Source organism: Rhea pennata, chromosome 22 (assembly GCF_028389875.1).
Source record: "Rhea pennata isolate bPtePen1 chromosome 22, bPtePen1.pri, whole genome shotgun sequence".
Taxonomy (NCBI): domain Eukaryota; kingdom Metazoa; phylum Chordata; class Aves; order Rheiformes; family Rheidae; genus Rhea; species Rhea pennata.
In genome coordinates this window covers 2,528,303-2,651,283 of record NC_084684.1, presented here as the reverse complement: position 1 = coordinate 2,651,283, position 122,981 = coordinate 2,528,303, and the positions used below count along the sequence as shown (strand labels likewise).

Here is a 122,981-nt window from a genome sequence, read left to right as displayed (position 1 = left end):
TATTAAAAAACAAAGATAAAAAAGGATAGGTTAACTTATTCTTAAGGAAGAGGTGTTTCGGGGTCTTTTAAAAAACTTTCTCTAGAGCTATTAGCATGATAAGTAGAGGGAGTGTTACAATTAGGGCTCTTGGTAATAATTTCAGGAAACCATGAAGTTAATGTTTTCTAAGGTAAAACAAAGTTGGTGCTCTAGCTGATAGAGCAGGTGTTTTCTTCTGGTTTTGTTTTCTCTATTATAAGATTCTAATTTCCTAAGTGCTTGGCTTGTATCAGAAAAAATGTGCACCAGGTGAATTTAGTCTAGCTTGTTTATCGGCTGTAAGTGTTAATTCAGATGAACTGTAACCAAGTTAACTTAGCATAGTCAGTTACTTTAAGCGTGTTTATATGAAGACTTGCCACTACCAAAATCAGAGGATGCAAAACTGGTTTTGGGGGACTTAAACAGCGTTTTAAATTATAAATACGTCCTGAGTATTTCAGGTGGGAGGATGACTGTGCCCTTACTTGCAGTCTGCTGTTGCTTGGCAGAGCTTGCGTGAAAGCAGAGGCATTAAAGCTCCTTGGCTTCAGAGCCTGCGTTTTCCTTACATTTAGAAAGTTGTCTCATATTGGTCGGAAATGTGGTGCGTTGTTTTAGAAACCTTCAATTCAACAAGAAGGGATAGGTAGGTAATTTCCTTGCTTATTTGCCAAGAAAACTTTCCAGCTTGCCTCATGGAGCAGGATTTTTCTGTCTTGGTGTTGTATGAGCACCTGGTGTTGTCCACGCTTATCACCAACTTTAATGTTATGCCTTGACCTATAAACACAACGAATGCAAGACTAAGTAACTAAATCTGAAACACTTCTGGACATTAGAGCTCTGATCTGTGATAACTGTATTAGTTTAACGCATCCCATCACCTGCTGGAGTTGTTAAGGCTTCTTTCCTGTGTGGAAGTCAAATTCTCCATGCTTTGATGCAAGAATTCCCAGTTTCTTCCCCCAAAGACCACCTTGCTGTCACAGTAATATATGCCCTCTGGTCCGAAGACGTGGGTTCCTCAGGAGAGGGGGTCGCTTTGGGGGGTTTTTCCCTTCCCACAGGGTACCCGGTGAGAAGTTACGCTAAGCAGCACGATGCGCGCGCGGTGCGGGGTCCCCAGCGCCAACCGCCAAGATGGGTCTGAACCAGGCGGGATGTCGCCCGCCTCTCTGAGGGAGACGCCTGCCCCGGTCTGTGCCCCGGGCCGTCATCTCCAGTTCCTCAAGCTATTTCCTCACAGACACCGATTTTTTTTTTTTTTTTTTTTTTTTGTCCTTTTTCCCCCCTCCTCCTCCCCGTTTCTCAGGCGGGAAAACGAGCTGCGTCACCGCGAAGGGCAGAAGGGAAAAGGGGAACGAGAACCTGCTCCGTCTCTCCGCACGCAGCTCCCCGCCGGGGCGTGAGGGCGGCGGACGGAGGCGGCGCCACGGGCGCCGGCGCCCGCAGGTGCGACGAGCGGCGGCGGCGGCGGCGGCCTCGGGCGGCCCCGCGGCGCGGCGGGCGGGGCGGGGCGGGGCGGGGCGGGGGCGGCCGCGCCCGGGGCGGGGGTCCCGGGGTGGGGGTGGGGGGCCCTGCCCGCGGCCTCCCCCCTCCCCCAACGTCACTTCCGAGGCTGGAGACAAAATGGCGTCCGGAGGGTGCCGGAGCCTGAGGCCGCTCGGCGCCGTGTAGAGCCGGGCCGCGGGCGGCGGCGCAGGTACGAGGGAGGCAGCGGGGCCCGCCGCAGCCGCGCAGGGAGGGAGGGATGGGGCGGTGGGCAGAGCCGCCGCGGGGTCACGGCGAGGGAGGAGGGCGGCGGGCAGGGCAGGGCCGGGCCGGGCCGGGCCGCGCCCGGGACCCTCCTTCGGGGAGGAGGAGCCGGCCCGGCGGTTCGCGCGGAGGGGCGGCGTGGGGCGGGGGTGAGGGAGCCGCAGCGGGACGGCGCTGCGGGGGGTGGGGAGCTCACCGTGGAGTGGTGTGTGGGGTTGTGGTGGGCAGCTGGCCGTGGGGCAGTGTGAGCGGGGATGGGACGGGGAGCTGGCTGCGGGGTGATGTGTGTGGGGTCGGAGTGGGGAGCTGGCTGTGGGGCACGGGATCAGGGTGAAGAGCTCACTATGAGGAGATGTGTGTGGGGTCGAGGTGGGGAGCGGGCTGTGGAGCATGGCATTGGGTGAGGAGCTCACCATGGGGTGATGTGGGGGGGGTTGGGGTGGGGAGCTGGCTGAGGGGCACGGGGTTGGAGCAAGGAACTCGCCATGGGGCGATGTGTGTGGGGTTGGGGTGGGGAGCTGGCTGTGGGGCACAGGATCAGGGTGAAGAGCTCACTATGAGGAGATGTGTGTGGGGTCGAGGTGGGGAGCTGGCTGTGGAGCATGGCATTGGGTGAGGAGCTCACCATGGGGTGATGTGGGGGGGGTTGGGGTGGGGAGCTGGCTGAGGGGCACGGGGTTGGAGCAAGGAACTCGCCATGGGGCGATGTGTGTGGGGTTGGGGTGGGGAGCTGGCTGTGGGGCACGGGATCAGGGCGAGGAACTCACCATGGGGCAGTGTGTGTGGGGTTGGGGTGGGGAGCTGGCTGTGGGGCACGGGATCGGGCTGGGGAGCTTGCCGTAAGGGGTAGAGGTATGGTAGAGTCCTTTTGAAGAAGTTTATTCCTCCGGAGGGTTTTTTTTGGGTGTTCTTGCAGTGTTGTCTTGGAGGTTGATATCCCTGTGAGGGTATGGGATGTGTGGGATACTGTCTGAAAGGCTAGGCAGTGCTTTACAAACACTGCCAGTTTGATCTTGCTTTGATCATGAAAACAGTTCATAATACACACTCTTCACATGTTTTGGCAATTCACAAGCCTTAGAGCTTGCTTCGAATCAAGTCTATGCCAAATTCTGAGGGAGGGAGAAATTAAAATTCCTTACTTTAAATACCCTTCTTAAAACATGCCAGTTAAACCAGAGGTTTTTTTCATAGTAGTGCAAGTGGTATCAGGGGAAGAATGTTTTGGGCAAGAGAGTAACTTTACTGATAAAATCTTTTGGGCAAATCGAAAGCAGTATCTTCAATGACTTTTTTTTTTTTTTTTTATTGGAAGCCAGTGCAGCACGTGGAGCATAGCTGATAAGTATCTCATGAGTGGGTAGCCAGTCTTCACTAAAGCTTCTAGTGGTTTGAAATTCTATATGCAGCTGCAAAAGTTTCATTTTGAAATGGTAAAGAAAACTTAAAGTTTTTTTCCAATCCCTGATGGAGGAGGGAAAGGTAACTTAAGTCACATCTGCTGTTGGAGCATTCAGTGACAAAAGAAATACTTTTATATTTTACACTTGAGCAATCTACAGCAGACAATTCCTGAAGACAATAGGACTGCTTGCATTTCTGGTATCACTGCAGTTTGCTGCTCCCAGCCAATGCTCTTGACCTTGTTTAGGCATGTTATTCTGATACCAATGCTCTTTTCCACATATTAAGTAGATCAGAAGAACTGGACATGTACAGCAATGTGGTATCTATATAATGTGTTGTCTTTTGACACTTGCCACATATTAATAAACATGATAGGCATGTTAAGAGTTCAAGCCTTCTTTAATACAGACAGTACTTCAACTCCTGCAGTCTTGAAAATCACTCCCAGTCTGTTAAGGAAAACTCAGTGACAAAGGGTTAGTGATAATATTCCTGCCCTTGTTTCTACAAATAGAACTGCATCATTGATAGATGTGGGGGGAGAGTGACCTTTAAGAAACAGAAGACCTATCAGACTTGTGAAGTAGAGATCGCTAAGAGGAACTTGTGGTACCTGTGGGATTTGAAGCATATGGCTCAGTATTGTCCTCCCAGGGTTTGCTAGGACATAATGTCTCAACAGCATGTTTACGCATTGCATACATAAAAATGTGGCCAAATTTCACTTCTAGTGAAACTGTAGGTAGCTTAATCAAAAGGCAAAATGATCACGTTGGGTAATATATCTTTGACGCAAATGCTGTGATGGATATGGTGTTTGGAGATTTCTGACTAGATGTCTATTTACTGCAGATGTGGGGATTGGAAGAAGAACCTTCTTCCAGAGTAGTGTGGAGGATGATGGGAGGATGCTGAACTATTCATGTACATTTGCATAACCTGCTCATTTTATTTTTCTGCATGAATCCTTGCTTGTAAAGGAAAGGGAGGATATAGCACAAAGTCAAAGTGAACTAAGATCTTTCTTTAAAATGGCTCTTGAAGTCCATCTCTCAGTGCAGTGATGTCTGCTTTTCAATGTTTTATACAAATGCCTTGATCCTTATGGATAAAAAGTGATAGGATATAAAAACAAGACTTAAATATTGTCCCTTGCTAGATGTCTATTTAAGTCAGAAAACTTCAGAGATTGCTAGAAATGGCAAATGTAATATTTTACTGTATCAGTAGTCTCCTGACAATGGTTAACTGGCAGTATGCCTTGCGAGACCTTCCAGCGAGCATCTTAACCAGAAAAAAAATTAAAACTTATGCTATGGCTTTAGTGATAATGCAGTACTTTGTCCATGAGTTGCTTGCTTTATTGGTGAAGACTGGAGACTGCTACTTACTTGTTTTTCGTCAAGGATATACAAGCACCTGGAGATTGTAAATTCATGTGTATTGAACTTGAGCATCTTTGCTGGATGTACTTTCTCTTTCATATTTCCTTCAATCTTTGTTTTTAGCATGGTTATCTTAGTTCTTCTGGGTGTGAAATGGTATTATATGTTAGTCTCATTTACTGTTCCATGAATTTTGTTGTTCTGTAACAACCCCAAATTTAGTGTTGTACATCATTATATTGGATATGCCTGTAAAATACATGTTTGAGTATCTTGCCTTCACACAATCCCTAGTGCACTAATTCTTCATATTTGGCAATCTTTCAGTGTGAACATAGTAATTCTCTGGCATTAACAATGGGCACAGTACATTATAATACTTTGGAAAGACACCTGTTTCGCTGCAGTGCTCTTAATCTTGGATTTGTTCATTTCAACTTTAATTGCGCTGTTATAAGGATGCTTTGAAGTATACATTGCCTTGATGAATTATCAAGAGAGTCTTAAAGTACTGCAATACATTTCCTGTTGAATTTCTTAGCATGCAAAAGGTAGGCATGATCTTGATAATTAAACCCAACTCCCCAAATTAAATAATTATTCACTAATATGTATTTTTCTCTGCTCATGTTCTTAGCAGCAAAATTTCTGCCTCCATGTAGAAAATGCATATAGGCAAAAGGAGGGAGGCTGAATCGGTATTGTAAAAGACAGTATTTTGTGTGCTAGTAAATCAGCAGTGTACTTCCCCAAGAAGATTTTATTTTAAAATTATCATTGCAAGTATAATTTAATATAAAAAGTTACTTATGTCTGAAAATTGGAATGGCATTCTGTATATTTACAGTTTTTAGAGACTTTTTTCCTCTTTCTTGACCAGTTATGCCTTTTTTTTTCTTTGCAATGAGGAAGAAATGATTTTTCTAGAAAACCTATATACTAGGGGGTAAAATAGGTTCTAGTTTTGTGTTGGTGATTTCTTAGTGTGGATATCTGTCTAAACCTTTTTTAAGTATACCATTTGGTTACATGGCAGTAAGAAAAGACTTCTTTAATGGATTTAATTAGTGTCCAGAAATTCATTGTCTCATTTTTGCATTCCATTTTTCTCTTTTTTCTGGTAGTCTTAGATAACTGAAAATACCTTTTCAATTAACTACCTATAGACAGTGCTTGTTGTTTCTGTCTTTCAAATACCTTTTTTAATCTTTGAAGGTTAACATGAATTTAAGATTGTTGCATGCTTTGTTTCACCTAATAAATTCAACATTTGTGAACAGAATATTTCATTATTGTATTGCAAAAAAACCCCCTGATATTAAGAAAAAAACCCAAACCAAACCTTTTCATGTGCTGCAATTAAAAACCAAAATAAAGAAAAAACAATCTCCAAAGCCCTGCAATATCCCAGTTGAAACTGCTGTTCATTAGTAAAGTAGAATGTTGAGACTAAGTTTTGTTCCAGGTTTTGTTATGAACTTGTTCGTACTGAGTCAATGATGTAATCTATGTATGTCTCATTTTCAGTTTTCAAGGGGAGAGGTTAAAAAAAAAGACAAAGAAATATCAATCCTTTCTTTGAATTGGCAGTAATGTTCTTTTTTGAAGTGCTTTTTGATTATGAAATAAAAAGTGTTACACATGTGGAGATGATAAATATTACTTACAAAAGCAGAATATAGTTGGTTCAGTATAACCTAGAATGTCTGCTAAAAGTACTATGTCATGTAGTGTTAATCTGTAATGCTGCTTTTGTAGTACATTACTGCTTTTGTTTACTTACTTCATTCCAGGTAAATTCTGTGTTTGTATCTATATATTTAAAGAATATTTAAAAATCCTGAAGTGTAGAATTCAGAGCAAGGTCAAACTATCTTTTTGTTTCTTAGTGTTCTATTTTAGCATGAGAAAGTACTAAGAATGCTGTGTACAGTCTCATCTAAATAAATAAAACTTGTTGCCTTTCTAAATGGACTTTTGACACTCCAGGATTATATGATGCAATAAATCATCATTGCCTTGCATTTGTTCTCTTACTGCTTTAATACCTTGCGAAACTACCTAGTAATTTTGTACTCATGGAATATAGTAGTAGGTAGTAGTTTGAAATAAATATGTCTTGGCAATGCTTTCTGTAAATTAATCTAAAGAATTCAGAGGTTATTGTACTGGTGAGTGTGCTTCATGGAAAATGTTTGACATTACAACCTTTATTTACCTTATATTAAGGTAGTCTTGAGTTGGTCTTTAAGGTTTATTGTGATAGACTTTGTAAAGAGCTGGGAGTGAGCACTAAGTGACTGTTCTGGTCTTTGACTGGTAGATACAACTATGTGGTTCTGTTGAACTTGGTGGAAAGGTCAGATAAAAGTATGTTACCTTTATTTGGTGTAGCTGATGTGACTTTTTCAAAGTACTAATGCAGTTGTGGTCTATTGCTAATGTAAAATAATTTTAATGATGTTGTCCTCACTTCTTTAAACCTAATATATCGCAATTTGTGTGATTACAAATCAATGGAGCATCTCTTTCTTTGAGGCTTTTTGGGGGAAATCTAATGGTAAACTTAAAATGATTTAATAGCTACACATAAAATTAGCAACGTATGAAGTTGAAGGCCTATTTCTGTTTGCCATGAAAGGAGTAGATAAGTTGCTGGTAGTTATTGATCATATGGGGAACTAAGTCTTGCACAGCAGTTGCAGAATCTGATTCTTATTTTCTCTTTTCATTGACCTTTGTGCACTGAAAGTTAGACAAGTGTAGTGTTACAAGTACGTTTGCTTCCTGTTCTTATATTTTTCATATAGGTATGAAGCAAGCTAGTGAGTGTATAAAAAGTTTATCTACAGTCTTAATTGTTTTCAGTTTTTTCTCAGTGCAACTAATCTTTCTTTCCACGCAGAGTTCATTGCTAACAAAGTAGGTAACGTGCGGGAAGGTAAAATGGAGAAATACTTTGAAATCATTTTTCAGATAGAGAGCTCTTATGTTTAACTTATCACAACTGCAGGTACAAAATTTTAAAATGTGTTCTACATTAATAGCTCCATAAAAACTTATTGCGGCTTTTCGGTTTACTATACTTAATTTATTGTCTACTTGTATTTTATGACGCACTGATTCCCCTGGTAGCTTATAGCTAAAACAGTAGAGGGTAGTGCAGTCCATTAGGAAATTCGTCTAAACTGTGTCTATACACTTAAATACAGCAATGTGTTAAGATTTGTGATATTTTGCTCTTCTAGAAGTATCATCAAATGGTTTGGATGTAACCAGAGCTGATCAAAAATTTAATAAATGTAAATCAATGTTTTTAAAAATACCAGGCTTACTTTTGATTGGTTCTGAAAATTCTTTGAAAACACTCTTAATTCTAAGCATGATTTTGATTTAGTATATGAGAAAGAAGAGCTCTTTACTGCTCAGAATAAAACAAAGTAAGAAAATCTTAACATTTTTTACTTCTCTTTAAGTTTTAACAGTTTGTGTTATTTCTTTGGCAATGCAAGTAACAAAGTTCAATTTAGAGGGAAAATATTTTCTGCCTGACAGATTTTTTTTTTCGCATTTATCTCTTCAAACCATCACTTATACTTAATGGTTGTCTTTCATATGTGCCATTTAGTGGTGAGTAGTGATGCTGTTGTATGTGTGCCTCTGTAAGAGTGTTTTAAACCCTTCTTATTTATCTCTATATAGCTAAAGTTCTAGGTTAAATATCTTCCTTGTGCGCTCAGTGTTGAAAATCAGTTACACTGCAAGATTGCAATGTCATTTACCCTAATGTAATACACTTGCACTTCTCATAGTAGGTTTTGCAAATCACTTTCCAGAAAAACGATAGAAAAATATTATATGAATAGTTCAACTGTCGTCTTTAAGGGATGGATAATCTTCAGTGAAAGGGAGGAGAAAAGTTGGAAATAAACAGCTGGAGACAGTAACCACTTACTCATGTGCTGCAGCAAGGAGAGTTTGTCAGCCTGTACTCTAAAATCATGTTAATATAAAGCTTTCTTGATTTTATTTTCTTTACGTGAGTAATCATTTTTTTATTTTAAAGCCAAGTATAGAAAAACAAGACAATTGTGTTACTAAAAAGAGCTATTTTTCACACTGGGAAATGTTTTGATGTCTCTGTTGGTATTCATATAATTTCATTTATAAATTGACTTTGTGCAGGTATAGTCCAAATGGACAGTGAATGAAAGAATTGATTTTTAGTCTTTGTAATTCAGGCCGTACCTCAAGTACAAAAGTTCATAATGATTTCAACTTTTGCTTTTCATTTAATCTGCCCTTCCATGTGCTAGGGCAGCTTTCAGCAGATGACAGGCAGTTATGGATTGTATTTCAGGAACCATTTGTCTAAAGCATTTGAGTAAAAATATTCGAAGTTGAAATTGTATTTGTTGAGAGGAGAATGAGTTAAGGTATCAAGGGTGAGGGAAGTTAATGGTATGTGGAAGATATCTGAGAAACAACTGTGTGCTAACACATAAGAAGCTTTGAGACAAAGGTTCGTTACTGTCATGGTAGCATTTAACAATCTCAGAAGTGACTATAGATAGTAATGAAAGCCCTTGAGCGTTCGCTATTTTTATGGTATTTTTTGGTGTTGGCTGAATGTTAGAGTTTTTGAAAATCGAATGCTTGGGATAGGTCATCCCTAGAAATGGATTCAAATTTGCAGATGTGTTGAGGTAGGTTAGAAAGTTGTAATAGTACATCCCAAAAGGAATAGTGGAGAGTGGTGACTCAAGTGCATGCATCTTGTTATTCAGAAGTGCACTCGTTGTCTTTCATACTGCTTTGATACTGAGTGTTAAAGTAGTCTGACTTCTAAAATTTTCTGAAATTACTCAATGCCACACAACTTAACCTTTTTATAAAAACAAATTAAACAATCCTAGACAAGTACATTTCTGTTGCATTTTTGTTTAAAACTGAGAGAAGAATTAGTGCTAGATATCCCTCTTTAGATTATTCAAGTGCATTTGAGCTATATGAGAAAACTATATCTTGGAGCAGATTTTGTGTAAAGCAATATGCTGCTTTGTGAAAAATCCTTTTTAAGAGGAGAAACTACAAGTCTGTGTACTTTCAATTCACTGTAAATTTTTAGGTAGGTACATGTTACAATTGTCTGTTTTTCTTTTTAGGGCTCATGTAATCAAAGGAGTTTCTTTGTTGTGTGTATCTTTTCAGAACACAACAGGAATTCAAAATGAACCAGGTGAGTTTAAATGTAAGACTTTATCAAAATACTTTGCCTAGATGTTAGAACAGTTCATTCTTAATAAGAAAAGTAAATCATCCACTAAAAATGTTGTTTAAAATCTTCAATTCCATTAAATTCCATAATCTTCCTCTACACATTGTGTTTGTGAAATTTATTTCATTTTCTTTGTGAATTCCCCTTAGTCACATATAAAATATGGTGGCTGACACCTCTTAGAAAAACACCTGTCCAGAAAAAGAATTTTCTTCTAAGACTTTTGATAATAATTCAGCTGCTTATGAGAATGATTTGAAAATTGAAGACTTCCTTCCCCCTGCTCCACTATTTTACCAATTCGTATGTGCAGTGAAGAGAACCTCTCATGGAAATTAATTCAACAAAGTTTCTCACTTTTCTAGAACCTAAACATTTCTCTAGAAGCAAGTTAAGACTTGGAAGATGCATTTCTCTTATGATGTAGTAACCTACTATATAGACACAATTTCTTGAATATTCTAGAGGCTGTTCTAATCATTGCCAAGTGTACAGTTTATTTTGCATTTCTCTATTTCATGCAGTATTATTAAAGATACAGAACAAGCCTTAATTGTTCTTAAAAATGCTCCTCTTTCTAGAGGACATAATCAAGCCCTTTAGGCAAGGGAGTATGAACACAGGGTATTAAACTTCAGGAATACCTTTTCTTAATTTGTTAAAAAAGCTGACTATGAATAGAAGCTTCTTGTTTTCTTAGCCAAAAACAGCCATAGTACACAGTGAAATAAATACTTTGTACACCTTTTTTCATTGATATCTGGAGAATAAGGGCAATAAAAACACTCAGAAACAGACGTCATTTAGGAACAACAAAATTGATCATCATTAGCTTATAGTGCAGTTAGCACTTTGCTGAAGTGCTTTCTATCACTACTGCTGTAGAAGAGTAAATGCAACTAGCTGTGGTGTGGAATTGGTTGATGGAATGTCTCCTGTGGCTTTTTTCCTCTAATTTAAAGTGAAAAGTGACCTTAAATATATACATGTATATTATAATAATAATATCATTTCTCTCAGTCTGAAATACATAAGTATTGTGAAGTATGCACGTTGACATTTGTATTAGCATTCTTTGAAGCATCAGTAGTCTGGTTTGTGATAGCTAAGATGAATAGTGTCACAATTTTTTATATGCAGATTTCAAACCTTTTTACTTTTAAGGTTTGTTTTGAATGCAGTCAGGAGAATAAAGCAAACAACTTATTGCTCCATGCTAGAGTATTAACTCTGTTCTACTGATGGTTGTCATAAACTTTGGGCTCTGCTAAAATTCTGAAAGCTCTAGATTTTAATCTTTAGTAATTATCAGTGGCTCTGTTTCCTTCTCAGATGTGTGGGTTTTTCTTTTTCTTCCCCATCACTGATCTCTTTCTAGAGTTAAGACTTCTCCACTGTGTGAAACTAAGTCTAAGTCTTCATTATTCTTATCGGACTGCTAGTATTATTTATGCAGTACTATAGTGTATGTCATCTTGCATTTAAATAACGAGATGACCCTGACTCCGGAAATGATTACAATAGCTTCAAGTCTCTCTTGGCATTTGTAGTTTCCAAGGTGTTTGGAGCTTAGATGGCTTTTTATTATTCAGTTACCATTCATGTTAAGTGTGTATTTAGCATCAACCCTGTGGTGTTTTTTCTTGCAGTGCCCTTGTCATTTCATTCACTGACAAGTTGTAGTGCCAGGTCTGTATAAGAAATGTCTTTGCCTCATGTCAAACGTCTTTCAACTGTTGCCTTCTCATATTTCTTCCATTCTGCTTGTCTTTGCTTTTGGTGTGACTTCAGTGACCATGCAACTGAGTGTTTGTTAATTGGTTTACATGAAAAGATTTAGTTTTGTTGTTCACCCCATGTTATTCTGAAAGTAGTGAAGGAAAATCATTTCATAAATACTTCCATATGGCCTCCACCATGTAATAAGGAGAAAAAGTTGTTGTTGTTGTTGTTGTTGTTGTTTTTTAACAAAAGCAGTTTTTATTGAAACTAATGTTGTTGGGTTTCTTGGAAGATTGCTGTCTCAGGAGAGATGGCTTACATTCTCTTAATATTTAAAAAAAACCCCGTTGCTTAGATATTTAAACTGATTAGAATAGTCTGAATCATTTATTTAAAAAAGCAGGCAAAACATGGATATTTCATCGGTAACATCTGCTGTGTCTCAGAATGCATTAGGATTGAGCAGGAAGGTTGCAAGGTTACCTGGAAAATTGCATGGTTATTAAAAACTGGTGGAGGCGTAAGTTAGCAAATTATGGCTGTACTTGTAAACCCCCTCCATTTCTTTCTGAATTTTTCACTTTTGTTAACAATTTCAGGTATTTGTAACATGTTTAATCTTCAAGCATGCATGCTAAAATTGCTGCCAAGAGGAGTGGCCAAATAAGGTTCTGGACCAGCAGAGAACTTTCAGCTTCTGACTGACCTGTCTTGTGCTACCTAACTGTTTGTGTTAGCAATCTTCTGTAGTCTCTTCATCTCCATTTCACAATACAGCTACCCTTCTAACCTCGGGCATGTCCTTTTCTCTTCTTGGCATCCTTTCATTTATATTTTCGTTTATATGATAACCTGTCCTCATCAAAACATGATACTAACTGAATGTTTGCTGTTCATCACACTCATTTGGCATGATTTTTTTCTTCAGTCTCTGTATCATCTCTAAACTCATTGTAGCAGGTACTGTTTCTACTCTGTTTATACATTGCTTGTAATATTGGAATCTAACTTGTGATCGGTGTAATTTTATTGAAGGTGGTATACAAAACTGATGGTAATTGTTAAATTATTACAAAATTGCAAAATAAATATGTTGAAAGGTACTGTCAAAGTAACTGCACTCTCAGTTCGTGCAAACAAAGTTTCGGTTAGGCCCTGCAGCCTTCAAGTGATTTTTGCATTGTTTTTTAAGTCACTTCACCTCTGCAAGTTTGAATGCAAAGTGTGATTTTTGTGATGAACTTCAAAGTAACAAGTCTGAAAGGAAAAGGAAGTTCAAGTGCTCTTGTATTCAAAGTTGCAGTATTGGAGTGAGTAAAAACAGGACTGAGTGAATGAAAAATATTAAGACTTTACATAGAACCATAATTTAACTGTAGCACACTATTCTTATCTTTTTTGTTTAACAGAAAAGTTGATTTAAATATGATTGTTAAATATTGATGAAAGTGACTGAATTTGTAGTGTTTCATTTGGTAGACAGACATTCCTTGGGGACTAATTCTGATCTGGAAAATCTTAAATAACTATATTTAAATTGCAAACAAAATGAGATTGCACTACTTTGAACTAAATTGTTTATTTTATTAAATAGTATTTGGTTACTTGTTAACATTTGTTTGAGATGTGAAATGCATTGTGTTGTATACAAGGCCATTTCCAGTTTTCTGGTACTTGTGAAATTAAGATAGCAGATTTGAAGAGGGTTGCAATGCTGTGTTCTTTGAATGTAGTTGCTAAACTTTGGTTTTATGTAGGTAGATGAAAAATTAAGTTCTAATTATCTGTTACTACATGCAAATAAACTTCTTCAATGACAACAGTTTTGGAATTTTTTAAGCTGAGGGAGGTACATTCTTAAGGAATGTATCTGATGCATCAAAGTGTATGGTTTAGTATGTACTACTAAACTGATTCTGATTTTACTTAATTTTATTTTGCAAAATTGTGATAAATCAGATTTTGTGGACTTGAGATTTTTAATTGTTTATCTAGTTGTGATTTAAAGAATGCTTTTGTTAAACTGAAACTTGAATTATATTGTACTGATTGTAGACAGTGAGCAAAACAGCGCTCTCCCTCATTAGCCTATGTTCGATTTGTTAGTTAAAATCCACTGTGAAAAATAAGGTTGAGGCTGTCCTAATGTGAGGCTGTCCTAATGAAGTCATGGGGTAATGTACTGGAAAGATATTTAGGCTTCATAGTTCAGTATGCTGTGAAGACTGAGGGCTTTTGTCTGCTGAGACATGGCTTCTTGCATATCAGTTCTTTCATCATTATTTTTCCTTTCTGATTGTTGGAAGAACAAATTAAAACTTTATTCTACTTTGAATACACCTTCAGCTATTATAACTAAAGAATGATTTCCTCCCCCCCCCCCCCCCAGTCTCTTCACCATGTGAATGGGAAGGGATTTCTGGCATTCTGTGCCTTCCATAGTTTCCAATTTGGGGGTCTTTCTCCCCTGCAAATAGCTCTCAAGGATTTATCTGTGCAGCTGTTGAGGCTTACCAAGGCAGCAGTAGTATAACATTGCTGTGACTCTCGTTTTATTGTTTTTTTTCCTGTTGCTGAAGAAAGCTGGGAGAAGCATAATAAGTATTCTAGTAGCTTAAACTTACACCCAGCAAGTTGCCTTCAGAAATGTAAAGGAGAATTGCCATATTCAGCATCCTCACAAAGAGTGGATGATAAGTAGAAGAGGTTTTGAAGCTTTATCCATGTTTCCTTAGAGAAAAAAAATCTTAATTTCATTGCATATGCAGATATAAATGTATTTCCAGTCAACTTCAACTTAACGTACTTGAATGCTCAATGAAAAATATTTTGTTTAGTATGTGTGAACTACTGTCACATCTTTACTTGGTAGTTATATGTAACGGCTAGAATAATTTCCAGAAAGTTAGGATTTACTTGGACAACTGGCCCAAATTGTTATTTTTGTTTAACACCAACTATAGGTTCTACAGAGCGTGAATAACTAGAAAAAACTAAAAACTGACATTGAACCAATCACTTATTACAACATTTACAAATCATTTGTTAGCTTTTTATTGCCTTTCTAGCTTTAATAGAAAAATAGATTGATGACCTTTTGTATTATTGCCTACTAGTTTAGGAGTCCGAATTGCTGATTTCTTAGGGAATTATAATTAACATTTAGAATACTGAAGTACTAACTTTGAGGACAATATTTAAAACCCACTAATTTCTCTTAAAGCTGCCTTTTAGCTTAATCTGTTTGTTGCAGAGCAGTAAGCTTGACATGCAGATACTCCGTTTTTGATCTTTGGAGTGATATGGCATGTTTATAGGTTGTAAATGGAGTAGTCGAAAGATAGCAATAGGCCGCAGTAGTTTGTTTAGGATTTCTGCAGAGGTACTGCATGTTTTTGACACTTCAGAAATTTGTTTGAAAGCCCACTTCTTAGCTACATTCTTGCTGGCTGATTCATTGCTTGTTGCTGGAATCAGGGTACCTTTGAAACATATTAAGCTTTACTTTGTAGCCTACAGTGCACTTGGAGTGAAATGAGTGGAAGAGTAAAGGGAAGGGAGGAAGAAAGTCTGTGACTGCTTCTGTGTACTGCATGCAGAGAGACCGTTTAGTTAAAGACTTGCTTGAATTTAATTATTACAGATAATAGTTAAGTTTGGTTCGTGAGCCAGCTGCTGCAAAGTACATCTGAATATGAACTTCTGCATGCCAGCTACTCTACCGTAACGGTCTGTAGGAACATTATCAGTCTCCAGTAAATGTAAGGTGGTTTATCTTTGTCCCCTTGGTCTTTAGTGTTGGATCATACAGAGTGTGTTCATGTGTGTTCCTGGCAGTATAGATGATGTATCCCAAGTTCACATTGTAGTTGTTCATTTACAGCAATATCCTAGATTCAGCAGATGAAATGACTCCTTTGTGAACTATATGCACTTCAGAACTATGGGTAGATTTTTTCCTTAAATTTGTTTGATCTCTCTCATGAGAGACATTTTCAAGTAAAGGCAGTGCCAGTGAATTCTCAGTATGGCAGAGAAACTGCAGGCTTGGTGCAATACCAGAAACTCTTTTAGGTTGTTTCTTGAGACTGGTTAGATTTTTCTTTGGGTATCCCTGGAAGTAATCACTTGAAAAGAGGGGAAAAAACAAATTGTTAATATATGTGAAATCATGCTCAGTGTGACTGAGCATAGCTTTCTGGCTTTGCACTGTGTTTCCAAAATTATCACTTGGTGTTCCTGGGCAAGTTAGTCCTGTTACTGAAACTTTGCTTTATGCTTTCCTCTGTAGAGGCATGCACACTTGTTTTATTTGGAACTTTTATGTGTAAGTTTAGGAAATGATTGACAAAATTAAATTGGAAGGCTGTACAAGCAGGACTCGACCCTCAGACTGTAAGTGCTCTGGTGCTGGAATTACCCTTTGCTTTGAAACTTCAGTATCTCCATATACTCTAAGGTGAATTACCAGTTAGCTTTCCTTATGGACTCAAATACGAAACTAGTGTGTACCAAGGAACATTGCAAAACATCTCGGGTTTCACTTAAAAGAATTGAGAGATTCTTTAAAAATGCGTAGAAAATGACAAAATTCTAGAATTGTGCTGAATACAAATAAATCATTTTTAGAATTTTTGTACTTTTAGACTTTAATTTACTAAATTCTATTGTTCTTCTATTAAAGATCTTAATAGTTAATTTTTTTCCTTGATACTGGTCACATGTACCATGATTTATTAAGGACAGATATTTATATACAGTCAAACAAAGTTTGGTAAAACAAATGTTTCTTTAGCCATCCTTTTCATTCATACTGTCTTTTATGATGGAAATAAGCTGTATGCCACAGATCTGAAATGGGTCCAAACAAGCCTATTTAAAATTACTTGTATTGGGGAAAAATGATTCTACTAACCTTTACTGAAGTCTAGTTGCTGAAGGACGTAATGGTAGGGTTGCTGGCTCTAGCGGTTTTTTGATCCACTTTTTTTTTTATTATTTTAAAGTAAAATTTGCTGAAGGTTAGTTTCTAGGTATGGAACAGGTAATAAAGCAGCTGCTAATGTTTCAGTGCATTGTACTTTAATTATGCCTATATTTTAGGAACTTTTACAATTTTATCCTCTGTAGGAAATCCGGGATTTGAAAAATTTGTCAATAGAATGTCTATGAAATGTTCTGTCTTCTGTTTTGCTCAAATAAATGTATTTTAGCACCATAGTTTGTTTCCCTCCAGCTATTTTAAATTCCAGTAATATGCTTCTATTGTGTAAAGTGGACAAATGATGTGTATATGTCCTGAAACATTTCTAGCAGCTTTTTTCATTTTTTGACTATTCAGAGTTCAAGAAGTATGCAGCTAATGAAGGCTTTTGCAAAAATATCATGTTATTCTCAAATGTAGTAGACTGTTAAAAGCAAGCAGCAACATCCTTTAGCAGAAAATATTGTATTTAAGACAAACCCTACTGCTGACACCGCAAATAATGGAAAAACCTTTTTTTGTGGTTAGCATTTAGAAAAGACTAAGTCTGAACGTTATTCATAGCCCTCTGCGTTTTACATCTTATGTAAGAGCTAATATGTATTAATCCTACATGTTTCTCTCAAAAATTGAGAGTTGTCTGATTTAAAAAGTTTAGAGATAGTTTGTTTACTCGTAATAATTCTAATGTTTCAACAGAATTTTTAAGGAACTTAAAATTTCGTGTTGATAACAACTCTTAGATGCTAAAATGCTTTCTGAGGTGATCGTTCTGTGAACTGTTATGTGATACTTCTTGAAGAAAGACTGAACATAATAGACTGTGGAGGTAGATTTGATTATTTTACAATATATCTGAAATTTGGAGGAACTTTGCTAAATCAGAAACAGTGCAAAGGAATAGTCTGTGTCTCAGCATAGTGTAGCATGTAACCAAGCTATTCTAGCTATTATGTATGTAAAATCTATGTAAAGTATATTTTTTCTTGACATACCTGTTTAAAAAATAGTGCAATCTAAAATCTCCTACCTGTAGTTCTGTTCCATGGGTGAGGTTTAGTGTACCATATTAATGAGCTGCACACATCTCAAAAGACTTAGTACTGAGCCTGAATCCGTATGAAAACTGTATTCTGAAAAATGAACTTAATTCAAGTAAATTTAATACTATGGATAGATACTCTCGAAGGTACAGAAACATCCTTCATTCTTCCCATCTGCAGGTATAGTATAGTAATGTTGGCTGGTAGGTCGTTTAGGCTGGAGAGTTTGAATACTTTCAGTTCTGTTCTCTGAACAACTCAAATAGAAGTTTTGGGTTTAATTTTAAGCAGAAGGCAAGGGAAATTAATGAGATGGCAAGTGGTCTGTGAGATGTATGAAAACCCCTTCAGTTGGATTTACTTGCCATATACTGCTTGTAGTCCAAATGTGTGCATTAATTAAAGCAGAAGAACTGAAGTTACAAAAACGCCAGTTATTGGTATTCTACACATATCTCAAAGACCTTTATGTATGTTATATTAAAACTTTGCATTAAAACATCAGCAGCTGTTAATGAAAATAATGGTGAAAACTTTAATGTTCTGATTTAAAAAAAAAAAAAGATGCTTCTATGTTAGCATATTGATGGAGGAAACCCTAGCTGATATGACAATTTGGAAATTTTACTTCCAAGTCAAATTTTTGTTGCTTCTATGGGTAGATCATTTGTTGTTTCTTTTTTGCTGATAGTCATAGTCCTTTTTTTTTTTTTTTTTTTTTTTTGACTTGTAGAATACAGCTGAATCTATTAGTACTGTGGAGACCTTAGCTGATGTACCTGAGCATGTGCTTCGAGGGCTTCCTGAGGATGTGAAGCTCTTCCCATCTGCTGTTGACAAGACAAGGCTTGGTGAGTGCTACAACTGTGAAAAGAGAATGGAGATTTTTACACTAGCTCGCACAAATTATTCACAGTTGCTGTGAAAATATGATGCCTCCTTCTGCTGAGTAGCCTTGAATCTCTGGTACATTAATCTGAAATGATGTATACTGGAAAGAGTGGTCTGGCTTGTCTCAGTTACTCCTAGAGCCCAAGCTTATGTTCCCAGAACATCCACATCTGAGTCAAAGGTAGAGCAAGATGCAGATAGATTAGGTTGTGAAAATACTGGTCTGTTTCTTTGCTGATTCACTTTCACTTACAGCACTTTCATGTTTTCTAGTTCTGTTTTTTTTACAGCCATCTTGCTGTTGTCCCTCTTAAGAATTCCACATCGCCCTGTTTAGTTAGTATTAAAAAGCTTAATTTATAAGGACAACTTCAGTGTAGACTTGAAAGATGTTATATGGGGCAAAGCATTGTTTCTGAAATGTAGGCAAGAATGCTTGACTTTTTTTAAGAGTTTGACTCATGAAAACTTGGGTGGAACTTCGAATTATGGGCCTGGTAGTTTATGTTAAGCTAGGAGTTTGATGAATAAGCCTAACTATGGATGCATTACTATTAATAAGAGTTTATAAACTCTTTGGAGCAAGGTTAATCTTTTCTAGTGTGAACCTGATCTAGTATGGTCAAAATGGGAATGTTGTATTTGAATGAAGTCAGGTATAAGGAGTAAACATTCTAGAAAACTTCTCCTACTTACAATGTTTTCATAACTTTAAAAGCAAGATACCTTCAGAATACTTTTTCATTGTCATAAAGTCAGTGTCAAAGTAGTTGAAAGCAAATGTTTTCTTTGTAGACCTGTCGTTACATGCCTGCGGGAAACTCGTTGGCTGTTTTCCATGAATTTGTCTTAAATATTGGAGAAATCTGGTTTTAGTCCTCTTGTTATAAAAAGGGAAACATAGTTGTCCAGATTTTCAGTTCATTTAAATCTTGTCCATAAGCTTACAGGCAGGTAAGCATTTTCACCAGTCTTGTGTGGTTTCCTTCTAAGTGTAGCATTTAGTTTCACAGCTTCTTTGCGTGCTTTATTTGCCTAGCATTGTTTCATAGCAAGTAAGTAATTTTTTTTTTGTTTTAATAATGTATTTGCTTAGTAAAGCAGCTGAAATCTGAGACTGTTCACTGTAAAACCTGTAAGGATAACTCTCATGGTATTTTGAGTATCACCTGAGGTACAGGAGAAATCAGAGGGCATTTTGTCTTCAGACCTACAATAGCCTGTGAAAAAAGAATAAAACCAGACAAATGCTTAAACCCTTTACTCCACATGCTTCACTCCGGTTATAAAGGGATGTTTCTGTGAATTCACTTTAGTAAACTTATTTGTGATTTTAATATTACAGAATACTTCCCAATCTGAGACAGACATTTAGTGATTTTAGGAAATCTGAATTGTGTGAAATATTTACTTGAAATCAGGTAGATTCATTATAATTACTGATATATATCTTTTCAGGTGTCTGGGCAACCAAATCAATTTTAAAAGGCAAGAAGTTTGGTCCATTTGTTGGTGACAAGAAAAAAAGATCTCAAGTTAAAAGTAATGTGTACATGTGGGAGGTAAGAAACACCTTGTAAATGGATAAAGTATCAGTCTATTTTGTTTGCCCCTTAATTTTTCCAGACACTCTAGGTGTAGCTGTTTTACAGAGTTACCACCATCTATCTGTAGTTTCCACTACAAACATATTTTGGACAAGTAGTTTTAGAGTAATACTAGAGTATTTTTTTTCTTTTAATTTGAGTTGCATTTGTGCTTGAAGTTTTTATAAAAAAGTTCTCAACTGTTGCAGTATTTCTTGTGTTCCTCTGCAGTCTTCAGCAGTAGGAGAAATCCTTGTATTTAGACTTGCATTAAAGCGAATGCATACTGTTTGGGCAGATGAATAGCTCCTTAAGCTCCCCTGGTACATAATAAGGCATAAGCCTTATGACTAAATTGCAAAATTTAAGTATCTTAATCAGGAGCTGAATCCCATCCACAGCGTCTTTAAATAAGGCAGTTCGTAACTACTCCCAGAAACTTCAGTCTTTAAGGCACATACAGCCAGCAGCTTTAAAAAGTAAATAGTCAAGGAGGAGGATGGGAGGAACTGGTACTTTCCAGTTTACAAATTTCTAGGATGAAGATACTGATAGCAGTCATCCTTTATGGCCACTAGCTTGCCAAGATAAAGCTGCATGAAACACTAGTTACACATGCAAAACTTAATACCTATCAGAGAAATGGGTCTAGAACAGTTTCCCATAAATGCGAATTCACCATCAGTAAAATAAGAAAATGTTCAAGCAGAATGTTTGTGTTGAGCTACTGCTTTCAGAAACTCCACTATATGTATAAAGTATCTCTGATTTTGATCTGGTAAAAGAACAGTGAGTAAGATTAAATCAATCCTGTAAATTATTGACCTTGCATTTCTCGGTGCTGGATTATGAATGTTCTCACTGAATGTCTTAATATTCTTGAAATTTGTGTTGAAAAAATAGTGACAGACATCCTGTTACAAAGTTTCTTAGTTTGCAATGCAGGGAATGAGGAGGGTCCTTTACTTAGGTTTCAAAGTAGTTGCTTGTTGCTTTAATACTGGTTTTGGAATTTAAAAAAAGTCAGCTAAAATGAGACTGTAACAGTTGGCTCCATATGCTGATATCTGAAACCACTGCAGCAGCTTAACTGTTAGAAAGTGTAACTTGTAAAAGGATGCTAGTGTTTGGAAGTAGTGCTGTGTGAGGACCTTTCAGAGAACAACCTTTTGTGCCAAGAATCCCACTTGGTTTTTTTAGTGAAATTAAACTGAAGAAAAATTAGGGCTCCTGAGAACCAATTGGAGATTCTAGCTTAAAGTTTGAAATTTCAAACTGTCTTGCTCTATGACTATTTTGAATATGATGGTTTTGTATGCCACTATCTGCTTGCTGTAGCTGAGGAAAGAAATACATAAATTGAACGTATTTTCCTTTTCTGTCAGAGAAAAGCCACTGACAGGAAAATGATAGCAAGTGATTGAAAACTGTGAGGGAAATGCCACCTGCTGATGAGTTCAGAATGAATGGCACAACTGCACTGAATGATCCAGATCCTGGATTACAGGAATCATTTAAAGTCACGATATTATACAGAGGAGTTAAAAACTATTTCCTTTCCCACAGTGCACAAGCTCTTTAAACAAAATTCAGTAAATCAGAAGCTTTGACTGAAAAGTAATCAGGTATTATGTTTTGCCATATATCTCATACTTACTAACTCTTCCACAGTATTGTTTGGCTGTTCTTTTCTTCCATTTTAACCAAAGGGATTACTTTTACAATCCTGGATCTGTGGAGCTGTTTACTTTCTCATATTGCAAGGGCTGGGTGTGCTGATGAGCATACTTTGAAAAGTCAGCTGATGAAATCCATGCTGGAACGGTTTAAGGGAGATGTTTCCTTTCTGTCTATTACTTTGAAAGAGGCAAAGGAGATTTGGCATGTCTATTGAAACATTTTATGAAATTCTCAATTGATAATTCTGTTTTATTAAATCAGCAAGCTGTCAGCACAAAGGAAATGAACTTTACTAAATGGTTCTTACTTTTAAGGTGCTGTAGAAGAGTACTTTAAAATGAAGACACGTAAAACCTTTGCAAAAGACTTAGAATTATTTGTAAATTATGAGAAATAATAAGTTGTATCATGTAACAATAGGAAAGTTACGTGAGGTCTGAATTTTAGTTTATTCCTTTTATCTACACTGACACTAAGCAAACATGGCAGGAAATGATGAACTAGGGAGGCTGGGCTTTGGCGAAGAGATTTCTTACATTTAAAAGCTGATATTTATAGACTTAGCCAAGAGGAAAAAGCACATAATTTTAATCAAATATCATATACTTTTCCAGTGTTGTTTTTCTGAAGTTGTGACCTGTCCAGTACTTCTGAGGCACTCTGTACCTGTCAGTATGCCTGTGTTTTGAGACGAAATATTTTTAAATAACAGAAAAATGTTAGCTGCAGTTACTGAACATGATAGCTCCAGTTACTGAGCAGTGGTGTGTTCTTTGGTTTGGCAAACATATAGCATCCACTGAAAGATTTTCTTATAGACCTCTAGCTTATGCATCTCCCACACTTCTTTATAATCTAACACATCTTGAAAGAGAAGCAGAATTGCAAGTCAGCTGAAAATACTGAAGACTTGTCAGTAACTCTGTTTTACTGCAGGCTGTCTTGAAGTGTAAAACGAGCAGAGTTTCAAAACATTTTTCCATAAATGGAAACAAAAGAATTTACGTAGTGTCTTGGACCAAACAGAAGTTTATAGATGGGTCAAATTTTTTCAGTGATCACAAAACTTCTGAATGGTTAAGATGCTCTTTAGTCTCCTGAAGCAAGATTAAATGTGTATTATGCTTTCTCTTATCTTTTCAAATACAGCAAATAATGCTAACTTTTTACTCTTCCCAATTCATCAGATAGCAAAATTAAACTTGTTGTATTTATATGTTTAAATCAGACCTTTACTAAATACAAATGTTAAAGAATCATTTTGTTTTCCAAACTAGAAACAAAGCATAGAATATTAAATAATTTGACTTTTGAGCTCAAAATCTTCAGTCAGAAGGGTTTGGAGGCCAAAATTTTTTTTCTCATTATATCAGATTCCCTAAAAAGACAACAAAACAGCAAACCCCTCCCCAACAAACCTGTATCTCAGCTCATAGTCTATGCTTCATTTCTTTCCTTAGATGATAACTACTACTTTATGTAGCTTTAAAATATTATGTATTTTAGTGCATTTGCACTTCAATGTTAATACAGTTGTCCATTTGCTTGGGATAAATGTCATTTTTCTTTCTTAGGTATATTACCCAAACCTGGGATGGATGTGTGTCGATGCAACTGATCCCGAAAAAGGGAACTGGCTACGGTATATAAACTGGGCTCGTTCAGGGAAGGAGCAAAATCTATTTCCTCTGGAGATCAACAGGACCATTTACTACAAAAGCTTAAAGGTATCAATGTCTATGAAGAATCAGTTATTAGTTTTTAAATGCCTTTTATTCCTCTTTATTCAAATCCTGTTTTTAACTGTTTATATTAAATTAATTTTATTTATGATTAATGTTATGAAATACAATTAAAACATTGCAAATGCATACTTTAATTGGTCTAAGTTCCCTGTCAATACAGTTGATGTTACAAGGTACTTTTAAAAATAAGGGTATGTATGAAGATTCTGTCTTTGCTGCTGATTCGATGTAGCATCAATGTTGATGCAAATGGGGATGAGAAGCTATAGCAGATCACTTAAATGATTAAGTTCCTGTACATACTGAAGGCACTTTAAACTGAGGATCTGTTTGAGATTTTTTTTTTTTTTTTGAGAAATCAGTTTTGATGGTGTTTGCATCATACAAAGATTGATTGTCAAGATACTTTTATAGGGAGCTTCATGAAACTTCCATAATTTTATTCACCTTCAGCTTTATTTAGGGAGTGAGAGGGAAATAAAGGGTGTGATTTGTAGGGAATTTTATCTCCTATATCAAGGAAAAAGAATGGTTAGCTTATAAGTAATGGTAAAATATGTTACTGTTAGAATATTGTAGCTATCGCAATTATTTGAGTCTTTGATCTGTAACTGTGAATCTGCTAGCAGTGGGGAGATCAACATTTTTCTTAAATAAAGTTTTGGGGGGATATTGCTTTTAATCTATGCGTATTTCTTGTATTTCCTTGTAAGGTCTACAGTACTTACAGATAACAAAAACAGTAGATTGTTATCATGCAGTTTTGAAGTTAATAGGGCGAGATGATTATATGTAAAACTGTGTTTTGCTACTGAATTCTAGGTCACTTAAACTAGATGGAAAAACCTCTAAATATTTTCTGAATTTTCTAATAGCTTTGAGATAGAGATTCCCAGTTGCCGGCCAGACTAGTGACATCTCTTTTAGTGTTTATTCAGTGAGGGTAGGCTCTCAGTGTGGCTCTATAGCTAGCTTTGTTTTCTTAGACATTCTATCTTGGTTTACCTCCTTTCTTGTCCATAATCACAGTTCATTAATGGAAGTGTACTTTCACTGTGCTTTTGGAGTTACTCTGAAATTGTAAATTCTTCTCTTACTGAATCTTACCTGCAGTGATTTTAGTCCTGTAAAGATAGGTGTTCACGTTTCAAATTTGTTTTCTCATGGAGAATATCCCACTCTGGAAACTCATTGCACTACTAAAAGAGGCTGAGCAGTGCTGACAAAATAGCACACCTTGCTTCAGTATCTGAAATGTCTTTTGTTCCTTATCTTCTTGACTATTTTAACTATCTTCTCCTTTTGTGACCTGATTAATTTTATCTTAGTCAGTTTTGCCAACAAGATCATGCTGTCGAGCAACTCTTTTTGAAGTGTGCTAGAGCAGCCAATAAAAATGAATTTTATTGGTTTCAAAATCTATCTGGAACTTGTTGCAGTGTGGTGAGATTTTGAGTTTTTGTCTGGGATATGAATGAGGTTCTTCAAAGAGTAGTTTTGTGTTCATTGGGGTTTATTTGTCCCTGCAGCAACCTCTTGGATATGTCTGCACTATGCCTTTTCCCGTGTATTCTTGGATTATTAGCTTTAATTTAGTGTTAGCCAGTTCCAGGTTAGCTTCTAGAAATTCATGCTGATGTCTGCACTGTATGCTAGTTGGAGGGAGCGTTACATCAGAAACAGTTACCTTCAGGCTGGCTCTACATGTAGGCTTGGTGCTGTGCCTGACATACTAAGCCTCTTAAAGGCTCAGTGCAGAAGCAGCAGCTCTGGGTAGTTTTGATATAGGCCCATATCTGCCTTAGATTGACATCACTCTTTACTGACCACTGAGAATAAGAAAAAGCATTTAATAAGTGTGCATACTCATGTTCTGTGATAAGGTATTCCTGCAAGTAGTTAATGGATGTAGGCACATAAACAATTTTTTTTTCTTATGTAGACTGCAGATTAGACAGGGTAGATGTTTTTGCCCTAACTTTTAGAGGCATATAAAAGCTGTTATATAAATGCTATCAGATGGTTGAAACGTGCTCTGCTGTAGATTGACCAGTCTTGCAGTTAACATAGGTTTAGGAATATTTTAAATGTCCTTCTCCTGCATGTAATATGTTATGGTGCATATGCTGCCATTTCAAAACAGTTTGAATTTTACAATTGCTTGTACACATGATTCTTTCCTGACCTTTATCATAATTCATTAATTTAGAGGAATTTGATCTGATGATACTCGAACCATAAAGGTCGGTCTTGCCCTCAAAAGAGAATTTGATGGTGGCTTGTATGTCGTTTTCCTCTACTTTACCTTGTGCCATTTAAAATGTTGTCATAGTTAAGTTTTTTCCCAAGTTTTTCTTAAGCTTTCTCTGCATTTCTAATTTGTAAGTTAAATAAGCTGATTTCCAAGCTGCATTGCTAAGATAAGCAAAGTCTGAATTTGTTTGATGTAAAAGAACCTTGAAACTGCAGTGTGTGTTCATTTCCCTCTTTCCTGCTGTAAATGAATACTAAAATTCCATGCTGGGGACTTCTGATGAGGTCTAGGATAGAATTTTTAAGTAAGCACAAGCAAATACAATTCTTTTTTTTACTGAAGGACCAAGGATATTTGTAGGCTGCTTTGCATATACTTTCACCAGTATACATATGCGATTTGTGATACTTCATTGGAACAGCTTAAACTCATTATAGAGTTTCAGGATTTCTTGCTGACTCTCCAAATGAAATGAGCTACTTTCTGTTCTGCACATAGTACTGGTCTTAACGATTTTTCTTCAAGAATTACAAATTATAGCAATAAATTTCAGTGAAAATTGTTTCAAGTTTTTCTAAATCAGCTTGACTGTGAGACTATCATTGTTTTAAAGATGAAATTTATTTGCTTATGGAGGAAAGTTTTGTTAAACAGGTTTATAATAACTCTAATAATATGTAACTAGCTCATTATATAAGAATGCAGTGTTAACCAACAAATAGACTAGGTGTGGAAAAACACACACAAGTACTACCATATTGGTCCACAAACTGTCCACTGTGGTCTCATTTGAGAGGTGAGCCACACCCATGTGCGGAAGTGCGGTATTATAGAGAAAGACAGCATTTGTGGAGGAAAATATATACTGATATAAAGTCTGGCAGGTAAATGTGTGTCTCAGTCTGTATAACATGTTGCAATGTTTGTATGTATACAATGAATAGCATTACACAGCGTGTGTTGACTTCGGATGTTACTTTTGAAGAGCAAACAAATTTCAAAACTACTTCAGAGGAAACATTTTGAAAAGAAAATCTCCAGTTTGAAGAAATGTTGCGGTTAAAGCATAATACACCAAAAAGTATGTGGCTGTTGCCTTTTTAGTGCAGTGGGCATGTTCACGATTCACCCCTTTTTAACTCCTCTATCCTGATCTACCACTACTACACAAACAATCCGTAGATAACGGCTTTGAGGAAGTTGGCTACTGGAGGTGGTGTTAGAGGGTGTTGTCAGTAAGAGGGCCACATGTAGAGTAGCTGTACAAGTGGCGCTTCATCAGTGTAGTCCTCTTCTGGCTAGTATTGCTACTGAGGGAGCTGTTTTAGTTGCCTTGTTTTAGAACTGCTGCTAGATTGCACCTTAGAAGTACTAGGTTAGAGGGCTGCTTTTACATTTGAGAGTAGTTGCTCCAAAACTAAATTCACCAAGCTGAATATTCCAGACATGAAGCTAACAAACTATATGCTCGTTATCATTGCATGATTGCATTGCCTTTTTATGCCAACTCTTTCTTGGATTTTATGTATTGCTAAGTTGCTTGCATCAGGCAACTTCTCTTCATTCCTCACTGCTAAACAGCTGCAAAATGGGACTGTGCAAATACTGTTACCACTATTTATCAGGTATCCAGAACCGTAAGGGAAGTCGAAGAGGTTTTTCTAATATTAAAACTTAATATTTAACATAGTTAAATAGATCTCTTGTTCGACTGTCAGAGGTTGTATTAAATAACTATCACCTTTGTCAAGTGCTGTGAGACCTAAAAAAAACAAAAAACAAACAAACAAAAAAAAAAACTTTGTAAGAAACATGTTACTATTGTTTCGTATAGAAAAGTTGCCCTTGGCTTCAGGCTTGAAATATAAGTCTTAGGATACACTTTACTCTCATGTAATGACTTTAAAAATACTATCTTATTTCCAGGACCCCAATGTTCTTTAACCCTGGGTGAACGGAGTAGTGCAGTTAAGCTATAGGAAGGCATATAAGTTGGGGGGGGCTTTTTTTTGTGTTTGGATAGAGTTGTTCAGACAATGGAGAAAAAATCGAGATTAAAAAATAGGTGAAACTACATTTTAGCCTATAAAGTTGGAGACTTCCTGGTGCATGATTCTGAAGCTATTCTACGGAGCATATGAAATATGTGGAGAAAGCGTCCATCCGGCATCAAGCAGGGTGATGGTGCTGGGCGTCGGCGATCACTGCAGTGCTGCCTGCTCCGCGGCCTTTTCTTTGCATTTTTGGATTGGATAATAAAAATTAGTATTAGTGTGGGAATGGCAGCAAGCCTTTGCCTCTTGCGCTCGGTTAGGTGCATCTGCTGAAACGGGTGGTAATTATCATCTCTGTATTCCCTGTAGTGCGGAGTGTTGGCCGTTTCCCGCGCAGTTTCTTTAGGTTTCGTTGCAGCCTTGGGGGGCGGCAGGCGAAGCGGTTGGGGGGCGTTGGGCTGGAGCGAGCGGCGGCGCGGCCCTCCGGCCGGCAGGGGGCGCGGGCGGGCGGGCGGCGGCGCCCTTGCCGCGGGGCGCCGCGGGGGCACAGCCGTCGGCGCCGCCGCCGCTCCCGCGGCCCGCCGCCAACAAGCCGCCGCCTGATTGGTGCCGCGCGTGTCTCTTCTCTCCCGCCAGCCAATCGCGCCGGGCGAGGAGCTGTTGGTGTGGTACAATGGGGAGGACGACCCGGAGATAGCCGCCGCTATTGAGGAAGAGCGAGCCGCCAGCGCCCGCAGCCGCCGGCACTCCCCGAAAGCCAAGAAAGGTAGGACCCGCCCGCCGCCGCTGCCGCCCCGCTCCGGCTCGGCCCGGCCCGGCTCGGCCCGGCCCGGCCCGGCCCGGCCCGCCGCGCCGCGCACCAACTTCCCGCGGCCGCCGCCGCCGCCGCCGCCGGGGGGGGGCGGAAAGTTTTCACCAATCTGGGAATATCTGTTTGCGCAACGGTGTCAGCCGTCCTCGAACCGCCAGCTTCTCGCGTGGGCGCGGGGGCTGCTAAAATTATCCGCAGGCAGGGAGCGAAGTGTCGCCGAGAGGTTCCCCCCCCCCCCCCAAATATACATATTTTAAACTCTGTATTGGTACAAGTGAAAAATGGAGGCTTTATTTTTCTGAAGAGCTTTCATTTGTTGTTATTTTTAAGGTGCTAGTGATCCTGTCTGGGCGGTTTCGCGCACGCCGCGAACGTCGTCTTCTGGCCGAGTTTGGCACAAGAGGAAGGATGGGAGAAGAATTTGGTGGTGGTGGGGAATGCATGCCTTGCTCTCTTTATAACTATATCCAAGCAGAAATCCATTATTTTCCCCGTGAATAATTGAGCACTGATATTTTTTTTAGAGTGCATTTGCCTTCGGACACGGCCTTATATAACAGGTATTTTAACTGGTATTCTAGGCCAAAATCGCACTTAAGGACGCTATCACGGGGTAAATAAAAGAAATATTTATGGTTGTAGCACAAGTGTATCTATTCCTGTGGTAGGAGAATGTGTACTTCAGAATTCTCTGAAGGTGTCTGATGAACCAAATAAGGCAAGGAGATAATATTTAAAATGGCCTCATTGTACATGTTTTAAAATGATAATTTAGGGCCTGATTCTATTTGCACTGCAGTTGACCATGAAACTCACATTGGGATCAAGATCAAATATTTAGAAAAACAAATTTTTAAGTAAGTTCTGTTTTTTTAGAGATTGAAGGGGGACTGGGAGCAAGAAACAGTGGGACACAATTGGTTACTCATTTGAACACAGATTTGTAGATTAGGTTATTACAAAGTCTGAAATTCAAGCATTGATTTTTATTGTTGTCTGTCCTAAAATACATATTTAGGACATAGGCAAGTAGCTCTTGGTAAATTAGAGCTGGTGGTATGCTTCTTCCCAAATATGCGTTATCTTAGCAAATAGAATTTTTGTGCCTGTGGTTTATCTGAATGGCTAGAAAAACAACTTGAAAGAATTTGGTTTTATTATAAATCAGAAAAGCAAGACAATCATTTCTAAAGATATTTTTTTCATGACATAGAAGTTTTATTTGCATTCAGACAGTTACAGATAAAATATTAATAATCTAATTTGGCAGTTCCTTTTTATGCTATTCACAGAGTTCTAACAGCTATGGATTATACAGATTTCAAACTGGAATTTAGAGTAATAGGGCTTCTCCCTTTATAAACATAAACTCCTATCCAGGACTGTCAATTCTTCAGAAATGATATACATATGAAAAAAAACAAAAGACAAAAAGCAAACATCCAAAGCACAAAATAGATAAATTACTTGTTGGTTAAACTTAAATGTCTTATCTGTGGAATTGTACTCCTGTATTGTTAAGCAGAAAGACAACATTCTTAGTATTCAGTTGCTTTGATTTGTTATGATTAAGGCTTTATCATCTATGCTGTAAAAGATAAGTTGATTCTTAATATATTCTTTGTTCTTTTCTAATGTGTGTATTTTAGAAAATTTTAGGCCTTTTTTAGCACTGGATTGTATTTATTCCTCTGCATTTATTTGCTAGCTGTTTTTAGTATTTGTAATAATACCTGCTGATATTTGCAATTCATTCCAATTTGCCTGTAAGAAACCACATTTTTGCTAAATTGATAGCAATTAAGATTTCAGGAAGGTTTCCACTGATAACTCTTTTGCAGTTGCAGCTGCATGTCTTGGCTATGAAAGTTTCCATGCTTGATCTTAGCTCTGAGGATGAGGTTTTGTGGGAAAGTAAAGGAAATTGTGATGAGCTATGAGTTCAGCAGGGGTAAAAAGTAATTTTTCTTTTTGAAATAATTCCAACTGTGATTCAAAAAGTACAGAGAGAGGGGGAGGAAAATATTTTGGTTTTAGTTTTTGCAGTTGAAATAATCTTGGTACGAGGTAATTTTATAGATTACTTACCAACCTTATAAACTTGTTAGAAAGTAGCTTCTCAAGAGTGTTGTGAAATTGGAATTTATTAGCTACCTGAGTGGGTTAGTTCCTCTTCATAAACTTTATCTTGGTCTGCGTGCAGATTTTGTCTTAGTTTGGAGGAAAAATAGCAATAAATAAAAAATGCCAAGTTTGATCAAGTGTGAATAAGTGCATCCTTTAGAAATGTGTTTTCCTGAAAAGAAAATTGACAGTTTAAAGACTTCCAAATGGCTGGACAAGACCTTATTTGAGAAGGATATTAGTATGTAGTTCTTTAAAACATACAGTTAGTAAATAGGTACCAACTAAACTTTAGTAAAACAAGCATCCATTTTGATACAGGTATTACAGCTTTAAAGTGATGTGTTTCTGCCCAGGTAATCAAGGTTGTAATTACTGTAAAATTTTTTCCATGTTGATGTAGGAGGACTCTTTACTTCTGAATAAAACCTCACAAGTTGTCAATTCAGACTTTCTTGCCATGAGAGGTAGGCCTGAGTAATTTGTAAAATCGAGATGGCGTTTAGGAATCAGCAGCTGACCAAGTCTAGGATAGACAAAAAATGTAGATTGGAATAGTATGTTCTGCTTGACCTTGATCTGACCTCTGTTTGCAAGTGATTGCTGACACTAGGTTCATAATCTCCTTTAGAGCATATTTATGATGGCACCTGACATTCTCCTCTATTTACCAGTCTCCTCTAACGCATTTGTAGAAGGCAGGATCTTCATTTCGCCTTGGTCGTATTTCTCAAAATTTGCTTACTCTTTACTTGCATAACTTCACTAGTTAAATTTGATCGTGCATATCACTTCGTAGTCTGCCATCAGAATACTTTGCAGCTTTTTGGTCGCAATGCAGACAGTTACAGTCTGCCTTTGTTCTAGGTCTTCATAGCTGGAGTAGTCCTTTGCATTTTCCTTTTAGCGTGCTTTAGCATAAACAATGGCTTAGGAGTTGCTAGGAAAAGTCAAAATTCTTAAGTATTTTTCCGCATTGAAACATTGCGAGTAAAAGTGTTGCTAATGTCTGTGTTTGAGATCTAGAAAGAAAGTAGAGTAAGAGTGTAATTAACAAAACCAAAACAACCTGTTGAACTTTCTTGGATAACATCTCTGATTTTTATCAGAACCCTGTCTTTCCCCCCTCCCCCCAAACCTTTGACTTGATTACTGTGTTGGTAAGAGCCAGCAGCTGCTGTACATGAGATGATTTTCTTAGTCAAACGGTATCAGAAAAGTGATCTAAAACATTGCTTTGTTGCTTTTGCATATTCTGAAATTTAATTAAATAGTTAAGCTTTCCTACCACTGTTACCATTTTTCCCGGTTTATGGTTGATATGCTTCTGTCCTGCTAGCCAAGCTTGTAGGAATATTTTCTCAAATCAAATGCATTAATGTTAGATATTTTTCATTAATTCCCTTTGCTAAGAAGAAAAGGACACACTCAGCACCACATTTTTGGAGTCTGTGCCTTCTCAGTATGTTTTCCTTCCAAAAGTCATCTTCCACTAACCAAGTTTAAACTTATCTTCAAAAAATGGTCGTTGTACATTAGATATAAAAACATACCAGTTGTCTTATCAGACCATAATCTTCTTTAAGGTGCTAAGTAGGCCCCAAAATGTAATCAAAGTGTACTGAAATAATCTGTTATGGTTTGTGGCATATCAAAAATCTGATCTCAGAGGAAAAAAGACACTGACATCTACATCAGATTAGACTTTGATACATGTTTCTGAAAAAATACTTGTGTAACTTTTTACGGAGGGGGAGAAGAGGAGGATGTACTTCTCCTGTGCTTATTTATATCCTTGTGGTAGTGCTTCTGTATTTGTCTTTACTGTGTTCTGCTTAGCGCTTTATCTAGGCAACAAACCCCAGTGGCATAATTTATACTATTGTTTGGAATGAATACCATATGTGCCTCCATTTCGTATTTTTCTGTGCAAAGTCAGGCAGTCAAGAGAAAAAGCATATAACTTCATTTTATCAAAAAATACGTGTTGTGTAAGGTGACTTGAATGGAAATCATGAAACTGAATGACCTGTCTCTTCTAGAAAACCTAGTTGTGTGGCCTCTTAAAATACAATCCTCTGTTATATTGCAGGCAAAACACCTGAATCAGGCTTATGCATATCTTGGATAGTCCCTGGTGATTGTTTGTAGTAGTATACTTTCAAAACAGTCGTGAACTGTTGCTAATAAATCTGTATTAAAACTTCAGTGCCATAAATGGCCCTACTGCTCTCATGATGTTGATACTTGCTGTAGTTCTTAACAGATTTCAGGGAGAGTTTGAAGTATAGGATAACTCTCAGTAAATAATGCTGTCTCAGAGCTATCGTGAAAGTTAGCTATGATCAGTTATACATGATTATTGTATGTTTTTTATATAAGACTGGATGCAAAATGCAGCTTTAGGCTTCTGCTTCAGAGATTCTAGAAAAATGCTGTCAAAAGCTGCACTATAAGCATGGCTGTTACTGAAGCAGTGTCAAGTTGCTACTGCACAAAAATGAAACATAAATATTGAACAAACAGGGTGAATTCTGCATACTAGAACTTCTGCAGTTCTATTAATATTTTCATAGGATTTTTCACGTAGTTCCAAGTAATTACCTGTACTCAGGAGTCTAACATAGATACGGATCCTGTTTACAAGTGGTAGGCCTTGGATTTCCATCTGGATGTCACCAGAAATGGAAATCCTGGTCAGATGATGCCCTGATTGTCCTTTTAAAAGCTGCATGAATTTATCAGTTATTTAGTTTATAGTTATTTGCTGCTTAGGTGGAATGAGTTGAAAAGTCATTTCCAGATGGAAAAGAGTCCCTGAGAAAAATGGTTATGAACATTGGTGGAAATGCAACTTATAGAAAAATGTGAAAGTTCTGAAAGATGTACCTTTTTAATAATGGTATTTGTCAATGAAATTACGTTCTTATCTAGACTGTATTTCAACAGCTTTATTGAAAAACTTAGGTATAGACTTGAGATTTCAAAACTTACTAGCCAAAGACTAGTTAGAGACAAAGGAGGAAGGAGAACGTCACTAAGAAAACCTGGAACAAAGTCATACAATGAAAACTACCTTAATTTCCTAAATTCGAACGGATTTAACTGCAGTTACATCATTCTTTTTAAAAGCTGCTCTTGTGTGTCAGGGGAACTGCATTGCTTGTGGTAGCTTCTGTCTGGTGAACATCTAATAACTTAGGTTCCAATGGAAATTCTCTTTGTTCCTCATAAATGAGGCTTTTTGAGTGAGGGAGTTGTATTACTTTAAATTTCCATCTTCACTTCTACTGTAAACACCTTCAGTTCCTGTGATAGCTACTGCTCTGAGCTTTCTCAGAGTGGAGTGGAATTGGTATGATTCATTCCAGCTTCATTTCTGCCTACAAGTTTAAGAATAGGAGAAGATAAGACTTCATTTTGGAGGTAAAAATAAATTATCTGTATTTGAAAAAATGTTTTGGCATTAAGTGACATGTATTGACCTCTTTCAAAACTCCACGTTTCTAAGTATAAACTCTTGGGAGTATGAGGATTTAGTGCATTCAAATGTTTTTTAAATCATTAAAAACACCAGTGTGTTTGCTTTAATGAAGTTGTATCGTATCTTTGTGAACGTTGGGAAATGTGTTTGTACTGTAATTACAAGGTTAGGGAAGGCTGTAAGGTTTGTTCTGTCTTCAGAAGCCTTGCATGTACTGTTGTGTATACACTCCCTCTAAAACTTTCTAAATATGCAACTGGTAATGGAAATATACAGCTGGTATCAGTGAGCTCTACGGTCAGTGTGGGACCTTTGCTATCACCAGTGTATCATGGCATATGTTTGTACTCCAGGTACCATTAGAAAACTTGATATTCGTAATTCAGTGGCACCCAGCTTTGCCTACACAAGAACCAGACTTTTAGTGGTGCCACTAAAGTAGTTCTAAAGTAGAACCTACTTAAGAACTACGTAAGAGGAATTTAGCAAAGGGCTGGAAGGTGTTCAGGAATGTACTGTAAGGATTTGGTACTGGTTATCAGATTTTTTTTAGTATAGAGTTCTGTTTTTGAGGTAAACCAATTCTAGGGTTGTATTCAAATATAGGAAGTGGGTGAATTTCTATGGAGTATGAGAATGGACATAGTTTTCCAGGCTCAAACCAGTGGTTTTCTTTTTTTTAAATCCTCTTAATATTGACTTACATTGTGTTTTAGAATTGTCCCATTACTTGTAGCGTAGATGAGAAGAAACTTTTTTCTTGCATACAGTCATTGACTGCCTTACATAGATTAAGGAGTTTAGGTTTGCTGTCTCAAACTTTATTCCAAATACTTTATCTGAATGACTTTTATTCATGTCAGTAACCTTTCTTGACTTCCTTTATATTTTTGTCTCCCATAAAGTCAAGGGTTTATTAAACACTAAAAACTTCCTGTGGTTTTCTTGCAGTCCTGCTTGTGCTCTCACAGTATTTGCTGTCTAAGTTAATTGGAGACTTTGGGGCTTTTGTGGTGGTTGGAATGTAATTGGTGATTGACTTTCAGAATTTGCTCATTTTATTTACCTCTAACTACTTGTTATTATTAAATTGTGCCTTAATTTAGTGAAGGCTTTAAGTTCTCCATGTAAAAAGGATTTCCTATACCTCTTTGTTTTTATTGCTGCCTTTTTGCCTTTTTCTTATGTTTCATCTTTTCAAAACTTCTTAATACTGTTTAAACAACACTTTTGTACTATTCTGTATCATTCATGGTGCTAAAGTTTAATGCTAACTGTTGCTACAACTTACCATAGTTATGCGTTATCTGTTTATATTTGAATTGTTTATAGGAGCCTTTTTTTAATTGACTAAGGGCATCTCTAGATATGCCCTATCTAATTTAGTATGTAATGTAAACCAGGTATATTTAATATAGCTACAGGTATGTCCATACAATGTCTCATTAAAACTGGTTGGCCTATGGCAAGAGATGCAGAATCCATTTCTGTGTGTATGGATGAAAACTGTTTCCTTTAACTGTGATATCTGTCTTGATTTTGTAAGATAATTGCTATTTTAAAAATTTTGAAGATATTTTGTTACCATATTATGACATTACAAAATAAAAAAATAATTTTATATTCAACATACCTAACTTTTCAGTACATTTTCCAAATCAACAAAAAGGGAAAGCATTTATCCTCAGACTAAAGCATATTTAATTATTAATCTGTCAAAACTTGGAATGAATTCTTTATTCTTGGCACAAGCTTTACAATGATTGACAGGTTTGAGTTTGTTCTGAAGAATTCTTACTGGCCTACACTTGCTATGTCGAGGAAGTGTAGTAGCAGTCTAAGTTTTACCTGGTTTAACAGCTACTGAAATAATATTCTTTGGTATTTAAAAATTTGTAGCTACAAAACTAGGTATCTTCTGAGCATCAGATTCATTAGTGAATGTTAGCTTGACTTTTATAAACTTTGTTCCTTGGATTGACTTAAGCAAGTGCAATCTTTATTTTGATCAACAGTACGTGTTAGTTATTTATGATGAAATCCTCAGAAGCACTTTGGAGCTTGCCAGCATTGCTGTTAAGAGTGGGTTGTGTTGTCACACTTTGTATGGAGTTCTGCAGGACTTGGAAGAGACAGTATTATTAATGTGATGATTGACATAAATTTACTTTAGGGAGAGTATTATAATAGCTGAGAACCTATCTTGATTATCATTACTGCAAAATGACATAGAAATGGTTAGTCAGCTATATATCTGTTCTAGCCAGCTTTGAGAGCCAGATGCCAAGCTTGTTTCAGTCCATTCAAACATGAATCTTCTTTGTTGACTGTCTGTTAGCAATGATTAGATTGTTGAATGGGAAAGATTTAGTCTTTGTGCAAGTGGCTTAATTCATATAAATTATGGTAAATTTTCTCATGTGTTGCTACTATTTGAAGCTAAATACAGTGCAGACTTTCTCATAGTTCTGCAGGTGAAATCAGAGCTAAAAAAGTATCAAGTTAGTAAGTCTTTTTTTTTTTTTTTTTTTTTTTTTGTATTGTTACTGGTGTAAAGCAGTTCAACAGTAATGATACTGACCTCTTTTTTAAGAGTGAGTTTGTATCAGACTCAAAGTGCAGAAGCTTGTTTTAGATTCATACTGTTAAAAAGAAACTTGAATGATACTGGTGCTGATGCTAGAATTGCCTGTGGTTTTAGAGAGGGGTAGCTCATACTAGGTGTTAGCCAGCTGAGTAGAAAAATGACTTCTTGCAAAGTTTTTGTTTCGAGTTGCAGGTAAAGAGCAAAAAGTCCAGTGTTTCAAATCTTATGGGCCCTAGTCAGGGATTGCAAAAGGAAAGTGGACTTTGTGCTGGAACTTCATTCATGACTACCACATTCTTAACTGTTAAGCGTCAATTTTTAGCCTTTCCACTCCCATATACCAAAGCTATGTTTTTGTCTGGTTCATTGCCTGTAAAAGAAAATGTCCAAGTTATCTTTTGATGAGGTTTGTAATTCTGTATTGTTTCACTTGACCTTTTATGGTATCCAAAGATATATACAAAAATTTTACGTGTTTAAAGTCAATTTTGTCAAAATAGATTAACTGACCAGCAGACAAATATTCATGCTCTGACTGGGCACAGTATTTTGTTAATGAAGTTGCTATTTCCTGTAGTGACTTTGAGCTTACTACCATTTTTGTTTTCATAAATTAAGTAGGCATCTGCATGCTCTGCTTTGATTTGGGGCTAACTATACATTCAGTAACTTCTGTTGTCAGTTCTGTCAGCCAGAGCACCAACTGCTGTCTGCAGCACTCTCTTCTACCAGTTGAGAAAGAAACTGATTGAGCAATTGGAGCATTACAGTTAAAGATTTCCTTGGGAGATGCAGTGGATTGTATATTCTCAGAGGAGACTGAAATGCATTTTCCAGGGAAAACATCATGGGAGTGCAGCTGGCGTGAGTGAGGCACTTGGTTTCGGAGAGAATGCTAAGCAAATCTTTCAGAATTTTTCAGCAGATTAAAAAAAAAAATGATTCAGAGATCAAATTGTACACTAAAATGAGTTTGTATGCTGTTTACAGTTTACCTTCCTTCCTCTGCTTTTATGTATAAGAAAGAACCTGCAGTAATCCTCCACCGTATGACCTTGAATTGTCACTCTGAAGTTGGAAGGAGACAAGACTTTCCAAATTTAACATTCAGAGAAGCAAAGTTTTCATGCCTGCAAATGAGACTCTTGACAGTAGCTGCTTATTAGCAATTGAAGATGGTTTTAGAACATTGTTAGATTGGAGGCCATAGCATAAAATGCTGTCGTGTTTCTTTAAACCCAGCTTGCATTGCAGGCCAAAACATAGCTTGATGCATTGTAGTGTGTTGGATTTCAGGTATGCAGTGGAAAATACTGTTGAATCCTCTGTCCAGATTAATACCTCCTACTTCAAAATAGAAAACTATTACATGTTTACTTGATTGCTGTTGATAACATTAAAAAATGGTTCTCATTAAATTTGTGCTGCATGTTCATTCCTTCACACCTTCCCCCCCCCCCCCCCCCCCGGCCATTGAATCCTACAGAGTAAGGAATATACATACAACTTGTCTGGGATTTTACTAAGAAGTACTAAAAAAGAAAAGAATAAGGAGGTTTAGTGAGAGAAAACTGGAAATGCATGCTGCAGGGAGATGAAATACAATATTAAAGAGGGGCCTGGTCTTACTGAGAATCTCTTACCGTTTCTGTGGACGAAACTTGTGACAAATGATATGTTATAGCTGTGGGAAACAAAAGGATTTAATTGGGTAAGAAATAGATAATAAATGACAAATTTGAGTGAACATAAAAGTGTTATTTTGTAGCAGTTTGGGGGGGAGGGGTGTAACTCTATACATGGGAGATCTAATCTGGCAGTAGCAGTACTGTCCAGATCCTGCATCCCAAAAGCGCTTTGGTCTTGTTTCCTTGGTGGTAAGCAGACTCCTATTACTGTAATCCCAGTGCTCTGGTTAGACACAAAGGCAGTCCTGTTTCCTGGGAATTGTAGCCATTGTACTGCTGCATTCTCCAAGTAAAGCCATTAGCCCATATTTGGACATAAATGTGTGGGTAAACTCCTTTGCTTTTTCAGACTTCCCTGCAGTCATAGGTTTGTGCTAACCTTTTGAGAGATCTATTTGAGATGATGCAGCAAAATGACTTAGCGGCAGCAGAACACCTTTGTTAGTAGTATCTTAAGGGCATTAGCTTTTGAAGTGAGCATGTAGACTCAGCAATCCTCTTTTTTTAAAGTTGCTTATTAATATGGCAGCTACTAGATTTGAATTTATCCAGTTTATCAGACGGCATAACAAAAAGATAGCTAAAGTCTTTCTTTTTCAGAAAGATATCTTGAAGAAAGCTGTGTATTTTTGATCTAACCCCCTAAATGCTCAGTGGTCTAAATAGGACTATGATGGATGTTCCGATTATTTAGTGTGAAGGCAAACTATTCCAATACTTGCTATGTAATAGCTTGTATATTACATTGTATAATGTCTTCCAAATGATCATATTGAAACTCGTATTATTTCTTAATTTTCTGATTGCAGGCTCATTTCAGTGTCAGAAAAGTGTTTTAGGGAGAGCTGTAGTGAATGCAGAAGTTAAATCTCCTATTCGTTTTAGTGGAAACTTACCTTTTGATTACCTTTTTTGTATTTAAATACAAAAGTTTGATACTTAATGTGTTTTAACAAAATCACAGACTAGCTAAATACAGAGAACATTGTTATTTCTAGAAAATCTGTTAAGTGTTTGTATTCCAGCTGTTGCTGCTTTTCCTTCTTGTTTTAGTACTTGGAAAGTTAGCTAAATAAAAGCTAATGGAATGTAACCACAGAGCAGAAACATGTATCTTATTTTCTGAAACAGATTGACTGTGTCAGTAGTGGTATGGTTAGCTATCAAGTAACTTGCTAGGAACTTGTGGTGATTTGTGGGATGTTGTGTTATTAAGGAGGGTAGGAGGCAGATATACATAATTACATTTAGTGGTTGCGAGATTTTAGAGCTGATTGGAGACTCTGTATTTGTATACTGTCTACTGTTTCAATTTTATAAATACTACAATATTTATTTTAATATTTATGAAGACAAAAGCTGTATATTGCATTGAAATTGTTCAGCACAGCTCCTGTGTGGGTTAGAACTTGTATAGAATTAAACTCTGAGTGTTTATTAGCCATGTTTAATAGTTGCTAGATGACATTCTGTACTCTTTAAATCATTATGGATGAGTAAGTGCTGCATAGTCTGTAAATGTAAGACTACCTATGATTTATATTCAGGTTAGTCAGTGAAGATACAACATGTTTAAGGATTTGAATGAGGTGCTGCAAATGTGGATAGCATATTGTTGCAAACAAATAATATGTAGTACTTGATTTTGCTGCTTTTGTTACAGAGGGCGGGGGTGCTTAAATTACAATACAGTAAGCGTATGAGAGACTGCAGACAGTTCCCATAACAATTCTTGCTGACTGGTATAATACTATGCCTAAGATATGCTTCCTGCTCATATGACTCTTTAGCGTAAATGTTTTTATCTGTTTATCTGAATGTTGTGAGTAACTTTGGCTAAATTTCTCTAGGTTGATGAAGAAGTCTATTTGATGACAAAATGTTCCCTTTTTGCTGCTTGCAAATCCTTGTGTCATTTTTCTTGTCTTGCAAGCCATGCGATGCAATCCCTTTCTAAGATTTGTTTTGTATTGGTGATTATATAATTTAAGAAGTTTGTGGTGAGACACAGTAACTTTATCTTTAGTACTGTAATTAAAGTGACAGCTTTGCCAAATTTTTGCAGAAATCAATGTTTTAAATAGCCCCAGCTCAGAATTTTCTTATGCTTTCCATGGCAACAAGTTAATCTGTTAAGCAAATGTCATGTTAACAGTTTCTGTAAATGCATTGCTCACTCTCCTGTGCAAAATTTATATTTAGTGCTTAGTACAAATATATTTTGATATGTTAGTTGTTGGGTGAGTGTTTGTCTTCAGGTGTATTGAAATATCTTTCCCCAAATGAGACTTTATTGCGGGTTTTTTTCTCTTCTTTTTTTTTAGAATCTGGATGGATGATGCTGTGATTAAAACAGCACTCTGTACATGTGAAGTCATGGTTTGTCTATAGCAATATGCATTTATAATATGAAAAAGAATGTTTTCTTGATGTGGGAAGTATTTATAAAGAGTTAGTTTGATAGTAGTAGCACTGCTGTTAAGTTTATTATGTCTTCTGTGCTTATACTATCCTTCTTTGTCCTGCTAATGCTTTGTAAGCTTGCATGAATCTTATGGAAGAGGAGATGCAAGTTGTGATGGAAAAAAGCATGGGGAAAAAATGATTGCTAAAGTTGCTTTTACTCCTTATGTTAAATGACCATTTATCTTTTGTGCTGCTGTTTTGTGGCCTTCAACCAGCAGAAGTTATGCTGGTTATTAAGTTTTGAATTATAGTAAGTGAAACTGTGGTATCTGAAATAGAGGCATGCAACTTCTCTCCAAAGACCTTATTTTCAAACCTTTAGCTTTCAAAAGATAGCTGAGCTCTGTTTTGGAGACCTTTTGGTATTGCTTGACCTAAGTGAAACTGTTGCTGGACAAGCTAACCCTGTGTATGCCCTGCTTGTCTCTCCTACCAGCCTGTAAAGAAAGGATGTGCAGAGCTGAACTAAGGCAAGGGTGGTCAGCCTCTGGCATCTGAGTTATATGGATCATGAGCGGTTCAAGTACAGTTCCCTGCTGAGTTTTTGTCATGAGAACAGTGGCAGGGTTGTGCTAGGCCTAAGGCTTGATGGATAATCTGATCTTCCAGCTGTGAGAGGATACAATCCAGCAGCGAATGGTGAGGCCACCGTAAGGAGATTGTGCTGACATCCAGTTGAATCCTCAGTTCTGCATTACAGTGTTGGGACTTCTGGCTTAACTCTCAGAATCTTCCAGATTTTTCTAAAATACGTAGTTATATCTATTATGACTGTCAGATTTTAGAATTATTCAGTATGTTAGAGTTGGGAAGATGGGCAACACAAACCTAAGATATTCTCAGCTCCAAGTTATTGTCAGGATTCCCAGAAATCATAAGTTAAAATTACATTGCACTTTCGGATGGTAATTTTTGTACACTAAAATCAAAGTGAGCAGTTTAGCAATGTTTGCATTTTGTTTGCTTAATGGTACCTAAAGTTATGGCTGTGCGAACTAATTGTATCCTGATAACTTTGTAATGGTGTTGCAAGAAAAATTCATGTCTGTTTTATTTGTATATGATTGTGGCTCACCAGTTATTTAGAATAATGATATATTGAGGAAAACAAGGTTGTCATGACATTAAAATGTTGACATTTTCTGTGTATTTCCTACGTACTTCACAGCACTGTTAAAATAGCCCTTTTAATGATATAGTTTATGTTGCCATTCAGATTTAATTGACATATAGTTTAATTAGTTATTTTTATTTCAAAAAATTGAGGTGTGCCTTTTATATAAGCCTTGAATTTCACTCATAAAACTACTGGAATGTGAATACAAATGTACTGCTTTTTCTCCCATTTGGATCCTTTTTTATGTTCAGTTTTAGAACGCTTTAGTCTGAAAAGGAGAAAAGTCGGTTAGTGTTATACTTGCTCTGTATCTTTGAATTCCAAAAGATAGCTACCTTTCTAGCCAGGGTGGTAATTTCATCAGAGGGTTTTGTGTGGGGGGAATATGCCAAAGAAATAGGATGCATCTTTACAGCTAAACTGAAAAATGCTCCTAGTATATCATATCTTACATTAGCAAAAAGAGAAAAACAATGAAACAAGCAAACAAAAAATGCACCCTTTTTCTGACTTGACTCATACCAACTTAGTATGTGAATAAAATTTACCACCAAAGCAGTATGGCGGTATTTGAGTATCTGAGCCTCAGGGTTCTGGTGGGTGTAAGCCTCTGCATCTTTCTTGTTTCTGTAGTAATTTATCTTGCCAGTGCAAGAGTGTTTTCCCCCAGAGCACTTGCTAGTCAGTGGTTTCATGTTTTTGTTTTAAGTTTGAAGATCTGAGTTTGAAAGATGGTCCCTCCCTAGCTAATAATGTATATGTGTGTTCAAAAATACACTTGTTTTTTGGTTGAGTTTATGCTAATTAAGTGAGTTGCAAGTTAGTACTTAAAATACAAGTAGTTAAGAACAACTTTGGTGTGTTGTTTTATTAACAGTAATATGAGAGAAATACTGGAAGTTGATGTCATAATATTCAAGTGTTTTTTTCAATAAAACTGAATTGCTAAGGCTTTTTTTTGAGATTGTCCTGTTTTCTTTTCCTAGTCTAATATTTACTAAGTCTGTAACTTATGCCTGCTATTTTGACTTCAGCTTCCTCTTTCCAAGAACTTGCAGTGTAGTGTCTTGAACAATGTAGGGGAATAACTTGGCCTATATCAAATCACTGAGAACTTTGGATCACATTTCAGAGTTGGTTTGCTTACCATATGCTGTGAAGTGGCGGATGCTCTTTAAATAGTCAAATACTCTTTGATTTGGTAATACAGTGGGAATAACTCTGCAGTGTTTAAACGTGCAGCCCCTCTTCAAAACTGACCGACAGAAAACATAGCCTGTAGCACATGCACTGAAAAGTGGCTCTTGGCTTAGATCTTTAAAATATTTGCAGAACCTCGTGGGATTGAGGTCACGTTTTCAGTAACTTCTGTAGTCCCTGCAATTATGCAAGTAATCTACCTATGTAATGTATAAAGTATGACATACCTATTTTCCCTACTCTTAAGATTTCTGAGCTGTTCTTGGTGTTAGTGGCTGGAAGCGACTATGAATGTGCAGGTGTGTCGCAGTCTTATCAGCCAAGAGGTTTGTGATTTTACTTTGCTGTCTGAGCAGCTGTTGATAGATAATAATGAAAGGTTTTGTAAACATGATTTTTATATGTAATGAGCTGTGGCTAATGGTAGAACAGAAAATTCGAAGAGCAAAATTTGGGACATTTAAATGTTAACAGGGAAAGTATGTTAAAGGGCCAGCTTTAGTGTTCACATGTTTTTAATTAAAATAGTACTAATAGTAGTGAATAGTGTATTTCTTCCTTTTGGTGCTTAGTTTCTTTACTCTGTTTAATCAATTACATTTTTTAAATATGCAAGCTCTTTCTCTGAAAAGATTTATATGCTGACATTTGTAGTTGGAGAAGATTAAGTGACCACTGCAACATGCTTTTGTCTATATTTTTATGCTTCTTCAGCTAACATTTTCTCCTCTTCTGGATACGGCTTTTTATTGTATGTTTTTTTCTAGCCTATCTTCCAGAATGAACAGCTAGTCAGATTTTTGTAGATACTTGGAGGTTTAAGTAATTTACTTCAAAAAAACATGACATACCTACTAGTGTCCTAGATATTGGAGGAATTCCTATGCTGTGCAACAAACTGCTTCTCAAATTAGAAGTTGCAGCAATATTTTAGAAATCACTAGAATAATGTGGAAATGCTTGTGCAGTTTTGGTTTCTGCTGGTGTTTCTGTAAGAATATTTTAGCTTGTGTCTACAGTCGGTTTTTGTTTATTTCATTCTCTGCAGTGTCAAAATACTTATTTTTAATAGGAGAAAACCTCAAAGATCTGAATTTGAATCAAATCCCAAAGGGATAAGACCAACAAGTTTATGCTGTTACGGTGTAATTCGTGTCATGGAACTGCATGTGATGATCACTGTTTGTCAGTATTGCATATGCAGACCTGACCTTTTCCCTTTAGCCATAGCCTTCCAAGGTAGCCACGGTCGTCTGTGATCTAAGGACGCTTTTCAGGAGGTCAATGAAATAGCTTCTCCTTTGTTTTCTAGAGGACTTGAGATTTCAGCAGCTGTTGCCACAGTGCTTTTTTAGCAACGAAATAAATGAGTATGGGGTAGATGTGTTGACTACAGATTTCAGAGGAATACCTCAAACTAATACCAGTGATTATTTTTTTTTCCCGCTTTCTCCCAAAAGACTGGGCTAGTGACAAACGTTTGCCATTTTTCTTGTAAATGATCAAAGCATTGTTTGAGATCAGATGTGAGATTTTCCATCATACTTTATAGAAATAACTGTGAACACTTGTCACATTTAAAGTTATCAAAGCCAATAACTTCTTGTACAATTTAGCAATATTTAATGATAGGATTCAAGTCTAAATGCAAGGAAATGCTATCTCAAGAGAAGTCACTGTCAGCTGTTTGACAGTTTCATTTGTTTTCTGTTAACAACAAATGTCAGCAAAAAAAAACTATAGGTTATTTGAGATGCGTTGGTTTGATCAACTAAGACTTCAAGTTCTTAAGTGTAGATGAATAAAGATTTCTTTCTCAGATTATTATTTTTTCTTAGTTGGCATCTGAACTCCTCTGAAATATGCGGGAGTATAGCATTAGTATTGGATGATTATTTGGACGTTGGTGCTAACATGATATTCTCTGTGCCTGTGGGCACAGAGTGCTTGTGCTAGCAGAGGTTCTGCAGGTAGTGTAAGGGTATAAAAGCTAGGTAATGCTTTTGCTAACTTATCTACAACATGTAAATGAAGGAAAGGGAAGAAAAAGGAACTATATTTAACAATTATGTGACAAGAGAAAATAAAAAATTGATTCATTCCTCTTTTGATCTTTTCACTGTAGGCAAGTAGCTATTTTCCATCTGTTTCTTTCATTCAGTTTCCTTTGCATCTTTCTTTTGCAGTTCTTCTAGTACACATACACATGTTGATTTCTGCCCTTCATTTATTCTTTTGTCATTGTTTCCATTTCACTTTCCCTGTGTTTCATTCCTGTATCTTTCTTGTTTAGACCAAGTGGAGGATCCAGCTGGCAGTAGCAGCTATGTAGGACCCTTCAGGAACCTGATGGTAAGTGCACGTGTGTACTTATACTCAGGCTTCCACCAGGTTCTGTACTGTAAGGATTTTTTTCTCCTTCCTGTGGGTTTCTATTAGTTCTTGACACATTAAGCTGTAAGAAATTTAAGAGACAGATATATTGGGTTACTCGTGCATATCCTTTATATCAAAATTGCAGGTGCTAGTTTTCATTGGAAGTATGCAGGGAGAAAAAAGGAGGCAAATCTTTCAAATCTACGTGGATTTCAAAAGTGCTTTGTGAACTCAGGAGGGAAAGTCTATTAAGGGCTATTAGATATTACCTTTTAAAATTCCTGAATTGCAGATAGATTAAGCTGGAAGAGTGTACTAGGGAAGTATCATTTTATCAGTACTCTGTTCTTAAATTCTCCTTCCTGGGCATCTTTTATTGGTCCCTATTACACCTAAGACACTGAAATAGGTGCGTCTGGGTCAGTCACTGCCATACTTGACTACAGAGAATTCTTTTAATCTTTATAAGGAGAACAGCAATGTAGAAAATAACTGAGCTAAAACTGATCCAAGGAAAACATTGAAAAATAGTTGGTATCTCTAGTTGATACTTGTCACAAATTGATCTGACACATCTAAAATTATGTATGTATGAAAGTAACTTTGCTTGCTATTCTGAGTAAGGGCTGGCTGCTAGATGAATCTTCTCTTCAAATGTGTTTATACTTAAAGGCCAAGAACTTGAAAAATTTCCAACTGTATGTCTGAACAGCTTGCATTTTTTTTCCCCCAGGAGTGTCAAACAGTATCTTGCAGATCTTTCCATCGATAGGATAAGCAAGGAGGTGACTTAAGTAATTCAGTTTGAGTTATAAAGTCTGCTGTCCTAGTGATTTCATGGGTTACAGTCAGATTTGGGGTACTGTAGTGCTCTGCAAACTGATGACACTTTGGAAATCCTATGTTCTTTTCAAGGCTTGTGAGACTTTTTTTTGTATTTTACCTCAGATATTAAAGAATGCAATTTCTAATTTTTCTGATTTCTAATCTTACTGTAAGTAAGAATTAATTGGGTTCCAGTTTGAAGCCTTTAACAGCACCTGGCATTATGCTGAAATTCAGCACTGCTCTAGAAGCAGCTGTAGAAATGCACAGTGACTATATCTGCAATGCCATCATATGCTGCACTATGTAATAAAATAATGTCTCTAGCCATGACTAAGTTTGGCAGTGATGTGAGGCCCAGGGAGGCTCCTTTAGATAAATTGCATCTTTATCTGGGGAAAAGACACTGTGAGAGGAGAAGGGGCACATCAGTAGTCTTTGTGTTTTGTGGACCAGTCTTGTCCTCCTTGTTTCTGGTCTTGTCTGTAAAGGTGTGAGGCATGCTTTTAGAACATTGCCTTTTAAGTCAAGATACTGATGTTGGTCTTCAAATAATAAGCAGCCTACAAAAAGTTAAAGATTCTAATAGCTAGACTGTGTTTTGCCACTTTGCTCCTAATGTGTATGGTGATGCATGTCTGATTCTCTAGAAATTTACTGAAGTTTTACAGTTGAGCCTAGTTCCTAGAAACAGAACTGTCTGTGTTAGTGCATTTCATGAGAGTTGAGGTGGTTTAAATACATCTGGAAATGTATTTGACACCCTCCTGATTCAAATCTAGATGCTTACTGAGTTATGTTCAAAATGAATATTAAATAGCCTGTCAAAGAAACACTTAAACTCCTTATGCCTATGTGAACACTGAAACATGTGCTGAAACTTGTGGCAACTTGCCAGCATTTGGTATTGAAGCCTTGTATTGTACTGCCAAGTCAGCTGGAGTTCATTCATTAAGGAGTGTTTAAAGATAGTGATTGTTGTAATATTTGACAATATTAAGAGATAATTGCTAGTTTAGTTAAGGATATGTGTATTTTCCAAAGACAAAATTATTCTGAATGTTGACTGTATTACCAGTTTCTCAGACTAAAAACTCTTAAATTGGAATAAGAAAAGTTGGATAATTAGATACAAAACTAAAACACATTGTGGGATTCTGGGAGAGCCTGTTAAACTCAAGCTTCTTGAGAGATAAATGTAGATGATATAGAATATTCAAATACAAACAAGCATGTTCTTTTTTAAAGCTGACCTGCTCTATGATCTGTTCTATAGGAGGGGGCACATACTTCGAAGATTCCTGTTTGAATAGATAGGAGCAGTTTTCTTTAAAGGCGTTTACAAATTCTTGGCACAAGATATGAAAAATGTTTTTAAGAAAAAAGGAGGCACTTGTTGACAGGATTATGAGTTGGAAGAATGTGTTTTTACATGAGAGATGGATTTAGGGCTATGATTCACACCTCTGACTAGAGGGCAGGGTCACTATGTTAAAGAACAGCGTTCCCTATGTTAGAGGGGGCAAAGGAGGAATTTGGCTTGCTGCTTCTGGAGAATTCTCATTCTTAAGAGGTGAGTGTGTGGAAGTGTGAAGTTTCAGAAGAAATTGGTGTCTCAACTGCATATGTAAAATGACAGTCTATGTAGGGAAATACAGTATTTGCAATGATTTCAGTATGAAAGTGTTTCATCTGTTATTACACAGTCATTGCCTTTTTTTCTAGATATTATAGGATTGAATCTTTAAGTCCGAGGCGGGGAGGCACTACACCTTTGCCGTGCAATGGTTAATGACGTTTATAGTGTCTTTACGTCTTGTCACTGGTTAAGTCTGCATGATGCCATTTTGTCCTAATCTTCATGTATGTTCATCCTCCTGTGTGGCCCTTAAATGCTTCTTAATTTTGGTGAACAGAAAGGGTTAGCAAACTTGTTTGCGTCTGTGGACGTGATAAAATACCTCACTGCTATTATCCAGTTCAGTCTAACTTGTTTTTACTGCCGTTAACATTTTGGTCCAGATCATGCTGCTTTTAGTCTTCTCATAGTGTACTTCATTGCTTTTAATATAACTGTCTTCTCCAAGTCGTTATTCAGAACGTTCACACAGGCATAGAAGCATCCGTAGGATTCCACTTACGGTCTTCCAGTTGTCAGTAAAGATGAACAGTATGCTAGTATTGGACACGTTAATCTAGTAGCTATGCAAAGGGATTGTGTAACTGTATGAGATAAGCTGATTAACTTCAGACAGTACATTTCCATAAAGTTTATGCTTGCTATTTCAGACTCTTCTGGGTTTTAGAAATTCAGTGTATGAAACTGTTTCTTGTAGATCGTAAAGACTTATTGTTGTATCAATTTATAATCACAGAGCAGACATGAAAATTAAATGCCTTGATGTATAATTTCTAAGTCATTCTTTTTTGCTTCCTTTGTTTTACACTTTGGACTTCAGCACTTTTGGCGTGTGGGGTTGATGTTATTTTTTGTTTCTGTTTTTTAACTTCTGTCACTCGGATATGAAAAATAAGAATTACTGAACAGGAATGACGAGCACATATATATTTCTTTTTTTTTTCCCTCCCAGGAAAGAAAAAGACTCAGGAGGGTAAAAACAAGGGAAAGAAGGCAACGGATACAAAGCAGAAAAAGACTGATTTGGATTCGACTTCTGCAGATATGAGGGATTCTAAAGAGGGTAAGAGCTCTCAAGTATCTAACCATTCTTCTATCTTTTTAAATTGAAGAAGGACATCTGTCTCATTTAATATGTTAAGCAGAACAGTAAAGTGAACACGTTTGTATCGTATGCCCTACCTGTATTATTAATGTGGATGTCAGAAGTATTTCCTTAAGCACGCAACTCTGACGATATGGAAAAACTGATGTACTGTAAAACTTGGACGTGAATCTAAATTCCGCAGAACATAAAACCAGAGAAAAGTCCTTCTAGAATAACATCTTTGGAACTTAGTTATACAATCATTACTTTTCTACCCTTCTAGGGAAGAATACCTCCTTATATAGCAATTACCTTTTTTGTTCTGAAGTCTACTTTGAAATATTCCAGTACTCTCGACTGTTTTGCATTTTTTGGTCATAATGTTCATTCCGAAGTTTCTTACTATAATTAAGCAGTTGCCTATGTTTTGCTGAAGTTTCAGCAAATAAATTTGAGTACAGTTTTATTCTCAGTACCAAATCACAATGGTGATAAATCTTGTTTGGGTCATAAATGTTGACTATATTCTGTTAGAGGACAAGGTAGAAGAGTAGTATATTTTGAGTGTTTGTTATAATGGCTCATACTTTTCATACTTTGTTTATTAGGTCATAAGGAGGAAGATGAAAAACCTTCTGTTTCTGCTGTGCTGTCCCTGGAACAAACGGCTGTGATTCAGGAAATGGTAAATCAAGATGTACTTCCAAAGCTAATGATCCCCAGTCCCACCAGTGAGTCACAATTGGTAACTGAAGACACCCAAGGAACAACAATAAGCTGTGGATCGGATGATTTGGAGGATGATGAAGAGGAAGATGATGAGGAGGAGGAAGATGAGGAGGAGATGGAAGATGCCAGTACACCTAAAGAGAATGCAGAAATGCCTTTGATATGTGAAGAAAAGTTAGACTCTATGGAAGAGCAAAAGAGTATGTCAGAAGAATCTCCAGAAAGCTCTCCAAAGAAAAAACTTGTTGTGAAAATTCCAAAAGCAAAAGATGAATCAAATGGTGATGTCCAGGAAACGTTTATGTTTCCTTGTCAACATTGTGAGAGGAAATTCACAACAAAGCAAGGACTTGAACGCCACATGCACATCCATATATCAACTGTTAACCATGCTTTCAAATGTCGATATTGTGGGAAAGCTTTTGGTACACAAATCAACAGGCGAAGACATGAACGGCGTCATGAGGCAGGGCTGAAAAGGAAACCATTTTTAACACTAACGTCATCACAACACCTGGATAATGTTGGTGATAACCAAGTAATTGTGGATGATGGTCTTAAAGATGACTTGAACATTTCCAGTCTTGTGCAAGATTCTGTAGCCTTGGATTCTGAGAAAGTCTCCCAAGAAATTTCCAATGCTGCTTTTGCTGAAGAGAATAAGGAACCCAAAGAATTACATCCATGCAAATACTGCAAAAAGGTTTTTGGAACTCATACCAATATGCGGAGGCATCAACGTAGGGTTCATGAGCGTCATCTTATTCCCAAAGGTGTCCGAAGAAAAGGATTCTTTCCTGAAGAGCCACAACTTCAAACTGAGCAGGCCCCACCAGTCCAGAGTGTGTACATAGCAAGCACAGAAATAGAGGAGGAAGGTGAAGTGGATGATGTTTATATTATGGATATTTCCAGCAATATCTCTGAAAACTTAAATTATTACATTGATGGTAAAATTCAGTCCAATAGCAGCACTAGTAATTGTGATGTGATTCAGATGGAGTCTAACTCTGCAGACTTGTATGGGCTAAATTGTATAATCAGTCCTGTCACAGTGGAAATTTCCCAAAACTTAAAGGTTACGCAGACACATGGGAATGAACCTCCTAAGGAGCCCTCCAGCAGTGGGAGCAGTGAATCCAAAAAGAGGAGAACAGCTAGCCCTCCTCTTGTACCAAAAATAAAAACTGAAATAGACGCGGAACCTATAACTCCTACTAGTTCTTTAAATCTGCCTCTTAGCATTTCAACAGAGAACTTAACTTTTCATAAAGAAAAAAATATTTATTTGTCATCAAAATTAAAACAACTTCTTCAGACACAGGATACTAAGAAGATAACCCCATCAAGTGAAATCCCTAAACTAGGACCTTCTGTTACATCACCGCCTATTTTGCCTCCAGTATCTAGCAGATTCAAAAGAAGGACCAGCTCTCCTCCCAGCTCTCCACAGCATAGTCCAGTGCTTCGAGACTTTGTTAAATCAGGTGAGGGAAAAACTATGTGGAATGATAGTGTTCGGAGTTCAAAAATGCCAAAGTTAGAAAGCCACAGCAATTCACCTGTGTGGAGCTTGGCTGGAAGGGAAGAAAGAGAAACTATGAGTCCTCTTTGCTTTGAAGACTATAAAATATCTAAAGACTGGACAGCAGCTCCAACTTTTGGCAATGTGTGCAACCAGCAGCCACTGGATTTATCTAGTGGTGTAAAACAAAGATCCGATGTCAAAAATAAGAATCAGGTTCCCTGGGAATCTGTATTAGATTTAAGTGTGCACAAGAAGCCTTGCAGTGATGCTGAGATTAGGGAATGTAAAGAAAATAATTCCATACAGCCAACCTGTAGTGGTGTTAAGAAGAAGAAACCAACCACTTGCATGTTACAAAAGGTTCTGCTGAATGAGTATAACGGAATGGATGCAGCTATGGACAGTGCCTCCTGTGCAAACAGAAGCCCAAGCCCAAGTAAATCATTGGAACCTCAGGCAGAACCTGACACAGATCCCAGTTTATTTGCATCTTCTGTTGACACTGAAACCCTTAGTTCCTCTGTTTCCCCTGTGCCACAGACATCTGTACCTTCAATGTGCCAGCTGCCTCCTTTGTTGACACCAACAAACCCTCCTTCCCCCCCACCCTGCCCACCTGTGTTAACCGTTGCTACATCACCTCCTCCCCTTCTTCCCACGATACCATTAACAATTCCGGATGTCTCTGCCAGTGCCACTAACACGTCATCTTGCCCATCACCACTCTCTAACACTACTGCCCAGTCCCCACTACCCGTTCTTTCACCTACAGTTTCTCCTTCTCCGTCTCCTGTTCCTTCTGTTGAACCTGCTGCCTCACCTGGTCCTCCTACTCTCTCCTCTTCCTCCTCTTCCTCCTCCTCTTCCTCCTTCTCTTCATCATCATCATCATCATCTCCATCTCCACCTCCTCTTTCAGTGGTTTCTTCTGTTGTTTCCTCTACTGATAATCTTGAAAATAGTTTCCCAATAATAAAGCAGGAAGAAAATGATAATGAACAAAAGGCAAGAGAAGATCCTCAAACTTCAAGTGAATCAGGAATAGTTCAGGAAACATTCAATAAAAGCTTTGTGTGCAATGTTTGTGAATCACCTTTTCTTTCTATTAAAGACCTAACTAAGCATTTATCTGTTCATGCTGAAGAATGGCCCTTCAAATGTGAATTCTGTGTACAGCTTTTTAGGGATAAAACAGACTTGTCAGAACATCGCTTTCTGCTTCATGGAGTAGGAAATATCTTTGTTTGTTCAGTCTGTAAAAAGGAATTTGCTTTTTTGTGCAATTTGCAACAGCATCAGCGAGATCTCCATCCAGACAAAGAATGCACACATCATGAGTTTGAAAGTGGGACTTTGAGACCCCAGAATTTCACTGACCCCAGCAAGGCAAATGTAGAACACATGCAGAGCCTCCGAGAAGATTCTTTAGACCCTTCTAAAGAGGAGGAAGATGAAGATCTAAATGATTCCTCTGAAGAGCTGTATACTACTATAAAAATAATGGCTTCTGGGGTAAAATCTAAAGATCCAGATGTTCGTATGGGTCTCAATCAACACTATCCGAGCTTTAAACCACCTCCTTTTCAGTATCACCATCGTAATCCTATGGGTATTGGAGTTACTGCAACTAATTTCACTACCCACAATATCCCACAGACCTTTACGACTGCCATTCGTTGCACAAAATGTGGAAAAAGTGTGGATAACATGCCTGAGTTACACAAACACATACTGGCATGTGCGTCTGCCAGTGATAAAAAGAGATACACACCCAAAAAAAATCCAGTACCACTGAAACAGACAGTGCAGCCTAAAAATGGCATGGTGGTTATTACTGGCCCTGGAAAGAATGCCTTCAGAAGAATGGGTCAGCCTAAAAGACTTAATTTCAATGTTGAGATAAGCAAAATGTCCTCAAATAAACTAAAAATAAGTGCATTGAAAAAGAAAAACCAGCTTGTCCAGAAAGCTATCTTGCAAAAAAAGAAATCCGCACAGCAGAAGGCAGAATTGAAAAATAATCCATCTGAGTCAGACTCTCACATCTGCCCCTACTGTAGTAGAGAATTTACTTATATTGGAAGTTTGAACAAACATGCATCATATAGCTGCCCCAAAAAGCCCATCTCTCCATCCTCTAAAAAAAATTCATCAAAAAAAATTACCAGTTCTTCATCGCCTGCAAGCACTGAAAAAGGCAACAACCAGCGTAGGCGAACGGCAGATGCAGAAATCAAAATGCAGAGCATGCAGGCTCACTTGGGCAAGACAAGAGCACGAACCTCAGGACCTGCACAAATTCAGCTGCCCTCTGCGTCCTTCAAATCAAAACAAAATGTTAAATTTGTACCTCCAATTCGATCTAAAAAGCCAAATTCATCTTCATCGTTAAGGAACTCTAGTCCTGTAAGAGTGTCCAAAATGACTCATGTTGAAGGGAAAAAATCTAAAGTGGTAGCTAAGAATACTTCTGGAATCTCAGGCAAAGCATCCCGGAAATTGCATGTCAGAATACAAAGGAATAATAAAGCTGTTTTGCCAAGTAAGTCTGCTGTGGCAAGTAAGAAAAAAGCAGACAGGTTCAGTGTAAAATCTAGAGAAAGGATTGGAGGACCTATTACACGAAGCTTACAGCAGGCGGCTAATGCAGAGGCAGCAGAAAACAAAAGAGATGAAAGCAGTACAAAGCAAGAAATAAAAGATTTCAGGTAAGCTTTTAATTTGAAGTTCAAACAAAACAGGAACACTGCTTGCTGCTTTTCCAATTTTCTTGGTCTTTTTCGAGTTTTTCAAATTTAGAATAAAAAGTTGCAGTTTCTACAACATATGGTTAGCAGCTCAATCTTGCTGAGGTATGATGTATATACTTACTGCATTTTGCCACGATATCAGGAAATAATACATAATTTGTACAGAAAATGTCTTTAAGTATGAATTGAATTGCAAGTGCTGGGAAGATTATCAGTGCCTGAGTGCAAGTGAACCTTATGTCGTTAAACGTAATGTCCTTGAAAATGACAGCCTTGTATTTGGTATCCAGCAACTGGTTGTCCAAAATAATTCTTGGTTTAGTTTATGGTAATTCATTAAGCTAAAAACAATGATGGCATTTTTACCTGTTTACTAAAATAACTTGGATTTTTAGTCTTTAATAAAAAATATTCTGCGTATTGTATTAAAATCCCCCAAAGTATTTTAAAAAACAAAAACCAAACTATATACAAACTAATTGAGCCAGATCACTAAATACTTACCTCTATATAGGAGCAATAGATGTGTAAGAATGAATGTGCAATTTTGTGAGATGTATTATGCCCTTATGTTTTAGTATAAACAAATTTTATAACTAAAGTGCCACTATATTTCATTTTGAGATAAAGTATTCTTTTAATCGCAGGAAAGGGTAATATTTAAAAGAAAAAAAAAAAAGAAAAGAAAATACTCTAAATCTATGTGCCTGAGTCCCATTTAAAGTTATCATGTAGTCTCTCAAATCAATAGGATAGTTTGAAAACTGTTTGGAATTTACATTAGCAGGCTCCTGCTATGTCATTCTTGAAATAGGTATCTGAATTGCCTCAAGAACTTTCACAAAACTCGCTGGTAATTAAGAGCTTTTTTATTTTTTTCTGATGTTAATCTGTGGCTGTGATTATCACAACAAGATTTATGGTGAAAGGTAGCATATTTTGTCGAAACAGTGGAGGGGGGAGGGAAATGGTAACCTCTTTCAGAGCGAGTGTTCCCTGACTCAATTTGTCAAGAAGCATCAAAATTGAAATTATGTGTGGTTTCTGTGTCTTGCGGTGAAGACCTTTTAGGTTGTAGTTCTGAGGAAATACTTCATATAAAGTAAAGACATCATAGCAGAATCATTTCAAAGAGCTAGAGGGAGACTTGACTTAAAATAGTTAACACTCAAATCGGGAAATTTTGAAGGAAAAAGATATGTTAGTGGAACCTGGAGGTTAATGGCATAGAAAATGCCTTTAAAGAACAAGAAAAGTCAACCATGCCTGTTCTCTCAGGACATCAGTACCTTCATGTTACTTGGTTCTGATCAGTTACTTATGTGCAAATATCTTTTACACAATACCACAAAAGATCAGTAGAGTTTGAAGTCAGAATGACACATTTTTTCCATCTAAATTAAGTATTTGACCTTAAACAAAAAGAGTGCATAAAATTTGTGCATATGGAAGTTGCTTAATAGAATTTGGGATAAATAAAGTTGTACCTAAGGGTAAGATTCCCCTGTTTCAGATACTGTATGTTTACTTAGGCAGCTTGCAGTCTTTACTGGTTTAATGAATAGTTATACTAGAAGGATTTTTGCTTTTTGTGTCAGAAATAATGTTCATAAACAGTTTATCACATTATCTCTTTTATATATCAGGAATGAATAATTGTGGGGTTTTTTGCCTTGATACACTAATTAATGTCATCATAGGCAAACATCATCACAGGCTAACTTTGATTCTATTCTGCATGTTGGTTTTTTCCTAGGTAATCTTGATTCTTACTATTTTTTTCAAGGCCATTTGCTTCACGTAATAGTTGTCTCCAAATTCATTTTTTACCTTTCAGTTTCTGTGCAAACATACTCCGTTCACAAATAGTTTGTTTTGTCATTTATATTCAGTTTTTGTTTTTTATTTTCTAGGAATCTCCTGTAAAAACAAAACAAATAAAAATCCCTTAATGACATGATAGAGCTGTTGCATGCTCAACTTAGGATAAGCACTACGACAATGGATGTGAAATCCACCAAGCTTGCGAAACCAGCTGAAGCTGACTCACAATCATAAAATTGCCTGCAGGCTTCTTGCTAATATTCAGTGCCAGGTGTAGATTTTCTTATTTGGTACCTGACACACATGCTGGGCTACAGGATGATTCAGATTAAAAAAAAAAAAAAAAGAAAAAGAAAAAAAAAAAAAAGAAAAAAAGGGTACTATTAAAAAAATGCACACAAAAACATCAAAAGAAACAGAGGAATTAACCAAATCTGCTATTCAACTGAATGCTTAGATTCCTGGGTTTATCCGTACCTTCATGAATGGTGCCCATACCTTCGTGAATGGCGTGCATACAAACAGTTCAGTTGTAAACTTTGCAAAGCCAGTTCCCTGTTTATCAATAGTTGTGTAGATTCAGGGATAAAAAAAATGTTGCTACACTCAAAGTATTTTTGTCATGTATTAAGTCTCTTACAGCCTTTCTTTTAAATGAATCAGTAGAGAGGAACTTAGCATGGCAGGATTTCCTTTTCTTCCCATCTTGTCTCACTCTTTGAGTCCTTTAGATGGCCAGCATATAATGGGAAAAAAACGGATTTGGATGTTTTATGAATTTTCCAAGTTCCTATTTATACATTCAAATAAAACTTTATATAGCAATGAAATACCAATACCAATTTCTAAATACAATATATAATGAATGCAGTGTATCTTTTTATTGTCGAAAAGGGTAGAACAGGGCTACATACCTGTATATTTTGAAAGTTAAATATATAATTACTCTGAAAGGTCTCACACCTCTATCTAATAACTTAAAACAACAAATTGGTCTGTTGTTCTTAAACAACTTTTATGGAAATACCATTTCTCATGTGTTCATATAGCTTTCAAGACGAATGATGGAGTTGATGGAAAGTGACGAGTTTCATTATATACCTACCCCTTTTATTTTTTGTTCTTGACTTAAAAAGTAATCTACCTCTTAAAATTTGTAGTTTAATACTTGTTTGGTGAATTTGTGCCACTTTAACTTTCACTTTCACTATCATTCCCATTTTGTTACATTTCTGTTATGGGGACTTTATGTTGAAATATTGTATAAAGCATTTGTAGCAAGTTTAAAAAATAAAATATTTAAAATTATTTAAATTGTTTTGGACACTTCAATTGTACTATATGTGATTTACGTTTTACATTAATTTCATTTTGTTTTCGTTTTGGGTTGTTAATCTGGAGCGTGTTCCTGTATTAAAGTTTGCTGTTAGTTATATTGTTTCTTTTATTGAAGAGTGATATAAAGACTATTCTAATGAAAACATTAAAAATTACAATTTGACATACAAATGGGGTTGTCATTGCTTTTGAACATTGTAGCCTTTCTGAAGATACTTTAAATGCAGGTAAGCAAATGAAGAGGGACTTTTCTCCTCCAGCATGTAATACATCATGCAAGTTTATCAGATGTATTAGAGTCTCTGTGGTGTTGCAAGCACTTAATGACCAACTAGATGGGGCTATCATGACATATTTTATATAACTGTAACCAATAAAGTTAACTTTTTTAAAACTTGTGGAAAGTTTGCCTTTTGTACGGAAATCAAATGTATGAGGAGAAATAAAACAATGTACATCTAGAAGGAATTAAGTATGCTTGCATCCTTTAGTTGTCTACACATATACAATTTGATGCTTATTAGTTATTTTTGATTTTTATTGTAGACATAGTTAATTTATCCATTTTAATGGTTAAAATGAAACATAATATTTTTCAAATTTTTGATACCACAACATTCAATTTTTATGTGCTTGATACTTCTGAAGCAGTTTAATTGAAAAACATGTTTTAAGAGCTTTGGATCTGTTCAGAATTTTAGAATGTTGCATTCCAACACCAAATGCCATTCCATCCGTGGCATCCTCCCGCAGTGGAGCTGCGAGCTGCTTCATCTGTCCCCATTGAATGGATTAATGTAACGTCATTAAGACTAACAATATTACAGTAACCCATTTCATAGGTTAGAATATTCACTACTAATCCAGCATGACCAAATAAATATTCTACGTAGTTGTCTATTGAAGTTAACGCTTTTATTTGAATAAGGTTCTTTGGCGAGAACTGCCTGTTCACTTCTTAATGTGACAAGTTGTTGTTGAAAACATTGTGATCTTCCCTGTAAAAAAGTTGTCCCTGAACTTTAACTGATAGGGAAAATCTGGTGAAATGATGCAGAAATTATGGTACTGCTTGTTTTTGCAGGTACATATACATTGTGATAAGGTACACTGTAGTTTGGTGTTTCCAATGGTAAAGAATAAATAGTAAGAGATGAATTCTTTTTAAGTTATTGACAGTGGGGCATAATCTTATCCTTGGATAAGTCATTTCACATCTTCCTTAAGTTATTGCCAACTAAAATGCCATGAGCTGTTCGGTCTTAATACTGTATTTTGATCATATTGTCAACATTTATTAGTGATATCTAACAGCAAACTGATCATAAACAAGCCATCTTCCTTCCCTCATTGTTTGATGTTGTGGCACAGTTTCTGTTGCCATCATCTTTACTGTTTATCTTTTCTATGATAAATTCTGTGCTGCGTCCAGTGATGCTGCCACTTTGACGTTGTTCGCACAAATCGATCTGCAACAGTTCCAAAGTGAGAAGTGCCATATGCTGGGGATCTGTAAGATGTAATCTTCAGGGAAGGAGTATCATTCCTAAATAGGCTGTGCTTCACAGACAGGAGATGTGCAGCTTTTATAGTTACCATTACTACTGCATCTCATTTGCATAATTTAATTTCTATGGCTTTTGTTACTTGAATGACTTGAATGCTACAATAATAAAGCTATAATGATGCCTACAAAGCGCTGACATTTCTTGAAATACATCCAAACAGGCAACGAAAACAATTAAAACCTCTCCTGTTTACGGAGACTGTAACTGACCCGTTGGCCACGACCAAATGTGGCATCAGTGTAGTAAAAGCAGTAACACTGGAGTATGTGTGCATATAGATGATCTCATGAATTCTTTACCTTTTTTCCCTACTATCTAATATGCTAGAGGAGTTAGAACCTGCTTCTGTAAGAAAATGCATTGCACTGTGTTCAGTCTAGACATTACAGTACAGTCCAAGTAATGCAGCCAAGTCTCCTGCATGTTGTTTTCCCAGTCCCATGCTTAATGGAAACAGCAATGTTTCTGAGAGTTACTTGTAAATTAATTGATTTATCAATTGTTTGAGCATATTTATGGAGCTGTGTTTCATCAGCGTTTTGTATTGCAAGCCTTTTAAGTGTTTTATTTTAAAACTTAAACACTCAATTTTAAAGCTTTTATTCAGTACTTATTAGTTTCTGATTATTTTCTTTAGAGGGATGTTACAGAAAACTAGATCCTGGCAATTTTATATGTACATTTTCAATTTAAACTGTGGGAATGAATAGCATTTTCTCACTTACTTTATATCCACGTAAACATTTGTTAGGATCTCTGTCTTAGGGTTACGCTTCTAGCTGATACATTTAAAATTGGTCTCCACATGTAGTTTAAAAAAAACAAATTCCTTTCCACACTTTTTTCATAAATTTCATTTTTTTGAGTATAAGGTTGTTTTTATATTTTCATATTTATAAATGTTCAGATACTATGTAGATGTACAAATATGTAAAAATCTTGCACAATACATTCTTTTTATGGAATCTTTTTGTCCTCTGAGGATCATTTTTGGATGGCAGGGAGCAAAACACTCAAATTTAGCATTATGGTGTATCATGCATTACTCCTGCTACATAGTGATGAATTTTGCCTAGAAAGGATAACCAAGTGATATTTAAGAGTTAGCCAGTCTAGATGGTTCTGTAAGGTCATACTGAATTTTATGTGCTAATTGTCTGAGTAGCATGAAATCTCTTTCTCAGGAAAGTGTATCCTTATTCAAAGCGTAAGAGTCCCTAAAACGTTAAGTAATTTTACAAGGTTACCATCACTGTTCTTGTTTATCAAAGAAAGCGCTGTTTGGCATATATAGTCTTAGTCACATATTCTTTTTTCTTTTAAACCTAGTGTTGTTAATGTCTGTTGGTAGACTCCTCGCCATGAATAATCGCAGAGCAGTAATGCAGCATTGCAGTAATTTAAACTTTGCCCTTTTTGTTGTAAGAAAGAAAACCAACATATTCTCTTCATTCATATATAATAACATGAAGAATTTTGTGTTGAAAGATAGCTTGGTTGAGTCTTTTTCTGTGCTAATTTCCTTGTGATGTTTTGCTGTACCTAAGTACCATAAGAGTCAGAAAATCCACTAGGCTTGTGCCTTTTATTAGGAGTTCTCTCTCCCCTTCTAAAGTAACTAAAGGGGATTGTGCGCACAGCTTTGTTTTTAATCCATGTGCTATAGTATTTTTTGAGACATCAAGGTGAGAATCTGCTGGATAAGAGATAAACGATGCCCCGAAATGTTTACATTGTGACAAACAGATAAGGATAGTAAAATAGGAAAGGGAAGTATTGTGGTTAGCATGAGAGCTAGAATCCAAGCGTCAAGTATCCTTTCTCCATCCTTAAGAAAAAGGCACGGTAGCATTGTCAAATCATCAGTAGTAGCATCCGAACAGATTGCTGCTGTGCAAAAGCTCATCATCAGGAATTACTGAACTTCAGCTTTTTCAGTAGCGCGGAAGTTAGAATACTAACTTTTTTCACTTGTTTAGATTTATGACTTCATTCCCCAAATGAGGTAAAGGATAGGTTTTGAATCACAAGTGCATGCTGTTGTGGATCTGAACTTTTGTGGTAAGTGAATTATGAAAAAAGGTAAATATTTACATCTATTAAACTGGTAAGGAATTAGAATGGAAATTGGGGGGCTAGTGTGACATTGCATAGTAGAATTGAAAATATTTTTTTTTAGAGTAATACAGAGTATTACACTGAAGCTGATTTTGGGCTATCTGTACAGTATTTAAAAGATTCATACCCATGGAGTATTCTAATAGCAGATTTTGTTCAACCTGTAGCTGCAATTTTCAAAAGCGTTGAATACACAAATCTTACAGAAATTTACTGGAAGCTTTTAAAGCTTCACCTACACAGCCACAATAATTGGAATTAACTTTTCAAATTGCTTCAACTAGGTGAAATGTATGTGGTGATTGCAAGATCTTCTGGGCTAAGAGCTAAAGGCTGCCTGAAGGAGATGGCTTAGAAGATATTCGTGAAAAAAAGGTGCAAATTCAAATGCTCAAAGGATTTTTTTTTTTAAGGAATTCAGACTGTATTTGAAAATTCATAGTTTGTTTCCTGTGTATGTATGCAGCGTGATACATACATGCTTTCCGTAGAGTACTTTTGACAGCATACATTTGAGGAGGAGCATTGAAATACTCATAACACTTTTCAGCTTTACTAAAGGATGCTTGAACAGGCACCAAGTTGGATGGAAGTTTTTTCTTAGGAGATGGATTGCTATTTCATCTTCCTAACATTCAGAGCTAGGGTGGTGTGTGGAACATAGTAAAAGAATCAGTAATAAGTGCTTCAAAATGTTGTTAGGTGCTTATTCTTTGCAAGTCTTTTATGTTTCACAAACCAGATGGTCATCTGAGTCATGTTTTGGATGACGTTACTCCCAGAAACTGCCAAAGGGTTGTGAGAAGCAGCTTTGATTACTCAGTGCGGGATGTTCCACTTTTCAGAATTGTAAGCTCAGCATTCAGCCTATATGGTGCAATGTGGCATTACGTTGTTGGAGGCGTGCCACCTTTCAGCTGAACAGCAAAACTGAGACTTGTTCTACTCATGACATCTTGCATTGGTTAAAAGAAAAAAAGAAAAAGCAAAGAATAATCTGGTATCTGAACCAGTTTCAGCAGAGCCTGTCTCGGTTCTTTCTGCAATTTAGCCAATGCTACTCAACAAAGTTAAATGTCTACAGTAAAAGTAAACGTGAGCCCTTTCTTAGAAGGCAATGATTCTGTAGGGGACACAGAGCATATGCGCACCTGCTGGGGGATGAAGGCCTGGCAACAGAAGTGCAACAGGAAGGAGCTGAGTCAATGTGTTTACGAACTATCCTTGCTGCAGACTGGGCTTGCAGTACAAGCAATGATGGTGCTTCGTTGCTCTTCTTGGAGGGAATTTACTTTGGAAGGGCTCAGGCAGACTGAGCAAACGCACTCTCTTGTGCAGAGCACAGCAGTTAGCCAGTTTCAATATTCTGTCATATTCCAACTGTGACTTGATGGAAAAAGTCATTTAACATTTCATTCAGGTACTGTTTTTTCCCCTACTAAATGTTACAGTGTGAAAGGAGGTAAGAAGAGAGATGATTTCTGCTTCCACCGTTGAGCTGCTTTGAAGAGTTGCACACTCAGACTGCACTGTCACTGTAGTCTGACTGAAGTTGCATTCCCCATTGATTGTTGCAAATGCTTTTTCTCATCAGTGTCTTTTAAATCAAAAGCATATTTTGTTTTGTGGTTTCTTTCTTATGCATATATTGCCTTGTCTAAAGCAAATTATGTAATGAGATGTGCAAAACTGAAGGGTCATACTAGTTTTGCTAAACCATTCCACTAACCTTCAGTAATCTTTTTAGAACTCACTTGGAGGAAAAATCTTGGTATAAAGGTAAATAAAAATCGGTCAGGTATGATAATTTTTTCTCATTCTTTTCCTTGTCTTGAATGTGGTTCATAGATAGAAAGGCTTTTTGTCAAATTACCAGATTAGTTTAAATGGCAATATAGAAGATGTATCTGAGTATGGCTATTTTTAATCCAATGTTCTTCACCTTTTGGCGCTCACAATATTCTGCCCTTCTTTAAAAGGAAAGGGGCAGGAAGATAAATTGCTGAAATTATCCTGTTCATCTAAATTTATAGACCTAGATTAAGATTTTTAAAGTGACGAATAATTTCTTTGAGCTCAATTTGAAATGCCCTCAAGGAGTCCAATTTTTCAAAAGAGCTGAGTGCTGAATCTCTTTAAAGCAACCGCTTCAGGTCACTAGTTACCTTTGAAAATCTTGTCAACTTTAACTAAAATGACATTGTTGCGTTAATTTTAGGTAGGTCTCCAAGTAATGTCTATGCATGGTTTTAGATGATTTTCAGCAGTACTCAATGTTAATTTGATGTTCATCACTGAGGTTAGTAATGGTCTGAAGCAGGCGAGTAGAATTAAGTCAACAATGAAGTAACTTGAAATCCCACTTCCAGAGGACATATATAGACCAACAAAAGCAATTTTTGAGTTATTGTGAGGGAGCAATGCTACTGTAAAGGTATTATGTCCTGTGAACCGCTGTGGTTAGAGACTGCTGCTATGTACCTTTTTGAAAGTTGAGAATGCCAGGATCTCAATAACAGGTTTTTCCAGCTTAGATTCATGAGAAGCATGACCATAAAATCATATTATTCATGTTATGCTCACTCACGTCATGTGATTGCAAGATAAAATCCTGACATATGACCCAACTTTTTGTCACTTTCAAATAAATACATTTAACTCTCAAAATAGCTGCAGTACAACACATTTAGATGCTTTCGTACTCCTCCATTTTTGTACACAGAGGTGGAACTGTTCTGCAGGAAAAGAGACATTTTCCTCAACAAAATTCCATCATAAACCCTTTTGTCCCTCTAGATCTTCATTTCACTGAAAAAAATACTATTATGGTCCATGTAATTGATGGTTGATGTTTTTCCAAGTCCATGTTTTATGTATTTCTTCTCCCATTAAGCAACATGCTAGTGTAAGAGAGTACGTACTAATTAGGTTATCAATATGATGACTGGAAATAGAAAGCTCAGGAGTCTTATTTATCACCATCCTTTGCTTGCCTTCCCCCTACTCCCTGTTCAGCCTGATTTCACAAATCCAGAAATGCAAACATCCTTTGTATCTGTGTACCGTACTCTTAACTTTAGGTATCAGTCCACATCAGCTTAAAAGTTGTTTTACTTAAGGATAGTAAACTGTTCTGATAGAATACGTCCCTGACACATCTGTTGTTAGGAGGTGAGTTGGAAGGGGTGTATGCATGTCTGAAACTTTGACCATATGCACGTTGTTTTTGAATTGGAGGTTTAGAAGTGTAAGCCCTGCAACAAAAGCAAAAGCATACTTTAATTGAAGTAAAAATAGGAGCCTAAAATTCCTCGATTTTAAAAAATTACCTCTTCGTATTGCATGCTACAACAATTTTGCTCTGTTCATTGAGTCTCTGATGTGACCATATCAAATCACTCTTAAGGCTTTAATCTTGCAAGTAACATGGCTAATTCTTCTGGGACTTTTTTAGTGAAGTAAACTAGCCACTTGGAGGAATGTTGCACAAGTGTGGTAGAAGACAGGATAATTTGCATAGGAAATACTGAATGTATTTTGAGAATGTTTGGAGGAAGGGTGTGTGCTGGAATCTGGTATTTTAACTAGCCTTCTAGTTTACGTGCGCTGTTAATTCCAAGGCTCAGTGGCTCAGAAGGTGTATGGAAGTAGGAGTTTTATTTAGGAAATTGAAACCTTTAAAATACCTGGAGATAATTTGATTTAGGGAATAATAATACGATGTGGTAGGAGCTTTTGCCTTTGTTTCTGGCTCTACATTAAGATTACCAATCTCCTGGTTGACCTCGGCAAATAGACTTCTTTCCCTCTGATTCGCTTCTGCATCTGAGAGATGAGGCTTAGGATGCTGACTTCTGCCACAAAATGCTTTAAGATCTAAGAATGGAAGATCCTAAGAGCTAGGACTTACTGTATTTTTACTGTAGCAACTCATGCCAGATCAGTGATTTCTCTCTCCTGTTTAGGTTGAGTGAGCTTGCATTTTAAGGGAGAGAGCTTTAGGCCCTGGCTACTTGAAAAAAAAATTGCATCATTTAAGTGAAATTACTTTTTAAACCAGTTTAATTAATATGCTGCAATCTCTGTGTAGACACTCTCAGTTTAAGAAGTGGCATTTAGTTTGGCTTTAATTTATGGTAAAACCTGTATATTTGCCAAAACTGTTTCACCTGATTTGAACTTCATAGTTTGCAGAGAAAACTCAGTGTAGACAAGTCCTTCCTACTACGAAACCTTTGGTTTCTGTGCCATTTTTCTTGCATATTTAGCATCTTTTTTGATGCAATTCCTTTTTTTTTTCTTCTTTTTCTCCCTGCTAGGACTGTTCATCCAGGTTATTGCATAGGGTATGCTGTCTGTCTCCTGTTGTCTGATTCACAGTGAGGACTGTGCTGAATGGTTCAATTAGGCTGGATTGCAGCCCCCTCAACCCTTCCCCAAAAAGTCTTTATTACCAGGCTGCATCTACACAGAACGTCTAAGAATTCCTCCTGTTTTGCCCGTCTACAGTTGCCCCAGCACGATTGATGGCGAAAGCAGGTGCAAAGTGACAGTTCTAAAAATAGCAATCTAGATAACTGTTTCTGCATGAGATGGGAGTATTTCAGCTCTCCTTCCCCCTCTGAGATTAGCAGCCTGGTTTTGCCAACCCAGAGAATTACTCTTAAACATCCAGACTTAGGTGTATTTCTTAAAACAGGCTCTTTCTAAATAGAAGTCTCAGTACACTTCTGATAAAAAGTCATTTTACTTAAGGATACTAGACCTTGTGATGTAGCCTGAGAAATACCAGTAGAGAGCGAGGCACTGATTTCCTGCCTGCTTCCTTAGAGCAAACTCCACTGCTCTACCTAGTTGGAGAGTACCAGCAGTCAGTTTTTGCCTTAGGGTTTCAATGCGTTCAGTTGGTTCAGTTATTTGAGGCCAGAAGAAAAAGGAGCTAGTAAGACTGTTAAGAATTCAGTTGCAATTTCTGTCTAGACCATCTGAAAAGCAGTCCTCCTTTGCCTTCTTTCTCTAGTCCTCTGTCTCCAAAGAGTAAGCCAGTGATCTATTAGCTTTAAAGCTAGAAGAAATTAGCGGAAAAAATCTGTTTAGCACGTTGGTTTTTCAGGGGTTGAGGGAGTGCATTTGAAAATGCAAGTCTGATTTTTCTCAGATATTTTGCCTTTTTATATATTGAAGCTTTTTGATAGTTGGAAGTTTTCTGCAGAATCTACATGTTGGCTGATTGCACACAATAACGCATCAATGTCATTTATTGTATGAAAACTTTTACATATCATAATTCATTTTTTGACATTAATAATTAACTTAAATGGGGATATTCCAAACCAAAAGAAACGGTGGAATTTCTTCCTCTCTTCCGGTAATAGTAAAGACCTGAAGTGAAATGAACTAAACTTATTTTAATATTGTACTGTTTCCCCTGGTGAGAGTCTTTATCTGGGGTGATAAAATCTGGCTCTTATTCATTTGCTCATTTTTGCTTTCTGATTCTTACGTGCTAAGTAGTGCTTGAGTGTTAAATTTGCAAAGGCTGAAGAGTATCATTTACATACAACAGTGACAAAACTTTGGCAGAATATTTTAGCCACAAATCTTAATTTGGAAATGATTAAAGTGTTTATTTTTCAGAAATCTTTGTGCTTTTATTTTTCTGTTGTAATTGATAGTTTTCATGAGAATCTTCCAGGCATTTAGTTCTAATATGTAGTTATACTTTACTGTAAAAGCTGTATGCAAGCACTAATGTTAATTGAAATGTTCTTTAAAGAGCATATATTGAACTCTAAAGATACCCTGAAGAAAAACCTAGCTTTAAAAATTTTTAGGCATATTGTTTTGTAAAAAAAAATACACTTCGGAAGATGTCTTTGGAGGATGTAAGTGGTTGTTTTTGATCAGACACTTGAAGAATTTGCATATAACAAGGTAAGCATAAGACTGCAAGTATGGGAGGGGGTGCAGAGGTGTGAGGGAGAGCATGCGTGCGCCTGCACGCGTACACTGCGTGCAAGCCTGTGCAAAGGGTCGGTGACTGACGGTCCAGACTGCTCAAAATCCTGCATGTGTCTCAAGAGGTGGAGCAATTAAAAGCAGAGAGGGGATTTGATTTTAATCTTTTAACTGAAGAAAATTTAGCTTTGCTATATGTTTGAACTGAGGTTGTATCTTAAGCCTTGTATTTTCTCCTGCCTTGACTCATGTTTTCAGACTTTTCCTTGGAAACCACATTTCATAGAGATGTATTGCTCTCAAATATAAACTCTCGATTTTTGCTTTTGCTTTCTAAGAAAGTTGAGGTTCTCTGAGTTAGTCTAAAGTTTTTAGTGGAATAGTGCATCATCTGCAATGAAGGCAACATGGCAGTGTTGGCTGTGGCTACCTGTATGCCTCACTGTACAGCCTGCAAGTGCTGTTATGGCAAAAGCGTAGTGCAGACTGAGTCCGGAAAAAATGACCAGGTTTAGTATTATGTTTGTTAAGGTAAAATTCCTTTTTCATAGATATTAATTAAAAAAAAAAAAAAAAAAAAAAAAAAAAAAAAAAGGTTATGAACTACCAGTACCCCTGACTCTACATAACTCCTGATCTGTTTGTCTCAGTTGGAGGGTTCTCCAACTGGGACACTGAGTGGGAGGCTGGACACTGCTTCCAGTTGAGTCTTTTTACTTCCTATTTAAATAAGTCAATAGGGTAAGTTCAGAGCAATGGAGGAAACCCTCTTGCTTTCGTAAGTGGCTCTCAGTACTTGCAGGATGGAGTGTAGGGCTTTTACTTGTAACGCACTGAAGCCCCTAGGGCATGTCTCTGCTTTTCTTTCTGTACCCTGATGCATGTGTGTGAGTTTCTGCTGCCTCTTTATGCAGTTACAGGCTCCGCATGGCCTCTAGATGTCCCTCCTCCTCTTCGCATAACACCAGCACCAGGCAATGCAAGAAATCCAACTGCACTACAGCCCATTTCTTCAAGGAATAGACCCTTCTGCATGTCAAACCAAAACAGGTACAGCAATGCAGTCACGTGCTGCTCAAGGAGAATGCGCAAATCTTGTCCTGTCTTGTGTTGCTATGGGCAGAGATTGCAAAGCACTTTACAAATACCATCCAAGAAATCTAGATTTGTGCCTCAGAAAACCAGCAGTGTAGTTGTTCTTGTTGTAGCTGGTTGCTGATAAGAAAACAGGTATGAAAGGAGAACAGTGTGCCCTGTGTCATAAATAGGGCCTTTCACTAAGTTGTATCAAATTCAAGGGACAAATGCTTAAGATCAACCTTGCCTAGTGATGAGCAGTTCTTACATCTTCTGGACCAAAAGGATCTGTCAGGGCAGAGTCAGCTTTTTATGCTCGTGGAAGATGTAAACAATGTTTTCTTTAATTTGTGAGCTGTTAAGACCTGAGCTCCTCTGGATTTTGTGGGGAGACTGAAGATGGTGCTGAGTTTTGTAAGGATGGAGTTTTATCTCTACCTCAGAGGGAGTGCTATTTGTCTCTGATATTAGTAGCAGTTAAAGTGCTTTGAGATATTTTAGGCTGAGTGTGCTAAATGCTGAACAAATAATAACTGCTATAAAAACAAATGCCTAGGAGCTTGTGTTATTGGCTGTTTCAGTTGAATGTCAGGAGCTCAAAGACAAGGATACAGTGCAAAGTGTACTGCCATGATAAAATATAAAAATGTTGGAGTTATGGCACGATAAGCTAGTGTAATGGAGCCATTTAGTTGTGGATAACTGATTATTTTTCTGTGGCTCCCCTGGCTGTTCTATGCAGAGCCCGTGATAGGCTTGTGGGAAACCCAAGCAAAAGCTAAAGCCTGGGCCTTTCGCCGCTGCAGCGCTCACTGAGTGACGTGTCCTGCTCCCAGCTCAGCACCACAGGGCCCTGTTGCCTGGAGATGCCAAGTAGTTGCTCTGATTACTTAACCTTAAAGTTAACTCTGATTAAATGCAACTCTGTATGTGTGTTTGCAGGTACTAGAAACTTTTGACTGGAAAAGGTGAGGTGACGTAATCCTCAAGCATTATCCTCTCCTGCTTTTTCTCAGACGAGGTGAGACCAGTTCCTCAGTAGATGAAAGGGACAGCGGTTTCTTCTGCTGGGAGCAGTGGCACGCTTCTGTCATATTGTCCTTCCTTCCAGAGGGAGAGGGAGAGAGCACAGTGCAGGGCTCCTGCCTTCAAGAGAATGATGAACTGTGGATGCTGGTGAGAGGGTGATTTCACAGTCCCCTGCGGCGTGAAGTCCATGCATCAAGAGCCAGTGGAATAGCGTGGAGAAGTGTTCAGGCAATTGCAGGCAGATTAACCATGTTCAGAGGGTAATAGATTTGGATGTCTCCCCTCTTTCTAGGAGAACAGAAAGGGGTTTAACATACTATGCAATTAAATTCTGAAAAGACTGTTACGTCCTTTTAGTTTCTATTTTACATGCTAACGGGTAAAGAACTGGGCATCCCACAAAAAGCCACTGAAGAGAGTGGTAGATTTTGCTAAAGTTTCCACATCTCAAATCTGTGGGTACCCTAGTCTCTTGACGTTGTACCATTAGCTTTAAAAGGCATGATGCCATTGCTTTTTTTTTTTTTTTTTTTTTGAAATACCACCTATTAAGTGATCTCTGTGAAATGCACTGATAGTCCAATTTCATAAAAGGACAAGGATCCACTTCTTGAAAACCCCCATTACATTTGTTGCCAGTCTGGTACTCTTGTTGTGGTCAGGATTTAATTACTTTGTAAGAGTATCAGTATGCACATCGCTGTGCAGTATCAAGCAGCGCTTTCCCCTGAATGTGGAGCTTTGTGTTTGTGGCCCTCAGTACAAGCATGCCTAGTTTCCATGGTCATGTAGAGAAGGCATCCATGGAGATGGCTGGCAGGCAGTAAAGACAAATTGCAGAAACACATAGGAAAGTGCATGCAAGGAGGTCTCCTAAATCTTCCTCCAGAATGGTGACAACCACATGCAGGTGCATCATCTGGCAAGGATGTTCTCCTCCAGGCAGCCGCAAATTTCTCCTCTGGCTTGAAGTGTTCCTTCTGTCAGGACAGGAGTTTACAGGAGCCGTACTAATGTAGCGTCCAAGTATTTTTCAATGGGGCCAAGGAGTAGACGGCCCTGCTTCCCCCTCGTTTCAGTCAAGACGTTTCTCTCCTTGTCTTTGCATCCCACTGGTATGCACGCACGTTAGTTGCGAAAAAGCAAGTGCCCAGTTGATACACCTTTCCGCCACTACTCTATAAAGGTCAAAACAGGATCAACAGATCTGCACATACACGCATATATATGTTTATATATAACATTATTGCGAATATATGCATAAAATTGCTGAAAGCAGTGACTTTTTATGAAAATCAAAAATTTCAAAATTAATGCAAAAGCTTTAAACAAAAAATACCTTTTTTTCACCATAAAAATGTTTTAGCTACATGTTGTTTAGCTGGAAAGAAAAGGTCTTGAGAATCTTCTAATATTTAGATAGAGGCTTTTTGGATAACCCCTCTTGGAGGTTTTCTAAGTGCAATTGTGGTATGGGGGAAGGCTGAGATGCGGAAACTAGATGAGCCATAGAAAAGCTACATCCCCTCCCATTTTTGGAAGCGAGGCTTCCAGTTCAGGACTGTGAGACCTCTGAGATGCAGGCTTTGCGGGGACAGTTTGTACTGTTGCTGGCTGCTCTCTAGCTTTCCTAGAGTCTCTAGGATTGATTCCCTTCAGAGTCTTTGCTAGCAATAATTTCCTCTTAAAATATATGATATACTAATGCCAATCCAAGGCTGCAGTTTTTCTCAGCAGCCTAGAGGACTGAGATTGCTGTTATTCATTCAAGCTAATTGAAAGTGAGTCCCAAATCTGCTAGGCAGCTTGGTGAATCTTGCTCAAATAGCACAGAAAATAGTTTCTTGGCCTTACGTATGTCTCAAAGAAGCAAGCCTGCACCTACAGCTCTGTATCAGTTCTACTGTCTTTAATTTTGCCTGTTACCTTTCCTTTTTTTTGTATACATTTTGTCCTTCTTTTCACCATCTGGTATTAGTATGGTAAACCCTGTTGTTCAGAACAGGAATTATCTTCCTGTGTGTCTGGACAGCACCTAGATCATTGGAAAAATGAATATACAGTGTCAGTAGGAACCAGCTCCAATAAACTGTCCTAAAACACCACTTCAGTATGCCCTGGATTGTGCGAGTGCAGCTTTGTTAGACGTTTTGACAAGGATCACCCTTACTATATAGTTAATTCTTCACCGGTTATTTGAGGATTGTTGCTGAGGAAGAGCTCTCTTGCCATACAGCCCCTGTCCTCCTTTAAACGATCAGTTCTTCGGAGACCCTCTCAACTTCCAGTAAGTTGAATTAAGTACAAAGTTCCTGGCATGGATGCTGCTGAGTTTAGTGCCTTTAAGGCATACCAATGAGGTTGTTATAATTCACTTTTGTGCAATTTATTTTTGCTGCTTTTTTTAGAGTGGTATTAACCATAGTAACTGACAAACTCAAGGAGAGAAGTGTGTAAATTGTTGTGATATATGAACATTTTTCCCAGAGAAATTCTGGTTTATCACAAGAACCTGTAAATATGTATCTACAATTTTAAAAGCACGTCTTTATGTCCCTGGTTGTAAATGCTCTGTTTTTAAAGTTTTATAATGTATGTTATTCAACCAAGAGATCACTGCACACAGCTTTATATTGTACTGGTCTGTTTGAAGGATCAATTACAGTCTAAGCTGTGGTAGAAAAATATCCACGCCGCTGACAAGAAATAACCTATTATTGCACCAAACTTTTCATCATTTTCCCTTAGCTAACAAATGCAGATTTTTTGGGAGGGTGGGGAAATTAATTTTTCCTTCAGAAAAAAAGGATCAATTCAAAATGGTGTCATTTCTCTGTAATGATAAGAATATTTTCTTCACAGTAAATTCAGGAAAGTATGCCATTTTTTCACAAAGCAGAATTTCACGGTTTTCCAGCAAATTTTTTACCTCCCCCGTGCCTGCTGATGAAACATGTGAAATTTTGCCCTTGACTAATATGACAAATTCTTGTGAAAATTCAAGGAGAGAGTGGGGAAAAAGCTCAGGTTTTGCATGTAGGAATTTGCGAGGCTGACACTGGTAGCTCTGCAGTGCTCTCACGACAATGATGATACTGAGAAGTTTATTAGGAGTAAATTGTGTGGCGATGTGGTATTAAGAGGTTGGTGCTTGGACTCCGAACATCGCTCGGGAAGACTGGAAGCTCTGTTGTCTGTCTGCCATGTAAAGAAAAAGAACAACAATAAATTAATGTGACAAACTGTATCGTGGAGTACGTTATTTCATCAAAGGAAGCCTTCAAAGTGGTGATCCAGTATGTTGTATTCTGAAATGGCCAAATGATTTGGATTTTGGTTTTTTGTTGTTGTTGTTGTTGTTTGGGTTTTTTTTTTTTTTTTTTTTGTAGAAGATGGAAACGTCACCTTTATCTTCCAAGCTGCCAACATACCAACGAAAATTACTGCAGCGGAGCTGTCCTCCTCCGGCAGTTTGAGGCTGTAGGTCTGCGTGCTCGGAGAAGCAGCACCTAAGCCCTTTGCAGTTTGGACTGTTCATCCAAAGCCAAACCTTTCTCTAGCATTTATTTCTCTCCCAGGGAGGTGTTACAACGCTCGAGGAAGCAATGCAACGCAGTGAAATTCGAGAGACTGGGTTGTTGTCCTCGCTAGGCAGGTAGAAGTTTGAGCAGGACTTCAAGGGTGAGGTTTTTACTTCCGTTCTGGAAATGGTACCTATTTTATCCATCTCCGTTACAGGATACTTTCCATCACGACACCTCGAGTGGGAAATACCTTGTCTGAGTTGTACAGGGCTGTGGAGCTTTCCCCTTTCTTTTAAGGCATTTGCTTTGGGTGAGTGGGCTGCTAGGTATTACTGGTGTATTAATTCAGCCGAATTAATTCTTTAAAAACAATAGCAGATACAGCAAAAAGGTTTGGGAATAGCTAAGGATAGGTATGGATATAATTCAACATGGGCTAAAAGTGTCTTTTTCTCCCCCGGAAATGTGAAGATTCCCTACGCGCTGTAAGTCTGATCTGTTAGTAGAAAGTCGCTATGTTGTCGCTGTTTCACACCGTTGCCTTGTTTGTGCTGCCTAACAGTGAACTTCTTCACCCTGTTGCAGCTGTAAATGGCATTTAGTGTGGGTTAGGTTTGGGCAATCACATATTTCTGAAGTGTAAATCTGTGTGAAAATCTTCTGAAATACTCTAACTAAATAGTTAAACGTGTTCCATCTGTCTGAGCTGTCACGTGAAGCAGCACTAATTCCTCCTTTTTTGCAGGAGCTACGGCTTTCTGAAAGGAGACTGCCTTCCCAAACAGATCAGGAGAAAAAACTTCCTTATAGTAATGCTACTGCCTTAACATCACTTCCACCATGTGTATCTAGCTGCTTTCAGCTGCCAGGAGACCGAAGGATGCAGGCGACAAGCGGCTGCTGAAGGCAGAGTCCCCTAGCAAAATCTCGGTTACATGCTGATGCTCAGAGGAGGGGAGAGAACTGGTTAGGCCGTTTTTATCTTTGATGTCAGTGCCAACTGTAAATAGTCTTTGAGGCTGTCACGCGTGCAGAGTATCCTGTGTACGTTCAAGACAAAAATACTTAGCGGACGTGGAAGAGGCTCGCACGCCCCACCTGGGATTCCTGACCGCGTGCCATCCCGCTCCGTCCTACGGAGGAGCTGTAGAAATAGAAATGTAAGGCAGGCCCGGCCGAGTGACGTTTCCCAAATGTCGTGAAGATTAGGGGAGCATATGGTATTTATGGTTCTGTTGTTGTGCTCTGTGTGCAAAAGCCCCGGAGAACTTCTAGTGCTAAACTCACTGCTGTCTCAAAGTAACGGGGCAAAAAGATCCCTTCTCTTGCAGGAGTGATTTTAGAAATGAATCAAATCAGTGTCAGATTTCAATAGGGATATTAGCTGTACAGAGTATTGCACGGGCTGATACAGCCTTTGGAAAGTGAATGCGTGTATTACTGATTATATTTCAAAAGAATTTGCATTTTCCTTGCCCTTGCTTCTGCCAGCATCAGTGGCTTTGCAAAGAAGAGAGCAACGGGCAGTTCTCTCCGGGTGCCGCCTCAGTGTTGCATCAGAATATTTGTGCTGTAAGATGCATTGCTCATAACAGTAACTCATCTGGCCAGTATCCTTACTCGTATACATTATACATCTTCCTCTCTTTGTAAACAGATTCAGAATTAAACTAAAAAAGCAAAGCTGTCCTAAACTGAGAGCATATATCTTACAGCATTTATCTTATGTCCTAACTTGAGAGCAATTCATCTTACAGCAGAGGCCAGGATGAGCTGATGGGTAACACAGGCTTTATAGCTCTCATTGGGGACTGACTAAGAGTAACACAGGCGTAAGGGAAATCGTACCACTGTCTCCGAGTAGGATTTACCATTTGAAGGGATAGGCTCTTCATTTAGCTTTTGTGATCCTAGGGAGCAGAGCTGTCAGATGAAACGTGTGTACGACCGAGAGCACAGCCAGTGCTGGTGGTGCTGCGTTAAATAACGTGTGCTGCTGCTTGGGAGTGAAATTGGAGATTGGCTCCCAATGCCTGACTAGGCGAGGAGGTGATCGATTAACCCAAACAAGAGCTTATTTTATTTCTTTCTGCTGCTTTTGGGACATGCACTGACTTGATGTAGTTGCTGCAAGCGGCGAATGCTGGTGTGAAGCGAACCTTCAATGCATGCATAGTGGAATTGGGCAGGAAGGGAAATACATTTTTTAATTGCTCTCTGTAGTATTAACTAAACTCCTGAAATCTTGAAGAGCTGGAAAGGTTAAGAAGTAGATGAGGAGACTTCCATGTCTCTGCAATTTTCTTAAAACTTACCCCTTTCCACCCAATTAAATGCCCTTCTTTCTTATATTGGCCTTTTCTGGTATTTTGCTTAATTCTAGATTTTGCTGTTGTAGGCTCCAAATATCAACAGATATTTATGTGCCCAAATAAAATTTTCCCCAGGCAGCTGGGCATTATCAGAGCAAGGAAACAGGCAGCAGAGAGGTGAAGAAGCTTGTGCAAAATTACTGTCCTCAGTTGTGGAAGAACAAGGACTGAACCGAGAGCCCATGCCTCCGTCCTCTCACTATCATCCTCTTTTCTTCTCTAAGGACAAGAATATCTGACATCGATTTTTAGGGACTCATCAAACAAGTATCTTCTATCTTTTTGCTCTGCCACTTTTTGCCTATATCTTGCCCTTGCAAATATCTTTATTATTGCCCCAGTTTTGCCTTCTGTAAAAGGGATGTAATAATCATTCCCCCTGTGAGATATATGGAAGAATAATGCTTTATAAAGTGCAATATGCAATTTGGGTCTTATTGAACTAAATCTTGAACCTTTCTATTATTCTTAAAGAAGGTTGTCTGGAATTAAGTAAATTGGATAGTAGCATTAAAAGAAACATGCAGCTCACTTAATATATCTGTACCTCAAGAAATTCCCTTTCTAATTCTTCCTCATCCCAGCACACATTAGACTGGCTTTGCTTGTACTGCTTTGGAAATGATGGAGGAAAAAAACTTTGAGATCTGCAGGTCAGGAAGGGAGGGAAATAGCTGCAAAAACAGATGCATAAATGTTGCAGGAAGGTAGATGGAAAGAGCCACTTTTTGCTTTTCTGCGTGTAACTAGTAAGAAGGTCAAGCTATTTATATCTCCTTTTGGCTTGCAAGGACAGAAATTGCTCCTGTGTCTTTAGCAATGAAATGTTCAAAGATGTGTACATTTTGTTTACTTTGAGTTTACCACAATTGAGCTAAGCCAGAAAACGTTTTAATTGCTATGGGATGGAGAAGTCCAATGGCAGGCAATAGCTTGCATAGCACAGAAGCAGTTTAGCAGCTGTTAAACAGCTTCATCTTCCAGCTTTTTTGGACTGGCAGGGAGAGGGAGTAGAGGCAGCGCAGAGGTGCAGCTGTGATGTGCTGGCTGACACAGCAGTTCGTTGCGGGAAAGGAAGCTGCGCTGGCTGCAGCACAGATCAGGAGACCTGGCTTCAGTCGCCCCATCCTGAAACACTCTCCCTGGGCACATCCCTTAGCCTTTCCCTGCCTCAGTTCCCTGTCTGAGCAAGGGGCTGATAACAGCCCCTGTCTGAGAGAGGTGACTTGCATGCCCTTCCCTCGGGCTTTCTGTTGCTATGACCTGACAGTTTTTTTACTTCCACCTAGGTCATGGTGCATGTTTTTGTAGCAGTGTGTTGATTCCCAGAGAAAGCACCGATGACTCATTGGGGGATAAAATTATGCAGAGCTCCAGAAGTCAGCATCTCTTGCATTGGCAGATGGAGTTTTTGAAATAAAGATGAATTAACTGTGTCAGACTTCCCTGGGAGTTAACTCCTGGTCCTTCGTCTGCCAAAGCAAACCTGGCCGGTGTTTACATCAAAATAGTTGCGACAGGGCAGCCGCAGTGGTGCTGCGCCAAGCAAAGCAATCAGAATTAAATATCCAGGTTTAGATGCCAGCCCCCGGCATCTCCTCTTTCTCTTGAGCATCTAAGCCTGCAGGCATGAGAGGGTTAAAGCAAACAGCTTTCTCCTGCCTGGCTGAGTTAGCACTTCCATGTGCCTCCAGAAGAGCTCTGAGAAAGTGGGAGGGGGGCCGGCGAGGGAGGCAGAGCCACTGCAGCAGGTCAGAGGAAATGTTATTTAACTGTGGCTCCGGTCCCCTCCCACTCGCTGATTTTGCTGGGGGAGAGAGTTTTGGAAGGAAGGAGTGAACCGGGGGGCTGATGCCAAGAGCTGATCTGGTGCCGGCGAACAGAGGTGCCTGCTGCAGACGGCTGCTTGGGCTTGGGAGGAGACATTGAGCCGGAGCAGCTAGAGGAGACGGGGACCATCTTGGGGACGTGGTAGCAGGCTAGGGGACTCGGTAGTGTTCCTTTGGGGTCACCCTCAGCAGCTGGAAGGACTGCTTCCCTCTGCGATCTCCTGATGCGAAGCTTGGACTCAAAGCTGGAATGATGGAGAGATGGCTGAACCTAGACAGGCATAACTCCAGGCCCATGAGAAGACCTCTGGCTGGAGGAGAGGGGGAATTGCCAAGCGAGGTCCTTCTCCCCCCGTCCATGTAGGGGCAGCGAGGGGCTTCATCTCAGTTGCTGAGCTCTGCCCCATGACCAACGCCAAGGACCTGAAGGGCGCGATGGACCCCTCACCGGCGACCCCCAGTGCGGTGGCAGGCCCCGTTACTTTCTCCCAGGTGTTTGGGCAGCAGTGCCAGCTCATGGAAGCAGGTAAGAGAGCAGGATGCGTCTGATATAACCTAAACCTCTTGCCTGTCATCTCTCGGTAAGCAATGATCTGGACCCCTTCCCTCCTCCCCTCCCCATTTCCCACACTCGTCCCAAACCTGGTATTTTCGAAAGCGAAAGCTGGAGTGATCTGCTCAGCTCCTGGTGGGTTTGCAAACCTGCCTCAGCTTCTCCCGAGCCCAGTTAGTTAAACATCCATACAGCTACAAATCTGAGGCGAGAGTTGGGATGATTGTGCATTTTGGGTTAATGCGGGCTGGAGCAAGCTGCTCTTAGCCTGATGTTGGAAGTTACCACTATGTTTAGACCTGTACGCAGCAGATGTAGCAACTTCTCAAATACTAGCATAGAAATGAATTCCTAATAATGACATTCAAACTGGAAGTGGATTTTGCTGCCCTGGAGGGTGACTGTTACAGTGTGGGGCATTGCCGGATGTGCGGATCTCGCGCTGGCGTTCAGTTCTGTGCCAGACCAAGTGTTTGAGGTTTTCCTTCCCTTTCTCTTACTGGTTTTGTTGCTATAGCACCTAAAAGCCCTCTTCCTTTGGCATAACGCGTTTTACAAGACGTACTCTCTTTTAACATCCTTGCTTACAGGAGCTCTCAGAGCTTCGTCCTAGCTCTTAGGGCTATGGAGAGAGTTGTTGTGGGTCACCTGCAGTGAATTTCTAGTATTTTTTTTATTCCGACTGACTGGCGCTTTCTGCCTAGAATGAAGAACTTCTTTGCTGAAGTATATGCACAGAAGTGTCCCATCCCATCTTTTACTCTCCCCTTTTCTTTCTTCTCTCCCAAGCCAATTCTGTAACTAATGATGTTTGTATTATTGTTATTATGCTATGAATGCGAAGAAATCTAAAACACAATACGATAGGGCTTTGCTGCAGGTTGATGTGTGACTTCTGTTGTGACTCTGGCAGTATTTTCACAGACGAAGTTAGGAGAACGACTCGTTAGCTGACAATTAGTCCAGTTCATTGAGTCTGTGATCATATGGTTGCCTCCAAGGAGATGTCAGGAGGTTTTCCAAGCAGGTTTGGCACTCACGCTTGCATGTTATGGGGTAAGTGATCACTGCCGAAGCTGTGGCTCCGCTGTATCAGAAACTACACAACGGAAAGAGGTGCGAGAGCCCCGGTCCTGCACGTGTGGTTCGTACACCCCGTGAGTGAGACCAGCTAGATGGGGAAAAACAGGTGGCAGTTGTGGCTTTGCTTGCTTTTCCTTTTTTTCCTTTCTTAAGGGAAGGACGGAGGAGGTCTGTCATTCTAGGGCTTTCGAATCCCACTTCAGTAACTTGACCCCAAGATTTTCTCTTTTCTGGTGGATCACTTTGGCGTTTGCTAGACGCAGCTGAAGGTCGAACACAGCCGAGAAGACAGGGTGAGACGCAATGCAAGGGTGGCTGGCTGTAAACGTCACTGATGCTCAGGGAGGAATGAGGAGAGTGCGTGTTCAGTAATGCATTTTTGTCACAGCCGAATTATTTATTGGTTGCCTTCATAGGCTTATGATATATCACATCTAGCTCTTATAACGAACGGGCAAACACTACACAGCCATTTCTAATCATCACAGTTCCACACATCTGAGGCACTCAGAGTTTCGCTCTGATGCTGGCAATTAAAACTGTCCCCCCCCCCCCAAAAAAAAAACCAGTTCTATATTGATTTATGTCTATATGAGCTTCCTACTTCCAAGGCAATAGCAATATACACCTGGCATATCTAAGAGCAAGACTCTGTTTGTTTTATGCTAGGCAGAAAATTAAGTTAGATAAGAACATCCTATCTTCCTAGTGTACCCTGCTGGACCACAAACGTTGCGTGCATTAAATTTGTCTGATGCAGGAGAGAGCTATTAGTAGCCACCATGGGCAAATGCAAAAGAGCAGAATTTCAACAGAAGAGAATAAGTTTCTGTTTCGTGGGCAAGGTATTGGGACAAGAACCAGGTGAACAGGTTGGTTGGCTGTTTTTTCACCTGACCAAGCCTAACTACTTCCAAAAGGAGTAACTGAGAAAGAGGCTGACTTTATAACCCAGTCACAAATCTTTCCCGTTGCAGCTGAACGTCCTGCCCGAGGCTGGAGGATCTTTCTTGTTTCAATGCGGAGAAAATTTCATGCTATAAGCTTTGCGAAAATCAGAACATATTATCCTAAAAGATTTATTTCTTTTTCTCCATTTGGCAGTTTGAGATAAAAATGAACTTTTGATTTAAATAATTTCTGATTGGTACTCTGAAATACTTAAAAATTAGAGGGAGAATTTGGATTTTTGGAGGACTTGGAGAATTTCTCCCCCCACATGCAATACTGAAAACATAGAGGGTTATCCAGTCTCCGGGAGAGCTGAGGGCTCTCCTAAAGAATTAAGATTATCAGAGAAGCCGCTTTCTTTATAGATGGGCAAATTCCAGGTAACTTGTTCAGCACACAGCAGTTTTCCAGTCTGGTCGCTGACTCAGTGCTCCGTTAGACTAATTGCCATTTCCTGTTAAATGTTTAGCCTCGGATTTGTGATGTGTTTCTGTTTGTTTGCTTGTATTTTGTCAAACTAATTTTCCACTGGTTGTGCAATAAGGATCTCTGTTCCTGATGTGACCTGAATTTTACTGTAGCAAAATAAGGCTGAGGAAATGGAGATTTGCCATCCACGTTCTCGTTTTGTTTCTGTCCTTTAATCCCGTAGTATTTGATTTTCATTAGTTGTTAGCCTAATGGGATCTAGTTTCAAGCCTCCTCTCTGGAGCTGACTTGGAGCCTAAGTGATGCGGTTTCACCTTCTTACCAAAAGCGAAGCTTGGTGGTGCCCACGAGCGCTGTGCCCTGGCGCTTTGAGAGCAGTGCCCCACGCTTATTTTCTTCCACATAAGTAGGATGAAAAGAGATTATTTAATGGGTTCCCGTCAAAGCTGCACTACGTACCACTGAGGTTTCAGAAGAAGACTTTTTTTTTTTTTAAAAAAAAATTGTTATTATTATTATTTCTTTTTTTATTTATTATGTGATGTCTAACTGGCAAAACAAAACCCCACTGTGTATTCTACCCATTTTAGCTACTGTTGTTCTGCTGGGGAGTTCAACAAGCTTAACCCTGCGATAGGGACCGCAGCATCACGTGGGTCAAATCCCTGGGAGCGGGTGACTTCGTCCCAGCGCGAAGCCTCCGGTGCTCGTGCTGCCCGAGGTGCCACGCTGCATTTCTGGGCATGGTATTATTGTGTTAAATTAGGTTGTAGAAAGCATTTATTTTAATCAAAAGTAAATTCTCTCTCCCCCCACCCTTTTTTTTTTTTTTTTTTTTGTGGTGAGATTACAGGAAATGTTCAGAAACATATTCCAAATGCCTTTTGAGTTTTGTATTTTAGGAGAGAAAGGGATAATTTGGTTCTCTCCAGGGCCAGTTCCAGCACTAAGAGGAAAAACCTTTCTCCTCTCTCCAGAGTAAAAAAAAACCTCCCTGATAGATGACATTCTCCTGCCTCAGCTGAGTAGATTAAGGTGCTATAAAAATGATGTGTGAAGATCACTACTATTTTTCTATTCCACCCTGAGGAATGAGCTGTTACGAAAGATTATTTTATTTTAAAAAAGATATCTATTTCTTCATTAAGTAGCACTGTGCGCCTTAGCAAGAAAAAAGTGATCCCCGCTCCGTTTGCGACGGCGTTGTCTGCGGCTTGTACCGCCGGCTGCTTTGCGACCCGCTCCCTCGCGTCACCCAAACGGTACACTAATAACTATAAAAATATATATGCTGAAAGGAGCGCAGGTGACAATACGCGGGAACAGGTAGCGGAGACTCTTCTCCGGGAGCCTGCGGCGGTCGGGCGGCGCCGTCGCTCAGTTTTATGAAACTCAGGCTGTTCCCTAACTTTCCTGTTCATGTGCGTGTGCTCCCCACGCTCGCTTTTTTAAGGTAAGAGAAATAATCAAATAGGGCGGGTATTCATACTGAAATAGGACAAAAGCAGGAAAGCAGAAAAGATGAAAATATTTTTTCTATGCATAAATGCAAGAAAGAAAATTCACTGGCGTCTCGCTAGGGAGACTCAGCTGTCACAGCGTCTGTGTACTAACCACTGGCCAGCTGATTTGCTCCTGATTAAATTATGAGAAGCATTCATCTCCGCTCCCGACGGAAGAAATTGATTCTTGTCACTTAATGTTCATGAACAACAAAATCTAAGGAAATAATAATCCCTTGGTAGACACCAGCTTTTTATGACACTAAAATAATGAACTGAGAACATGCGTATGATGAGATTTGCGAGTACAAATGAGAATTAGTCATCCTTTCTTTTTCTTTTGAGGTATTTGAGGCAATTTTAATGGCTATGCGTAGTAACAAAGACATTGGAACAAAAGACCAGCTTTTGAGTAAGGTATTTGATTTGAGCCCAAACTATGGCCTTTTCCTAGTTTATGGAATGTGGTGACATTTTGTACAGCTAATTGAGAATTTTATATGCAGATATTGGATATTTCTCAGTTGCCTGATTCTGATTTGGAGTAATCGAAGTATTTTATTGGAACGTATCCAGGCTATAAACGTTTTAATTGGGAAATTATGAGTGTCTTTAGGTGCCATGATCCACTGCAAGATAGAAAACATAGGAGCCAGTTCCTGCACTCATCTAAACAGTAAAATTGCTGGTAGATGTAGAGTTTTTGAAAGATGCTGAGCTCCAAGCGGTGGTACGTGAAATCTCAGTCAGGGGATCTGTAAAGACCTGGCAAAGACCTAGAATTTGTAGCATAATGAGGTTTCATCCTTCCTGCAGGATCTTTCTGCATGACAGATGGGTAGAAATACTTTGTCCCTCATCTTAGCTGTTCTGCTGATTTTACAGTTTTGCTTATTAGCTTGATTTTGCTAATGCCCAGCATGTTTCAGCAAAATTGCACAGCTCAGCCTTGGTTTTGCCAAGAAAAACTCACAGCTCTCTTCTTCCACTGCTGTGAACCCTGCTTGATTTGTGTCTAATAAGGAATATACACGCAGAATTTATATGAATTATTTTACATACGTATACTCTTCTGCATTTCTTCCATGCCTCTCTATTTCATTCGTATGCTACTGCTGCAGAACCCAGTTATTTGATATTTTCTGTAGTGCTCGAGCCGAACACATCGGCCGTGCCTAGGCGGGCTGAGCGTTACCGACGACGGCTGGGTGTTCCTGGGGTGGTTTGCCCACGCGTGGTCAGGCAGGACAAATCCTGTGCACCGCTTAAACCCTGTCTCAGTCCTCCAAGCCAACGGTCGCTGGCAATTTGTGCTAGAATTGCTCCAACATGATGCAGGGATCCTTTGCCCGTGCTGGGGGTGGTGCGCAGGGATTGCAGAAATCTTCCTCGTGTGAATGCAGCCCTCTTGCGCCTGCGACTTGCAGCTTTCTTTGCCGTTTGCAAAGTTTTTGCTGCGCTGCTGGTCCTAGTTTGGAGGCAGTGAACCCTTTTCAGACCACTTCTTATCTTTCCCTTCGTGTTGTCTCCAATGGCTTTCACCGCTCTGTGGGGCAACGGTTCCTCCAGCGGCTGTTCAAGGAGGTTTTTGGCCTTCCTGGACACGACTTGAGCACATCGCTGAGAGTTGCCTTACTGCATCTGCTCTATTAAACATCTCCAACGCAGTGTCTTTAAAAGTATCCATTTCGCCTGGGAAATTCTGTTTATACCTCAAGCAACGAGCTAAATCAATACATCATTCTTCTGATTTCAAAGGAATTAGCCTTTCCCCCCTGTTTCACCTGAAGGTGGGTGATTTCAGCAAAGGACAATTTTGAAATAGCTCTTTCTCACCTGCTTAACCGTGGTTTAAAACAGTCCAGCCACTCTCCCCCCAAATCTGTACGTGGCTCTGGCCAATACTAGGAATTTAAATAATTCTGCTTTCCAGAAAAGCTGGGATTTTAAAAAATAATTCTCATCCAGGTGCCATGGCGTTGACCCTCGCTGGTCGTAGGTATTAGCAGTGCTGTTACTCCCCTTTGCAGGGCAACCCAGGAGGAAAGGAAAACAGCCCGCTGAACAGTCTGTGTATGAATCCTGAGTTCCTACCAAGCACCTGGTCTCAAGGAAGAGACATTTTAGGTAGAAATTCTGTTTTTTGTAAAATATTCTGAGAAATAGTACAAAAGTTCTCAAAGAAACATAAACTTGGCTTTTCTTTGCAGCTCGCATCAGCTGTGGGCCTCAGAGATTCAGTGTGGGGAGTACATTTCCGATGAGTTACTGCAGAACTGAGAAGAGATTGTTTTTTTTTTTCATGAACTTACTGTTCAATTTGCCGTGAATGTTGCCAGTCACATACTGACTTGAAAACAGATGAATGGTCGTACCAAATTCCTGTGGTGTAGTCAGCCTGATGGTATTGGCAGCCCCAGTCGAGCCGGTTGTTCAGAAAAAAAAAAAAATCTTAACTGAATCTGATATTTTCAATTTTCATGTAAACATATTGTTCAAGAGCTGGGACTTGAGAAGACTGAAAGTACATCGACACTTATCAGTGTCAGCTGCCTGAACCGACAAGTTAGTTTTGTTTTCCGTTATCAGCAAAATGCTCCTCCTTTTGCAGGTACAGAAAAGCTTTTATCTGCAAGACAAACTGCAAATGAACAACAAATGTAATTTAGCATTGACAATTGGTTGAATTGGATTTACTCCTGCAAAGATTAATACAAATGTAGCTACCCTAGGAAGGGCTTTGCAGTAGCAGCAGAGTTTTTTCTTGAAGGGTCTGGATTATGACCGGAAATTTGCACTCTGCGCTTCTGAGAGTGGCTCTGCTGTGAATCGGAGCAGTTGCTCTTCACAGCTGTAGGCAGCCGATGCTCCCCGGGAAACTCCTCCTCGGCGCCTGCCCTTTCGATTGCAGCGAGCAGCTTCATTTGGGGACAAGTAGCCGAGTAATGCAGGTTGTAGCTGCTGCTGCTACTTTGTCTTGTAGTAGAACATTTTTTCCCCATTTTTTTCCTTCTCTTCTAGCTTGTATGACCCATCTGACTCTATGTAGAGTTTTTCTGTGCAAACTATCTGGTGACAACTCGTATGGGGCCCAGCTGCCATCAACAAGCTCTAATGTGTAAATAGGCTTGAAAAACGTTTTCTGAAGTTCCTGGAAGAAAAATAAGTGAAGGGAAGTCCATTCATCTCCCCTGTTCTCCCCCTTTCCAGCCCTTTCCTTCCTTATTCCCACGTTACCTGAAGCTGGAGGCCAGGAGATGCAGCCAGCTCCAGTCCTTCTGGAAGAAGAAATGGGCTGTAAATGTGGTTTGGCCGGAAAGAGGGATTTCGTTATGCCTCACCCTTATTATACTTGATAATATTTCTCCTGAGGTCTAGTGCTTCAGTTCTTGTAGATTGAATTAGGAAATCTTGGCTTTAGCTGATCCCCTGCCCGCTTTGCGAGTGCGTTTTGTGGTAAGTTGAGTGGCTTCTACCACTTGTGATAGTTTCTTTTAATAAAGGCTGAGTAGAAATTTTAGGCTTTGATACACCTGCTTGTGGTCTGCAGCGTGGGTCACTGGCGCTTTGGCTTGCCCGTTGCCTTGCTGTCGTTGCAGCACGGGCGAGGGCGTTTCCCACGGCTGCCGGCGCACGGCCGGGTCTCGGGTTGCCATCCCCAGCGCGGATGGGATGGGAAGGTCAACGGCAGAGAGGATTTCCCCCGGGGCTGATGTTGCTTTTGCTTAACTGGGGTTTTGTGTAGCAAAGTTCTGGGTTTATGCAGTGCCTGGGAGGAGGCCAGGAGGTGGAGGCAGAGTACACCACAAAACGCGCTGCTGCCGTTAACAGACTTGCCGTACAAACCGGCCGCCGCTGCTGCTCCGGCATTTGCAAAATAAACCGGTATTGATCCGGTGGTTGAGGATTTCATAAATTCTCCCTCCCGTGTGGTATCTGACAGGAGCTGAGGCTGCTCCGCAGCCTTCCTTCAGCGAGAGCGGAATTGAAAAGATCTCTCTCCGCTTTTTTCCACTTGCGTGTTGAAAAATCGAAGTGCGGGAATGTAGCATCCTGGAGACCACCGTGCCTCTGCATGTGCACAACTTGCTTAAATGAGCCCCATGTCCACAGGTTAATTCCCGTCCATTCACTCAATCTGCAGTAATCTTAATTGCAAGGAATGGAGGGGTGTGCAATGCAGGTAGTGGAGGTCGCACCTGCAAGGTTGGGAGGGGGAGAGATTTGGAGAAAAAAAATTGGAAAATCAGAGCTTTGGTGTTTTATGATTCTTGCCTAAATCTGGTAATCAGGCAAAAACCTGCAGTGATACGTGATCGGGTGCTGCACAGATTTTTGGCTCTAGTGACTGCTTATTTTCACAAAGAAGAGTTACAGATTTTTGTAGTTAAGCTTTCACCTCTTCATAACTTCTGCCCAGCTGCTTTCGTGTCCTGCAGAGGTTTTTTTTTTGTCTGTTTGTTGTTTTCTTTCAGCCCTTACTTGCTATTCCAGTGACGATTTGTTATTTTTATGTTGCTTGCTACATTTCAGTTTTGATTTTTTTCAGGAAGAGAAAAAAAAGCTACTTTTTCTAGCCAGCACCTGAACAGTATTAGGCAGGGATGCAAGTTCTGAATCTGTCAGCAGTCACCTCCCTGTTTCAGCTCCTCTTGGAGTATTTAGGAAAAGGTTGTCCTGAGAGCAGCTCGGTTTACCCCGGCTGGAACGAAAAAGCCCTGCCTGAACGCCAAAATTCAAACGGGCAGAGCAAGGGAGCTGTTGTCTGCCATTTTACTTAAAAAAGGGGGAAAAAAAAGAAAAAGAAAAGACATCTCAAATATTTTGGAAAGCTGTAGCTCCTATTAGTCCCATCTTCTCACAGCTCTGGCGATCAGTCTAAACCAAAATGTATTGTAAGACTTAATGTTTTTGCTGCATAAAAGTTTTATTTGAGGCCCTAGGCAATCTTGAAAACTCTTCTGGACTCCATCAATTTGCTTTAATTTAGCTTCCTATGGCAGCAGTGGCCCGGTGTAAATGTCCCGTGCCGACGACGGTGTCGCCTGTAGCGTTTAACAAAACTGTCAGAGTTTGGCTTTGCCGGGAAGCCGGGAGTTACTCAGCTCAGAAGTAACTCGCCCCAAAAATTATTATGTGACTGAGGCTTAGGCCAAGCTGTACGCAGAATTTCTTGCCAGAGGAGAGGTTTTAGCTAAATGAAGTTTTTGTGAACAATTACTCTCGTAATTCAGTGATAATCCTGTTGGGGGATTGCTCTCAGCAACTCTTATATTATTAATTAGCTCAACTAACATGAGGGATTAATAAATATTGTAATACTCTTCTTTTCGTGAAATATTATTTATTTATTCTTAATTTACACATGGTAAACCTGAGGCTTTAAGGTCTAAATAACTTGCTGACCGTCAGCCACCGAGCCAGAGGCACAGCCGGGAACAGAAAACGAAATTCTGACTCAAATGAAGTAACCAGCAGCCTCGTACCAAGTCGGCAAGATTCGCGGTGCGGCAAATAGGTTATTCAGCTGTGTTTTCTCTATATAAATTAAAACGCGAGCAGATAGTTTTGCAGAATTATTCATTAAAAATGTCAAAGGGACCAATTAAACTAAACTTTGATCCCCAAATTATACACTGCTTTTCACACTCGGAAAAGTTTGCTTTTCCCCTATCTTTTTTTTTCTGCGTTATGAATAGAAGCAGAAATACTGTTTTATTTTCCCGTTGCGGCTGCCTGGATTTCCTTGGAAGAAGGTTTGCTGAGGGCGACTCTTGCACGCGAGGAGCAAGAATCTTTGGAGCATCTCCGATGCAAGGACACATCCCAGGCACGTGTCGCGGCGGCCTCTCCAGCGCAGGTTTCCTTGACAAGCTCTTTTTTCCCCTTTTTTTGTCAGAAAACGCACTCAAGGCAAGGCTAACCTTTTCCCATAAGCCGGCTGAGAATTAGTTATGACACTTCTTGTTAGGCAATAAACTTCATGTGCCCTTTTCTGCCTGTGCTACCGTTTTTTCCCCCTTTACAAGTCTGCACCACCGGCGCTTTAATGCGTCCTTTAGATGGAGATTCTTCTCGTGGCTTGGCGGTCTGCTCAGACCTCCCCGTCCTCGTCGCCGGGGCGCGACGGCGTTTTTACGGCTCTTCGGCGAAGAACGGCCCACGCGCGTCCACCCTGGTGGCAGGCTGCAACAAAAATGAGGAACGGTACGAATTTATTGGAAGTCGCTTCTGGAACAGCCTCAGACCCGCAGTCCCCTGGACTTCCTCGGGCGCCGGAGGGGGCTGTCAGGCTGACGGACGGCACCTCTCGCTTGCTTTACTGCAGGGAAGGACGCGCGTCCGCCGTACCATACTTTCCTTTAGGGTATATTTTTGCATACTTCATGAAATACGTTTTTCAAGTGTATTTCGCGGTGCCAGGTATATTTATTTCCTGTAACAAATAGAAATAAGCATAAAATGAGAAAGAACTTGCTAGGGCTGTCGTGTTACGGTAAACTGCAATATGTCTAAAGAAAAGCGCTCGCTATATTTTCCTAAGGCTGAGGTGGTTGTTTAATAGATGAATAATTACGTAAAGCTATGCCTAATTAGCTCTTCAGTCTACGGGCATATGACAAAATTGGTCAGACCGTTTGTCAAGACATTCGTATTAGCCATTTGATAAAATCTCAAATCCTTATGAAAGGATAAGGTTTTTTAGCAAGTATTAATTTTAAAGTTAACTGCTTTCTTTGTTAAATTTCCCATAACCTTTACCAAGCTGTATTTTGTTTGTATTTACTTACAGACATCCTAGGTCCCATCCCTGCAGTTCATGGTGGTGTGTTTTGTTTCCTTCCATGTAATGCTTTAGGTTTAATTGTCACTGTAATTCAGAAGAAGTTAAGGGCAAAAAACCCCATAGATGATTTTAAAAGTTTGGGTGTCTAGATCTTTTTTTTCCTTATTTTTTTTTTTGACCAGCATAAAATACACAGGCTTTTATATATAAAATATTATAAAGCTTATAAAATATTATAAGCTTTTATAAGCTCATATTTTCATCCTTATACAAATAAGCCCACGAGTGGCTATGGGATAAATGTAGGAGTTGTGGTGATTTATCTCACTGTGGGGAGACCGTGGTGTTGAGGAAGGATCCCGTCCTTGAAGATCCTGGAAGTGTTTTAGCGGATCTGGATGCTCGCCACTACTTAGGTGTTAGAATCGCAGTTAGAATCACAAAAGAGAAATGTTCTTTTCCTATCGATTATTCCCTCCAGGCATCCCAGTAAATATATATATATAAAAAAAGAAAAAAGATAGAAAAAAACCTGTGATTCCTGGTTGCAGAGATGGTCAACTTCCATTTCTTTTGAAAGAAGCAGTTTTCTTTTCTTTTTCTCTCCCTCCCCACCACTGTAAGAGCACTTTATTTTGAGGAGCTGATTAGTAACTCTGAACTGAACCTGGAGCAGCTGGAGAAGGCTGGGGCACGTCCGCGTGACTACAGATTAAGTCCGGATGGCCATTACGGTGTGATAGACAGTAACAGGTATCTTTGGGGTGAGGTGCTTGAACGGTAAGTGGAGATTTGTGAGCGTATATGTGCAAAATCGACCATCGTGATTTTCATTGTACTTCTGAATGTAGCTATACTGGAAGGAGAGGTACTTGCATCTGCTAGCAGATGCTTGTACATCTAAGCAAACGTCTAGCTGCAAAAGAATAGTATTTTAGAAGAAGATAAAAGGAGGGTTTTTAAAAAAAAATTTTATTATGAAGCCTTGAAAAATAACCAAGCGTACTTCTTTCTGTATTTACCAGGTAATCCTTTAGATCTCAGGCTTGTGCGTAGGAGGCATTTATGTCTTTTACACAATACTTTGAGATCAGCAGAAATGAAAAGCACTATAATTACCCTCTGGCCTTTTATCTTTCTTCAGTATCAATCTCCAGAGACTGTAGCAATGTGATATAGAAGCATTTGCACAGCGGATAATCATAACCGTTAAATGAAACAATACTAGCTTAAGAGCAACTCCGTTTTTCAGTAAAACCTTAGTGTCAGATTCTGTGATAATCTCGTGCCGAAATCCTGCAGCCTGAGGAGCAGCTGCCCGACGAACGCTACGCTCAGGGAAGGACCCCAACCTAAAAACAGCTCTTCAATACGCTAGTGAATTTTTATAAAATAAAAAGGGTAAATGTTATAGAGGGGGGAGGATGCACAAAGAACACAGGTGTCTGGTTTAAGTGCAAAATACAAGTCGGCCTGAGTTACCAAGCTGCAATCCGTGCTGCCGTATTTTGTGTGAGCCGGTAAATAGTCAAGAAGCAAGAGCACCACCAAGGTGAAAATTTGGTTTAAGAGTGTTTTTAGCGAACACGAGCGCTAGCACTTTTTAAAACAGGGGCGTGAACTGGCGGGATTTGTAATACAGCTGGGATGTAAAACGTGCCGTAGCTAAGTGCAAGCGAAGCGCCTCGCGCCTCCCGCTTCGCTGCCACCCAGGTCCCGGGCAGCGGGTGCGCGCCGGCAAATGAGCCCACCGAAAGCATCACAGGAGGGGTGCGAGAAACAGGAGCCTGCGCACGTTGACGTAGTGGTCTATGGATTAAGAAGACACTTTGTCAAAAAACGCAAATGCTGCCAGGTTCGTGCAATACTTGCAGTGGTAAAGTGCTCCTTTGGTGGGAGCAATGCTGCTGTTTTGACACCAATACTGTAGCAATTTACCAAATGATAAAATGCAAGTCATTTATTATAATTTTACAGTATTTTTTTTTTTTGTACGAAATGAAAGGCTTGATTGCCTCCAGTATAGTCCATTTCACTCTTAATAATATTGATTTTGCTCTCTCTCTGTATATATTTTTTTACATTTTTAGAGCTGTTTTCTGAACTTGGCACAAGGTTTAAAATTTAATGTATTTGACAACATAAAAGCCAAGTTTTAAGAAATCTTATTATGGTAATTACACTTCCCTGCTGGAAGCTAATGGCTAATATATATAATACTTCTTCTTCTTCTTCTTTTTTCTTTTCTTTTTTTTTTTTTTTTAAGAAAAAGCTTTCTGTAGTTGGAGAGTCAGTGTAAAGGGGCAGTCACTTAAAAACTAAAATGGTTACGAGCACATTTCAAGTCTTGGCTATAAGATAATTTCAATATGTTTGGAAGAGCTTGAGAATTTTACTTACCTTCCAGTGCTTTTTGTATTTTTCCCTGCTTCTAATGATTAGAATTTTCTGCTACAAATGCTTAATACAGGCCTAGCTTTCCTCAGAAAAGTAGCCCAGATACTGTAATTCCCAGTCCTGGTGCGCTGTAAGTATAACATATAAATCAGGCTAGTCTAGATCAAGCGTAGTGTTTGAAAATCTCTGTGGGCTATGAAATTTGAACACGATTAGCAAGAATCTCCAAAACTGATATTTTTAGAAACTGTTTCCTAAACGTCTTCCTAGGGGGCACCAGATGGATTTGGGTCGTTTTTCTCGAGTAGAGGAAAATAGGTGAGGAAAAGCAGAGAGTGAGAAGAGGCTTGCTGGATAACCCCAGGGAAGAAATTCTGCGTTTGTGCTTTGTAACGACAGAGCCAGCGCTGCAGCCTTGAGCGTGCGGGGGGAAACAGCCCCGCTCGGCGGCGGGGCCGGCCGCGTCCCTTCCGCCTCGGGCGCGAGACGCGAGGGCAGGGGGGGCTGTTAATCCTCTCCGATGCTAATGGTATTGTGCAAATGTGAGAATTTAAGGGTATTAAACAGCTGCAGGAGTGGGGCTTGGGAATTTTGCACCTTGTAACGGTATACAGCTTTCCCGAAAACCAGCATTTCCATCTTTCAACCTTATCTGGTTAAAATAAAGTAAAACTGTTTTTTATATATATGAATATATATATATATTTTCTTTTAAAATGAGAGGAGTGTGAGCTTCTGTGTGTACTTTTGTGTATGGGTAGGTGCACGCACCTAGTATAAAAACGATTTTTAACTCTTCTAGTTAATCCCGTGTGTCACTCGGTAACAATACGCACAAGAGGGGTCATGATCCAAATACGTTATAAAACTATGAGGTTTGTTTCTCAAAAGCAATTATTTTCATCCCAGCACATCCCTTAATCCCTGCATAATAATTATTTATTATCAACTTGCAAAATGGTGCAATTAAACCCAGTCTTATCTAAACTGCTCAAATCCTTCGGGCTGCTTGCCTGAATTATCAGCCCTTTTTCCCTAGGGATATCTGTGCGCCAGTGGGGGATATGTGTCTGCTGTAAATGCCAGGAAAATGCGTCCCCCGCCCCGTAAAAGAATAAGAACGTGTTACAAATGCGTGTGGCTCCCGAGCTGCGCGTTAGGTCTGCACTGGAGTTGCCTCTTAGGTCAGCTTTTATCGAACGCTGCTCCGTGTTTGCCCTAGTATCTGTGGGGTTTGCTGGGTGAAGCGGTGAGTAGGCACTGGGGGTGCGAAGGCATTTTGGATGTTAGTGCGGTTTTGTGTGTGCACAGCCTCTGGTTTCACACTGGTTTTGCCTCCAATGTGTCCCGAGCTATACATACGCATATACATATATATATATATAAAATAGAACTAGAGTTCCCCGTTTTTTCATGATTTTTAGTCGTTTGGAACTGACAGCGCTGAGCTGCCCAGAGCCTGTGTGTGGGCTGGGCACGGATACAGCGGCCGGTGCGATGCGCTGCCGGGTGTTTTTGGCCTTACCTACGCTAGCCACTGCCTTTCCAGGTTCATCTCCAAAGTCGCTGCAACGTGCTCTCTCTTCAAAGGAGGAAAAACAGAAATCTTCCTAGCTGTTCCTAATCTCTTGGATTTTATTTCAACATTTTGCATCCCGTTGGTGCAGTCATCATCGCTCTGGTGGACTCAAAACAAAAATGCATCGTCCTACAACTGTTTGTCTTGTTTCTAACAAATATGTTGCTATGGTGACTTGATGTTCCTCTTGCTGTTACACCAGACGCACCAGCTAGCTGTCCTTTGCCCAGCTTTTTTTCCCCCAATAAATTAATCACATTTAAATTAAACGCATGAAGTTATTTCACGTCAATTAATTTGAATGCTACGCTGGGTGCTTGCAGAATTTCCCCTTCCCGGCCGCCCCACAACATCAATCAGCTCCTCCAGATCCCGCAGTCCGTCACGCGCAGCTGCAGCCTCCCCCGCTATCTGCCCTTACCGCGCTCGCCGCCTGCGCGGGAAGCAATCAGCGTCCAAAATAATTGCTTTTCATAATTGCTGTCTTGTCAGATGCTTAGGCAGTAACGAACCCGTTTCGGTTTCGGGGGACACGCGCCGTAGCTGCAGGTGGGGAGCCCGGCGGAGAACGGGGCCGGTTTGGCGCGGCGCGGTGGGCTCTCCTTCGCCGGCCCGCTTCCCTCCGCGTTCTCCTCCTGCGGGAGCAGGAACTTCGAGGTCCTCCCGGCATTGCTGCTTCGCACCGAAGTAATGAAAGGGAGAGATGAATTTGCGGGTAGCGTGGAGCGAATGAAGAGCACCCTTTGGCACGGAGGTGGGCAAGCGGTTCAGGACCGCTTTGTGCCCATTTCCTGGACGCTGTTCCCGAACGTCCAACTAGCCGTGAAGACTTAGGGAAATACTCAGACTCTAGCTGATGCTTCATAAAAGGTGTTGTTCATAAGTAAGATTAGCAAAGAGCTGTTTCTAAAGCCAGGCTTTCCAAGAGCTTGGCAGCGGCCCATCAGGTTTGCACGCGATGGTTGTACGATGACCAACTTCTCCTAAAATCCTGAGTTCTCAGCTCGGATTTTAATTAACGTATTTTTATTAGCCTTGTTTAGACCATATGCTTTCTCCGCGGGGGGGGGAACCGCATGGTCCCTGCAGTCAACCAGCCGTAGGAACAAGCTGACGCGCCGACTCTTCCAGTAGGCGCGCTTCCTTGCTCCTCGTCCGACGGGCAACTTCCCGCCGCCCTAAAATCCGTGCCGGTGGGCAGCCATCACGGAGTTGAGGCTACGTAGTCCACGCCGTGGAGATTACTATAGGACAAAGCTCAGCAGCAAACTCTACCGTTTCAAAGACCTTCTTAAGGAGGGTTACGAGAATTGCTGGATTAAGCTGTGGTTATTTTAATTTTTTAACGTATGCACACACGTTTTTCTGCATAGTCTAGGTAAATCAAGTATAGTCCAATAACAAGGACTAAAAAAGTTAAATAATAGGATTTTTAATTTTTTTTCCTATTTAGCCCAAGCATGTTTCACGCTACAAATTGTTTTGCTTTGTCCAGGCTAGTGCAATTCTTGGCAATTTTTCCCTGAATACAGTGAACCTAAGATGACCTGTTCCACTTTTAATGCCTTGCTAGCCACGTTGCTGGCTGGTTGTAGCTGGGGAATGCAAACACTTCCATTTTGTTCCTCCTCACCCGTGGAAGAAATAAATGAGCTGGGAGCCGCGCGTGGAAGGAGGCTAGCGGGCTGTGCTAAGGCCAGAGATGCTCCTGCTTAGGTTGTACTTCTTTGATTACCGAACTGAGTTATTAGATACATGCAGAACACCATTTAAATGTAAATCCATTCGCCTCCTGTAGTAGATATATGGGCTTTGCCTTGAATTGGTAAGCAGAATACATCACTTTGATATACTAACTGGAGCTGAATAAAGCCAGTCAGTAGACCAAGGGAAGGATGTGCATAGTTTTAATGCAAATGGGACACCAGAGTCCATCAGTTAGTTAATTAACTTCAGGTTCTATTTTAATGAACTTTCTCTGGCACTTACTTAAGCGTCCGGATACCTTCAAATGCTTTCTTCCAGTATGTAATGAATAACGAAGGGGGCGTACGTACCCTGCATCCCCCAGCAGCGCGTCCCCTCTGCCGCCGGGCTCAGCGCTCCGTGCTGCCTCATCCCTGCAGTACGAACAGAGCTGAGCAGGTTCCCTCCGCCTTGGGAAAACCCACCCAAGAGCAAGTTCGGAACAAGCACGCCTGAAGACGTGCGCGGTTAGATTTCTGTCTGAGCGCCGCAAAAGCACGACGGCAAATTGTGGGGTTTTTTTGTTTTTTTGTTTTTTTTTTGTCTTCCCCCAAAAGCGCAAATAAAGGCAGACGTTTTGCACTTGCTGACTTTCCATAACTCATCCTGCCAAAGGCTTCCCGCGTGCCGGTTACGCACTCGGCCTTTCCCCCCCGTGACTCACAGTTCCTCTTCGTAATTCATCTCCTGCATCTTTGCTAACGGTCCTTGTTTAAAGGATGGATCTCAATATTTTTCCTATTAATTGAACGCTTAATTCTTTTAAACTTTGCAGTAACCCGTGGAATGAAACAGATTTGGAAACTGGTAGTAATAGCTGAATAAATGTACCTGCCAGCTGCGCCGCTTCCTACTACAGGTCGTGGTAGCTGAAATTAGCTCGTTCCGCGCGTTAAGAGGTGAGGTCCGCCCGGCATCGCTCCGCGGGAGGGCTAACGAAACCGTGCTCGTTTTGGGGGCGGCTTTGCGGTAATTGCGGTGGCCGACTCCTGCGCTGGCGGCTCCCCTAAAAACGCGCTGGAAAAAGAGCCCCGCAGAGGGCCCGTCGCTGGCGATTCCCGCGGCGGCGCCGGGTCTCGGCCGCCGCCGCCGCCGTGTTCGAGGCTTCTCGGGAGAAGGGCCACGCAGCGAAAAATGCTGCAAAAGCTGGGGCAGGATGCAAGGCCAAATTAAACCGTTGCGGTTCTTTTTTGTTCGAAGAAGCGTGTTTCCAAACGCACAGAATTCCTGCATAAAAATTCACCTTCCCCCGGGGATCTGCCTGCAGAACTGCTTGTCCACTGTAATGAACAGCACTGTAGGGTCTTTTTTTTTTAATCTATTGCTTTCTCCTTTATGTTTTTGAGTTGTCCCTCTATTTTTCAAATCTTTCCTGTGCCTGGACTGACTATAAAAATTGTTCATTTGAACATTTCATTAATGGGATTTTGTCCGGGAGCAGTCAACACAGGCGTGATTGCAAATTAATCTTTTCACGTCATGACTGGTTTAACTCTGTGTTTCATTAGATAGTCCTCTAGGTGAGACACTGTAACCTCTTTAGTGAAACCAAACCAGTCGTTCTTTTGTGGGATAGAGAAACTTTGTTTGAATTAATATCTGGCCTGGCTTCCGAAGCCCCATCGTTTGGTTGAGCCAGTTTCTAGTGGCAATCCTCTCTTACTGTTTCGGGCACAGATACGGCTCCTTCGGGCCATCGGCACCTCAGCCACCAAACCTGGCCACTAAACCCACAGGCAGAGCCCTGCTTGCAAACAGAGAAGAAGGAAAAGGAGAGGAGTAAAGAGGGGAAGAAAAGAGAGAGAAGAAAGGGAAGAACAGGTGAAGATGGAGAATAGATTCAGGACGAAAGGGCTCGTTGACTCATTAAAGCTCTGGGCAGAGCCCAGCTGGTAGCTGGGTCGGGTTCAAGACGAGGCTGAAGATCCCATCTCCAGCCTCACCTAAAGGTTAAGTCGCTTGCAAGATCCAACGATTGGTTTTGGGAACTGCCCAGGGCTGCTTTCATCAGTTATAAATGCCAAGGAAGAAATTAAATTACTTCTCATACTGTATCTCTCCAACCTGGAAAAGTTCCTGTCAAAGTCCCTGGAGGAGAGAGCTTTGCTTAATCCTCTTAAAATTGGTACTAGAGCTCTGGGTTGCTCTCTCATTAGAGCCCTGCTCGTCTTCGGTCCCTCTTCTCTGCCGACGGGGCAAACAGTGTCCTCGGTCCCCTCCTCGCTCACGGTGAGTAGATGGAAACCTGCCGCGCTTTGCGGTTTCCTCGCGTGGGTTGCTTACGAAGACGACTGTCCTCTTCCGAATGGCTGTGATGTTAACTAGAGACCGGCCTGGAGATCCGGCGGCGGCGGTGGGATGGAGGAAGCTGTTTTCCTTGCTGATGCTGTGTTACAGGCAAAGCCGCCCGCGCTCTGGGCAAGCGTGACGCTGAGCTCGAGCGGTTGTCGGTCGTCTGGGTGTTGGTCGTCTGCTCTGGAATCTGACCCAGGAACAGAGACGGAGCTTTCCACGTCTATCTGCCGCTATCTGAGGGTTCCACAGCTTGTGCCTTGGTGTTCACCAAACGTTTCCTCTCAAACTGGCGCTCCATAAGCTAAGTATTTTCTGAATAGGAACCGTTGCCGTAACAGCCCCTTCGAATACGCGAGGTGCAGCGCTACCAGTCTGCGGGTCACCCGCATCGCTGCGGCTTCCCAGGTGCCCAGAGCCTGTGATACGGGCTTTGCAGAGTGAGAGACTTGCTCCCGGAGGTTTCGCACGCGCTCAGGCTTGCCCGAGGTCTTTGGTTTGGAAGATGGAAGAGCGAGCAGACCTCCCGCTTCTGCCGTCTTGGTCTTCAGCCGGTTGAAGCCCCGACTGAGGCGGCTGTGTCGGGGATGCCTCGTGCGCCGAGTTTGCCGTATTTTAGGTCTCAGAGCATTTTTTCTGTTTCCTATATTAAGTATTCCTCCCTGATATCTCAGGGACACAACCCCAAAAACTTCCGGATGCACTTTTGAACCAACAACACCTAAGTGGGATCAAAGCAACGGCAGAAGGGAGTTCATTTATCCCTCGTTTCCAGTTAGGTTTGCTGATGAAGCAGCACGTGCCCAGCTCTGCGCTGAGGAGCGATGCTCTGCTGGGTCGGGGATTTGCCGGTGAAGCAGCCCCGAGACACCCTCTAAGGCTAGTAACAGCCTCTAAGCAAGAGAGCAGATCGGCCTGCCAGGTCAAAAGCTGTTCACGGCGGGGAACCATGCCATCGCAGCCCGCTTTCGGCTGCAACGCCTCTTTACCGTCTTATAGACACAGAGAAGTGTGAACTTACTCAAATGGAAATTAATATATCTAATTTTTAATGGGCTAATTAAACTGACCAGAGCAAAACCTCGGGTGTCAGCTGTGCTCTCAGCTTGTAATGGTTAAATTTTTTCAGTAGGACTCTGGTAAAATGCTGAGAGAAGTGGCCAAGCGCTGCCCTGGTGCCAGAATCCCACCACTCGCCTTCGCGTCAGCTTGTGTATTTAAACTGCTCGATACCAGTGGAGCACCGGGAAAACGAGTACTTTGTTTTCCCAAACTTCCTGAGGGATAACATGCTCATTTAAGTTGTTAAACAGCTATACCAATGTGCAATCATTTAATTAAGATCCTAATCAAATGCATACAGTTACTTTCTTTTGCAAACTTGGAGTTTTAATAGAATTAAAAATACAAATCCAAGGTAATGTAATCCCCCTGTATAGTTATGCTGCTCAGAATTTTAAATTTCACTCAAGAAGATAGGAATATAAGTCTCTTTTGCAAAACACCGTGACGCCAAAATGTGCCATCTGGAGTGAGCTGCTAGTCGAATTTGGCCGTATAATTCACATCCTTAATTTGTTGGACGGTGAGATTTTTAATATATACACCATAACTTTCCAAAGGATTTATTTGGCTGTCAGCCTTAAAAAATTCCGATGTTGTAAGGATTAAACAAACAAAAAAGTCAAGTAATCTAGTAGTGAGACTAAATCAATACCTAAGGAATGGTAAATTAATGATGTCCGGTTGTAATTACGTGAATGTCAAAAATCAGAAGACAATAAAACGCCTAGAGAAGGCGAGGGGCTGAAAAGGTCCCGGAAAACAGAGCCGTATAATCACATATAACCATATCACAGGCATGCGCAAAACGGGCCAGAAATGCTTTTTGGGTGCAAATCTGTAAGTAGCCGCCCTATGATTGACTAACAGAGCCATCGTCTGCGCAGCTAATTACTTGGTCCGCTCACGCTGGGTACGTGTTCGCTTGGCCCGTCCAATGTCTGCAGTGTCGTAGCTGCAGCCGTTAACCGAAACCCACGTGGCCGAAGAACAACACGGAGGGCTTGCCAATCCATAGCGTAAGCTTGTACTCCCCTTCCTTTTTTATTTTTATTTTTTATTATTTTTTTTGAAACCCAACGATCAAAGTGAAAAGCTGGAAAGTGGAGAAAGGCATCCCCCCGACATTAAAGATACTTGCGTGAATAATTCATTCGTGCACGCACGCGAATGCATCACTCATTGTCACGTGCAGCATCCTACGTTTGGGACTTAACAGATGAAGAGGTCATCTGTTGGCCTATCCAAATGTTAATTTAGAGCTGAAGTTCTCATTTTTTCCCGGTTTGTGGGCCTTTATTAAAAAAAAATAAAACCCACCCTAATTTTCTTTAGTTTATTAGGGACAAAAATGCATTGATGATAAGGCAATTGTATGTTCATATGTTATTTGAGCTGCTGAAAGAGAATGTTTGACTTTGAAGGGTGTAAGATTTAGATTTCTTTTTGCCTGAAATTATAATTCAGTGTTCCACACCTTGCAGCCCTGCTGTGCATCCTAGAAAACCGTAACCCACCAATTGAGAATTGCTGACTGCTGTATTAAAGGTGGTGTCAATCAGTGCACTCGCTGTCAGGGTACACGTAGCAGAATGCCTGCAAAACTGCACGCATACCTATAATGCTATAACAAAAATAATAACAGCTCAAGTCAAAGACCGGTGGCTTTTGGAGCCACCTTTCCTGAGCTTCGGAGGAGGCCTGCGAGCGTTGCTTCGAAAAGAGGCTTGCAACTTGAAACTCCGTAAAGAAAGACTGGGAGCGGCGCAAAGGCTGGACACGCGTTTCGCTGACAGCATCGCGGCGCCGCAGCGTTTCATGCGCCGGTGGGGGTGTGTTGATAATTCAGTGACAATTTCTGGGGTGCAGTTTCCGTAGGGAATACTTGAAAACTCCGGAGCTTGTCTTTTAACGTTGCGTACAAGGAAGAGCGCGCTGGCTTCTGTGCAGTTACTCTGGGCCTCCACCTTTCTGACCGAGAGGAGAATTTGGCCTGTTGCGCTTCAGTTCTTACCCCAATACCACTTGGCAGTGTCAGTATTTAATTAAGACATACAAGAATTGACGTATTTGCCATGGAACCAGTTTGCTGAAAATACCAGAAATCATTGAGACTGTGCGCAAAACTGATTGCAATCTGGGTTTGGCCGTCGTAGCGCCTTTTATGACTTCTTGACTCCTCCTGCTTTATTTTTCCTCGTTTGAGGCAACTTTAGAGGATGTGATTGGAAGCAGGAGGAAGCCGCGGGCTCAGATTTCCAGCCAAAAGGGTGTCCCTCTCCCTTTTCATCTCGTGTTTATTATTTTACCCCATCAAGGAGAAAAATGTCAGATACTTGTGTTACAGGAAAAGCAACGTGTAGGAGTAACTGAGGGAAAATAGGCTAGAGGCTTTCTTGAGAACGGGGAAATCTCTTTGGGAGCTGCTTATCGGCAGAAAGCAATGGCCACGTTGAATAAAGCCGGGTTAAGCGTATAATTAATTCATCCCTCTGAAGCTCTGTGTCATCCACGTGTGTGATGAGGGGAGGGCAGGGATGAAAGGGTTTGTCTCCGGCGTTGCTTCTCTGTTTTATTGCTGAGGGTTTCGTGACAGCATCCTCCTCCCTCAGACAGGCAGGGCTCTTCTAAAGCTCTTCCAAACCTTGCTTTTCATAAATGATGGTCAGACGCAGTGCTCAGCGCACGTCTGGGCTTCATGTGAAGCCAAAAAATCCCCTTGCCCCCCAGGCAGACATCAAACACGCCGGTCTCAAGGTTTGGGGAACAGCATGACGGTTTCCCTCTCTCTTTCTCTCTCAAAGTTGCAGGAAAAGGGTTTCCATGGGCAAGGGACTGAACACCAAGGGGGGAGTAGATGCTCATGCTGTTAAAGCCCATGCTTTTATGGTCCTCTTCTGAGCAGCTGCCAAAGGTAGCCAATACGCATGGAGATTTCCATACCGGGGCAGGGCGGTGGTCCCTCGTGTTCGCTCTTCTGCCTCTGTGGATGGCCAAAAGTACATGCATTAAAGGAAAGGGCAATGCAATCTATCCTGCACGCTGAATAAGAGCACTAATTGCTTCTTAATGAACTTCTTTTCGTCTGAATGTCCTCCTCTCATGATGATTTTGGTCCCCAAGTTGACCTTAAAGACTTACAGGACAGGACACAGCCCCCAGGAGCTTATTTTCCAGGTGAAGAGTGCTTGTTTTTATTATAATTGGCATTATTCCTACAAATGCCCGTGCTTCGGCCCCCGAGTAAGCAAGGACCGCACCATGTTTCACGATATATTCGCTGGTGCAAGCGCTGCGTGACAAAGTCAGTGCTGCCCGTTGTACTTGGCGAAACAGAGATCGCTGATCTTTGCTTTTACCAGTCTTATTCAAATCATTTTAAGACCTCACGCGAAGTCAGCGAGAGCTGTGAGCTCTTGAAATTATATTCAGAGTAGCTTCACATTTGCCCTTTGGATTCATTTGCACTAATCAGTCTCTTTCCTGTTACCACGAGATGACTCATGGGTTGCTTTCCCACTTCATATTTAGCGTTTGCATGTCATGGTCAATTATGACCCCGTTTGGATAATTGTCCTAGTAATGATTCATTTTTCGCTATCCAGAACCCACTTCAACAAAGTACTTTAAATGTGCTTTAAAGTGCTGTACTTCTGAAGAATTAAAATAAGCAATTGCTTAGATGGTCTGGAGGCGGGGAAAGTTGTGTGCTAATCATACTTTTCCTTTACCAATATTACGGAGAAATATTCCCAACCTTCAGCATTTTGCAAAAAATTACAATCCGAGGTGAATACATTTGATAAGCAGGGTCAGATAAAGGCAGTGTGTCATTCCTGATCAAACTCAACATTGTGCTCACATCTGCTGTCCACGGACTGTGTCGCAGAGCCGCAAGTCTTTCCTACTAAAATCTGGCTCTGAATTACAGAAACTGTCTAACCCATATAGAAAAACTTCAATTCAGAGCCATTGATTTGTCGGAGAAGAGCAGGGAGGGATCGCAGTACCCGTGGGCACTTTCCAAGTGCTCTTGGCTCAGCCTCTTGTCTTTTGCAAACCAATGCAGAAGAGAACGTATTGAGTAGAAAAACATTCCCTAAAAAAAAAAAAAAAAAAAAAAATTGTAATATTGTCCATGTGCCATAATCTTTGACTACCTTTGAGCCTGTTTGCCTCGACCCAGGCCCAGCCTGGAGCACCGTGCTCAGTACGGTTGCGGGTATGTCAAAGCTTTTACCAGTTGTGATGCAGGATGCAGAGCCCGGCCGCGCGGCGTTTACGGCCCCGCGGGGTGTTTTTTTTTTTTGCCAAGCCGGCGCTGCCCCGAAAGCCGCGCGCCGCCGGCACCGCGCGCCCCGCGGCGGGAAGTCCCGTGGTCCGGCTCAAGGGCGAAGGACGGTCCGGTGCCCGTTTTGCACCAGTATCCTGGTTGCCATGGCAAATCTGGAAAGAGGAGTGCAGCCGTGCAGGTGAGAGCGCTGCCTCTGCAGGCAGGCTTTTTTTTTATTTACATATAAATATATATATATATGTATGTATATATATATTTTTACATATTTTTAACGTGATGCTGAGATCCGTGTGGGTGAGAACAGAGGCCCACGTCAGCTGGCCGAGTCCCGCTGGAGGGAACCGCTGCTTATACGGTGTTTTGTCCCTGCTGCGGGGATGCTGTTTGGCACCGGGCAAGCAGCTGAGCTTCCCTGGCTCCCTGATAGCCCAAGGCTCAGGAGCCCGAGCACCTCGGGCACTTGGAACCCAAAGCGCTGAATCACTTAGGGGATTGTGAACGTTTTCATCAACCCGTTTTCTGTTTGCCCAGCTTGCTCTGTTACTGAGGAGCAGAGAGCATTTTTATTTCTCGCCTCTTCTGTTTTCACCTGCTTTGGCCACCGGTGAGGCATTGCGATGATCTCATCTCTCCCAGCACCTGGCCAGGATCCCAGATTTTTACTGGGACTTGGCACCGTAGCACAACTGATGGAAAATCTCGGTTCTTCTAAGCTTGCAAAACGCAGCTTCCCTAGGTTACAGTTCTCCAAAGTCAGCTTCATCTTGGTCGTAGTTGTTCCTCTCACCCTTTAAGCAAGTTTTATTTCATTGACTTGCCGAACAATCTTTCTGCAAAGGCTACCAATGAAAATCAGGAAAGGAGATTAATGCAGCGTATGTTGCCCCTGTCTACAGGCTTGAAGGAGATATTTGGTTTTTTCCTGCTCTCTGCTTGCTGAAATTAATGTCAGCAGCAAATGTGTACAAATGCAGGGTGAACGATCGAGAAATAAAAGGTGAAGATAGCTGTGATGTCAGGGTTTAAAAATAAATCTCAAAACCTAGGAAAGTCAGGATAAAGAAGGTAATATCTTCTGTAGCTAGGGAAATTAAGAAACAAATGGTTTTCCCATTGGTCATCAACAGGAAAAATATCACTTAATTTCTTCCATGAAGCTTTGCCAAATGAAAAAAACACGGAGACATCCCCTCGCTACCGAAACCCCCCGCTGAAACACCGCGTTTCTGCGTCCCCAGCGGTTGTGTTCAGACATAGGAAGGTGAAAATGCTGCGGGTTCAGGAAAACGGGGCGAGTTTGGGGCAAACTGGGAAGCAGGCTTTGGGGCAGGCCACCCAAACTCTCGCACCTCTGTACCACCACCACCACCGTCTGCGCGCACGGATGGGCACCGGTCCCCTAAAGTCACTCCGTAACAGCTGGATGTCAACAGCTGGATACCCGGCGCATGCTGTCTTTGTGTCGGCACACACGATTTTTGCTGCTCACTTCCTTTTTGTCTAAATAACATAGCTATTGTTTACGGAATAGATTTTCCTAATCAGTGAAAAAATCGACAAATAAATGGTTACCTAACAGAAACAAGGAAGCAGCAGCTGCAAAGCTGGGTTCCACCACATCTGGTTCATCTCCAGAAAGGGGGTTTTGGATCTTGCAAATTTAAAATTAGTTTCTCTTCCAGAAATTAGATTTACCAGTTTGGCATGCCTTCAGGGTTTCTCTAAATCTGCTATAACGCCTGGCCTCGCGGTGGGTAGTCCTCTGGGGAATAAAAAGTAATTAAGCATCTGAAATATTTCTGTAAACAACTATATTCAGAACATCAAAGTCTGCTGGAGCCCAGTATGCATCTGGCCTTTCTTTCCCAAGGAGAATGTGGACATCTGTCCTTGGGCCATAGCTCTGAAAATCCTGTCGTTTTTCTACTTTCTGCTAAGAGGTATGTTTTTTGATGGAGAGGGAACGTCACAAGAAGCTACAAAACTTGTTTCCAGGTTGCTGGAATTCAAAATGTATCCATGTTGTAAGAACACGCTAAAATTGGTATTTTAATGGAAATAGTTAAAAATCCAACTTCGACAGAAGCTGCCCCAGCATCTTAAAAAAAAAATAAAAAGTGCCAGTGAAAAATTTTGATTATTAGAGCTGTCACAATTCCACAAGCTCTGCTGCTTAATGTCATTTTTCATTTCCAAAAAGGTCAGGTGGGTAAGGAGAAACTAATAAGCTGGGGGAAAAAAAAGAAAAAAAAAAAAGAAAAAAAAAAAAAGACTGACTGCATTTCTGAGCACGGTTCCCGAGGAAACCGTGCTGCCGTTTATTGGCCTGACGGGTTTCCGTCGTGTTTGGGAAGCTCTGAATGCGGCTCTTTGCCCGTTGCGTGCCAAACGTTTGCAGCCCAAAGAGGCCGGCTCGTTAGTAATTAGTGTAATGAGTTCTTCACGGCGTTTCGCTGCAAGGTGATTGAGCCCCTAATGCAGATAGCTGATATTTTTTTTTCCTCACTTAACGGCGTGGTAAAATTATTCCGACGAGGGGGCTCGTCGGATGCCTCCTCTGAAACAAGTTAAAGGCTACAAGGGAAAGAAAAAGCTGCGGGGGCTCTTCAGCTGGGGGAGAAGGTCCCTCAGCTGCAAACCCTCCTCTTCCGAGGGCTTTGCAAGAGCGTCGGGCTGCGTGCGGGCTGGATTTTCCAGCGGCAAAGACGGGGGAAAGCTCAGCCGAAGGGACCCGGGGCTCCCGGAGGGGGCCAAACGCTCCTCGCCGCGGCGCCTGCCTCGTCCGCGATAATGTTTAAACCGCGCAGGAATTACTAGCGCTGCTGAAGTGCAGCTCAGCAGAAATATTTAAGGCTTAACGCGGAGAGGGGTGGCGGGTTTGCCTTCTCCCTCTGATTTCCAGCGTGCACAAGGGAGGCAGTTCCCCTTGATTTGCTTAAATGTGAAGCGAGAAACATCTCCCGCCGGTTACAACAAGGCTCCTTCGGAAACCGAGTTGCAGGCTGTGAAACAGGACGTCCGCAAAATCAATGTGATAAATTATTTTTCAAGCTTTCTTTGTTTTTGCTTTGACGAAGAGGACTCGGGCAGGCTTCAGGGGTGAGGATGGCTGGGAGGGAGCACGAGGTGCGCTAACGCTGGGAAGACACCGGATAGGGAAGAAATCTCGGTCGCATGTGAGCGGAGGTGTGCTATGCCCCGGTTTCCTTTCTTTTAAGAAGTAAGTTAATGTTTTAGGGATGGCAAAAGCTCCGGGTGGCTTTTATTTTCTCACTTGCAATTCCATCAAATGAAAAAAATGAAAAAAAAAAAAAAAAAAACGAATTTATAACGGTGCAAGCGAAGCCGTGGCAATGGGGCTTGGAAAGAGAAAAGGCCCAAAGCCCGTATTGCGGTTTTTTCTGCACGCGTTAAAAGCGTAAGACCGCCTGCCCGAGCACCCTCCTCCTGGCTCCGTCCGCGCGGGCGCGTTTGCAGGCAGGGCGGGCTCCCGCCGGCCGCCGGGCTTTGCTTTTGGGGCAGAAACGCCCGTGTGCCTGTAAGGGCTATTAGCGCTCAGCGTCGCCGTTAAATATTGCTCTGGAGAGAAGCGCTGAAATTTTTTTGGCTCAGGGCAACGCTTCTCCAGGGTCTTTCATCTTCTCCTTCAGTTCAGCTATAAATGAGGTATTGACACAATGAATAAAACAAGAACATCCCGAGCAGTGGCAGAGCTTATAAAATTGCCTGTAATGCCTCTGTACGCCTCTTTATCTAGCTGAGTGCTGCCTGGTTTAGCCTCTGAGTAGCAAAGCAAGAAAGAAATATATTTGTAAATTGGGGCAAGAAGGGGAGAGTGTGGGAGAACTTCATCTTTGGCTTCAGACTAGCCCAATTCCCCAACATTCCCCATAGGTTTCGTCACTTTTTGGGGGCACTAGGATTGCTCTGAACCTCTTTAACAGATGCGCAGAGTTTATCCTTCCTGGCAAGGAAGCTGGGAGCTATTTGGGAGCCTTGCCGTAAAAAAGGCAACAACTTTCCTTAGCTGATGAAAATCCCCCAGCCCGTTATATTGCACACTTGTGAAAAATGGGATTGATTCAATTAGTTATTCCAAAGTCCTCGACTTGCATGTGATTTATATTACAGCTTAAAACGGGCCCATCCATCATGGTGAGCCTCAGATACTTTTTTCATGAGCAGTTATGTACACGAATACCCCCAAAACCATTTGATTCTCCTAATCCCTTTGGACTGGCTCTGTTCAAGGCTTTTTAAGGCACAGGGTTTTAATCCAAAATAAGCACTGCTGGGAAGGAAGAATCTCGTCCTTCACTCCTGCATTTGGGTAAAATTCCTGTTCCTCGTTACCAATTCTTTGTTACTAGAGAGCTGGGGAAGATTTGCTGCGTAATGAGTACAGTTTCAGGGTAATCTTTGCTACGTTGAATCTCGTGGTAGGATCTGCTCTGGAGAGAAGCAGGTTGAGTGTATTTCGGTTGCCTCGTGTTCGTAAAATCCGCTCGTCAGAGAGTCCGAAATAACACGTTGCCTTATTCGCGAGCAACCTAAGCAGCCGAGGGTTTGCAGCGCTCGGAGCGTGACGGTTGCGCGCTGCCGCGAGCCGCAAGCTTGTCTAAGGGTTTTACTGCATGGAGCAGCAGCAAAAAAAGCCACACTGCAGCATTACGGGAGCCTCGCTTGTTCGGGGAAAATGAAAACACAAAGCTTGCGACGGCCTGCAAGGAAATTGCAGCATGGATTTTTCGAGTCTGCGAAAACGGGAAGGTTTTTATCGTGCAAGAGCACGTTGGTTCGTGTCGTTATGGTCTGTATAAATTGCGGCATCCATTTACGGAGCGCGTAAAACCGTGCCTCTCCGGGCCGCGAGCGCGGCAATTCCCGCCGTCGCCTTGCACGGGTGGGAGCCGAACCCCGCGCGAAACACCGGGGATTTGACCCCGACAGGGAGAACGTGAAGGTCTGCCCGCGTTTCAAGCACCAGCGACCGTGAAGAAGGGAAACGAACGCGATTTCGGTCGTTGGACTCGCTCCTTCTGTCCCGCCCTGGCTCTTGAAAGGCAATTTCTTGTCTGAGACGGGGTCCTGGCACGTCGCGGAGAGCTGGGCTCTGGCCCCGGCATCGGGGCAGCAGACTGCAGTTTTTATTCCAGCAACGACCTGTTATTTAACCCTGGGCAATTGGCTTTCTTCGTGGCTACGCAGGGCTGCTGGTTAGATCTGTCAGCTCCTGGGCGATAAGCCATGCAGACTCATTCCTTAGCAGGAAGGATTCTCCGTTTCAGCCGAATTTTATAAATGCTAATATCGGACAAGTTTTTGAAAGGTAGTATTTTTAGCTCTTCTGTGTCAAAATGTTTAAGTATATCTTGTTTCAGTCCATATATTGCCCTAGCTGCTGTGGTGTAACCTTAAACGTAACCTTAGATGAGTGACCTTATATATATATGTAATATATGTATACGTATAAACATAAATATTGGTTGTTTATGTTTATAACTGTAGGACCTTATTGCAATAGCTCAATACTTTTTCAGCCCTCATGTCGGCTGCAGTGTGCACTTAATATTAAAAATAATGACGTTCTCCGTGTAGCATTTGCAGCAGCATTTGCATTCCCGCTCTGTCTCCCTTCTTGTCTCTCCAGCTGTAGAGTCGCTGCACTCCTTGAACGACCAGATCTCTCACTTTATCGCGGGCAAGTCGAAAGCGCTGGACGAAGAGGAAGGCGCGTTCTCGCCCGGCGAGAGGGGGTCTCTGCGAAGCTCCGTGCTGCTGCTGAGGCACCTGCTACGGGACGCGCAGGTACGCGGAGCCGGCCGCGGGCCCCTCCTTCTCCCGCCTCCTTTCGGCCGCGAGCTTAAAACCGACTTTGGCTTCCGAAATCCGCGGCCGTGGAAAGGACATCCGGGCACGCAGAATTTTGGCAGGCCTGTATGTTAGATTTAGGGTTGAAAACCGCTTTGGACTTACAGAAGAAAAGGAGCAATACACTAGTTGGTGGGAATATAGCATCAGTTCAAGCGGAAGAAAATCTTTTTGCCGCCAAGCATCTGTGCTGAGTGCCAACTTTAAGAGCGCCAGACACGTAACTGAACTGTTTGGTTTAACCGTGCTCCAAAATGTCAGTTAAAAGTAATGAATTCCTGTGCAGATGTTTCTTTGTGCCTTGCTGCTTTTACGTAAAATCTCTCTCTCTCTCTGTAGGTTTACCACGTTACAGTGCAGTTCCTCCAGACCGTAAAAGTGCCCTTTGAAATATTCAGTATATTCATCTTTTTTATATTCCCTTTTAGTCTTTATTTGTAAAGCTTAGATGGAAAACGGCACCTTGCACTGGAGGCTCGTCTGCAAAGCTAGTGACACATGCTAAAACCTCTGCATTAATATTGCTAGGGCAGGGCGAACGCCCAGGTCATGAAGATCCTTCCGTTTCTGTGCGGGAGCCCTTGCTCCGTGACTCGTAACGGCTCGCTGGCTCTTTGCCATCTTGCTAACAAAAAATGGAAACGCGCGGTGGGTTTTCGGCGTGCCCGGGGGTCATCTGCTTCAGCTTGGGTTGGGTTGCTCAGGGCTGACTCCAGGCCGGCTCTGAATCTCCCCAAGGCTGCAGCTCCCGCGGCCTCTCTGCGCTCCTGTTCCCTTCTTTGACCACTCCCGTGGTGAACGTTATTTCCTCATTATCTAACCGGTATTTCCCTTATTGCCACGTTTGCCCACTGCCTCTCATTAAAAGCCTAATAAGAAAGTGAAAGAGGAGGGAATTACTCCTGTCGGGATTAGCCATGCTGCGTGCAAAATCATCTTATCCAGGGCTTGTTCCTCACCTTTATCCCGTGCTAACCCCGTCTTGCCATTGGAAGGACCAGCGTGGATGGGTGCAGATAGTCTGAAACCGATTACCCCGACCCCCACAAACCAAACACACTTACCCCAGTGCTCCCCGGGGCCCAGCTTCCCCGGACGCGCAGCCGGCGCTGGATGAGTGCCTTCACGGAAAGCTTAACAGCGAAAGCCACGCGTTTTCCTGTTTTATTCCTGCATACTTTCACGCGGATGTTATCTGAGCGCACTTACCTCTTGTTCTCGCTTTCAAAGCCCTTTGGCGCTAATTCGTTTGGCCCCTAGAGCTTTCGTCACGTGCAAGAAGTGAGCTGGGGGCTGCTTGCGTACGTAGAGCGAGGCAACCGTCCTTAGTCACGCGCCGAAGTTTCAGGATCCTCAGCGCTTGGAGTCAAGCGCAAAGGATGGGTGACTGAATCCAGCAGAAGTCTTCGGCCGGTTGCTAAAATACGCCCCAAGCCTTTGAACGAGCCTTCCCGTCTTGCCCTCCCGACGTGTGGGTGAGCGATAATCAGCCTGAAGCTTTCGCACAAAGTCGTACACAGTGGAGCTGGGCTGCTCGTGGCAGTGTTGCAAAACTGTGGAGAATTTATCAGAGAGAACCTTATGGATCTCTTATCTGGTGTCAAAATAAGTGATTTTTTTTTTTAATTCAGAAAATGCTCCAGCAAAGCAAAAAACCAAAAAACCCCTAAGGTATTGTTTCCAAAAATGCCAAGATGTAAATGAATACTCATCAGACAAGTAGGCTGTTGAGTTTTCTGCAGAGCGTTAGTGTACGCTTATTCTGCTCTGCTGCCTCCGAGGCAGGTTTAGCTTCACGGCAGAGACCGCTGCGCACACGGCAGCTCCCCATGGTCCCTCAGCTCAACGGCACCTACCAGGACTGTCTGCAGGAGATGTCCAGGGAGGGCACGGGGAATCAACCTGACACTGCTGCGGAGGATTTTGTCTTTAGTTGCAGTGCTCAGGCCACTCTTGTGCATCTTCAGCCAAACCGCTTATCTCAGATCAAAGGTTGAGGCACAGCTGGGAAGTTATGGAGAACGCGAAGGGTTAAATCATGCTTCTGGATTTGCATATGTAGCTTGTGCTGCGGGTGGAAATACCTCTGGGAGAGTCAGGCATAGAGGGCTGGGAATAGGCAGATGCTCCAGAGGCAGCTGCATGTTGCAGATAAAATAAATATGGGACAAAAAGTACCCATTGATAATCCACTTGCACAGGAATTCTTTTTTTAGCACCTGAGAATTGCTTTACTACTTATCAGTCATCCTGAATGCATATTAAGTGCAGTCGGTGATCGTGTGGCTGATTAAGGAGATGCTAATAACAATGGGGAAATGTCAAGTGCCTCTGTGGCCTCCTGATGCACCTGGAGCTCTTCCCAGGCCGCGCAGGACCGCCCTTGCCTGGGTTTCTCGGGCTGGAAGGATGACAAGGTGGGAAGTGGTAGCGATGAGCAGAAGGATGGAGCAGAGCAGGTGACAACGTCAAGTACAAAAAACCCAATCAAATAAATCCTCTGAGGAATGAAAGAAACATGAGGTTGGCAGCAAGCTATCTAAACAGGCATATCACCACCAGTGTGTGCATATAAAGAACGTACCCACCACGATGTCCAAGTGTCCTAGGGCTCTAATTACACAGGAGGGGAAAATATCACTAATGCAATAATTCCCTTTTCTTTCACCTGATTTTACTTATTTATGGTATTTTTTTTTTTTATGGCATGATGGAGCCCTGCATGTTTAAGCAAGAGTGATTGTGCTAGGCTTTGTACAAAGATAAACTAAACTCTTGGTTTTGGCCCTTCTCCTCCCCTTCCTCCTCAGCATCTTGGTATAAGCCTGATTTTTGCTGGCAGGAGCTTGAAGAGAGACTATCCAGCCTGAATTTTTGGGTATAATTAGCTGGACTACTCACCTGCCAGAGTGACTGATCTTTTGAATTCCAAGGGACATTTCTCATTTCCCTGATGCTATTAGCTGCTTTTAAAGCTGGTTTAAAAAGATGGTCTGGGGTAATGATCGTCTAAAGGCTGCTGAGTTTCTGGCATGGAGAAAATTTTTACCAATTTTAGTAGCTCTGCCTGGGATACTAGCAGGCTGGGGATACGGCTGAAGTAAAGGCTTGAGATCCTCCAGTTCTAACCTTGATCTTGAGTGGCTTTTTTGGCTTTACATGAATCATAAAAAAACCAATCCATGATTGGAAGCCAGTGATTTAGTGGCAGTCTTTCCAACCTGCAGGCCATCGGGAATCTCTCGACCTTGGCTCCCTTGGCCCTGGTCTCCAGCCACTACCCCACGGGCGGGATTTCCTCGTTGCAGAGAGACCCTGTTGCAAGGATTGCTCGCTGACCCGCACGCTTGCCACCGGGCTCAGCAGAGTGTTTCCAAAGGGCTTTGGCCACGAGGCCTCACCCTTCCTCCAAGCGTGGGCTGAAGCTTTGCGTTCCGATTGCGCCGTTCTCATCTTTTTTTCAGGTTTTCAGCAACCTCGTGACGTCAGTCAGAAAACACAGAGGCGTTACATCCCCCAAACAGGGCTTAGCAAGCGATCGGCTGCGTAGCAGACCTGAAAGGAGGGAGCAGTCCAGGAGGAAATTGAAATAGTGTTCTACGAACTTAAAAGCTGCTCTTAGATAAAACCAGTGCATGAAAGCCGATCGAGAGCAAAGGTGCATTTCTTCTGTGTGACACATTCCAGCCTCCTTATAGTGAGAGAGTGAATAAACAATTTTGTATCTGCTAGACAGCCCAACGCAAGATGCTATCACGTGGATATAGTATCGTATGATAGATGGCCACTGTTGTCAATCATTTCTGACAGTCCTATTATGCTTGGAAGGGATGTTTGCTCAGTGCATGTTGTTTTATAATCCTCAGAGGTGGAATTTTATAGCCTAGCAGTGTTTTTTTGCTCTGACGTTTCCCTAAGTAGGATTTATTGCTTTTGAGGCACATGTGACTTGAATCCATTATACCTTCAAACTTGAAATCTCCCCCCAGCTTTGCCTTTTCTATTATTTTATTTTATTATTTTATTTTTTGCTTTTTACTTGACTTCTCTCTGTTTCTAATTGCTATTGTAAGAGACTTAACTGGCATGGAACAGAGGGTACCTAGCATCTAAAGGCTGAGTCATATGCAGCAGTTTGCCAAAGTAATTTGTCTAATGAATTGCAAAGGTGCATCCAGGCTCGCAGCGTCAGCCTGGAAGTAGGTTAATATTCTCTCCTATATGAACGAGCACACGCGAAATAAAAGGCTTCTTTCCCACACACCTGACCTTAAAAGCCAAGCTTTCAGGAAGTTGTGAACATCCAGTCGCTTCCATAAAATGTTTAATTGACTTCAAGCAGATTTTAAGTTCTTTGGGAGAAATACTGTGGTTTTATTCCGTTTCTTTCTCAACGGTGTTGTGGTTATCGTTGGGGCCACTTAGGTGCTGTTGTAGAAGAAATGAAGAGGTAGAAAGCCAATCTTTTATCCTCCGATGACGGCTGTGCTTTTCAGATACGGTCATAAAACACACGATACAAAAGAATAACATTAGCTTAGTAACCTTGCGGAGCGCTCGGCTTAAATTTAATTGGATTTCGGCAGTCGCCTGTGCGTGATCTGGAGACCTTAAGGATGTTCAATTGCTCCTCTGCTGGGGGCTTAATGTCCTTTCTAGGTACGGAAAGAAAAGAAAGGTGGCGGCGCTGCCGGCCCGCGTCTGGTGACCGAACAGCGTGAGCGCCGAGGAAAAGCTGCCCGGGGAAGGGGGAAGAGCCCACAGCCTTCGCTGGGCCGCGCTGAGGTTCACCGAGGGATTTTAAGGGCGAGATAAGGTCTTTTGCATTGCAATCTTTTTTTTTTTGGTAGTCTCTTCCTTCTTTCCAGGGCAAGCTCTTCCCGAGGCAGCTGTGATGGGAAGCAGCAGGGTAGGGCTATTTTAAAAACAGTCCTTATTTTCTACAGAGATCTCTTGTTCAAAACTGGACCTGCTGTTGCAATATTCTGCTTGCGAGTTTAGCGCGTGCCACCGTCTGCTTCTCAGCCTTGGAGCGGGACCGTGACCGCGAGCGGGCCACGCCGGTACCGACAGCAGGAGGAGCGACGGCGGATTTGCTCTCCGCTCCAACATTGCGGAGAAATATTGGCGGGCGCTTTCAAGCCGGCCGTTCGGCGGGAGCAGGGCGGGGAGAGACGCGGAGCCCAGCGAGTTTCGCCGAGCGCCGCGACCCGAGCCGGGAAGCGGAAAGCAGAGGGGGCGTGAAAACGGCGGAGGGAGCCTGCGAGGGACTGCAAACGGCGCGGGAGCAGGGGTGGAAGCCGGCCGGGAGGATCCTGCCTCCGCGGGAAGCGAGGAGCAGCCCGCGGCGACCCAGTCCTGCCCGGCAGCTCCCTCGTCTGTGCCCTTGCTGCGTCGATTTTCCCACTCTTATGAAACAGCCACAGCTTTTTCTTCTTTTTTTTTTTTTTTTTTCTTTTACGTTTGGATAAGTTTTTACTGAGGTTTCTACGTGGGATCCCACAGCAGGAGCTAGGCTCTCGTTTTCTTCTCACCCTCCGAGTGTCACTGCCATGCGAAGGACGGCTTCTCTTGCCTTCCGTCACTGCGACAAAAATTTTTGTATCACTAGGTAACAGGACGGAGCAAAAACACGGTATCTGCCATCCGCCGCGATCTGTGAGGCTGGAGCTGATGGTGACGCGTTAGGTGAAAGGTGCTTCAGCGTAGTGGCATCAGGTTGGTTTGGATTTCGCTCTTTTTCCCATCAGCTTTTCTTCTTCTATCTTCTTCTTCTATAGTCGAAGACAAAAAAAAATCCCTTCTACAAACAGGAGACTATAAACTGCTGCCTGAAGGGCATGGGAGTGAGACTGTCGACAGCTCTGTTGTTCATTTCGTTGCTTATAAATTAATATGGACTTTGAATATTTGCATTGCGGTGTGGAGGTCAGTAAAAGAGAACCGTCCTGCCAGTGGTGGGGTCGACGCTGGACCAGTCCAGCACTGGGCTGCAGAGGCAGAGGGGAAAATACATGTGCGTGAGTATATATTAAAGAGTCTAGTAGCTGAGCAAACAAGATAGGCCCTTTTCTTTAAGGCAGAGGGGAGCCAAGACGGATTAAAAGAGAAAATTCCTAAAGAAGCCAAGATCTTCCGATAGCAGATGTTGCAAATGAAGCTCATACCCAGATAACTTCAGAATTCCGGTTTTATCCTGCCCCTTTGCTCACGAAACGCGTTCCTGCCTCTGAGCGTGTGGTCCACGGCAGAGCTCCGCAGACGCAGAGTCCTCGTAAATACTGAAGAAAAGAAGATGACAATTTTCTGTCACTTCTTCTGCAACTTAACCAATGATGTATATTCATGAGCGAAGGGCTGTGTGTCTGCGTAAAACCGCCGCAAGCTTTAATTAGAGTTCACGAGAGATAAATGAGAAGCTTCTTCATAAATGCGCAAGGAGCGTATCTGCTGTCACAGCAGTTTGCTGGCAAGGCAGATTTTCAGCTAATAAGAGAAAACACCGATTGTGCAGCAAGTAATCGCGGTGCAGGACTCGGCTTCGTGCCACGTCTGCCGCTCTGCGTTAGAGAAGCGTTTTCTGCCTGAGCCTGGGAACGAAAACTCAGGAAAACGTGTTTTAGTCTGTCCGGCTACGGCTCGGTATTTGGCGCGAAATTTCGCTACGACCGCGAAGACGAGAACGACCGAGGCGGCCGCTCGCTCCCGCTGCAACCGGGAGCAGCAGACGCGCCCCGCGCCCACGGACTGATTAATATTTAACGGCTGGGCCAGACAGAAAGCGCGTCTGTGTCTTTTCCCAGTATATCGGCGGTTGCTGGAAGCAGTTCCTTAGGAAAATGAAGATATTCTGCAGAATTTGTGCTTCGTGCTGGGCAGGGAGCTCATTCTGCAAGGGAAAGCTCCAACACCGGTCTGCAAGCAGCCCTGAAAAAAAGCAAAAACGCTCAGAAGAGGCGTGCAAGCCAGCTGGAGCAGCGGGTCCCGTCCAGATGTCGGCAGGCCGAGCCGCTCTCCCACCGCAGCGCTCCTCCTAAGCGTGCTCCACCTGCTTTCGCTTGCACCGAGGCTTGGCAGCCTCCAACTCTTCCACCTAAGGAGAGTGATTCCCCGACGATAAGACCTTCTCATCGCTTAACATCGGTTTCCACTTTGTGTGGAACAAGTGTAGGGAAAATGGTGCGTTTTCTTTGCTGTGTAAATTTAGGGAAGTCGTTTAATTTCTGTCTTCTTCCACTTATTTATCCACGAGTTGGGAATAATATTTGCCTACTTCACAGTGATTGCATGAGACTCTTCATTAATTAGTATTTGTAAAATGCTTGGAGATCCTCAGGATGAAAAGTGCTTTAGAAGAAGCCATTAATAATAAATACCAAGTAATGCACCTTGGTACTCTTTTAGCAATAATTAGCACTATCGTTTTTGTCCAACTCTTCCACAAATTAAAAGGCCTTGAGTGGGACTGGAGCCACGACTGGGACTGGGACCAATTAACGCGTAATCGTGTGTCGGTTTTTATATCCTTGATTCGCCCGTCATGGGAGTCTCGGGCAAAACCTCCGTGGATTTTACCGGCGCGGTGTCGCAGCTGAGCCCGGACACACGTGTCCGGTCGTTGCTCCACAGCCTCCGTTCTTCTGCTCTCCTGGTTGCCTGGTGATTCGGTTAAAGGCATGGCTGTGCTACTTTAATATTAACGTAAGGGGAATTGCCCACTCTTTCTGCAGGTTAAAACCCTACGTAAGCAAAACATCCTTTTTTTTTTTTTTTTTTGAGATTTGAATTTTAATGAAATATTTTGCTGAGACGCTGACAGTTTTTGACCTGCTGTCTCTGCACGCGGAGGCTGGCTGTTATGGAAAATCCAACAATTTGCTGCTCAGCCACCCAACTCGAACTTTTACTAGCTTACGGATCGGGAGAGCCGGAGCGCTGATCCAGGAATGACGCGCGGGGCGGAGGGAAGGCAACGGGCCCGTGCAAATCCGGCCCGTGCAAACCGGCGCGGCAGGGAGCTGGCGCCCAGCCGGGCGCGAGCTTACGGCGCGCTCACCGGGGCGAGCGCTCCCGGCCCTGCTCCCCGCGGGGCTCTCCAGTTTGCCACCGGTCCCCGCTATTTTGCTCAACTAAAGATTTTTTTTAAACCTTGCTAGGTTCGTCTAACATTGCAAAAAAATCTAAACCATAATAAAACCTGTCTTATCTGTTACTTCCCACTTTGGAGGTTATTAATACCGCAGGCATCGCATTTAGGCTGCAGAGCGCAGAGCAAACACGACGTTAAGGTGTTAACCCACATCAGTGCCTTATGCTGGCAAAAGTCACCAAGATTTCACATGAAAACAGTATTCAGGTCGGACATTGCTTTTACAGAACATAGCAGCTCCGTTTTTTTGAGCTGCCATTAAAAAAGCACAAAATTCACAGCCTCCTTTGAGATGAACGCCCGGCCCGGGTTAAGTCGTGAGGGAATTGAGCCCCGGGCTCCTGATTTCCTCTCTGTTCACCTGTTCCACTACCATTTTTAAAAAAAAATCAACATGCATTCAGTGCTTAACGCCATTAAGCTACTTTTTAAAAAAACAATGGAATTATTTTCATAACTGAAATAAAAGCAGAATGAAGGCTTGAAACCTCCTCCTCCTCCTTTTAGAATGGATTTACATAGGTATATATTTATAAAATAAGGTTTTTTTAATACGGTTTACAATGAAAAGCTGCACAGAGTAGCTCTGCACTCCTCACTCGTCCTGTTAACATAATCCTCCCTGTCAAATCCAAAATTATTGGCTAACACGATTCTCACCGCTGCACTTACATTACTCATAGCATCAGTGATGACTCTGCACAAACACGGATATAAACCAGTCCAACAGCTTTATTAATGTATCTGCTCCGCTGGCAACACAGGAAAATGCAATGTTTGCAAAAGGGGAAGGGGGATTGATAGTGCAAAGAATTTTATTGCGGCGCGTTGGAGAGCAGAGCACACAATGGAGAGGGAATAAAGACCATATAAAAATAGTTGGCAGCAACTCCTGCAAATCTGTCAAGGTACGAGATTCTGATTTTAGTTGATTTACTGGTCTGACAAGGAAGCAATCATCGTTAATCAAAATAACTCATTCCTACTCTGCGTATGAAAGCTGAAGTTAGACGAAGGTCATGGAAAAGAAATGATAAACAGCTCAGGGTATTTAATGGCTTGACTTCAACAGAAAGTCCATTTTTCGTGGGTAAATGGATTTTGCAAAATGCTGATTTTTTTTTCAAAAATATATTTTTCAAAAGGTAACTTCACACCCGCGGCAGACTGGTAGGTGCTGATGCTCCCGTGTGTACACGGAGGGTGATTTCCGGGCTGTTGTTAGTAGCAGGGACTACTGTATTGAAAAGATTTTGTGTTCTCCCGGGGGCAGAGGGGAAGTGAGATCTGGATAAGATATTCAGAAGCTGAAAACTGATATGGGTTCGTAAGTGCCAAACCACATTTTCTGAATAACTTTGAGAGACTTAAGTCGCTGGAACTTTGGAGAATTTTCTCTCTTCTGCATAGCTGAGATTCCTATCCTGCGCATAACGCTGTTCCCGCTTCAGCAAGTGCCTTTCCTTGTCCCGTGCGGTGCAATGTCTAATTTCCGATGTGCTGCACGCTCCCCTCCGTGCAGCATCCTGCAGAGGGGGGACTTGGTTTGAAGCAAGCGTTTTGGGGTCGAGGAGGTTTGTTTTCTATTCCGTCTTCTTCCTGTCTCGCGGACACATGTTGCGGGTTCGCTCTTTCTTGGCTGGAAGCCTCTGCGAAGCGTTTGTACCTCCTGGAGAATACACGTAGATATTTTCCGCTTTGGTGCGCGTGTTTTTTCAGCAACACGAGTGCTCCCGAGGAACGCGAACATGCATGGAAAGCAAAGCTGAAGATCAGCTCCTGCACGCTGGGGACTAATCCAAAATTATGAAAGCAATGAGTTATAATATAAATAGCACACACCTATGTCAGCTCATGAATTAGAGTATTTTTCCAGGCGATCTCTTGCGGCCGCCTAGTGAAATAATAAGCGACGTGCTCCGAGGCGTAGCGGCGGGTTTCGAGCCGCCCGCGCAGCACCCGGTGCCCCAGGCGCAGGAGGGCGGCGGGGGCCCGAGACCGGAGCGGTGCGCTGCTCGTGGGGAGCAGAGACCTGGGAAGCAGCCCCCGACGGCGGAACCGCGGGAAGGAGGAATTTGGGGGGGGGGTTCCACCCCGATCTCCCCCTTTGCTACTGTTTTAACTAAGTTTGAATACAGAAAATGGTTGTTTTCTCTTGTCTCTCAAACATGCATGTACATACGTATACATACATACATATCTACGTATATACGTATTATATGCGTGCATGTGTGTGTATATACGCTGCTTTTTCTAAATGGGTGAATCTGCCAATCGGGTAAGCCAGGAAAACCCAAAAAAATCACTTACGGAGAGTCGATCGTGGCTGACGCGGCATTGCACACGAGCTTCTCATGTTTGATAAAACTGATGCAATAATTTCCAAATTTAAGTGAAAGGTACCTGCAGGGCCGACGGCACGAATGAACTGAATCACTTGCACAAAATCTACGCGGTGTCTTCACAGCGTAATGACGCTGATCCAGTTATTATTTTTCTTCATTATAACTAACAAAATGCATCTCACTGGCTTTTGAATAAGTAATGCTATAGACTTCAGCTTTGATCCAGCGACGTGCCAGGAAACTGTGCCATCCAATCTACTGCAAAACAGCATTTGCTAGTGCATTACTTTTATTTCGGTGCTCTGATACAGAAATCTCGGCAGTGCATTGGTTGATGTGGCCTCTTCTGTCTCTTCATCACAGCAGTTGGCTCTTTCATGACCTGGGGGAGCTACAAATCCCAGTAATTTAAAAGCAGCATCAGCAGAATATCTTTCTGCTTGCAAACTCCAAACTGTGCTTGTCTTATATATGTGTGTGTATATGTATATATATATATATATATATATATATATACATATACACACACACACACATTTTCGTGTTGTAATTGGGGTGTTTTAATACTTGCCTGAGCAGTGAAGCGCCGCAAGGTGGGAAGTCGGGGGAATGTGTACAAGCTTTGTGCGGTGGGTTTTGCGATCCAAGCTCCGCTGAGATTGGAGATCCCAGATCCCAGCAGGAAAGCGGGATTGGAGACACCCAGATCCCAGCAGGAACGCTCGTCGCCGCGTTGATGTGCTGCTCTAATCTATCTTTAATTGCTTTAAAATAATACGGCAGAAAGTAATGCCTTAAATAACTTTACAGCTCTGACTGAATCTCCCTGCGTAGCTGGTTGTGCCCTGAAAGTCCCAGCGGAAACGCACGAAGGGAAGGTGGCGTTTCCAGACTGGCTGAAGATCGACTTTGTTTTTCGGTTCCCCAAAACGCTTGCAGAAGAAGGGGGTGGAGGGCGGGCGAAGGGGGACCGTGGTGTCGCACGGCTCGTTCGGGAAGTCTGCTCCTCGTCTGGCAGGCGTGCTGCTTTGCCTGTTGAGCTCTGCAGACGGCCTGATTTGACGGGGTAAATGCAGCGAGCGGCGACATTAATCTTCTTTAGCCGAACGAAGACGATCTCCAGCATCCTCCTTTCAGGAGGGGCTTTTCCGCGGAGCGGTGGGTGCACCCGGCTCCTTCCCTTGCTCGCGCTGCGGGCAGGAGCAGCTGCCCGGAGGTCGCCGTCGACGCCGGCGCGGGAGGAGGTGGAAACGCCTCCCGTGCCCGCTCTGCTCCGAACGGACCGACGGTTTCTGCCCGGCACCTCCGGTTGGTCTCGGGGCGGGCAGCCCGTTTCCCTCCCCTGCGGCGTTTTACTGCCCAAGGAGCTGTTGCCTTATCTTGCTCCGTCACCTTCGGAGGATCCGGGTAGTGACCTTTTCTCTCTCTTTCCCTGGTGGCATAAAGAAAATGAATCTGGTTTAGCGTGTTAACAGTTAATTTTTAAAGAAGTCTTTCACTGGAGAAACTCAAAGAAAATCCAAACCGAACGAACTAAACAGGAACGGGGTCTCTTTTGCAGATTTATAGGTGGCAAACTGAAATGTCAGGGGGTCATGTATTCATCTGTCAATGCGTAATGCAATTAGACAAGATAATTGGGCAAACGAAGCTTTTAATGGAGGCTGGAAAATGTATTAGCTTAACTTCATTTGCCCTGATTTGATAGCAGCACGTTGTCGCTGGCGAGGAGCCTAAGCCGCAAAACCGAATCTGGATTTGGAAACAAAGCAAGAAAGTTTCCAACGGGAGCACAAATCCGGGCGGCTTTCTGGACGTCCGAGGCTCACTTCACAGAGGTCTCTATGAAGCGAAAGGTCTCTTCAGCAGCTTTTGCTGTGCTATCTCCAAACACGCTGGGAGAATGATTAAATACTTTGGTTCCCATTTTGCAGATAGGAAAGGGAAATTCCAAAAACGTAAGCAGATTTCCTAATTTCTTTAAAGCAATTGCAGAGGCAGAAGTAGCACTCGGGTTTCTGAAGCCGAATCCGTGCTTATAGCGTAGGCCCCAGTGCGGTGCTTTGACCCTGCCAAAGGGTCTTGATTTCTAATTTCTAATTTGCATATGTTCAAGAATTTGTATATATATATATTCCCTGCCATCATTTTTAGTTGCTGGTGCATTCCAGGTGTTGAATCTGAAATAGCGGTCACATTCTGCGTCAGAAAGGAGCAAGAGTAAAATCTGTAAGAGGGAGGTCTGGAATTACTGCCGAATCGATAAACATGTTTCAACATGCAATGAAGAAGTATTAAATGACGTACTTACTTTAGTTAAATGCAATTATGTTTAACTAACGTAAGCCACTGTGTTTGATTTCGGATGATCCCGAGAGCCGCCGGCGACGCAGATTTCCAGCAGATAGACGTCATTAGCCGCTTCCGATTCCTCTGGGAGACGCGGGAATTTAGGGAAACCACCGCTCCTGTGAAGCTCTCCGGCAGGAACCCAGGCGACGATGTACGGCACTGTGAAACCTAGAATTTGAGCACGCTGGGTTAATAAACGCTAGCGAGTCACCACAACTCACAAATTAAAGGCGCTAATTTTCCCAGCCAGGCTGCACGCTCTAATTAAGGCTGGCGGTGCAGCTCACGGCGCTCGGCGCCTAATTGCCTCGTCGAATTTGTCGGTGGGCTTTGCCAGCTTCGCCTCCGAAACGAGCCCCCCCGTAATGTCGTCCAAGCCGGGAGGGACCTCGTTGGCCGGGGAAGGGCTCCGCGCGGCCGCCCCGTCCCCCCAGCGGCGAGGGCAGCGTGGAAATTCGTGGTGAGCCAGTCCCTGCCTCACGTGCATGCGGAAAACCTAAATAACACGGGCTGGGTTCGTTTCGTATTATTCATCTCTTTACGGTGGAATGAAAATTTGCGTTGGATGCCTAGGACGCTTTCCGCCCTAGGAAACGAAGTCTCCGTGTCCTGGTGCTGTCGGACAGTGGCGCTCGTCGTATTGCAGCATGCCGAGAAGCTGGTCTTCGCTCTGTTTAAATAACCCCGCTCCCTGCCTGGGAAACCCGTGTCAGGGCAGCACGTGGGCACGGCGTGCTGCTCCCGGCGGTGCCGAGCCCTGCCCGCCGGCCGAGCGTCCCTCCGCGGCACCGCTGCCCTCCCGAAACACCTACGGGCCGAACGCGAGCCCAGACGCTCCAGCTTAGCCCTCGCGAGCTACGAAAATATCCGGGTCAGCTTTTGTTTTGCACTAGCAGCTTTTCAGATCACCTCGTCTCCTAGCTAATCATCTGGGGAGAGGAAGCAACGCTACTGCTGGAGCAAACTCACCCGGGTCGGCAGATCTCCGGCAGAAACTGCACGAGTTTCCAACCTGGAGGTAGACGTGATGTCCCTCGTGCTTGTCTGTGCAGAATTGCTTCCACTATAAGCTTTTTTTTTAGCCTTCAGATGGTCAAATACAAGCTATGTAGCAAAACCTAAATATTTTGAGTGTGTCTTCCAAAGCTGATGAGCTTCAGCATCCTGCTCAGCCAGCGCTCGGTCAGAGATGGTCCTTGTGCTGTGCCCACAGGTCGCTCGCTGTCGCGTGCTCTGGTGCTCTCCACAAACAAGTGCCCTGCAGAGGGGAAAAAAACCCCCCAAAAACCCCAAAAAACTCTTTGCCTGAAGAGTATATCATGTTGTTACTCATCTAAAACTCCATTTGAGCAACTAACGTGATGAGAAGCCGTAGCTGCAAGGAGCCTCCTTGGGCAGCGTCTGTTCCGGCAGCTCGGATGACTTGGTCCTCCTCGCTTCACCTGTTGCGATGACGCTTGTCCACGCGGTGCCCGTCCACTTAGACCGTGCTCGGCCACTTTCTCTCGTTAACTTAGTTTCAAGTGGCCTCTTGAGTTGCTTCTGTGCTTCCTTGCCCAAATCTGGCGGGGCACGTGCTTTCGGAGCTCGGGGATTCATTGCACAGGGTTTCTGTTTGATAGTCGGGCCCTTGGGTCCTCATTTTTACTGAAGAAGCTAAGTATCTTGCATGAGATTTTTGAGCACCCACCACTTCAGACAAAATCAGTGGGGAACCGTGTATACTTCGAGTTTCAGAGCCCATTTAACTTTGATTTGCATCTGGTATCTAGGGCAAACTCTAAGAAGTGTCGTATTTCATCCTTCTTATTTAAAGTCTTGCTGACTTTTGTGAATTTACCCAACTCTCTTGGTATTTAGTGTGTTTTTTCATAACATTCCATCTTTGACTATCAATTGATCACGTTAGAATTGAATTATTCAGTTAAAAATAAAAGCTTGTGTCCTCTGAGATGCTGAAAAAATAGCTGGAAAAAGACAGAACTTTAAAGAAAAATGTAAGACAAGTAAAAAGAACCCAGAATTTTCTATTTTGAAGATCTTAGAAGTTTTACACTAGTGGAAAAAGTGGAGTCTTTGGGGAGTTTGCAGGTTGGTCATACTGCAGGAGACCAGTCAATGCAGAAGAAAAGCTCTGCAAGTAAATGAGGGTCGGGGAGGAGTTTCCCGATTTTTTTTCCGCGTGGTTTGTGCAGGCCTGGCGCCCCGCTCTGCTGGCCATGCTCCTCACCTCTGTTTAATTTGGCGGGGGAATAGCACGCGGCGGACGGGCGCGCGCTTAGAAAGAGTCAAAACTGCTTGGGAGGCAAAGGCGAATTTTCGGGCGTAGCTAGAACGAGCAGTCTGCGTTTGGTGACCCTTTCCCATGCAAACCACGTCATCCGCTGGCGGACCTCGAAGCTTCTGAGAAGGGAGGAGGTGGGCCACAGGGCAACTCGCGGCACAAGCTCATTAGCCGCTCGGGAGCAGGCAGGGTTAGCTGTGTAGACCACAGCTTGTCTGCAAAAGGTTCGGCAGCTTATTTGGCAAGCAGCGAGGGGGACGGGGAGCCCCGAAACGTGCAGCGCTGCGGCAGAGGCTCGCGAGGGCACCTTGGGGCAGGATGGTCCTTCCGAGACAGCTTCGCGCGGAGCGCAGCGGAGCGACCCAGGCTAAAAATAAAACATAATTTTATCACTTCCCTCCGTCTTTCCTAAGCCAACAAAATGATAAGACCCGCCGGGGAAGCTCGTTAGGCGAGTGCAAAAACACGATTCCTGCAATTAACCGGCTTCAGTGCTTGGACAGTGCTTG

At 41.2% G+C, this 122,981-nt stretch overlaps 1 protein-coding gene across 4 annotated transcripts; it reads left to right on the top strand.

The window, feature by feature from the left end:
- The first annotated feature begins 1,641 nt into the window (after positions 1–1,641).
- Positions 1,642–72,313, top strand: PRDM2 (PR/SET domain 2). Of its 4 annotated transcripts, XR_009960538.1 has the most exons (11): positions 1,642–1,726; positions 9,737–9,810; positions 18,332–18,449; positions 19,948–20,051; positions 23,330–23,482; positions 28,385–28,514; positions 49,018–49,128; positions 49,761–54,117; positions 67,880–68,015; positions 68,985–69,063; positions 69,154–72,313. XR_009960538.1 is itself a non-coding variant. In XM_062593187.1 (10 exons), exons 2-9 carry the CDS (start codon positions 9,802–9,804, stop codon positions 67,986–67,988), a joined length of 5,091 nt encoding a protein of 1,696 aa, XP_062449171.1. In that variant the 5' UTR covers positions 1,642–1,726; positions 9,737–9,801; the 3' UTR covers positions 67,989–68,015; positions 68,985–72,313. The 4 variants fall into 4 exon arrangements, 3 of the variants coding, with proteins under 3 accessions (XP_062449171.1, XP_062449173.1, XP_062449174.1); XM_062593187.1 differs by having other exon boundaries at positions 68,985–72,313; XM_062593189.1 differs by lacking the exons at positions 67,880–68,015; positions 68,985–69,063; positions 69,154–72,313 and adding an exon at positions 56,073–57,274.
- Positions 72,314–122,981: the final 50,668 nt, after the last annotated feature.

Excerpts from the sequence above, each read along its gene's own strand:
- PRDM2 (XM_062593187.1), top strand. Across the intron at positions 49,129-49,760 it reads TATGAGGGATTCTAAAGAGG|GTCATAAGGAGGAAGATGAA; the intron begins GTAAGAGCTCTC and ends TTTGTTTATTAG. Across the intron at positions 54,118-67,879 it reads CAAGAAATAAAAGATTTCAG|TTACAGGCTCCGCATGGCCT; the intron begins GTAAGCTTTTAA and ends CTCTTTATGCAG.